Source organism: Fopius arisanus, unplaced genomic scaffold (genome assembly GCF_000806365.1).
Source record: "Fopius arisanus strain USDA-PBARC FA_bdor unplaced genomic scaffold, ASM80636v1 scaffold00066, whole genome shotgun sequence".
Taxonomy (NCBI): domain Eukaryota; kingdom Metazoa; phylum Arthropoda; class Insecta; order Hymenoptera; family Braconidae; genus Fopius; species Fopius arisanus.
The window spans coordinates 492,558-636,736 of NW_011887805.1; the positions used below are offsets into that span (position 1 = coordinate 492,558).

A 144,179-nucleotide genomic window follows, 5' to 3' on the forward strand; every position below is an offset into this window, starting at 1 on the left:
GCAATTTTTTTATGTGCCTTTTTTCCATTCATTATGTACGAGGCCGCGGATTATTACCTACACACACGGCGCCCACAAATAGTGAATCGTAAAGCCCCAGAATTGCATGCACAAAGTGCAAAAAAAAAACAGTACCGATGCCTCGAGCTCTCGGTGCAATTAAAATCTTAGACCCCCTCGAGAGAGGAGCAGGAGAGACTCATTCCTGTGGGCTCATTTGTCCCAAGAAATTTAATCCCAGTTTTCTCACCACACCTACTCTCACAGAAATCACGATAAGCCTGATAACGAATGCAACTTGGTTTAATTTTAGTTGAGCCCAGTAGACGAAAAAGTATTCGACACAATAAAAAAAAAATCCCACCGTAATGAGTTTAAAGAACAAAATTCATTGAAAATAAAAGTTCCGATAAACAATTAGAGTTAGGAGAGTTAAAAACTCACCGTCGAAATCAACTGTGCCAGAGCCGTCTGTATCGATTTCCGCAATCATTCCATCCATTTGATCCGGTGTGATCTGGTCATCGAGAGCAGCGAGGATTTCCCTGAGTGAGCTCGTGGGAATGTATCCATTTCCCTCTTTATCATATAACCTGAAGGCTTCTTTCAGTTCTTTCTGGAGAGCCTCATCGTCTTCCTCCTGGAAGTGGCAGGCAACCCTGCAGAACGCGTCAAAACTCACAACACCACTTCCTGAAATTCAAGCAAAAAAGAAAAACATGAAAATTCAAAACTTTTCACATTAAACTGCCGAAAATCCTGCCAACCATTGCATCCTCGATAATGAGTTTCCGAGACGATTAGTTCACCATCAGTTGGAGCTTTCGATAATTAACAGAGAATTTACCGCACATCAAAGGATTAAATCTGAATCAGCTGTGAGAGAATCCTGATCGGACATTGAAAACGACGACGTGCTTGGAATAATAATGATCTCCTCTTCACTGATTTCATGAGTATGGGAATATTTAGCTCGATATAGTTTCAGAGCGATGTCCACAACCCCTGGGGAAGACCTTCAGGGGCGAGATCGTTTTAGCATCTGTTTCCGAACAACACGATGGATTAAGACTAATTCAGGTGACAGGGCTTCAAGTCTGCCCCATTACACCAGAATTAAATACCATCGTGTTAGAACATTTACCACTTTCCGCTCATGACTTCACCTCAACATACGAGGGTGTCATATAGTGAAGATCCTAACACATCTACGCTTTTACGATTTTTTGCTCTCACACGGCTATTCAGGAGTGACACAGTGGGATGAGATAAACGAGCGACGGATATAATGCCACTGCCTCAGGATTATTGAAGGCATTTTATCCCATTTCCAATTTTCTTTTTATACAGAGAAAATTCTCAATTCACGAAACATGAATATATGTGTGAATGCGTCGAGTCTTGGCTGTTATGATAAACTTTCATGAGATGGGCGGAGTAAAAAAACATTCTAAGCTCCCTTAACTCCTTGAGTTCTCTGGAAATATCTCTGCATCTTGAGGATAAGGAAATTCTCGTGAGCTTTTTGGTAGCTTTTCTTACGCTCTGCAGAAAACATTCTCAAGAAAATTTCCTATTTTCCGGAAAGCGGGAGATATCCTGGAGAAACTGATGCCCAGATAAAATAAACGCCCACCATTTTGCCGGTTCGTTGCTTATTAGTAATGAATATTCAGCCGTGATAGTCGTGGTGAAAAGTACGAAATTTAGGCGCTACCCTCTCTCTAGAATTACGAAATATTAAATTCTTATGTTGCATTTGAGTTAATTTGTATTTTTTATTTGTGGTGACAGGGAGACCACGAAATAATAAATTATCGTCGTGATTATACAGTCAGTTGGGGGCTACGTAATTATCTATCCAAGTTTTTAAGGAATCGATAAATCAATTCTGAGTCAGTTTACTTTATGAGTCAGCCTTGGAGAATTCGCATATTTAATTCATAAGAACGAATGTTTGAGGTTTAATTTCTCATTAATTACTCACCCTCTTCATCTTCTTTCTGGAGCAGTGACTCAAGCTCCTGATCATCGAATGTGTGGCCCAGAGTGTTTAGAATGGTCTTCACCTTTTCTTTTTCGATGCTTCCCTTTTTTCCAGAGTCAAACATAGAGAATGCCCTCTTCAACACTAAATCAATTAACAATCAAGACGGAATTAACCATCAGTTTCTCGGGTATGTGCAAAAGTGGTGTGTCATTTTTCCGCAATCGGATGATATATGGAGACAGAAACTAAACCAATTCCATTTTTATCTCCTCCAAAAACGCAATGGCAATTTAATATCAACGGTGAAGTTTGCCAAATGCATCGATATACGTCGAACTTGGTTTATTTATTCTCCCGGTTGATAAATAATCCGTCTTAAACAGAAGCCAAAGCATCTGCAGACGGCAGGGTCACTCCCGGGAATTTCATTGCATTTTAAAATAATAAATAAGCAATTTTAGAAGAGAAAAATATCGGAAATGGCAATCAATAAATTATAACACGATTTTTAAATTCCGCGATGAGTGAGAAATTGTCGTGATCGTTTTTAATTGAAATTGAATTTTTTTAGTGCCGAGAGAAAAATCAAATTTGGAAATACATGAAACTTTGGGTAGTTCCCCCGGGGTTATTTGTAATGTAAATTCGACGATTGGAAGTACCAATTGGAATCACGGAGTTTACGTGAAATTCACAATGACGATTTGCAGGAGTAGTTTATACATATTCCACCTCTCACGACAAAATTCACTGACCCAAATCCCAGCCCCGCGAGTTGTGTTGTCGCCCACCGGAAAATTATATACGAATGGCAAAGCCCATATACTTGTTGACGTAGTTACACGGATGAATGAGTGTCATGCCTTCTAAATTAATCGATCAAATCCCAAACCAGAAAGTCTTAACGATTCAAGTATAATACGCGTGATTGATGAATGCCGGGTTCATTACAGATTATCAAGAGACCGACTGGAAAATTTGAAAAATGAATGCGCTTGTCTAGACTCTCCCGTGGATATAATTAAATGCCCTCGATTTAAATGTTTTAAAGAGCGAATAGCCGATGAGACATTATTTCTACTCACTTTTTGTCTGCTCCTCATCCTGAAAACAAAAATCAAAACGCTTGGCATTAATGCTTGTTACTTTTTATTCGTGTGAATCAAAAACAAGTATTATACTGATTGAAGCGTCCAATTCGGGAGGTGAAAAATATACTCGAGAGCGATTTAATTGGAAATCGGAAAACTGCATGATGAATGTGGGTTCATATCGATCCGGCAAACAAGCCCCAGTGAAATTGCATCGACATACCTTTCATCTTTGAGCTTTCCATGAATGAAAAGCAGGAAAAATAAAACGGTTAAAAATAAATTATTCTACTGGGATTAATCATAGGTACGTGTCCGATTTCTCGCCATTATCGAGTTTGAATCTGCACAGTAAAATCTATATATGCGAAATATATATTAATCACGTGACATATATTTTTCTTGAGAATCCAAGAACTTTTTTTATGGCACAAAAAAATCTTCATAAAAAAAGCGCTTGATGTTTGTGTCAGCTGATTCAATAATCCGCCCCATTCCGAAATTCCTCCAATAATAAATCATTCATTAACGTCACTTAACGAGTGGACAGACAATTTCCGGCATTAAAACAATGAAGTGAATTGTAATGGGGGAAAAAAAAGAGAGCACAACAAACAGTGTATTTTAATTTTTTTTCTCTCATCCCATTGAGCGGAATGTAAACACTTTATACGCTGAAGACCGGGGTAATTTAAGAATCCGTAAACTGACCATTATGCTGAGAGTTCTTGCTCTTGCTTTATTCCACGACCGACTGAATCTTGAGTGTCTCACCCACACTAAACTAGCTTTAGCTTAGCAGGATAACTTTTATAACCTTCGGCAAACGCTTTTTGCCACCGCCTTCCATTTGTTGTTCCTCCTACTCCCATCAGTGATGCCATGAAGATGGGCTATAATACTACAGACCAAGTGAAAACAGAAACGGCCAATCGGCAGGAACAAGTGTCTTGCTCGTTGCCACTTCGTTGGATATTCAGGGGACAGAAAAAAAAAAAAAGAACCGTGTCATATGCTTGTATTGAGAGACATGGGTACGTCATGTGACGAAATTCTCACGAGAAAAAAGCTCGAGGTACAAGACAGATTCTCCCACTCTAATTCACTTCCCCCGAGGAATTATCTCCAGGGATTTGATTTCTCTACTTTCTGTCTTTAAATTTCAGTTTGATTATCAGAATGAAAATATTTTCGAATAAAAAATATGTCTCTTCGAGCTTCCGCGAGGAAATAAAAATTTTCAACGCTGCAATCGTCATGTTGGAATATAAACTCTATCGTTGGGTTGAATATGAGTGCTTGGGAGACAATTTTTATATTTTTACAGCGACATTTGAATATTTTCAACTCTTCATGGATAGCGACAAGCCCCTCGTGCTCGTCAGGAATCATGAGACCGATGGAAAAATACACCACCAGGAACAGCCCCGATATTGGTGAGTGTAGAGCCTCTTGGAGACACCAAAAAGAACCATAAGATTGAAGACACGGTAGAAGGCTATTTCAAAACGGCTATGTTACTGTCGTTTTCCATGCGACTGCCGTATTTTACAGTCAGCAGTTCTTCTCATCGAATCTGAGGACTACGAAAGACATAAAATGTGGTTCTAGACAGACAGAGTTGCTTTCAGCAAAAAAAAATTAAAAAATATCCCATCTGAGGCTAGTATGGAATGAAAAAAATATGGGACAAGCGTGGAATAAAAATAAAAGTGGAAAATATTTGGCAAATGTTGAAATACAGTGAAAAAGAAATAATCTTATTAACATGATCGATTAAATGTTCCCTTGGCAAGTGGTTTACCCATGTAATTAACCCTGGGAATTGTTGAATTCATTTGCGAAACAATTTTCAGCTACAGCTGAGTACCCTGGCGTGCCAAGAGGCCGCTACTTACATCAACCCCAAGCCATTCTCATCAGATAATGATTACAAGAAACAAGGTAAAGTCCCCCTCTGTTTCCATCAATCGAGCCACCTCTTGACGCACAAACTGCATTGCCCCTCCCATTACAATGTCCTAAGAGACTTGACTCAACTTTCCATGTAGAAATGGTCATCACATCTCTAGGGGAAATTGTTTGTTCCACATTACCGGAAGCTACCGCCACTGAACTGAGGGCTCACCCTCCATTAAATTGCCTGGCGCACGTAACATCTGATTAATGGAACACTGATGAAGTATCCGGGGGTTCAACATACCTCCGACGACAGAATATGTATGTCATTACATAATTAATTCAGAGGGTGGAATTTTGTTATTAATTGCATGGAAAATTTTGAGATAAGGAGACTCTTGAAATATCGATTTTATCCCCAGAGATATTCGGCATTGAAAATTGTCAAAAATTTCTTATCATACACAGCGGATATTTCATTTTATATTCAGGAGTTAGTATTCCCTCCGAGTCAATCATTTTTGACGAGAACATTGCGTCTTATCGCCTCAATAAAAACGCTCGTTCGCAAATCCTTTGGCGTGACACGTAAAAAAGGATTTAACTTTAAACTAAAAGGAAGATATAACGGCCTATATTACCCATTAATTAACTGACAAGAAGTCGTTGGAGGAAAAGTAATTACAACTGGATTTTGCACACGTGAAACGGATGAGGAAGAGTTAGGTTCTACTATAATTATCTCGTCAGTCTTCCACTGCCCACGCTGATGTACGTAGTAAGGTGTCCCCTCAGTGTCTCCATAGAATCATTATACGATCCAGTTTATTTCGAGAATAGAATCAGTAATAATTATCACATTGATAGATAAATTTCGGATTATCTGCGTCAGTAACGGAATCAACAAATCGACCAACTCGACGAATTCCGTGGATGCATTCATTTCTTACGGTATCACAATGAATTATCAATTGTCACCGAGTCCGTAATTATATACAATGTATACACTAGTGAGTCTGCAAATGTCGGAGGGAAACAATCCGTTGATTGCAACCTCTTGTCTGTTATATATTCACCAGCCTTTGACGACTGTACAAACTTTACTTGAAACGGCATTATAAATAAGTGTCACTTCTCAGTTTTGTCCTCAAATTGTCGTCAGCATACCTTTGACAACTCTCAAACAACTGGATGGCAACGAGTTGACGCAAGAACGACTGAGAGCCAAAGCATAGATATTCCAGGGAAGCAAGAAAGAACAGAGAAAAATATTTCCATTTCGTTCTCCTTCATCTGATGAAGAAGAGCTTTGCAGCCAGTATGTGTTCCGTAAAATGGCCAAAATGTATGTGAGATAATCCAATTTTAAACTCTAATTTTTCCAATCATAATTGGGACTCATTTGAGATAAAACGGTTTAGCGCAATCACGAGTTCATGTCTCTTAATTAAAAGATTGGAATGGAATAAAACGGCACAGCTAACCGACTAACACCGCCAGTTTTTTTCTTCGGGATGCAACCGGACAATAGCATCGAGTATTCATCATCGGGTTTTTTCCACTATTCAAAACTGCCGGAACAATATTTTCCATCGACTAGTCCCGCGTTTTTATCATTTTCTACCGGACAGCATGAACGTCCATCAATTCCTCATTCGGATTTTTTTTTTATTCATTTTTTAGAGCTTTCACATAAATATACTCGAACAATTCAGTGTCCACCGTGAGCGCCCAATTATTTCGAATTTCAGCGGTAATATTAATTTGGATCGGGAAATCCCATTCCATTCATTAAAAAAAATATCGATTGAACGCATCGATTGAACGTTCTCGATTGAAGTCCCCGAAAATTTTTACTCGTTGCAATATTAACGGCTTGACATAACAGGCATTTATATTGCAACTAGCACGTGAGTAAGCAGAAGTTTTTGAAAGTTGAGTTGCAAAACTCTGGGGATTTGCACAAGAGGCACTCTCAAAAGGTGGGCATGGGGAAGGGAAGATTCCCGCTGGTGGGAGGCTGATAAATCTTCCCCAGTACAAATTGAGTGATTTACAACAGCCAAATAAATTCCTTCCCATTTTTTGCATCCACTGTATCATATATCAACGGCTCGAAATCCCTGCGCACTCTTTCAAAATGTTTTTCTGCAACCACGAGATGAAATAATGTTTTCCTATTGGAAGGATGCTGCTGTGATGAGTTGTTACGGGGTGAATATTAAGGGTGTACTTGAAGTTGAAGGAAATAATAAAACAGACGCTTTCGTGAGAATTGAGTAGCTTGAGAATCAACCCTTAAAGTGCAGCTGGGTCGTAAATCGGATTAATCTTACTCATGGCACAGATCTTCGCACAGTTCTTTCGAGTTACTCCGCAACATTTATGAATACTAACCTTGGCAAGCACATTGAAGTACATACCAAGTGAAGGGGAAGGCAATGCAATCCTTCAATTCAAAGTAACTTGCCTAAAATATTATTCCTGACGCGCTTTACCAATTTCGAAACTGGAGGAATTCCATTAAAAAAAATCTCATAACGAATTAGCGTCTATTTTTAATAATCGAAAACATCCTTGGAATTTTAACTGACACGACTAACTTATCGTTTAGACAAACTCGTCGTGGAAATTAACAAGGTCTTCATTCCGACTATTTTCGTTTCCACCTGATCGTTGGAAAAAAAAAATTCCGACGACAGTCTCTGGTTACGAAAATATTGTCCGCTGTTATATTTCAGAATCCCATATTATCCCACGCGAGGGAATTCATCTCAATCCGAGAAAGACGCGTGGAATTCTCAATGCACGAGGCTGAGTGGTACATCGACGTGATTTATTAGTAAATGCATTGCAAGGTGATTCTATATACAAACCGTTTCTTGACTTTTCTACCCCCCTCGGCCCTTTCCCGTCTCTTATTCAACGCAATTCCCCATTCGGCAACTTTCAGGGAGAAACCGTGAGCTCTACTCTGCAAGTTTCGATCGCTCGTGTCCCACTTTCTTCAGCTTCTCCTACCCATCCCAAAACCCTCCAAAACACCCATGGAATTTCGTTTCATATGCTACAGTTTTTCCTCATGCTATAAATTTCTGGATATTTTATTCCTGAAATATGTGAGCCGTAGGAATTAGACAATGCGTCATTTTTTATTCTTTATTTGAGTTTTCAGTATGAATTGAAGGGAAGGCGATACGTCAACAAGAATTCAATTCCTCTCCATTCACCATTTATTTGACAAATTGTGAGTGGGAGCTGGAATTACATAAGTTTCTGAAAAATTTGAGAAAATATCTCATTCACGGACGCATTTATTTGGGGATTATTTCAGTTAGCTTTCGCGTTGTGCCCGTAGTTGCAAACCGATTGCGACAGGTCAAGATCGTAATGGAATTCATAAATAATTGAATTTAATATAACTTTACGATCGATTTCCAGGCACGTAACAAACCTGCGGATGGAGTAGGTCACGTTAATCAAAAGGGTGCCTCGGGACAAAAAGCTCCCCTGACCGGTGGTCAGAAGGGTGCGCCTGGTGCCAAAGGTCCGGGAAAACCAGCCCAAAAACCAAGTGCACAAAAAGGACAAGTCAAGGTCACACCCAAAGCGGCTTCAGTCAAAACTGGGAAAAACAAGAAGAAGGGACAGAGACAGCAGTATGATCTGATAGTCACTATCAATTTGGTGAGTATTAAAAAATTCAAAATTATTGAATGGAAAAAATACTATTTTCTTGAATTTACGGGGCCAATGAAATTTCCCGAAAAGTGCTTTCGAGGTAATCGCCCTATTAACGATGATTTCACTTTAAAAGTTTCACCATTTCGTTAAAAAAATTATTCGAGAGCGATCGAAGGATCGACTCTACCCGTTAACAAAGATTCAGTTCAAAGTTTGAGATACATAACAGTATCTTCAACTTTTCATAATTCTCCAACCAAGAATCAGTGTGATAGGGGAAAAATTTTTCAACAGCCATAGTTGAAAAGCAATTTGTCGTGTTCCAACGTCACGATGGTGCACTTTAATCTCACTGAGGAGTTCCAATTGGTTAGGGGCTGCAGAACTGGTAAAGAAAATAAAAGGCAAGTCAAAATGAGGGAAATGCGAGTGTCGAGCACTTGCAACGACGATGATCTACAAATAGATCGTTCCCATTGTCAAATAAAAACACATGGTTTGTGCTGAAATCTCGCGACATCTTCCACGAATGTCACAACACTCAGTCGACAAATGCGTTCTCTATTCTCTTTCAAATGAATTTAATAAAGATTTCCGAAGGCCAAGAAAAAGTGATTAATATATGATTGGAGCATTGATCGAGAGGTCTTTACCACTTGGACTACTTGATCTCTGGATTTGAGTGGTCTACCACCCACATGCCGACATACCACACGGTTCACTTCCGTTTGTACGTAAATATCCTTCAGGGTATATCGCACTCAGCGTGTACCATGAAATCCTCTATTCTCGATTAATTTCTAGTCTCACCCTGGGGCCCTGCAGTGGACAAATTTGCACCGAATTGATGTCCAGGGCGGTTGAGCTGTTTGATTGACAAATAAAAATTAGTCTTAGCCATCAATAAAATATTGGGAAACGAAGTATTACTGATTGACATTTCAATTTGATCGCTTCTTTTAATCCTGAATGACACCCTGAGTGGATTGACCTCCGCACTTCCGGATCTTGGCACAATTTCATTTATCATCAGAGCACGTGTTCTCGAATCCTCTGTTGTCTCCTAGCGAACGTGTTTCGGTGAAAATTCCTCGATCCACTGACACATTGACAATTATATAGCATCTTCGAAGGAACATCTAAAACGATTCGTGTATTGGTGGCATTGAGACTGGCAAAGACATAACCGAGAACTCCCGCTAACAACGTGGGAGTTTAAAAATGTCTCGAAGGTTGACGCGACTTGGCCGAAGGAATCTTCTTCACGACCATTAGATCATGTTGAATTCATCAGATAGACTCTATACTTCCGCGCGTTATTACCGGTGTCATTGTTCAAGATAAATAAAACGAGGACAACGGGATTTGATTTTATCTCCCGATTAAAAAATTTCTCATGAGCAAAAATCATCTCCCGCGGAAAATTTTTCGAGTGACTTGAGTGAGGATGATCACCTGGAGCAGGTGAAACCGTTGCTGTCAAAAAGAAATTAGCCAGCAAACGTTCTAAACTTTTTGCGTTTCTGGACGAAATAACCCGCGGGACTTTGGGAAATTCTGGCAACTGACTCGTTCGTTGTAGCTGGCGATGCAGCCAGTAATAAATGTTGTGGACCAACTACACGAGTGAGGAGGCTTGGGCTCGGGTTTGATGGCAACGTTAGTTACTTCCGTGTGACTCCAGTGCTTCAATTCATTCTCATTGTGCACATTAATTTTTTAATCAACTTTTAAATCAACGATACATAATATAAATAATTAGAAATAATGGCGAATACCGAGAGGAATTACTCGGTGGAGTACGGAAGATTGAGACGACTGACCAGCACAATCGATCCCCAGATTCGACAGATCAGTGTAAGTCTTCTGGTTTCATTCATCCCAATAGATTATTGAGATCAACTCATAAACATTTCTCAATGCTTCCCTCTCTTTGTTCCCTCCTCAACTCTTGGTAACCTGCCAATACCAACAAAACATGAAAACAAAAAAAAATATTGCGAGTCATGCATGTCTGGATATTACCAGTGTCTGACATTCCGTTGACTCGTGGATTCCAGTGGATGCGAATATCCTCGGTGGTTTTCACTGTTGAGAGATAGTTTCTCAAAATTTATACGACAGCTTTTTTTTTCGCTGTTGGAAATGCTTAAAAAGCAACGCGACCCACTTTCCAGGCTGACCTCGTATTGTCGCGGGGGAGAGAGGCGGTAGATTTGAAAATATCGAACAGTGGAGCTTCTCCACCGCCACTGGATACCCACGGAAATCTCCGCGAGCACCAAAAGTACGTTCTTGATAAATATCGGCATCGACACAACCATTCCAACATTTTTCCATTTACGGTTGAAACTTTTTGACGCGAGCAACATTCGTTATGTGACTGTCAGTGACATGTCACTCTACCGATCCGTGATATCACATCATGCGTCAATACGATTCAGAATCAAATTACGCATACGAAGAAAGTAAGAATCATGATGCCATGAAATGAAACCCAGAGCCCATTGCCCATAAATTTCCACGATCAACAATACATTCACGTGTGCTAGAGCACTAAACCCACATCTTACATTTACGGTTTTAAAGATCGTTACCGGGGAAAAGGTACCACTGATAACCCCGCGCGTGCATTTTTTTTTTAATGTGGAGAACTATAAAAAAAAACAAATCGTAAAGAAGATGTGCGTGAGGTAGAGTCACGTGCGGTTTTACGATGGCCGTTTGCATCGGCTGGTTCATCTGCCGGTTTTATTCCTATTTATAATTTGTTGATATATGGATGGAGATGAGGAGAGACAGTTTAGATGGAGACCGCCGGAAACGAGAAACGACCAAATATTTTCACCCGCTAATCTCGAGTTTCATTTTCATTTTCATCGCGAGCATCATTTTGATCGTTGGAATATATGAAATTAATGATCGTGAAATGTCACATAGAGACCTTTATGTCACTTGATTAACCATTTGCAAAAGTAGTCGCCGTTGGCTACTGGTTCTACATTCCCAGAGTTGAGGACTCGTGTAAGCAAAGAAACTTTTAATGACCCAATTAGCTCTGGGTACAAATGGTTCGACTGTGTTGTCAGTGGAGTACGATTTAGCCTTCAACGAGAGGGCATCACTAAACAGCGAGTGATCTCTCGATTTCCCTGGAAATATTCCAATATTAATATTTGTCCATTTTCACATTGAAAAATCAAATTTTCCTATCCTCAGCATTATTATTCGTACCGAAAAGCCAATTTGTTCCCTGAAAATTAATGCCTAATGACTTTTAAAATTATATTTTCGTGTGTTCCAGTCGGAGTATGGACTCACGGAGGACCAGGTAGCAGGTGAGCACTCAGTTAACAATTTTCGTTGAATTTTCCCTTACTCTTTCATTAAGAATTTCAATTTTCCTTCATTAAAACATTGCGGAGTAATTAAAATTTTCATAACGTAAAAGGGAATGGGCAACCGCGTAGAGAAATATATTCGTCGAAAGAGCCTGGTGTAATGAGCATGGCGTTTGCCGGTTAGTGGTTGTTCTACATGGTCATTTCCATACGTAAATATCCACAGTTCTTTCGACTGGGTCATGACCGGCAAACCACCCCCAACTCCCTCATCTCCCTCATCTGCAACTGATTTTTTTTCTTCGAAAAATACCACTATTTAATGTGTAAATTTTTTCACCTGAAAAAAATGAAACGTCCCTGATTTACAAGACCCGTCGAAACATTCGTAAGAATTTTTTTAACAAAAAAAAACGAATTTCCGGCCATTGAGTAGCTCATAAACTAGTTTTTTTACATTGAGTTCCCCATTCTTCAATATCCGTATCACTCGGTACAACTCCAAAAGAAGTTAGATTATACCATCAGTCAATTTTTTTTTGGTAAACGTAAGGATAGAATCTGTTTCGTGTCACGATTTTTCAGCGAATAAATTTCAGCGATACTAACCGTCCTCGAGGAAAAAAAAGTACACGCTGCGATAATAAATTGTCCTCAACTTTGAAGTATGAACAGGTAAGGCCTGTTGGAAGACCTAGATTTTCATGAATATAGGTAATAGAACCCGACGCAATTTATATGCAGTTTATTAAGGGGTTAGTTATCCTTGACAGGAGATGATTAAACTTTGACTGAAGAAACTAGGCCGTCTGAACCCGCCTATTTGCTTCAAAATTATATATAAACACTGGTCGTACTGTAGGATGGAGGAATTGATTCCATTTTGGAAATTCCTCATCGTCACTGGTCGCTTCCAATACCCATTCGAGATATTAACTTCCTGGGGGATATATTCGTATCAATTTGAGTTCAAGGGCTTACGAGGATCTCCCCGGCTGTTGTAAAACCAACTCGATACACAATCCGATATAACAGATACTACTGTACGAGAATTTAGCATTGCAGTGTAACTTGGCACACGGTAATTTTGCGGCAGGATGCTATAAACTTTTTTATGTAGCTTTGTTATAACATTTGGAGTGGGGTATAAAATTTTCCAGCGTAAATTGTGCGGTGCGTTGAGAGCGGCAAGTAGAAACGAAGGGAACAATTGTTTGGAGCATTTAGCCAAATAATCATACGGTGGATCTGGTGTAATCTGAAGTGGGGGCTGTTGCAGTGTGAATTACAGCTCATTCAGAGGAATCCATAAAAAATGATTTATATACTATAAATTTTATCTGGAAATGTGCGCTGTGATGAGTGACGAGTGACTGCGGGGATGACTTCAGTTATGACTCGTGCATGAAAAAAAAAAATGGAGCACTGGGTCAGGCTTGTCATAACTTCCAATAATTAATTTACTCATTTACTATTTTTGTAGTCGATACCCGAAATAAAATATACGGTCATTTCAATTGAGTAGAAATTCTTACACCATTAAAACTCATGACTGTATATTTTCTTCTCGTTTACAGAAGTAATTATTAAGACTGAATGAACTATCACAAATAATTTTCAAATCCCCGTAGCAGTGAGAGCAACAATTTTCTAGATAACTTAAGCAGTAAAGATTTATTAGATCGTTTTTGGTACAATAGTGTCTCAAGTGGATCCTGGCCCTGTGCCCATGGTTGCTTGCATCGCTGTTGTACCCTACACCTCAGCATTATATGGAATACTAGTACGTATGTGCTATACAAGCTGGTGATTAATAGGTAAAGGCAAAATCGCAAGCTCAAGTGTCCCCATCCTCTCATTTCTCCTTGTTCGGGAAAACTACTCTTCGTGCCAGACAAAATTGTTGAGAGCTACTTGGGACACTCGTGTACATCGTCGCCAAACAGTCGCCTGTTCTTTTTACTCGTTTCCAACTCATTTTATTTATGATTCAGCCATACGTGAGAATTTATGAAATCCACACTCCACCCACCCGTCTCTCGAAAATTTCGATGACGTGATTATTTACGAATTATGATTTTACGCCGTATCAATCTTTCCACTCGATATTTTACAATTTTTTTTAAATAACCATTCAATGTTCAATCGTAAGGAATATTTTAATTTTTTTATTGCAGAATTTAAGGAGGCATTCATGCTATTTGACAAGGATGAGGATGGTACGATCACAATGGCTGAGCTCGGAGTTGTCATGCGATCTCTCGGTCAGAGACCGTCAGGTAAAAATGGGAATTCCTCTCAATTTTAATGATTTTTTTTTGTGCTTTCGGGAGTGCAAGGAGTTGAGGACACTCGAGGGTGAATGGAAAAATTACTTATACTGTGAAAGATGAAGGGTTCCTTTTTAGTAGTCGCGGGTTGAGGGTGTGGCTGTATGTAGCACTTGAGGAAATTATGGCTCTCCATTCTGTTGATGACTTCTCTCCGTACCGTTTGCTCCAAGCCAAAGCGAATAAGAAAATCTTATATTCTGTATTTAGTTCTGACTTTCATTTCCACTTGACGATGTTCTTAATCTGGCCTCGGGTATAATTATGCAATGCTTCAGAGTTAAATAATACAATGTCGGTAGAAAAAAAATCGACGTTGAAAGGGATTTTTCAAGGGGATCATTTAATTGGAATATGAAATAATTTTGAATGATTCAGAAACGGAACTTCGAGATATGGTTAATGAAGTCGATCAAGATGGGAACGGCACCATCGAGTTCAATGAGTTTCTTCAGATGATGTCGAAGAAAATGAAGGGAGCGGATGGTGAAGATGAACTCCGGGAAGCTTTCAGGTAACTATTTAAATTTCAAGTCTGACATCTTTTCATTTTCACTTTCTTCTGCAATTAATCGACAGAGTCTTCGATAAGAACAATGACGGATTGATTTCTTCAATGGAACTGCGACATGTGATGACGAATCTTGGTGAGAAATTATCGGAGGAGGAGGTTGATGATATGATCAAGGAAGCTGACCTCGATGGAGATGGAATGGTCAATTACGAAGGTAAGATTTCAATAAATGACTAGATTAATTGGTTGATCTGTGAAAATGGAGAATTTTTCATATTTTTCCCTCCGTTTAATTCAGAATTCGTGACAATCCTGACGGCTAAGAATTAGTTCGTACGCCAGAAAAACAATCGCAACTTGAGTAAACGACGATAAGCAATACTGAACTAAAAGAATTATATTACTCCTGGTGTGCTTTGAGAACAATAAACTCACAAGCCCCGAAAAAAAAAATATGAAGCTATCATAACCGGGTGTATCTCTACCACAAGCCGAATATCTCGGCAATCCGCCATTTCTCAGAAACGTGACTAGTTTTCGACGTAATTTTCGACGTAATGAATCGTCGTCTCTTCGCGTTAGGGATTCACTGGAATTATTTAATCAAGATGTATAAATACGCAGAGCAGATAGGATTACTTCGACATCCACTGAGAACGTTTCTCCAATATCTGTTTGACTAAATCATGAAATCTGCAAAATTACACAAATTCCGTACGAGAATCAACAAATTAACAAACTTCACGCTATGCTACGTTGAACTATACATTTATAATTCAGCAGTCTCACCAGACAAACATAAAATAATATATGGACACTGTCTCTACTTATTTTTTAAAATGAAAAATAAGAGGAAATTCAATTATATTTTAAGATAGTTCATTAAATTTAAGAACAAGGTTGCCCCTGAAACAATCAACTGAGCTTCGGTTAGCATGTACTTACGTGAATGACATCGGAGATTAAAAATCGTTGAAAAAGAGTGTTTGATAACGATTACTCAATTGACAGAATTATGAATTGATAATTTTCATTGGTATACATATAACAATTTTGCCGAATTGATAAAGGCACTTCTCGGGATTTGAGATATTCAGATAACGTAATAATAATTTTTATACAAGAATAAATATTGGTGGCGCATATTCTATCTTTTGAGAACGTTACAAATTTCGCTGATATCTAATATTAAGAATCTGCACAATTGCAATTGTTTTCTTTCAATGAATATACATTACACCCTGAGGGGTGGCCAAATCGGATGACTCGAATGATTTAAGAACGAGATGAGACATTCTCAAATCCTGAGAAATGATTTTCCGAGGATTCAGCATTCAAACAATTCATTTCCCACTCGGAATATTCTTGCGCAAGAAAATTTATTATTTTCAATCCCTCACACTGATGATTCTACCCACCATTACATCGCGCATTCAATTAACCCGATTATTCATGAACTCAGACACTGAAATAAAATAATTAACTGCGAGAAGTGGTGGAAAAATAATAATGGCATACAGTAGTAAGCAGTTTGATTTAATATGTGAATCGCAGCGTGAGTAATGAGAAAATATTAATGTTAAAATATTTTGATGGGCGAAAATAAATACGCCGAGTGTGCGCCAAGTCAAAAAATCATGAAGACGGAAAAAACGATCACGAATGGAACCAGCAAACAGAACATGCTTCAACGGATTAAATAGTATATACTATTTCGATGAAACGTACATATGGAATGATGGAAAAATACCGTTGTCGTCATCGGTAACGTCGATGATTCAACAGAGATAGACAATAATGTTCCGTTCACTCTGATGATTGATTAAGAGAAATATATAATAGATATATTTACAAATTGAATTGGTATCATATTAATATTTTACATCATCATTGTATGAGAATCAAGATCACTGAGAGATACCGAAGGTAGCACAGCGGTTATGAAATGTTAAATTATTGAAATGCTACCATCGACGTTTCCGGTTATCTCTTCGGGGTTTATACGTTAGATTAATGATGTTCAATGATGTTCAATGAGCGGGTAACATATTTGAAGAATAGTATAAGGTTCAATTGAAACGACATATTGACGAAACAATATAAATGGAAAATATGATGTACCTCAAAAGACATTTCTGGAATATAAAAATGGAGAAAGGGATGTATTTTTTCTCAAGAGTTCAATGAGATCAATCAGAGATTGTGGAGACTAGGGGGAGATAATCGCGATGAGCCAACTCAAATAGTAATTCATAACGTCCCAATGACAATATATGACAGATTTAAACAAAAATTACATCTATCCGAACGGGTTTATGCCTGGACGGCCTAAGTTTATCGTTTCCATCCAAAAAATAAAAATGGTTGAAAAAATAGGAGTAGCGGAGGAGATATGATTTGAATGAATTTCATCAGTCGATTTTTTGTATTTATTTTGATAATTCGATATGCCTAAGTGAATATTTTTGCTTGACGTGTTATTTATTGCCCAATTGGCCAGTAAAGAGGCCCAGAAAGTGTTCACTGTTTTTTGTCAGACATATTGTGAAGAGTTTACGGTTTAATATGGCTATCAATGTATTTTTTGCACGAAATTTATAAAAACAACAATAACATGATTTTTAATGAGATTACGGTAAGTATTAATTATTGAACACGTTTCACCATTCAATCTATGAATATTCTATCGAATTAATTTATTCATTGATATTATGTCTGCGTGTTCACCGTTTAAATTATTTATCAAAATATAATGACATGGAAAGAATTGTAAAACATAATTACGATATATTTATAAATGAAAAATCCGGCCGTCGTGACTATCCAGTGTTTTATGAATCAATGTAATTATTTATAGTAATTGACAGTTTAACTCTGTATAACCTGAATATCGGATTTGGCACTCCTTCCACCTCTCCCGCCTCATTAATTCAAAACTTCCATTTTTTCAAAAATATATTTTCATCACGGTCTAATAAAAATACATATTTTTATAGCTTTAAGACGATTCCGTGCACGCCAATCTATTATTCATCATAATTAACGAAAATATATCATTCACTATTATCTACAACAAGAATAATTGATATTGTTATATGTATGGCTATGAGTCCAGATGACAGGTCGTCCCAATTATGATCACCAACAATGTCATTGTGATTAGATCATATATCCCCTACCATTTATTCTAATATTATGTCTAATTAAGGTCTTCCTTCAATTACTTAATATTTATTAATTATTCTCAACATTGTCACTTGAAAAATTAAGGGTTGGGAAAAATCGTGGTTTTTTTCAACAATTAACGGCTAATTACCCAATACAAAATGAAATTTCGTAGAGCTTTTTATTAATTTTAGAGGACTAGACCTGTATCCCATCATGACGCGAGATTTAAGTAATTTATTCATTGATTAACCAAAATTTATTGATCCCCCACAGGATATATATTGTATGAAAATGCTCATGGCTCTTTTAAATACTTCACTATGACAGACAACCGAAAATTATTATATTATTCAACTGATAAATGAGAAAGAAAAATCTAGTTGGTATCAAATACGTTGAAAAAAAATTGTACGAGAAATAATCAAATGGCATGCATTATACATGAATTATGAATATATACGATAGATATGAAAAGTAACTGAATTAACTTGAAAAAAAAACATTAGATGGTATCATTACTGTTAATAAATGTAATGTTATCGCAAAAAGGAATCTATGGATCGTACCTCGCGCTAAATTGCTGAATGTTGAATTACATAAAAAAAAAAGAATGCAGAAGATTTTTGCACTGAATTATACACCTATGAATTTATCATTTTTTAGGCTTTAAAAAAATGTGAGTTTTGCGAGAGTGAGATCCTGAAAGTTATATTTAATCGAAATAAAATCGTGTCAAAAATAGGGCTACAAGATAAAGAAAAAATATAATGGTTAGATGTTGAACGTTTTACTTGAACCGAAATGTAGCCATTAATGTAGGTGACTCCGTCAAAAAAGCCTACGACTGTTTCGATTTGTTACTTAGAGTTTAAATCGGATAAGTCCATAAGATCGATATCATCGTTCATTTAACAGATTCATATTGCGTTGAATATTGTCTAATATTACGAAGAAAATTGACAAGCTGTTAAAATTGATGAGCAGGAGAAAGTAAAGAAAAAAAAAAATCATTGGCAATCAGCGCATACAATACACACTGATTATCAAATAATTGATAGAGGACATTTTACTAACAGACTCTCCTTTAATTTAATGTACCATTACGTTTTACAACTATTATTTAACATTTCTCGAATTATGGGAATGGCCTAAACAGCAGTAGAGGTATATGGATATATCTGGTCACGATATAGGATTGTTGGAAAATTAATATAATAAAAAAAATGTCTTTCATTAATTTATCGAGAGAATAGGAATACAAAATGAGATTGAGTACAAGGAAGACAAGTGAAAGCTCCATTGGTGGTTCGTGGTAATAAATAAACGCTAGTGATATCCTGAATAAACATATGTTTAAATATATGAAAAAATATATGTATATGACATAAAATTACTGATAAGTGCAAAGAAAGGTAACTGCGAGAAAAAAATATCGCAATGTTATTGATTTATTTTGTTTTTTTCAAATGTGAAAGAGTAAAAAATTGAAACAGACAAAAAACTACGATAATTCATCGTTCTAACGATTTATGGAGTTATTTTTCTAAATAAAAATATTAAAATTCTTTATTTTGGCGATTAAATGAACTGAAAATATATCAGGAGGCATTTTTTTCGTATAGTCTCAATGTGCTATGCAAATCATTGCGGCTGGACTGTGAAACAGCAGCCTCGGGTATTCGAAAATATTTTCACTGTAGACTTTTACAAGTGTTCATTTATTTGGACGTAGTTAATAATTGGGCCGGTGACGGTGCACTTAATCTACTCACTCTGCTATGATAACTCTTACAGAAGATACTGCTCGTCGAGATTAACCTGCTGTTTTTTCTCTTGATGAATCCCACAAATTTTGACGAATTATTGATGCACAAATTGATGATTTTTTTTTATCGATGCACATTAATTTTTTAATGCAATTATTGGGAACAAGAGGAATCATTCATAAATACGTAACAAGTTGTTAAGATGCTCTCTCAGTGTAATGTGCAATACAATGTATTGTTGTAGGCAGCGAAACGATAAAATCTTGTAATCAAGAAGTGAAGGAAGTTCTCAAATTGCCAGCTGATTATTTTGCAAACATCATTGAAATTTGAGGGTACATGAAAGAATATCAAAAAATCTTATCTTTCAAATTTTTGTTGAAAAAATCCGCTCGGTATTCTTTCGTTGATCCCCTTGTTTCCTCAATATTTGCAAAGGACGTCGATAATCCAATTTGATGTTTTTCTATTGAATCACTTCAGTATTCTACATCTGTAGGTATTCATTATCTTGCATAATTATTGCAAATAAAAGTTACTCAAAGTTTGCCAATAAACAGGAACTTGTATGACTTGAAATAAAAGGTAAGAGTTTGCAATTCAAATTATTCTCTTTTTTTTTTAACAAGACATTTTTTTCTTGATTAATTGACTACCACAGAACTACCCTACCTATTAAATTTTTGAAGGGAACCGCGCACCTATGTATTAATAAAATTCTAAGACCACAACTATTTTTTACGATTCAAGAATATCGTAAGAGGTCTGCTTCATTCATGTTCCGTAATGGTAGACGTAGCAATGAAAAATATTAATAAGAGATGAGAGCTGAGACGAGAGTGTTGTATGTGTGATGTTACATGTATGTAAGTCATGTTATGTGTAATGTCATGTATCCTGAGATTAGACGAAAAAAAAATGATAAAGGGATATTGACAAAGTCAAATATTAACACAATAGAAAACAGAGATGGTGTGTCATTGGTGGAATGTATTACATGTAATGGAGTTACGTTTAAAATACAGCCATTTTATAATGGACACAACATTCAGTCATTGTTGTTTTTTCTTCCCTAAGTCCACGATGAATAAATCATCGATAAATTGCACTGGATGGGGGACCGTCAATTAATCGAATTAACCTAGGTACAGCCATTTTTAATTTCAGAAAGGCGGCCGACAAAATGGCCGTGATACCAAACTCCTGAAATAATTGGAAATAGGGGGATAATTGAATTGAAAAGAATTTCGACGGATTAGTTTTATTTCGATTGTTTGCTTTCAAAAAAAAAACTTCTCATGTATGATTTACATTGTCTGCTTGGTTTTCATAATAGATCAAGGAAATTACTGTAATTTGGTGACAGTAGGAATATCTCTGGTGTAAATTTATCTGGTTTCGTTGCTTACAAAATAAGAGAATACAATAATGAGTTGTGAATTGACATCCACTCGTCCCACAAATTCTATCTTTACAAATGTAAAATTATATCTTTATATTAATCGATTTATACATTTTTATCATATGCAAATCAGAAAAAGAAAGTATACAAAATATCAATAAAAATTCAAGGCTACATAGAATTCAGCACCGAAGTGACAAATATAGCAAAACAATTCGAGTTTGAATTGCTATAAATATTTCCAATTCACTACAGCCACTTCACTACAAAATTGTAATGTAAAAATGTTCTTAAATTCACAATTGTGTTTCATTTTTACCATTAGCCAAGGCTCTACCTTTTCTATTTTTATTTCATCCATTAATTTTCATTGCGCTTTTCTCAACCAACTATATTCACAAAATAATTGATCTGGAAGTTCGTAGGTTCTCTTTTCAAGACGAAAAAAAAAACCCTCATTTGCACTGGTTTAAAAATTACGTCTGATTGACGTACCACAATAAGTCCCAAATTTGTCCATCATTCATGATTTTCTTGTCAGATAACACGTTTTATAGTTCATCCTTGAGCAAGGTGTAACGGTTTTTACTAGGTGCAAGTTTTTTGAATGACGATTCTGGTGGTGCCGTCGGAGTCTTTACTTGGCCATCGATTTGTGGTGATTCGCTGTTCGCATCTGGACCGTAGTGGAACTCACGATGAAGTTTACCCGAATAAAGATCCTTTAAGAACTGCTTCAATTTTCCAGGAGTGAAAATGTCTTGGAAGTTGGGGAACAGATACATATGACGGAAACTGTCGATTGCAATCAGCGGTAAGTCTGATGGACTTTTGCCCAGATGGTGGAGGGGGTGCGCGAACTTCAAGCCGTCTGCTGTCAGGAAATTAAAGTTCTCTGGAAGAATATTGAAATAAATTTGAATGAATTCCCCACTTGCTGTAGACACATCCTGTAACAGATATGGATTATCAACCGCCCGCACTTACGTTTCTCGTCAGTTAATGTGGTTGCAACAATGTCTTTGAAATCCTTGACACTGGCAATGTCATCAGGTTGGTGGAAAAGGATGAGGAAGGGCAAGCCTTCCTCGGTCAACTCTTCAGCATTTTCAAAGGTAATTTCCCTCACAAGAGGAACACATTTTTCTTGAATCCAAATGTTCAATTCATCGTAATTCATTAAACTTCCTTTGTAAGTCTCATCTTCATCGTTAGACAGGGCCTTGTCAGGCCTGAAGACGATGATTGGTTGCCCTGGGGGGTGCATCGCCTGGCTACTATCACTATTCAATGGATTTTATATTACTCTTCTCAAAAAAAATACAAGTTACGAATAAGGAAGTCCAGAAATTAACACATATCTTATTTTTTCCTAATCTACTAAGGGAGGGGAAACTGAATATTAGGTATCACACGGTGAATTCTCATAATTGTTCATTACTTACAACAGTTTAATAAATTCTCCAACCTCACAGCCTTGATCAGAGCAAGTGCTTGTTAAATAATATTCATTGATTTTTATGGTTTAATTATATCGAACCCGCCACACGGAAAGATTTAATAAAAATTCAATTCTAATCTTACCCAAAACCGACATGAAATTGACAGTCATCCTTCAGATTCATTGCCACCCTGCGAAATGTCTGATACTCAGGAACTTCTTTTTTATCGAAATACCCAATGATCATTCTCTTCTTGTCATCTAGATTAAGTAGGTGCTTGAGGTCATAGAACTCTTTGATTGGATCTTCTAACTGTTTCGTGATGAATTTCACGAATGCCTCAGATGATCTTTGGCCACGATATTCTCGCTTAACTGGCACTCCATTCCTTATGATTTTCAAAGTCGGATACTTCGAAATGTGAAATCTAGATGCCACGGAAGCTGTTCAAAATTCATTATTAAAAATAATTCTTGGGAAGTAAATAAAATAAATTTTCCATCTCCAATCAATACAGAGTGCATCGCAAAATACTTACACTCAGCATCGCAGTCTACCTTTCCTATGACCACTCTGTTAGCCTCGGGGAAGGCCTCTTTAATTTTATCCGCGGCTTCATCAAATACTGGTGCTAACATATTACTAAAGTGACACCATTCAGCATAAAAGTTTATAAATACTAATTCATTTGATGCTGAAAAGCGGAAAAAAACATCATTATTTTCATTTCCATTGTCATTCCAATTGTCAAATATTTTATACCTAGTGTCATATCAATATTATCCTTGGTGAGCTGTGTTGCCCCGGCATTCACATAAATTCGTGCCGTGGATACCTGAAACATAACAGGTTCGTGATGATAGTGCGAGAAGGAGGAAGCGATTAACCTTATCAGTAAGCTTCTCAAAACAGCCAGGCCAACTGAACAAATACAGTTCCCAATTAGCTGCTGCATCAATCTGAGTACTTCATCTTGATAAATTAATAATCGAAATTGGAAAATAGTAGAAAATTAGAAAAAAAGTAGTGGAGGTCAATTGAATATTGATCGGCGAAAAATTTATTATAAAAATTTTTATAGGTTAGATAAATCAAATGAAGATAAGGTTATGTTTAAATAAAAAAGCTGGAAACGGTAAATAAATAGTCTTAAAGAAAATTCTTCAAATATTTAGAAGCCCAAAAACATTTGGAAAAGGTGAGAGTGGTTCCACATTTTTGTAAACGTGTCACAAAACCAGTATGACAGCTTGAACTGCATCTATTCATTCAATTGTATGAAAAACGTACTGCTAATAAATTTTTGAGAGAACATACCATGATAAGAGCGACAATGACATATTTGAGGTGGAAGATATCACAGAAATTCGGCATCTTGTATACATTAATTAATCCACACTAAATTGAAATCAACATTCGGCACCCGAAGATACGTCGACTGCCATAAACTCCCGATGAGAGGATTGACTAAAGCAGAGGTTCAGTTCTGGGGGTTTGAGTGACCCCACCGGTATCGCAGTATCTCACCCCAGAGAGAGAGGGCGCCCCACGCACAAAGTGTTCCACTTCGCATTGGAGCACTTTGCTGACGTTTCGAATTTTCCGAGTATTAATACGCGGAAGTGACGTCAGAGGACATGACCATGCTGACTTTTATGGTAGAATTTGAAGGGTCTACTATATCTTGACAACTTGAAGAATTGTATAACATAAGAATTGTATAACAGAATCAAAATTAAAGAGTCGAAAAATCGGTCAAATACAAGGCTTCCATTCGCCTACAAAAAGAGGTGTCTCATCTTGCCTTCACCTCCGAAGAATATTGAACATTCAATATTCGTTAGAATTTTCAATAAAAGCATTACACGGGGATTATGCCCCGCAATAAAACAATCATACATGAGATAATCTCCGTGTAAAAGCCAATTATTAGCATCTGTTGAAGACAATGTTGCACGAAAAGATTTTAGCCGTAACATTGCGATGGGGATGCTGGGCGTCTCCAACCCCTTGAACCTTTGCCTGGTAAAACCACCAAAATTTAGGTACACTTGTACTCACCTCTCTCTATTGAAAATTGAACACTATTTAATCCTCTCATTCAACTGCCACGACGGGGTCACCAACCGGGTGTCTTGAACAATGTCATTTATGGCCTTAGAAGTCCTCGAGGTAAAATTCTGAAAGAGATCTCCGCTTGTAATCGGCAGATTAGTCGTAATTTACAACAAAATCCAATTTTCGCCATGTTTATTTTGTGGATTTCGACATCTCTCCGATCTTTGACACGCACCAGCACTAGCCATTTCAATGTCTGTCATTTCTCTCAATTTCTTTTCACCGGTGTGACTTGCACAGTTCTTTTTTCTTTAGAATTTAAAAAAGGGAAAAAAATCTAGAGTGCAAGGAACAGATGAATTTAGAAAATGAAAATTTTCACAATAGAGAGATCAACAAGTGTCAAGAATTTTCAACGCAAAAATTCATATTAATTTTAGAACCAACGCATCATTCTCATCGCACCACTTGAATTTTTTTTTTGATACAACAATTTAATTTTTTTTGAACCAGAAAAATGGTGGAGTGATTTATGTCCATTCGGAGAAATGACAAACATCGAATGAGCCAATACATTTATTTTCCCACTACACAAATATTGTCGGCACTGTATTTGTCCCCAGTGAAAAACTCATTACAACATTTCCAACACATGGGTAACATACAGAAGATTTTTCTCTGAACAGCTTTTTCAGACTGCTAGGACCCATATATAGAGCCCCGTCGGCATTTTTAACGTTTCGCCACGGGGTTCCGAACTTTGACGATGCCGATGTCAATCCGTGAACTCGTGAGCGATAGATTTCTGTGGGTTTCCGGTTTTTGTCGAGAGCAAAAAAAAATATTGTACCTCTCAATGATGATTTCTTGTTGAAATGATGATACATGGTAAATTAATTCCCCTCATCTTCTGTGAGTTTGGAGGACTGATTAAATTACATTTATGATTTAGAGAGAATATTTTTCCGGGTGATCTCAATTCGCCATGGATCCTTCACGATGTAGGGGGGCCGTTTATAAGATTTCGGAGATTCAAACCCAAAAAAAATATCACTGCTATAATATAGTGGAAATTCTGGGGCTTTGACCCAACCGCCTCTACACGGAAAATCATGACATAAATATCATTTTCATCTGAGAGATCCCGAGTTTTTTTTCCATAATTCTCACCCCCCCTGGATGACCCTTCACTGTGGATAATTCAATAAATCTTGGAAGGCATTAAAAGTCAGGTGTAAAATACGGGGCTTTGAGCCTTGGATATTATTAAATCAAACGATTAGGAATTTCCTTTCCGCAGAGAATAGAAAATTTATAAATCGTGAAACGAGTCTGTGGGGGACTAGATGGGGATGGGTAGAGGGGAGGGGGGTAGAATGGAGGCGCAAAAAATGGTGATGATGATGATCACTTGGACACTTGTTGGGTCAAGGAAATTCGGTGTCCGTTTGACACAGGACCGACCCGCGCTGCTGGAGTCAAGTTGAACAAACGAGGCCGTTGAAAGATAAAACCACACAATACGCCACAGGACTGCACACCTCCCGTGATTCTGCTCTTCCGAGAAATATTCCGTGATTTTTTTTCATCTTCCATCGATGTTCGAACCGCGCGAATCGTCAAAAAACCATAATTCCGTCAAAAAATTTGTCAACCAAACCGTGCAGCATTTAAAATTAATTTCCAATCATCATTAAACCATTATTAGGATTAAATTTTTATATTTTCGAGTATGCCTTGATAATACAAGTGAAGACGCGGTTTTTAAAAATTTTTTTTCTCAATTCATCATTTTTTTCAATAAAAAAAAAAGTGCATGATGAAAGTAAAATGACGAGCATACAGCAGATTCGTTAGTTTTATATCAAACGACTTTACGATCCTACCTGGAACAACGTGGGATATCTTGAGGAAGCAATTATCCATTTTAATTTCACCACCGTGTTGGTTGACGTGGGACAGGTACTGTTTGATCAGTCCCGAATGCCAGTCCTCCTCGCGTGGTCGATATTTTCATCTCCCTTTTTTAGAAGTCCTTTACCCACACGCTCGATTCTTGGAGCCTGACACACAAATCATATCTTGGATATCTTCGAGGCAAACCGAGCCACGACCTCACTATTTTTTTTCTCTCTCTCTCTCATGCTCCTCCATCAAAACCCATTGGTATCGGCAAGTGCCACCCCTACAACAAAAGCACAAGCCGCCTCAATTAAAACAAAAGGCAAAAAGGTGGTAATTAAACTCGGCGGCCAATGAAACCCCCAACTGTGATACTCAATGCTTTATCGATATTTTGGGGAGAGTTAAAAAATGCTTGAATACACGGAGAAAATTATTTTCTTGGCTGTGACATCAGGAGACTCTAAAAATTCATTTTTAGAGTGTTCAATGGTGGATTTTTATGAAAACTGACAGACACTACAGTTTTTCAAAAATTTGAATAATTTGCTGAAGGCTTAAGGCGTTAACGGTCTCTAAGGTGCATTCCGTCTACTAAAAATAACAGAAGACACTGACTTCTGAAATAAAGGTAGGGTCCAATCGCTTTTGACACGGTACTTTTCCAATACAGCGTCGTCGTCTTCCTGGATAGGGGATTAAGAAGTCAGCCCCGGGTTCATTCCCTTTTTCATATTCTCAGGATTTTGGGGTGATTCTTCCGTCTGAATAATTTCTCTCAGCCGCATTGCCTGGTTTTTAATCCGTTAGTCAATCGAGTGTATTCCCTGAAGAACTGAGAGAGAGAGAGAGGGTAAGTCTTTCCCTTGTGAACAGATAGAGTCACCACTTGAAAAACATCCACCTTTTTCTGGACCTCTGTGTTGACATAATCCAAAGAAGGATTTTCCAATGATCTTTATTAATGGTTCCGCTGTTCACCAGAACCACAACAATATTTAAATAAATAAATGGATTGAATAAATATTCAAATAGAATCGATTGCAATGTGGAAATACCACAGGGACGAGTCCATTATTCATTTCCCAGAAAATAATAGAAAAGTCATTTCTCCGTTGTAAAATATTAACCCGCAATATAAATTTCTCGAGAAAACCAAATGGAGCATTACCCAGAGTTAATCCCTCAAAAACTAACCCGGCAGTAGCAAAACAATTGTAGCGATATAAACAGAAAGTTGAGGGTGATACATTGATTTGTCAATAACGGTACATACCTGAGGTCACATAATCCGCTTAGGATTTGTCCATACCGAGAACTGTAACGGGAAAACGCAACAAAGAAATATAACCACCACCACGAAGTCAAACAATCAGGAATATGCACCTAGTTGGCCAAAAGAAATCCAATTATACTTGTCCCAGGACATGGGGGTCACAAAACAGTGAGTTTCACACAACTTCACCCTCTATACCACTTTGTTCTTATATGGGCTTGAATGCTGTGTGTAGTCATTCAAGGATTAACTTGGATTAAGTGACCATTTTTGTCTATGAATATCACCACGGTAATTACTCTATACCTGAACTCCACTTTATGGTTTTCATTATTGTGTATGTCTTGAAACTGTCATCTATCGAGTTATATATAGCGTCACAATATTTAGTACTGAGCCTTTGCGATATATGGTGATAATCTGGATTAACCTTTCCACGAAACATTGTAAACTGCCGCAAGCACGCCAGTGTCATAAAAATTCGTGAAAATAACCGAGAAGATATATTGCAATTTTACGTTTTTAACGTTTTGTCAATTATTACGGAAAGTGCGGTGAGAAAAGAATTTTTGAATGCGCAGGAGAGATAATGATCTTCGAGAATAATAAAAATATGAGGAACCCTCCAAAAATTTCTCTGAACTCAAATGAAAATGTTCGGTTGCCACTTTGCAGTGTCAAAAGGCGAACATCAGTTTCCTTTTCCGCTCTGTTAACTCAATTCCCTAAAAATTGCATACTGAATGGACTGGTCATTTAACAATGACTGGTTACCCCGAAAAAATGAAGGAATGAGTCCGATTGAATGCTCCGCAACATCATGAGTGTTCTGTATCCTTGCAAGAATGAAAATTCTTTAAATACACAAAAGTCAGGTTGCGTAATGGAGCCACGTCACAATAAAGCCGGCGGCACTTTGATTCTGAGATTCTCACGGCTACCACGGTGCACCCCCGTTGGTTTTTTTTTTCCTTTCCACAATCTCTTTTTTTTTTTTTATTTCGCCCCCAGCGCAACAGGTCGCACTGTGACGTGAGGCCTTTTCTCTATACGTTTGGGATGTTGGTTTCTTTTTTGGGACTTGTCCGTCTGGCCCTAAAGATGACTTCTCGGTTTTTTTTATGGTCAGAGTGTACAACACGCAAATTTATTGCTTTTGGGGTTTTTCGATGTATCAATAAATATATTTTTTTTCTATTCGATAACAAAAAAAATTCCTTCAATTCAAGATATTTTTATTTACGACTCGTGTAAATGCAACGCGGCATAAATTTTTATATAAATTTCACTCTGTGTCTTCTCTATCTTCAGAATAATAAAATAAAATCAAATATTTTTCGAATATTGAACATATATTATCGAGTGATTAAATAAAATAAAATAATTTTGGTTAATTATAGATTTCAATTAGTAACTGCAGATCGTGGGTATAATTATATTCAACATCATTAGACCTCTGATTTTCCATTAAATTTCTACCCAAAATAAACTCGGAGAGTAAGCAAGCGATGATTGATGTTTTATAATGAATCAATTTCACGGGTACCAAAAATAACTTTTATCCAGCATCAAGTCATCGATTTGGCCCATTCTCTCGTGATTGCAACGGTTGATGGTTCGTCTATTGTTCAAGAAACGATGGGTAATAAATGAAGTCTCAACCATCCAAAGGAGAAACTTCAGCCACACGTGCCCCACTGATTCAACATTAAATGTGCAGTACAACCCAATAAGACAGTAGGGGCTACATCGTTTCCTTTTTTTTTCTCATCTCCCCCTCCCTCCATCTTGTTTTTTCCCTGGGTTTCAGGGAGTCAGTGATTAATGAATTTCGTGGCTCGTTCCGTTCGTCTGGTCGGCATTTGGTTTGTTTAAGGCATATACCCAAGCCCAAAGGAAATCATTTGCCTACAAATGGTGCGAGGATGTAGAAAGATGGTCTGGTCATCGTGATCGATTGCTATCGTCGATGATCGAGGATGTGTCTTGTTTTCTCACAAAAAACCCTCGATTTTCGTGTTTTTCACAGTGCAGATGAGTCGTTAAATTCAAAACAAAACCAAAACCCAGAACCATCAATTAAATACAAAAGAGAAATCCACTCCAGCTATTCAATTTATTTTTCTCCATTATTTTTATTCACTCCCGCAATATTCGACGATTAATTACTCAAATGCGAGCAATAAATTATCACGATAATTATGATCAATCCTCTCTATTCCGATCACGTAATTCCTTGTTTACATCGCGATAATGTTAAACCGATTATCGTTGCACTTGCGAAAATATGAGATTCGAGATACTCAAATAATCGTCCCCACCACACCTTCTGGTTGGAGGCACATGGATAATCTTCTTTTCTTCGCGTCTAATCGGCTCGAATAAACGCCCTAATACCCTCCTTCGTTTACGCATTCTCTTCTTCCTTTCTTCAGATTTTTTTTTTCGGGGGAAGACTCTCTGTTGCGTATTACATGAGAGCGTGTGAAAACTGCGAGGATACGGTCCATTAGCTCTCAAGAAAACTTGTGTCTATTGTTCGGGGACTATTGTCAGGTTACTTGCTCTTGATCTGTTAGCTTCCTCCTCGGGGCTTTTTATTCTAACATCATCTTCAGGGCAGGGATATACCTATATAATACATGGTATACCCCTTACCTCAATCAACTACGCGTAACATTTTTTTTTTGCTCGCAGTATTTCTCCTTCATGTCGCTGGCGAAAATGAATAAATTAATTTTTTTTTTCTGTTGTTTTAATCTGTTCGTAAATGTCAAATATTCGGGAGCAGGTGGTACATTTCAGGGAAGATATACACATTGATCTGAGTATATGAAGCCCAAAAACACACATAAAGTGGAGGACCTTCTCATGGTTTACGATATTTCTCATAATTTCCAACAAACTATAAAACCCGCTGAGTTACGAGTTGTTCGGTCGCTATAGGTTTATGGAAATGACTTTTTTGAACTAGAAAATCATATTTATGTTTGTAAGTCAACCCACAAAGGGCTCGCCGAACCAGAAAAATAATTCGAGTAAAAATTACACCATATATTCCTTCATTAATACATTTCACGAGAAACGAGGAAAATTTAATTACAATATAAATTGATTATCCTTTATTTTTCGCGCCCATAAAATTTTCGAGGTGAATGCCGATCTCACCCTGTACCATTGTAATAACCGAAACGAAATGTGGTAAAAGGGATTTTTTCCGAGTTCTCCGGATCACCCTAAATAAAATTCTGGATAATCCAGCGGGCACCATCGCCCTTCCCAGAATTGTGGAAATGCACCTGAGATTGAACGTCAGATCCAGAGGACATTAATTTCCAACAGGTCGATCTACCCCACCGTTGTTATAGAGAGTATCAAAAAGTTTAGACCCTAAACCTGCCTCCAATTTTCCCCGGTCCATCGCACCCGAATGTCTACGGAAAAAAACGCGTGTTCAAGGAACTCCAAGGAAATCTCTACAGCATACTCTACACGATCTCCCGTGGATGAACCTCACTCACCAATTGGTCACACCCGATGGTCTGAATGCAGAAGTGAAAAAGTCCACCCGGTCACCAAGGGCCTTCCTCAATCGGCATCATTTGTTTCTCCACCTTATACCTCTTTTGTTTTTCCGCCTTGTGACCAAATGGCTCAACCTCTATGCTCAAAAAGGTAGCACACCTCGGAGATCTTCGTGGTGGATAAGAATATTGAGGGATGCTTGAAAAAAATGCCGACTCCTTTCCAGCCTATTTCGAATCCCCCAACTCACTCAAGAAATTAGTCTCCTAATTAATGGGGGGAAACTCCGAGGCTAAAGATGCTACAAAAATCTTATCTCCTCTACAATTTGGGGGATTAGGAATTTTGCGATGGAAGCATTTTTTCCATCATTAGTTTGCAGTCTCACTGCCCTGAGAAAAAATTTTTTTTTTTCGAGACGTGCATTTTTACGATTGCAGTTCTCATTGGTTGATTGAAAATAAATCGATTTGAAATTTGTAATATTCACGTGGGTGTGCTGTTTACGAAATCGTCAATTTGCCCCAACAGCGTCTACTAAGCGGCTTATTATTTCCTCAATACAACCAGAGGACACGGATGCAAATTGAAAAGAAAAGAATGAAGGGGTTGCACAGAGTCTGACTCTTCGGGGCGTGCCAGGGCTTTTCATATTCCCGGTAACACTCATCTCGTAAGATTTACAACTGGTAGAAGATAGAATAAATGATTGAAGCGCGAGGAAAAATGACACGTGTATTGGGGAGCGTGTACGGGTGGGATTTTTCTTGTTCACTCCGGTTGGAAACGTGTTTGCTCAATGAATTGGACAAACAAGGCGAGGTTTAACCATCCCAGGAGACAAAATTGTGGGTGTTGCTGGTGAGTTTGTGGAATGATCGATGGTTCACACCGAATGGTATATATCTTACCGGAAATCGCCATAAAAATGAAAAACACTTGGTTGTGACACTTTTTTGCATTCATTATGCTGGGAAAATACTGGTGTGCATCTAGATATAAGGCGAAATTTCTCGGAATCTCTTTTCTTGTCGTGAAAGACTTCTGTCCACCATATGTTTCCATTTGATAATTTTTCCAAGGGTATTGTAATCAGTGACCACACGCTTTTTCACTTTATCTCCAAACACTGACTGTGGCGTTTTGACACTGAAGACATCCAAAAAAGATAAACATAATCCACGCTTTCCGTGAATACGAATATTTTTCTGTTAATTCCACGGAATTGAAAAAAGCATTTTTTTAAAAAAAAGATCCTCTCCACGAAAATGCCAATAAATTTCGAAAAGCAGATTGTATCATTCTTTTCTACATTTGTGTCTACAGATCCCGAGAATTGTACATTTTCAATGGCTCACTGGCAAGCCAATGATCATAGCCATCGATAGAGGTACGTAATTCAAGAATGATGCGTATCGAAATGCCATACGCAAAAATGAATAACCGAATGTTCCGGTTGGTCATTGTAAGCTGATGTCAACCGAGGAAAAGCGTGTGACTCTACAAGTTCCACCAGTAACTTTTGGTGCGGGTGCTTTCGTTTCACTACCTTTCACATTTTTTCACATTGTATAACACTTGCAGGTGGCTAATAATGTGGAAAAGGACCTGGAAGCTTGTGTCGAGGCCAGTAGTTGCGATAGTGTCGTCACCTCTCAGGGATGTTTCAATGATCATTTTACAGCCCTGGGGGCCATAAATGTTACCATTCTGTACTCCGTAGCAGCGCACCAGGGTAGCTTTCTCGTTTCTTGGTCTCGTGGCAGGATCAGCAGGATATCCTCCACTGGTCCAGAGACGATTTATGATCATGAGAGAATACGAGAATGCGTTATCATCAGTGGATGACCGGTCAAATGATTTTTTAACAATGCCCAAGTTTCTGTGAGAATGAAAAATTATAAAATTCATTTGTCCGAGAATTTTATGGATTGAAAAAATTTACACCTCCTGGGAAAATTAATGGAGCAATTATTTTTTAACTGGAGGAGCATCATCATTGTTGTCATATTGAAATCATAAATAAAATGGAAGAAATTGTCTTGATAGACTGCATATGGTATTCCAAACGGAGGCAGTGTCAATTGGAGAGGAAATTTTCCAGAAAAATTTGTAATTTTGCATTGTGCAATTGAATGTCCAGCTCGAAGGGGTAGATTATTTGTTAACGACGAAGCGAAAATATGCCAGAAAAGGTTTGTACGGTAAGGTCTTGATCCTTGTCTCCTCGAAAATCGGGGGTTACGAAAGAAGATACGAGAAGGGAAAAAGAGGAGAAGAGAGGGATAGACTCTTGGCGTTGTAAACCCCTCAGGGTTGATTTATGGGAAAGACGTGGTTTGTGTGGTACTGGAGGGGATTGAGCATGCGCAGTGGACAAAGATTTTTACCCCCTCTGAAATTGAATGGGTATATCCCTATGCTGTGTGGTAGATTCATCCCCACCACTGTTATCCCCTTCCCCTGGGTATGGATTTAGAGGACAGGGACTGGTTGTCTGAGTAGTCAGCCTCCCTCTACGTCTCGGTCGTTGTCCACTCAGTTATTAAAACCGAGGCGACACGCTCACCAACCAGCAATTATCTGGCGAACGCCCGTGGCCGAACAACCAAAACGTGCTCTCCAATTTAACCGATTACGTTTTTTTTTTCTTTTACGGCTGTTTTTTTTTTCACTCTCGGCTAAATCGTGAATCAATGTCTGGACTTCCGAGTCGAGCTTGACCTTCAACTCTGGATTACATCGTGGGTGTAAACCTCATTACTCGTAAAAAAGAGCATTGAAAAAAAAAATTGAGGAGAAAAAAGTTTTAAACGTGAAATAAATAAGAACAGAGCAAAATTGAAGAAAAGTGTGAAGTGATGGCACAAGTGATGCAGTATCAGCAGGTTCGTTGTTATCCACATACAGACCTTGTATACAATAATTTAACGTCGAATTATCACGGTGCAACAGCGCTGTATTTGTGAATTATAGTAATCATCCACCGTAATATTACATTCGAAGCGTGAACGCTTCTGACCGGTCTCCGTGCAGTTGATACTTTGGTTATTTTCTCCAACGCCAATAATTATTCTCAATTTCAAGTATTTTCAGTCATTTTTTTTCCAATCATATCCGAGTTCATTTAATTTCCATGTTTATCGGCCGAAGCCGTCATCCCATCTCAATCTCGGGAATTCAATAAAAACCACACGATCCCCACGATCAGATCAAATAAAAATTTAACGAGTGAACTAACGAGGTGTTTAATTATCTTTGCAGATGGGAATGCCGACGATGATGTCACCGATGCCGGGAATGACGCCGATGTCATCCCTCGGTATGCCTGGATCGTCGTACTCGATGGATTACAGTTCGTCTCCGATGCATTATCACTCCTACAACCCCCAGATTCCGAGTCATCATCTCCAGAGCAGTCAACCCTCTTACTGGTTCTCAAATTCGACTCACAGTCAAATTGCTGAGCCCCTCACACCGCCATCGTACTCGATGCCACCGATGCCACCAACTACCACCTCCTGGACAACCCCAACTCATCTACCCCAGCCTCAACTCACATCAGTTCCGACAATTCAGCATTACAATCTACCCCCGAGTCCTCCAGAGCTTCCACCGAGTCCACAGGGTCACACGAGCCCATACCAATGGCCCTTGACACCGCCTGCTGAGCACATGCTCCCCGAGGAGACAAAACCCGGAAAGAAGTGCACGAGATGCCGCTGTCCAAACTGTCAAGTCGAGGGGGGTAATCAGGTCGGTGCTGATGGCAAACGTCAGCACATTTGTCATGTTCCAGGATGCGGCAAAGTTTATGGCAAGACATCGCATCTGAAGGCCCATCTGCGGTGGCACACGGGGGAGAGGCCCTTCGTTTGCAATTGGATATTTTGTGGAAAACGCTTCACCAGGAGCGATGAACTCCAGAGACATCTCAGAACACACACTGGGGAGAAACGATTTGCCTGTCCAACGTGCGGAAAACGATTCATGAGGAGCGATCATTTGACCAAACATGTCAAGACTCATGAGAACCAGAAGAGGAAGACCAAGAAAGATAAGGAAAATCAACCGGTCAAATCGGAGGTACCCATTATGACACAGCAATATATGCCAATGGTACCGTACCCAATGGTTTAAAATTTTCTTGTTTATGGCGATTAGCTCCGATTAGGATGAATTATTTGGGAAAATTGTAAATACTACTGCTCTTTTCAAGTTGCTGGAGTTTATCGTTGACTGATTCAGGTGCTGTGACAATGTGCCTAGTTTATTTTCTAAACAGAATGTAAATATTGAGATGGAGAGAAGCCTCTATTTGTGATTTTGTAATTATTGTACATAAGATGATGTTTTTATTTTAACGGTAAAAGTCAATTTACTGTTCACTGTAAATTATTATGATGATCGATATTAAAGTACTTTCATTTTACATTTAAAAATTGTGTTTGAATTTTCTTTATTGGAAATAGGGTGGAAGATGGGATTTTTAGATAGAATGAATACTTTTCATATAATAACGAAATCATCCCTGGAGATCGGATTCACCCTGGAATCTTCCTGTCACTCGATACGTCCTACCACGCCCGGAGGGTTACAATGACGATCATTCGAGGATTGAAAAAAAAATATATCCTCGCTCTAGAATTGCCTACCTGCAGGTGCCGAAGTGAATCGAGATTCCAACATCATCATTTTCCTTTACGAGGAAAAATTCACTTCATGTCCATTCGCGAATTGATCGTAAAACAATTTGAAAAATAAATAAACCAATGGAAAATGAAGATGCGCCCTTGAACAGGTTCAGTATCGAGGGGATAAAGGTAGAGGCGAAAGGTAAAATAAATATTTCCTCATAGCTCGTGCTGAAATTTATTGCTAATTACTTCTCTTCGCTTGCAAGGCAATTCGTCACGGTTCGTGTGCCCTCGTGCAAAGTGAGAGATACAATAATGCGGAGAAAAATGGGCTTTGGGTACATCGGAGTGAGTGAAGACTTGATGGAGATAAAAAAAAATAAAAATAAAAAAAAAGGAAAAACCGCACGATTCATAATAGCAGTGAAATCCACAGATAGTTAGATGGGAGGCTCAACAGATGGCACTAGAGTGAATGGAAAAAGCACGGTCGAGGCGTGCGTCGAGGATACTATTAAATGGGCGTTACGGCATCGGCCAGAGCTCTCTCGCCGCAACGGCAAAGATTCATGGCTGGCCGCACGTTTTATACATATATATACATCATCCACAGCGAAAGAGAAGATAGAAACTAAAGAAAAAACCAGGAAGACGAGTGAAAAGGGGTAAATGAAAGAGAGACAGCGGCAGTGAGGGAAAAGGAGGGGAAAATAAAAAGTAGAATTAACAAAGAAAAAGGGTTAAGTTAAAAAGAATGAGGAGACAACCGGGTAGTAAATTATAGGGAGAAATCCGTGAGGACGAAGAGGTTGGAAAAAAAAGGGGAGAAAGAGGAGAGAGAAATGCTTTAGGAATTGACGGAATAAGAGGAGGCAGAGGAGGCAGAGGAGGCAGGGGAGGCAGAGGAGGTAAAAAGGAGGTGAAGAGGAGGCAAAGAGGTGGAGTGACTGAGAGAGGTGCATGAAGAGGCGAGTGGGTGAGGTTTTGAATGAGGGAGAAAAGAGGTGGGGAGGAATATTGCTACGAAGAGAGGAGAAGGAGGTGGGTTATGTGCGATGGGTGTAAAATGGGGAGGGGGTGGCGCCACAGCAATTCCAGAGTCGCGTTCAAAAGCCAAGTACGCTAACGTTAGTGTGCAACTCATTGAAACACCGCATCGGCCGCAACTCGCCCTTTATTTCAAACCTCAACCACTTTTCTCAAGAGCCTTTTCACCGGTCTATTCCCGGAGATAAATAACAGTTAAAAATTTGGCCGATTTTATTGCCAGTCTATTTTTTTTTTATCACGCGCTAATGATACGACGATCTAGGGCGCATGCGCATGTGCTACTAGCGAGAATCACCTGCGCCACCTCTTGCTCCCCTCGATGGTGTGTCTAACGTGTAAAAAAATCACGGTGGATTTTAAAATAAGAGAAAAAGGAGAAATAATCGGCGATTCCTTGCGAGGTAGACGAGACCGTGGAAGGAGAACTGGAGTGGGAGGGAAGGTGGAACCGACCTGTCTCCTTTTTCTTGGCGCTCCGGCGCACCTCCGATAGTTCCTCCACGTGTTCGACGTATATTCACCACCAGTGCTTGCCAATCACACGAATTATTTCAATTTTTCTCCAACTATTACTTCATTCTTATCGTGTTTGTGTAGTTGTATGGAAATTGTGATTTTTTATTTCCCCTCGTTATTATGGTACCAATTTTGGAGGGAAATGAGAGTGCGTGAGGTCGACTGCTGCACAAGTGATAACTTCAATCAGTGATATATTAATTTATATTTTTCATCGATAGTTCAAAGTGCGTGAGCATTGGTTTTTAGGGATTTTTCGAGATTAATCAAACTGGAGGCGGAGGTCGAGGGCGGCGGAAGCCGCAGGGGTGCAACCCCATCACCGTTGAACACCATCAATGTGAGTTTAATTAACATAATCATGAATGAATATGTGATTAATAAACTCGATATATTCATTTGAAAAATCTCTCATCTGAGAGGTAAATTACGAGTGATCGTAAATTAACGCGGCAATATCATCAGTTGTATGTTTCATTTCTCTTCAAGTCACCGCGACCTTTTCCGATGATTTAACCCTTCACGAGTCTGACCTGCCGCGAGGAAGAGATGAGGCCCAAAGCCCCGGGGCTCATTGTATCCGCGCGTCACATGCGTTCTCCGCCAATATAATAAAAGTTACTATGTTACTACAACCGTTAACGCCCACCTATACATCAAGGGCCCCATGCCATCACATGGCTCTACCTGCTATCCTGTCATGTGTAAAATGCCTCGGAATCAACTGAATTATCGGGCAAGACTTTGTTTCCGTGATATGCCAGTGAATTCGCATTCAAACAATTCGGAAATCATCTTCGGAAAATTTTTTTATCAATGTCCACCAATTTTTGTCATTTTTTGTGTGTGAGATGAAATCACTGTCTCTTTGAATTGGAATTGCATGAAATTATTTGAAATCATTTGACATAAAATATTCCAAAAAATCACAATTGCATAAGACGTTAGTCCACTGAAAATATTTTTAATAGTGCATTGAGAATTTTTTTTTCGGTGCCGAAAAGACGGCTGAGAAGAGACGGGAACAAAACGTGCCGGCACACACTATATCCCTTCAGCCACACCCCCGACACAAATCTAATTAATTTATATCCCAACTGAGGCGCCACCAGGGAACAAAAAGAAACTCTCTTCTGTGTGAAAATCACCTCGAGATAATTCTTGTATTTCTTGGAGTGATTTTTCTGTCAGACAGAGTGGGTTATGAAATAAGAAAAATTGATGGTACTTTTTACTCTCCGTCGGACAGCGGAGTCGTGATTTTCGGGGATTTAGTGATCCGGTATTTTTGCATTGAACTCGGTGGAACACGCGAGGGAGAGCTGTTGGGCTTTGTAGAATTATCGACAATGGAAAAAGTGCCTCGGGTTACCGCCGTCTCGCTCAATGGGAATCGGAAAGTGTAGCACTGAAAGGGAATATACGAGGTCTTTCCTGTTGGCCGGTTATAAAGTAGGTGGTGGGATACTCTCGTGGGAGATGTAACACCGGGCCGACGGACAGCCGAGACCAACGTACCATCAAATAAAGTATAGAAACTAAATCGGTTAAATCCATCAACGAAATTTACCATGTCTAATATCCTTCAAATTCACCAGCTATTTTGTCTGAAATATGAAAATATTTTGGTGTGTGAATCCCCCAGGGCGAATACCGTGGAATCTCCAAATAGAATCTGCGTGAATAGAATTCTTGGGATTTATTTCCAATACATTTGGAAGTCATAAAGGCGGCGCGAAATATGTCCCAGAAGGCCGCGGATATTTGGCGATCATTAGTGGTTTGAGGTGAAATTTTAACACCTGCTGGAGACGAGCACGACAGTATCGAAGACAGCCCTGGAGGGCACGTGAAGTTCTTGCGGCGAAATGGGGAATCAGGACTCCGCACCAGATGGAAGCAATCCGGCGGCGATCGACGCAGGGGAACGATACAGCTGTTGCGGAATTATGCAATGTTGAAATTAAGACATCAGTGACACGGGATCATTCTTGGAATAGATCCAAAATTCCAGCCTGTCAGGGCTGGCATGATGAATGAATTACTAAATATTTTATCCAACCGATCGTACTCCGATGAAGGACATCAGCTTGATTGCTAATGAGACAATTATTATCATTGCAGGATATACAAGAGGGAGTGGAAAATCTTGAGAAAATTCTTGGAAAAAAGATAAAACATTGCGACACACTTGACTGCTCCAGGAATTATTGAAAACCTTAATTATTTAAATGCGTTATTAAGTACCCCATATTAATATCAACATTTTTGCCTCATTATGCTAATTTGCGTACCACTAGGCCGCCACAGGAGCAAACCGCAGTACTTGGGCTTCCTCGCGTCCATTTAAATTATTCCTCTTACAAATCCCCACCACCACCAGCAACATCAACACTTTATTAAAGCGGTATGGGCGATTGTACTGACCAGTGATGGGCAAATTTAATCAACCGGAATTTTGTGATAGGATAACAGAATAATTGAGTTACCCGATGTTTTCCGCCATTTTATGGCTCGTCTTTGCAAGGATTAAAATGGCAAAAAAATCTGGGACCTCAATAAAAATTAAATCTCCCATTTTCCATTCTCAAAAGACAATCTCCTCACAACTTCTCGTAATAACTCTTCACATGCACGACACGTCAATAATCTCGTCGAACGCGGCACTACGTGGAAGTCGGACAGGTTGATTGCGAAACGAGAGCAAAAACAACAACAACCACGTGAAAAAATGTAATAAGGTAAAAAATTTATTGACAAAACAAAAAAATTGAGGAATATGAGAATGAAGAAGGAACGTGTGCCCAACGGCAAAGACTGGAAGCCGTTTCGTAATCGCAACCGGTAGATCATTTTCTGCACGACTGCCCGGGAAATTAGATCACCCACCTCATCCCTTCCACATTTAGTCTCAACCTCTGTCTCTTCTTCGAGGGAATAACATCTCATCTTGTAGACATACATCAGATATATGATCCTGGTTGTTCATTGCATGCAGGAAGTTCAGGTTTTTCTCGCCTTCCTAACAGCCGTTCTCCCTTTTTTTTTCACTCATCATCTCGATAATTTAGCAATTAGTAATGTTGTAGGGTGGTACCGAGGGCCAAGGGGGGGCAACTTGGCGCCGATCGAGGACGTCGCCTCGTTTATTTTCAAGTGATTTTGTTAACCATTAACTTGGTTTTCTGTCTGAAAGTCTTGCGTTTGTGTGTGAGACTCTAGGTTGAGCGGATTAAACCGTTAGATGCACTGGATCGTGCCGTTATGATTCGAGCTTCTCAATCACAATTAAGTTCCGATGATAGTCCGCAATTTCCTACTGGGTTGTCTGTGAGCTGGGTGATGGCCACTTGGAAAATGAGTGTGACAGATTTTGGGATTCAACTTTCGAGAGTTTCGATTTGATATAAATATCCATCTTCCTTTCACATGGGATTCCCTTAAAGGAAGAAATTATGCTGGGCCGAGAGTAAAAAAAAAGGAGTCGAATGAAAAAAATCTCATCCAATTTTGGAGTTTTGTGGGAACCAGAGGATTCCATCAAGCCCATACCTCATAGACGAGTAAAGGACGGCCAGACACGGGGAGTTGGTTGGTTTTTAGATGGCGAGAAGTTGGCGTCCATCTCAGTTGCACTAGTGTATTGTAAAAGTGGACTTATCGAGTTGTCTTCTTTCTCGAGGGGAGCCACTTCCACTGGCTTTTTGGGTGCTCTCTTGGCTCCTCGGGACCGGGTGTAATCGGTTCCCCGAAGCCCAGGGCTCATTATCGACCCGTCGGCCTAGCAATTACCTGCGTTGCCCTCTCACTCCCTCTCCCTTAGCATCTCGTATGTGTGCCCTCTACCCTCAAAAAAATACACGAGTGAGTCCTCGACTTTCTTTCCGACTTATAACATCGAAGAATGAAAAAGAAGAGGAGATTATTTCTCCTCTGCATTACGAGGATCAAAATCCCAACACCTTGGTACAATTTTTATAACCCTACCTTCCCCTCTCATTCCCTTTAAAGAGAATTATTTTTTTTATCGTCTGAATTCAATGGGGGAATTTTTAGTTAGCAAATGGGGAGTGAGGGGTACGGGAGGGGGAGGGCAGTGGACTACTACAGACATGGCCGGTACGCTGATAATTACTGGACATGCCACAAGCATGCAATAATTGCTAGCTGCACCAGTTCACGCCAGTAAACCAGAGAGAATGCTACAATCCTGAAGCTTCTTTTTCCGGAGGCAATTTATGGACTAGGGGTAATTACTCTTTTGCACCGATCGTGTCGCCGCGTTGCTTTATTTTTACGTGATTTCAGGGGTAAATGGAGCTTTTTGGTGAATTATTGAAATTAATCTTATGGGTGATTATGCACAAGTGGTGCGTTAATTGTCGTGGGATTTCTTGTGCTAATTGATAAACGCTGGTGACGTCTATATCTGTACTTATTATAGGATCCATTAGATCATCGTCTTTTGAGGGTTTATGCATTTGGCATTCTCATCTCATTCGATTTTTATTAATACTATACCACTCATTTTTCATCCTGAAAGGTAATTATGATTTATGGATTTTTTTTTTCTTTCCCGTAATTTTCAGGAATTTTTTATAGTGAAATAATTGGATCAATTAGTATGCTGGATATTACAATATATTTATGAGGTTATTACGATTCTTCAGTGCTTCAAGGCCGAGTCGGTGTGACAAATGCTAATGCAATGAGAAATAAAATTTTTTTTGAGGTCGAGTGTTAAGTAATGATACACCGTGCGAAGTGTGAATATGGATAAACGTGAATGAATCATTGATACATCGATATTTAAATCAATTCAATCATTCATATTGTGTGTATTATTTTCTGGAACTTGTAATTATATTTGAAATTACTATCGGTCTCGGGAAATCAGTATCAGGAAGTATTAGCAATAAGTACAGTCATGAAACTCCAAGAGAATTATACAAATGATAATTACAGGTAATAGAGGCTGGAGTAAAAAAATTGGAAAGGCAAAAAATGTGGAAGGAGACACATGACAAAAGTGATTTTTTTTTTTTTTCACCACCGAGTCAAATGTGCGTGGCTTGTGACAATCAAGTTTTATCGCACTCTCTGGCCATGTGTACAGTAGGAGGATAAGTGTAGAGAGTGAAAAAAATATATAAGGAGAAATAATCATGTGGTAATTACAACGATAGATAACCATTTGGATCGAATGCATGAGGGGTCATGAGAGGACAGCTCTCTTGAATAAGCTAGATGCAATGGTGATATATTAACATGACAAAAAATTATTACTCTATTCCACGCAAGCCGACATGATGTGACATATTTATTTCATTTTTTTATCAGTTACTTTTTCATCTGGGATGAGTGAATGATTTATTGAAGATGAAAGCCGATTATTACTTGTGATTTTGTATGAAAAACGCATTGTATCTCAATTCCAGAATTTTCCGATTTAGTAACATTTGAGTAAGAATTAATCACAGGTATAAGTTGAAAGTGAGCGTTAATGTCGTTTAGTTTAAGTATTCATAATTCACGGAGGGATGAGTTTCACTGTCTTTTAAGCATGCCTTACAGCGTCACGGAGGTGCGTCAAGAGGCCTTACCCGATGGTTGTCAGTGAGAGGTATATGGTATTGCATGTGTACACTTGGTAGATATAGCACGTCAAAAAGGTGTTCATACGTGAGACAGGTGCGTGATAGTATCCTACCATCTCACATCTCTGCATTGGTGTAGTTAATTTTGAAACTGAAAAATATCAGGAACCCGTGCAAATATATCGTTCAAGTATAATTTTTTTGTCCACATCACTCCTTTCTCGATTTTTCCATCTTTTAACAATTCAGGTGATGGTCATGTACTATGGAAAAAAAAGGGCTATTATCGTTGCACCTGATCGATTTTTTTGTGGTGAGTCTTGAGGTAGTTTTGAAAGAAAAATGGCAAATTGTGGAAGGACTCTCCAAGGCAGACACGACGATCTACCAAGGACAGGGAGTGACAGTTACTTGATGACTTTTTGAGGATTTCTTTGAAATATTTCCAGGAATCCTCCCCAAATTACGGACACCACGCGATCACCGGTGCAACGGAGCGCAAAAAAATTTCTCCCGTGCGCACAACAAATTCATTGATTTAACTGCTTTCTGATTCGATTTTAATCACGCATTAGAATTATTTCGGGTACATTAAAAAATCCTGTGGAAATATCTGAGTCAAATAGTTGACTATTTATTTCCACCAAGCGATTTGTCTTCGCTGACCCAAAAATTATTATGACTTTTCATGGAATTTAGTCATATATCCATTTTATTACACTTTTCAATTAATCCCGCCTCAGTGTTCAACGACAACATGTAACTGAACTATTACATGAAACCCCTCAAATAGTCTCTTGTTCATAACAAACAAGTCGCACTAATGAATTACTCCGCTCGTTTGCCTCAGAGTGCATGACGCTGGAAAGCAATTAGATGTCATTAAGGCGCGATAAAACATATCCATACAGCAATGTAACACACATACGACTCGATGAGTAGAGAAGGGTCGAGTCCCATTTTGGATTAATTCTTACTGAAGTGATTATTTTTATTGTTCTTTCCGGCATATTTCTCGGAAATCTCGGAAACTGCACGTACCACACCGCCACGCACGAGATCCTCTTACACGTTGTTCCCCTCTATCTCCACCTCGTCGCCATTTACTCCTTTGTATCTTATACATTTAACATCTTTTCATATTCTCCACTTTCTTTCCTTTCTTATGAATTCTCTTACCACCTCCTCACGTTTATTCGTGCAGTTATGCGGAATCAGTTCGACTGCTTCCGTTACCAACTGGACAACGTCTACTAAATTCCTTCACGCCAGCCACCCAGAACAAATGTTCTACTTCAGATAAGTTTTTTCTCTTAATTCCTTTCATGTGGAATCGAGATCGAGATCGAGATCGAGGGGAAAAGAAGAAATCATTGCACGACATCGATTCTCCGTGTAATCTCCCATCAATGATAATTAATAATAATTCTAATTGATTGGATCGGTAATGATTGATATTGATGAGTCAGAGAGGAGAGATAAATTTATGGATCATGAGGAATGAAAAAATTTTCATTATTTTCGTTGTGCAAATCAGGCGCCAACGGATTGGCATACACAGCTGGTCCTCTGGCTGGCCTCGGTGATTTTCTGGCGAGAGAGAAAAAGGTAACCGAGATATACCGGTATCTCCTCATTCCTGAGTAATCGACAGGGCCCCTTGGGCACTAAACGTGAGGTACCGCCATTTTCTAAATAACCCAAGCGTCGATCCGATATGTCGAAACGATAATGCAAAGTAGGGAGGTTGAAGTTGTTCTAATCGCTCTCATATCATTCCATCGGTTTACTCCACTTTGATTTATCGGGCTATTCATTTTATTACGAATTATTCGAGGGGTGACTGTCCTCGACGGTCAGCTGATGAGCTTTGTTATTATTAAACTCGATCTCTCCTCCTTCATGTTACGCGACAACTCATCAAATGCTCATTTTTTTCTGGGAAAAATTATTCTGTCCGAGATGCTCATCGTTGTTTTACTGGAAATCCGGGGTTGTCGGACTCTGTCAATTGTATAATTCAATGAATTCGTCGAACTCGAGTAAGTGCAAGTGCGTCTCAGCAATAACCTCGACCCACTGCCAATAGCAAGTTTCAGGATGAGACATTAAATCATTCCGTACGTAGAAATGACATTAAGTGACAGTAACTCCCATAAATACAGATACACAAGTCCCGGGGATCTCAGATAGCACTGACTGCATTTTAATTACCCCGTCGCTCACCGGGCGCACATGCTTCAATCGCATCAAGATGGCCGTAAGATCGTTGACCGTCTTTACAATTTTTTATACTGCTCTCATGCCCTCATATCATTACACCGCGAAAACCATGTGGCTGATTGGATAAAAAAGAATTTTTCCATCCCTCGAAAAAATATCGAGAACTGAATTTTTTGCAGGTCAATGTAAATGTATTAACATTCTCAGCGCTTCTGTATCTCAGTGAAGAGTTGGACGGTTTAATCTCACTGATAATCTCTGCATCGATGTAAACGACGCGATCGTTCGCGTGTGGTCGAACGTATAATGGCCCAGGATAATCACTCTCGAATGGAGCCAGAGAGGGATGGATGTTTCTTTGAAGCTGTGTAACGACCCAATCACTTCTACAGCTTCGATTCCAGGAAGAGGGAAAAATGTGGATGCTCCAGGGAAAATTAAAAAGAAATTAAAAATCATTATTTCGGCTACCTCGGAGACTTTTTTTTTTGCGACCCAACGTGTGACCGAAAAAACGCGACCTTCAGGGGCATTAAGGCAAAGGAGTGAGTGTTCGTTTTTTCAATCACCTCATCGTGCCTTGGCTTTCCAAGAACGCTTAAATCTTGAAAAAAAGGGGACATTAAGGTGGTGAAGGGGTTAACGGAGTTTAATATCGCCGCCCCAGAGTGGAGCAGAACAGGAATACTTGTACTACTTTTTATTCATAATTCTCTTCCTCAGGATTTGAATACAATGCTATATTTGAGTATTTTATCGGTGAGGTGGAGGAGAGAGGAAAAGAAAATTGCAATGCTGTCAAGAAAGGATTAATCGACTCAGTGATTGTCCAACGACTTTAAATGCCACTATGTAAATCTATTATACGCGTTAACTCCCGGCAAGGTATTGCGACACGGAGTCATAAAATACTCGACTGTGTGAGTAAAAATGGGGTTTTAGTGAAATAAAAGCGCTCATAACTTTGAAAATGGAATGGTCGAACTGATGCCCGAACGAAATGATTTCAATGAGTTGAAAATGTTTTTTTTTTTACCAAAAATTAATATATCTGACCTTTGAAATGTTAAACTGCTTCTCAACCCCCGAATTAAGCGATTGACGAAAGACCTTTTTTTATGGAAAATATATTGAATGTGGCTGAAAGACTTCCGCGTAACAGGGTTTGCCGGTCAGTGCCAGTCGAGCAAGGGGCTACATGTCCGTGACTCTTTGCACGTAGCCGACAGAAAATATCGTCATTATGTGGTCCGTTCCAACGAGCGAAAACTCACTCTGTGGCACGCGATCTCTACGAGATACGTTTCTCATTCGCGACCTTGGCGGGAGAAGTGACCGCTGGGGCTATGGTTTTTCAGCCTCTGGATCACCAACCAATTGATATGAAATTCGACGAGAGAAAAGAGAATCGGAAAGAGGTGCAAATTCTTTTTGAGTGACAGACACGCATCTTGAATTTGTGAATTTGCGTGTTCAGGTATTTTAAGTCAATTCAATGGGATTATGTGAAATTATTGTAAAAATATGGAAAGCGTTGGGGACACTCCGCAGGGGGTTGTGAAGATATTCATGAGAGCATTTCACGTTCACCGGATGATCGGACACATCTCTCCAGTTCAAGTGGACTTTTATATTCTTTCTCCTGGTCGTTTCTCTTTTTTTTTTCTCCCTCTTTTTCATGGCTATTTTGTGTCTCTGTCATTTCTCCAGTGGGCCATGTAGGAGTGTATGTCCGTTTTCCTCTCTGTGGTGGGTCCATTCACCCATGGAGGCTGCCGGGAAAGGAACCTTTATGGCCCTGTTTGCCCTCTTCAATCGAGTGGCTCTCGTTTTCACTGCTTTTTCTTTCGTATTTGGTTTCTGCTTTTTTTTCTCGGGTGTTCTCGTGAATTTACTGGATTCGTATTTATCCAGAGGGGAATTACTGTTCGTTTTTATTGATTCTTAATGTTGGCCAGAGTTAATTTGCCCATTAAAAATTTTCTCCCCATGAAATTCTCTCCTGGGAATTTTATAATAAATTTTTCAGGCACTCAATTGTTGGTGAGAAATAATCATTATTTTTTTGTGCAATCGGTGCGTTGAAAAATGAAAAATCATGATGAAAAATAGTAATTGCCTAATGTTCCGTGAAGCTCTACTCGGAATGAGGAAAACACAGCGTCAGCAGAGTCACGTAAAGGGGACGTAGTTGAAGTTACAAGTCGAATGCTAAAGCGTCGATTCCCTTGGCGGTCACGTCGCTTATAGTCCTCCACCCCTTTCCACCCCCCCGACCACCCCAGCACTTGAAATGCTCTCCTAAAACTCGACTGGTGTATGTGCCGGAGGACAAGGATGATTCAACCCCGTTGCCGATTTTCTCCCAGTGTCAGCACTTTTTTTTTTTTTTGCGAAAGAAGAAAAAAAAGCCAGGGGAAAGAGGTAAAAAATTCCGGGCGTCGTTTCATTTTCAATGAAATGGAATTCCCCCTGGAAAATAAATTGAAAATTAGCGTGGGCATCATTGGGGTGGGATCCCAGTGCCTCACGCTCCCGCAGTTACCTCACGATACATCCAATTAATCCTGCAATCAGGCCCTCACTACCTCCACCTGGTTTATTTGCGATTAAAGCTCACTCCAATTTCACGGGAGTGGGCGATCCTCTTCTCTACACTAGGCGTAACCACGGGCATCGCATCAAGCAGGATTTGCCCCATTTTGCACAACAATCTCGGTCTCATTGCGTGCTGATTTTTATTTAGAAGGCATCCACCATCGTGCATCTCTTTCTGTGTCGAATTCATCCCTCCACCACTCCCTCTTCGCCACCTCCGCCTCCTCGGAATACTCTGTATGATGATTGCCCTGATCCAAGCCTTCTCATCAGCTTCTCTCCTTCTCATCTCTCTTTATTTTTATTACGGTTGATCATTTTTTTTCTTTTTTTTTTCATTACTCTCTTTTTTTTTTATTTTAGCTTCTCTCGGTACCATGCTCATCCGTGCTTGTGCAATCTCCGCCACTTTGGTGGTCGATCCGATTGGACTTGCCTTGGACTTGCACTCGGGCCTCTTTCACCGCATCCCTCAAACACAACTTATGCACGTACCCAACGTACTCTCAATCATAAACCCACCAATCGTAGCACTTACCTACTGCTAATATCAACCAGTTCATTTCGACTTCAATTCAACTTTCAGCCTCGACGAGGCTACGGCTGGGGAGGGGTTTTTATTAATTTTCCGTTTAGGGGAGGTAATGGGGCTTGCTCATATCGGAATGAGAATTCATTCACATCTACTGGTGGTACTTTTCGCTATATTTTTCAAAAAAATAAATGTCCATGCAGAAGTGGAAATCGGGGAAGTGGGATATCATCCTGGTCAAACGTGTAAGGACTATAAATGAGGCAGAGACTTTGTTGGTGAATCCTCTTCCGACCGAAAAAGATTGATATCGGAGAGAGGTAATTTTCCACGGGCGCCGAAGGGTCAAGGGCATGGCGGTACCCTTTGACCTGATGTTAATTAGTCCGGGATTTAAGACGAAAAAGTTGCTAGCTTTGATGGTCTCCCTGGTGCGATGCAAAAAGTCCAGAGGACGGGACTGGAGACGAGATGGGTAACCTATCATTACCCGTTGGTAGAGATAATTCAATTTATTTTATGTATTTATGGGACGTGAAGAAATCGAAAGGTGACGGGGATGGATAATCGAGAAGATGGTGATGTGAAAAAGTGCCGAGTGGGATTTTTGTTGGACGATAGGGTATTTTTTTTTTATCTTCACCCTGTATTGGAGGAAAGACGTACTTGAGGGTCGGAATAGTGATGGGTCGAGTATGAAAACTCCTCCTCTTCTGGATCACGACCGGAGTAATCATCATTGGGGTTATTTTTATGGTTCTGAAGGGGAAAACTGTAAAATCGAGGTGAATCCATTTTCACTAACAGTCTTTTTGAATTTTGTCACGAAGAAAAAAAATTTCAATGAAGGAAAAATTGTCAACGGCAATTGACGTGATGAGGAAAAATAATCTATTTATAATTTCTCGTATTAAAAGTATTTCTCGATAACAAATAAATGGCTCTAGGAGTGCACACGTTCAATGGGACATTTGAAGGTATACCCTTATGTAATATTGATGACTTGCTGCGTATCAAATGCCCCATGATAGCTCCACCCCCTCTCAGTTTCTCGTCACCATCCAATAATCTATCTCGTCTCGTTCCCTATCGGCTTGGAGGGACGAGGAAAGGGGATCCTGATTGCCAAGCGGGTTGGAGCCACTGATTTTCAATGGATGGGGCCCGAATTTAAACTATGATTACCCCAACGCCGGTGCACTAAGTATGGGTCTCGACTGGTTCAGCGTAATGAAGCTTTGACAAATTAGAGCCTCGGAAATGACGTGTACTTTAACCCAACCCCATTACCATCTACACTGCACCCTATCGATGGACATGAGCAATACTTGGTGAGAATTAATCCAACGATTAATTATTTACTGATAAAATGTACGACGATTGGTTAATTACAAACAGCATCTCCTTGAATTCAAAATCATGTTGTTATTCAATGAATTGATGGTGAATGGGGTAGATAGGGGTAATTATTTCGTGTCTGTAATGACACAGTGCCTTGTCTTTTCATGCTTGATCAACTGCGACAAAGTACACGCAGAGGGTAGTCATTTATCACTGGGGTATTTTCTGGAGAGCGGTGTAAAATCGAAAAGCCTCGACGCCACGTTAATTACCCCGAGCCATCAATTTTTGACAGATATAATGAGGCTAAAAATCAGGAGAAAATGCGTAACGAAGAATTTTTGAAATATTTTTGGAAAAACGCCGAAAGGAGAGCATCCCAATTCCGTGGGATATGGGAGCGTGAAGAATTCGCATTGTTTTTAACGACTGACCCTTCCGGAAGGGTTTCCCACCCCAGGTCAACTTGGAAGCTATTTAGTATTCCTGAAAAATGACTAAATGACCGCACTCAAATTTTTCTTTTCACATTTACCGACGCTGAGAGAAATAAAAATTATCGCTGTATTTTTTCATGATTGTTAACAATATCGAGTATTGTATCGCCATCTGGTCGGGGTTTGAGTAGAGCAAAGTGTGCATTTTCTCACCGCAATATCAAACGTCATCCCCAGGGCATGGAGCCACAGTCCTTCAATAATTTATTAGCCAGAATGTCGGACGAGGGGAGTAATAAAGAGTCGAGTATGTCCCCCACTATCTCCGAATCATGTTTTGTCGTGTGTCGGGGACACTCCGGGTGGTCCTTGACACAAAATCCTCTTTCTTATTTGTTCTAATACAGGGAATCAATTATTCAACAATAAAAATGATATTCACTCGGTCGCCATGATTTAATTTGTATGATTGAATTTTTTATATGAAAAAAATTTTCAAGATGGAGGATCGCGACGAAAAGCTGCGATTAAGATTGGTCTGAATGGCCAAATTTAATCAAATGTTAACTGTCGGAGATTTAATCTATTTGCGGGCCGCTAAGAGTCGAGTCTTTTGCCATGAGGGTATATTTTCACCCTACGCTATACATTTGCAGGGGATATAGCCACATCTTGTGTAATGTAATCACAACATTGGGGGGTTGAGTGGATTATTTATAGGCACTCTATTTGTGGATCTAATGCCTGGGGCAATGATATGACAGTTTTAACCTCAATCAGGCTTAGAATAGAATGAAATTACTGTGAGAACGTATTTCTTTCAATAGAAATATACGATACGGTAATAGTCAAGTGGTTAATCGGTGTACGAGTGAAAAAGAAAAATTGGAATTCCAGGATCGTTCAGCAAAAACAAGAAATAGCGCTTCAAAGTTGCCGAAAAGTTTGTTAATTTTTTTCAAAAGGATAAGTAGCCCGGCATGGTAACAGCTTTTTTTCAACTGCACTTCAGATAAAGAAATCTCAATTTATGCGAGCTCCATGCAAAATGCAACTCAACATTCCTGACTGATTAAGCGGGCATTTAATTAGCCCTCGGAAAACGATTCCTAAATGCTGAACGAAAACGTTTTACCCGTATTTTAAACATCACGCGAGCTTTCATGGCTCTGTACATACAGAAGTAAGAGAGAGTGAAAAAGAAAACAAAAATTGAGAGACTCCTGCAATTCGTTTTGCCTTTACGATCAGGTGTATTCTGTCTTTAAATTTTCACTTATTTATTTTTTCTCAATGAGTGTCTGACACGCACCGATGTTTGTACTCAAAAATCATATAATCTATAAAACAATGCAATAATAATTAAAAAAGACTGAAGAATACCGTGACAGAATGGCGTCGTCGGTAGAATTCCTGCCAAAGGAGCAACCACGAAAAAACCCAGAGTAATTCGTATAACTTTTTCGACTCACTCGGGTAACGGTCATTCAAAAATGGAGAATTTTCTATCAACAGGCCGCGCCTGCAAAGGAAAAAAAAATACATACGAATGTGCTAATAAATTGATAACAATTGAGAAATTTAATTTTGACATGAAAACCATTTTTTTTATCAACTCCTTGAAACGTGTTCCGGCTAATGGATGACTCTTCATTAATATATTTCCATATGAAAAAAAATGGTTGACAAATGCTTAATCTCCGCCCACACGACTACCGTTGTCAATCGTTTTCGCGGTTGCGGAAAAGAATGTACCCTATGATTTTGAGGGACAGGGAACGATACACAACTGTCGCCAGTCCCACACTGCATTTCTCGCGAGAGGGGGGGGACCACTGGTATGATGACACGTTGTGGATTTTTCCACGCTCATTCTTTTTTACCTCTCTATTCTTTTTTAAAACCATAGACAAGTCCTGAACGATGCACATAACCCGGTGCAGTGCATCCCAACACACAGGAAGTGCGCTTGGCGATCAAAGGGGGGCGGTGACGTAAAATCGTTTGATAACAGAGACGAGTTGACAGTAATTTATATTCCCTAGCTGGCTTCATATATGTACGAGGTTAAAGAGAAAAAAAAAGAGTGGAATAAAATGGGACAAAGTGGTGGAATCGATTGAGAGAAAAAAATGTCCCCTCTTTATTTTTTTTTTTCCACTCTTTTCCACGAAAGCAATCTGTCCATATCGTAAACCGCAATCTGATTTCAAACGCCAGGTGCACTTTTCCCGAGTTTCCTTCGACAAAGTGAATTTAATCTTGGCGATTTTTCTCGAGTCGTCAAGTCCACTGGTTTTAAATCCCCTGGATAATACCCAGCGGTGAAAATGCTCTGCGATGGGAGAGAAATACCGGTGGAAGAGACACTAAAGGAACTGGCACTCAGATCGGTTATCTGCATCTGGTAATTACTCACAAATGTCTCGAAGGAAAAATAAATAAAAAAAAAATGAACGCTTGAGAGATGGACAGAAAAATTATTCTACAAGTTGCGGGGGTAAAGCGACAAATGATAAATGACGAAAAATGCTGGGGGGTGTTCTGTGGCTGTGCATCGTCCTTATGGGTGAATCCCCGCCCTCTGACATTGGCATTTGGGCTTGAGATCAAAACGATATAATTATTGTGCTCGTTATGATCAGATGGGAGCATTCAAATTCCTCTGGGCGAATTGTGTTTCGAGCCCATATCAATTAAACAATTATACATCCGTGTCCTCAGGAGTTGGCGCAATTAAATCCTGTGGAGGTGCTTCAGAATAATTCGTCGACAGCCGGAAAAAAAAAGGCAGACATTTTGGCCGGTCCTTCAAAAATCATGAAAAATCGTATGTTTTTGCAGAAAATTCTTAGAACATCCCTTTCCTTGAACTCCCAGGAAGTTGAACTACTTATGCATGAGATTGTAGCAAAGACAGCGGAGAAACGTACGAAAAAGGCTAAAACTCTAAGTCGGCTTAAGAATACCCGCAGGGACTGACGGGTGCAAGGTTTGGCTTAATTCCCGTAATCTTCGTGTCAGTGTAGCTCCCACAATCCTCGAATATTCTGGAACATCGAGTATATAGGTGTAAAGCGAATAATAACCCACCTTCTCCCTCATTTTTTTTTCTCAACTTTCGATCCGTAATCATTGAGAAATGGCTTGCGGGGGTAGCTCCAATCCCGGGATTCGATAATTACCACCGGGAGTCGAGTAGGCGGCCCAAGAAATCCACATAATCGCAAACTCCCAATCACTACCCACCCAACATCACTCCCATTCGTTATCACCGCCCGGAATGATTGAAAAATCATTCTTCAAATTGTTTAAAAAATTATCCATGGAGTAACTTCTTGCAAAATGAATTGGTGGCGGCACAACAAAACCACCTGCACTGCATCACCTGCTCCAAATATCATCCTGTGCACGCAATTTCGACGAAAAATGCGTGGAAATGTAACGTAAAAATGAGAACATGAAAGGATCATAAAATTAAGGAGAAGAAATTAAAAAAAAAAAACGAAATTCAGTGGAAACAAAAGAATGAATAAGAGTCGTAAAACGAAAAATGTGTATCATACGTAATTGCAATAACATTGTGAATCCGTGCATGAAGATTTCACTCTCCCAACCGTTGCATTTCCGGTTTACGTATATATTTGAATTTCCTGTCAGGTGGAGATATGAGAATGAGGGACTTTCTTATATTCTGTTGCCGTGGCTTTTGTCGACCTGTTTTGTCTTGACTCGGAATATTCGCATTGTTGTTCAGCGGCTGGCCTCGATCACTTCACTCAAACAATCTTGATACATCCTCCTCCAATTAATTAAATTCCTTGATTGGTCAGGTGTCACGACTTTATCAGTCCCAAAAAAATATATAGAAATTATATAGATCCTCAGGGCTCAATTAAAAGTGATTAAAAATCGAAAACAATTCAGCTACCAATGTTTTGGAGGTTTCAGTTTAGCCCGTTGTTTTGCGTTTGTTTTTTCACATGGAATTATTCACGATTTTTTGTGGTATTTCTGTCTGAGCCTGACTCCGGTGTAAGAAATGCTGAGGGGGTCTGGAATATTGTCGGGGCAATGTCTTTGCTCTCGTCGCGGATGAACGAGCTTAGTCGCGATGGGCGTGGCAGCCTAGAGTCAGAGAGCCGTGACGCACTGGCATATAAAACATGTACGTACTAAAGTGTGTAACATTGGCTTTTGTAACAAACACATGGATGAGGAACGCGTGCGCGGCCACGAGCGTGACACGGGGCACACGCTTTTATATTGGGCATGCGCCCCAGGCACTTTCTCTTCGACGGATAATACCTTTGGTCTGGTACGTATGCAAAATTCAAAGTCCCCCGGTGTCTGGAGGGGCGAGGGGGTGATTTTCCCTCTTCTCCTATCCACTTTGACGTCGCTTGACTTCAGGAATATCGCGGCAACGTGTCGCCGGATGCTGGGGCGGTGACGCGTGACTGTATTAATAATTCGTAGCACGTTGGTGGAAACCAGGGGGAAAGGGGTGGAGGTTCAGCTTCAGGAGGAAAATCGGGGGAAGCATTAAATTGCTTGTGAAAGTTGCCAATGGAATTTGAAGTCCCAATTTTTTCCCTTTCCTTTTATTTCCGCATTGAAGCATTGTCATCGCTCCATTTTAATTGGGCAATTTTCCCTAATTCCGTGATCAGCTTTCGACTTGAGAATTTAATTAATTCTGGATTTATTACTGGGACTTTTGAAAAATCAATTTTTCAGAGTCTGGCGTTCTCTGATTTTTTTTTGGAAAGGTTTAGCTCACATGGGAAAGGTTAATTCACATTTATTCTATCTGATTAATCTCGCATAAATGACTTTCCCATTGACAGATTGAAAAGCCACCAGTGGGTGTAGATAGCACCATAAATAACCGATTTTTCCAATTTTTTTGCCGATGAAATCGTAGATCACATGAGATTTAAATTTTACGAGTAGAGGTCTCTCCTACCTCGTTACATGTAAGGATCCACCCACTCACCCGGGGCTGGCCATCGAAGAAATATTGAATTCAATGAGCAATATGCACTCTCGCACGCAGGACAAGTCTTCCAAGAGACCAAAAAAAAAAAAAAGAGTATAGACCCACGCGAATACTGCGAGTATCGGAAGATCAAGATTGTTATCGAATCGAGTCTCTCCCTCGCATTGTATTAAGGTACTGAGTGAGTTTACGATTGAGTGCTGTGGACTCGTCGTGGGCGCAAGAGAGCCTTTTATCGAGATGAAACGCACAGAGAAGCATTATGGCACTGCGATTAATTTTTTCAGCATTTTTTTTATCATCCATTTGTCAGCCGCTGGCAATTTCCGTGTCTTTTTATCGAGAGCATGTGGGCGATTATTTTCGAAATTTGTCCCCCCAGAGGATTGAAATAATTAATCGTTCTATCAGTTCAGGGAAGATGCGCGTAGATAGTCATCCTTATTGGAATGAGGAAAATTAAAGCACTGAGGGTGCATCGATATTGCATTAAAAATGGAAGGAGTGAGGGCTATTGGTCCCCTGGGGCGTCTCAGTCCGGATGACGTATATTCTCGCCTCGTATGCGGTCACGAATGACCGCGCGTGTCCAGCGATGTAAGTAATGACAATGCGATGACTAGCCGGACGCTAAACACCTGCGTTCCACCGTGTCTTATCTCGCAGATACCTGCTGTTAGGACCCGATATTTTTTTTGCGCTATAGATTTACCTCGAGTCCCTCAACACGGATGATACGTCGATATTGGAGGATTCCCGTGCAGACACTTTGGGTGGTCTCGGAAAGTGCCGTCACGATGGGACGTCGTATTGCCTGTGGCGGTTATAATCCCATTGTTGTGGCAATCTGTTAGTGATTCATAAAAAAATATACATTTTTTTTTTTTTCACTGAATCATCCGAAATTGAATGAAAACGAATTCAGACTCCAGGACCTCGGGGAAGAGGTTCGCACGAATGCATGGGAGGTGGAATAGGAAAGGCTAATTCATAGGAAAAGGGAATTCAAAGGGGAATGAAGATGAATAAAAAATAACAATTCGTTTCATACGCAAGGTTTTTCTGCGCACAGCGACTTTTGCTGTCCCACCGCTGTAACCCCCGGGTATAAAATTCGCGAGTCCCCTCATCGCACCCACACACGTACACAATTTACATTGGCCCTAAACAACGATATTTTCCATCCTCCTCTGCATCTTAGGTTGCCGCGGAGTTCTTCACAAGCGCGCGAAGGCGTGGTCGAGAGACGCGCGACGTCCATTTGTCTCGAGCGCCTCCCGCACCAGGAACGCCCTCGCATCCCACGGGCATCGATCACGTCTCTCTCCCCTTATATATCTCCAGAAACCACTTGAGAATTGTTACCACCATTTCCCTAATGCTTACATTACACATACATACTCTGAGATTACTTCGAGAGAGAGAGAGCGAAGTAGTTTGTATTTCGGCATGGCCGAGAAAAGCCGATGGACACTGTACCGAGGTTACACCTCTATTTACTTGACAATAGCCTAATCCCGTGTTTACGACCTCGACTTAGCAACAGAATTCCGCCCTGAACACACCTTTCGAAAATTTTCTAACACCCACATTTGATTTTACACTTACTATTTATTATTATTTCCATTTAACTCGAAATAATTGAATTCATAATATTTTTGTTTCAGCCGGTAAGATTGGCGGTATCTGAAACACTAGGGGACGAGATGTATTTACCTCTTGGTATGTAAACAAAGGTGGAAAAAAAAGTCAAACAAAAGCGAGAAGGCTATTTCGCCAAGTATTCGTTTCTCATTATTATGCGATCGATGGAGATACATTTGGAGAAAAGTGGAATTTTCTATAGGCACTGAATATGCCATCCCCGAAGAGGGATAAAAAAATGCATGAGCCTGAGGAAGGCCCTGCACGCGATGTCAGTGGAAATAAACTTCGGCGTGTTTTGCCTAAGGCCTGACCCCGGCCACCAACTAACGTTGGCAGGATGTCGCCGTTTGTGCACTGTGCGCGTAGTTGTTCGCGTGTCTACCATAAATTTCTTGAGGAATTCACGGAAGTAACCAGAGTGGGATTAGATAAAGATATCGAAATTAGAAGTTATTTCGTGACTATTCAAAACTTTTTCACGCTAGACATTCCCTAATTGTTTCAATAATTTTTTTATCCAAATCACTTGTTGCACACTTGAGAATTATTTCAATAATTCGCGACTACAAGACAGGGATTGCCTCTCTGATATTATAGGCTTCCTCCCTCTTCAATGAAAAATATAACTTGTGCCGGACCAACTCAATACTTTTCTACTTAATCATGGAAAAAATAAAACCGAATGGGCGAAGCAGGCGTTGCCCGTGTATTTGACACATTTTCAAAATGTCTTACTGGTACTCACAATAATGAGCGTACGTGAATGCATCCAAGTGGCAAAAGTCAAGTGAGAGAAATGCATATGCATGAGCCAATTGATATGAATGCATCGGTGCATGCCGTATACCAGACTATATCTTGCCTGAATTTTTATATCAGATCCTATTTTTCCTTTCTACCGTGGTGCATATGGATTTTTAATACATGTCTATACAGCCGCACGCGGAAACACCGTGCGAATCTCTAATTATCGGCAGGAGTCTCTTCCCGCCTCTCCCTCGCTCATTAACGACCGTTAGCCCCTTATGAGCTGACGAGGCAGGGGAGCCTCGTCCTCTCCAAAGTCCCCAATTTTTAATAATGACACTCTGATTAAATCTACATGGGCTTTATTAACACTGAAAATGAAACATTAATAATCTTTACCCAGCGGCAAATTGTCGGTATAATGTCGGTTTTGCAAAATTCCGCTAAAAAATCGAAATACTTCAACTTCAATAATGAATAATTCATCAACGTTGATGGCAATTTTATTTTTGTACCTTTTTCGGGAATTGTGAGTGGCTCATCATAAATATATTAACCTCCTCGCAACAATACCCAACGATCCTATCTCCGAAATTTCATCGCCATACGCGTGGGAGGATTTTTTGCATTCATCCTGATCTTAACTTGAATGCATTATTTCAGATTTTGTTGGGAAAGTCAATTTGAAAAATTCATTATTCATAGCAGGCAATTTGTCACGTATAGCGACTATAAATTTCGAATGTATGTGTTCAAAATGAAATGCATCCAATTATTAATTATCGACACCCGTATGACCACAAATGGCAAAAAAAAATGGATACCATAACTTCTAGCTTCATGACGATAAAAAGAAGAATATAGAAAACTGGATTTAAAAAATATTGTTGCGTAGAAGTATCAATTACCCACTTGTCCACCATACAGACGGGCAATTAGTTGAGTTGATACCCTCATAAAAATCCTCGAGTTTGCATACTGGACAGGACTCTACACCCCTCGCCAAATGTTTAATATATCCCTTACACCAACAGAGAAGCGACAAAAATACGGGCTAAAGGCTTGAACGTTGATGAAGTAGTACAGTCACGCTATAATCAACATGGCCATATATGAAAAGGAGATTGAAAGATTGAAAAGTGACGATGGTAAACTCGAAGCAGTAAATGTCTAGTGTAACCTCGCCAAACCATTCTTGATGCTCTGTAGTAAAATGTGTAGGGTTCCTTCACTCGATTGAGATACATCAATTCCATCGTACAACAATTCCAAGTACCACAGAAATATTTAAGAAATGAATTTTTGATACCTCGAATTCTCGATCGAGTGATCGAAGACCAATCGCGATCCTCGCTACCATTCGCAGTCACATGGAGGCCACTTGACGGCAGCTGTGCGAACGATAACATCTCGAGGAGAGCAGCTGCCTCCCATCTTCGAAAGGTGAATTATTGAGTGAGTGACCATCGATTCCATATCCATAGGTATTAAATTGTTGTTATATGAAAAAAAAATTGATCCGTTTTGAATTCACCCTGAGGGGAATGGTCCATCCAAAATTAATGAGACGAGCTCATGATTTCTGTTATCGATAAATCGGTTAGATAAAATTTGCATCGCTAACTCTGCCACACAGTTCAAAAGTTCACTGCTCCTTGTAGAAAATATTACAAAAACAACAAATCCTCACATTATTTCCATAAGGCAAAATTATATATTCAAGCACTTATGCAAACAAAAATAGGAATTAACTTGTCACATGCTGCTTACACTGTTGCTTTTCCTCTGAAGCATGCTCTCGTGATGCCGTTGATCTCCAACTACATTACCTTTCCACGCTGCCTTCGTGATGCAAATTTTCATTTGAAAAATTCACCTCCTTCATGGGGATAACAAGTAAAGTGTTTTTCACCACAAATTCTCTACGATACTTTCTCAAAGTACACGAGGTACATGATAACGATAATGATGATGAAGAAAGAGTTCCTTCAAGGAGTTGATCCTTCACGAATAAAATACCCCGCGGACGAGAACTCGGTTAGAATGAATGAACGCGGTAACGTTATACGTAGACCGGTAATTATGACTCCTCTAATCACCGGTAATTACTGCAGTAACAAACCTAGCGGGCGTTATCTCGACCGGTCTAAAATAGCTGTGATTTTTTCTGTGACTGGCAAGTGGATTTTTCTCCATTCACTCTATATCAAATTTCCCAATTTTCCCATAGTAAAAATTCACGAGAAAACTCGAGAATTCTGAGGAGTCTTGAAATGCCACTATATTATCTGTGATAAAATTATTTGTTACAAATTATTCATGTTATATAATATGAGTTTAATAAATCTTTTCATCATCATAAATTAAGGAAATTTTCTAGTTTTAAAAACATACCTCGAGGCGATTTAGCGGGATCTGCTCCACTTTGATGCTTCTAGCACTCACCTCCATCTTCATACACCTCTTCTCATGACGTCTGGCAGAGAAGCAACCTAACAATTAAAATCCTCGTGAAACAGACCTGCTATTATTACTGAGTTATCGTTTCTAGACGAGGGAACTATGAACGAATGTGAGAGATAAGTGGGCGTGTTCGATGCCGATGTGCCATTCTAAAGCATTCGAATCTTTCCAACGTGTTGCACTTTTTTGACGAGGGAAGAAAAATCAGACAATGAACAATTGGCGCACAGCAACAATGATATCATTCTTTTTGGGGATTCTTTTTGAAGGTAGTGGAGTGTGATACAATTATTTGGATGGTGGGAATGCTCGTGTGATTGTCAAAGGCGTGTGACCACTAAATTAGGCGAATCCATCGATGCAAATCGAATAGTCCCGATGATTCTGACGGAAATAATCCAATTGGAGATGGTTTTATTTCACCTCAGGCAACATTCTCATTAACAATTAATTTCTAGGAGCAAAGGGGAAAAAATTCAAGAATTCACAACGTTAAATAACACTTGGGAAAATATTTTTTATTAATACTCGGGTAAAAAAAAATTGTAATCAGAATATTTTTTTGAAGATTTCAAAAAATTTTTCAAAACCTTTCCAAAAAATAAAATTATTTTGTCGCCCGATTTTTTTGTTTAAAAAAAAAAATTTTCTGAAAAGTTTTCCAGGAATTTTTGCAAAATTTGGAAAACATATTCCGATTGCAATTTTTTTTACCTGGGTGGGAATACGTGAAAAGGTCATTAATTTTCAAAAAAAAAAATCTTCTCATTTTTCTCATCAATCCAAATGCGTCTATCCAACATATTCAGGCGCCACCCAATCTCTTATATGTTAATCAAGCGAGATGTAAGGACGTGCATAGAAAGATACGCGTACCATTATGAGGATATTACCAGCTGCTAACGCGCCGTCTAAATCACTATTTAATAGCAGGCATGTGAAGTCTGTATAGAGTGCCGCACAAACTCTCTACGGAGCTCTCATTCTGATGAACTATCTCTATGTACGTACATATCCACTGATAATCGGCCCACTGAAACCAGTCGAGTGGTTTTTGCTGACTCTATACGCGTCTTACATATTCATTCATCCGGAAATTTCATATTGGAGTTTCATTGCGTGTAAAAGGCATTTTGAAAGGTTTATCATCATATCAAAATACATTAACCTCAGATATATCATTCAAACCACAAACGTTTATAAACATGCATTAATCCATGAATAATGCAACAGATAAATTTAATTACTTTGACAGACAGCCTTAATCTTTATTTTTTTTTTCGAGTGCAGTACAGGAATTAATGACTCGATGGAAAAACATGGCACTGCTATTCCTGTACCAATCGCTTTATGTATTGGTAGGGCGTAAATAAGGGTATAGATACTTTACTCCGTGACGCAGGTACCTGTGAATGGCAATATCCAACCTGGTAATGTCAACTCGGCTACATGGTGGATATTGGTATGAGTGTGTTGCCCTGTAATTGGCAATGGTCGGGCTGTAATAATTATTGCTACCGTGAGGCTCTGTGATCAGCGCGGTCACATGGATGAGCCAACTACATACAGATATATCCAATACATATTGTATGCAGGGGTTGGGATAACTCACGCGTGAGTGAAAATCCCTCTGGCACTAACCGGGTCAAAGTGTACGGCAATATACCATCTATGGTGTATCGTGAAAAGTGCCCCTCGTCAACGTTACATTGTAGGTGCGTTGCAAAGGGGGATGACGGTTTTATAATCAACTGTCGGTGGGACGATTCTCGTTACCCGCATATTCAATCCAATTTTATTCACCGCACTCACGGCAATCAACTATTTATGATTGTCCATCATTTTTTTCACTCCACATTGAAAAAAAAATTGAATAAAAAATATATTTTCAGAATAAATGAAAGGATCAAAAAATTTCAGGGATCGCTCAAGGATTTTCCTTTGGAAGAATCAATTCAGAGAAAAAAATGAATAATTTGTCAATTATTGCACGCAGTAAAAACTGACGCCGAGTGTTGAACACTTGTCTTTATGATGAAAAATGGAATTTTTAATGACGTAAATCCGCAAACAACCGGAAATAGCAGAGCTCAACTCGGTAGCTCGCTGGTGATGAGCGAATTATTTAATTTTCACGTTCATTTTTTTCAAACACACGATAATTTTCAGTGGTATAATTGGGAAATCCTGTACAAAGTTTGCCGGGGGCTTCATGCAATCAATGGGTTTTAAAATGCATAATGTACTTAATGATAATTGGAACTGGAATTTTTTACGATCGGTCATCACTACAACGAGAAACAAAGAGACTTTTTCGTATTGGAAAAATTGCATGTTGCACAGTGATAATTGAACATCTTTGCTACGAGAGACCATAGAAAGACTCATTCCACGTCGAATGTTTTCTCAGGTGTATGTTGGGTGTACAGCCCGAGTAAATGAGAATTAATTGTCTAATGAAAGGCAAAACTCGGTGCCTGAAACTGTTATTATTTTAACTCCCGTGTAATTCGTTTTATGGAGTTTTCTTGGCAAAGGGGCATGCATGATTATTCGATAATTTGGGGGTCAGCGACTACTTCGGGGTATTCAATGAACAATAGAGTTGTTGAGGTAAATTATTCGATCCAATAAAAGGGCGGAATAACAGAAAATTTAATTTTTTACTGAAAAACATGAATATCTCAAAAACCGTTGAATTGATTCATAATATTCAGAACAATTATTTCACCGATTCAACACAGGATAATTTTTCGCACTTTATATTTTCCGCATAAAATTTATATTCCACATGTATTTTGTTGGATGAGTCCACAGGTGCATAAAACATCGATGAGAATCACTCGTGTCACGCCATCCGTCACATATCACCCATCACGAAATTCACGTTCGTACCAGTGTAGGTATATATGAATTCACGGGTGAGAAATAATAACGCGTCGGGGTTGCTTGAAACGACGGAAATTTATCCTCAAATTATTCGTTGTAAAAATATTGTTCACGTGACGGAGTGACAGGGGGAGGGTTGGAAATTTATGTTGGACACGTATGATATCGAATGCCAGTAAATAAGGACAATTGGTGTTCAACGGTGGCCCCATTCGAGTGGATGATTTATCGGACGAGCGCGTGTGGCGGGAAAATGATACAAAATGATCCCTTCCACCTCTCAACCACCCCCACAGGTATCCTCATCCCAGCCTCATCCCACTGTTACTCCCATCCGAAGGACCCAATCGATAAACTCCACCAGAACACATATTCCGATAAACGCATCGAAATCCTGCACTCGCATAAAAATTCATCTCACCGAGTTTAATTGAGATTTGGATCGGAATGATAATTTTCCCTTTTGGTTCAATATTGGCCGAGTGCTGGTGCAACCAAAAAATAAAAATGCAAGGAAAATAAATAAATAAATGGCTGGCGGTGTGATGAACTTTCTTCGAATGGTTATCGATCGAGTCAAGTGGAGAATATAAAGACGCGGTAAAAAGAGGAGGATGTGGGGTGGGTAAGAAGCGATTGCACGCCGGGGCATTACTGGATAATGGGACGCAATTTCTGGGCTCTTTGCTTTCGAGTGGTTTCACACCTTACGGGGCCCCATGGGAGTATGTGCCAGCGTTCGCGCGCCAAGCCACAGACTTCTTGCTGTAACTCTCTCACTCGCTCGTATCTTTTTACATGAGTAGAATGGGTAGAATCGAAGCGAAGGGTTAACTTGATAACCACGTGGTAACCGCGCGCCTCTGACCGAGCGTCGTACCTCTTAACTGCATGTATGGCTGAGTGCACGAGGAGGAGAATGAGGGGAGGGCAAATGGTCATGCCGCCTTCTTCTTTCTCCTATAAGACCCCATGAAAACCACGTACACAACCGACCAAGTGTATTTGCCTCGGCTTTAACGCCCCACCGCCACTTACATCCTTTGAACGCTTTTTATTATTATACTTATTTCCCCTTTTCACGTAAGATCAATTCTCGTTGCAGTCTTACGAAGACTTGTCACATTGCTGGAGATTCCCTAAGGGTCCCTAATCACCGACAAGTCATTTTAAAAAATGAACGGAGATAAAATTGTTTTTTTTTTTTTTTTTTTTTTTTTTGCTAATTGAGCATTATCCGACCAAGTACATCATGTCGGTACAGACGGTTACTCGATGAGCAACCTCCTGGTTATCAGAACCGTTTGAAAAAATCGATTGAACGAGTGGGAATCGAACCCACAAACTTTCGGAACAGTAGGCTCGCACCTAGCCACTGGGCTACCGGCGCCGACTGATAAAAATTTTTTTAAAAAACTTGTACTTATGCTGCCGGCTACTAAACACAACGGTGCATTTTACTACAAATTCTTCACCATGCACCATGTGTCAGCTTTTCTATCAGTACGAACACCTTTTATATACAGGCCACAACCATTAAAACAACATAAAACTCATTTCAGATTCAATCATAAAAATTCATCTGAATGTTTTCCCAACGTGAGTGTGTATTCTTTTAATACGCCTCTGTTGAAAAAAAAATTCAATCGACGATGACAAATGGATTTAGGTAGTGCCCACTTAGCACCTGAGGTGATAGACTCCCCGCATCACTTGTATTTGTAAGAATTTAACCACCCGGGGGCTCTGAGCTTTGACAAAACGCCCCACGGAGGTGTACGTTGCGTCAGGTTATCTCTCAGCGTGCGATCTCAGCGGGTAATTCTTATTCCTCTCGGGCCCCACCTCGTCACCCGCTGGTCCATGAAAATTCAAAAAAAAAAAGCCACGCGCTCTCTTGCTCGCTCTCTCATTGACGCTCACCTTAAAATTTTTTAAACCATACAAGAAACAACTCTTGAGAAGTACTCCCTTACTTATAAGAGAAGTCAGAAATTTACTGTGACGAAGGATTTGAATCTAACGACCCGAGAAGATAGGGAAAATTTATGGTATCGCGATTGAAGGAGGTATGTTAAACTTTAAGCAATTAACTTTGCAATTAACTCGGCCCTCGAAGACCGATAAGCCACCGGATAAAGCCATGTTCAATCATAAGGAGCCAATTGAAGTGCACTTTATTTTTCTATAAATTTGAAAGATACATGCGTTGTAATAAAAATATTTTTCCCTTCGTCTATATGCCACACAGAGAATCAATTAATTGGCTCCACTGCAGTACGATCCTTAGTAGCATAAATGCAAGTAGTCTTATCCTCGTTCTCACATTCCCGGTGGATTCGAAACAAGTACTGCAGCATAAAACATGAAACATTGGATATTAGTTGAGATTGAGTCTCAGAGAGTCGGGGCATTTTGCGAATCCATTAGTCTTTATGTACGCCGATATGATACGATGAGGAGTGCATGAGGTGGGTATCTCAGTTGGAATGAGGGAGATGCGTCATGGAGATAAGTACCGCCAACCATCGAGAGGTACGTTACGATAATTAGAAAATTAAATTGTTTGGTATTCCAGGCACTGCTCAATGATGATTAATAAAAATTATGGACATGAATTTTTGAATTTTTATTTTGGGGATAAATTAATTCGATTAATTATATCACTGGCAGATGAGATTATGAAATTGATTGGATGGAGCATTGCAGAATATTTTTAATCGATGTCGCGAGAAATTTTTTGAGCGGTCACCTCAATCGATATGTTTGATCGATAACACGATGCCCTGATAACTCGATATTAATGTTTGCAGTGGAGTTTGGTAATTGAGGGAAAAATGTGTGGATTATCTGGTTGGGTCCATCGATAGGATCTCGAATAGCTCGAGTGGTTGATTTAATGCGAGCTCAACGGGACAGGATAAGAGAGGATAAAGAGTATGAGAAAAAGGAGTGAGGAGGGAGACTGATATTTTAATACAGCGAGGAGCGTGATGCTCGGCCATCCATCTCCACCCTCACGGCTGATGGCCCCTCGGTATAATACCACCCCACCCTCTCTTTGTGCGTGTGTACGCTCAATTTTGCATACGGAAATCATGATGCATCTCTCTCTCCTCTGTAGACGTTCCAACAACGAGGCCCATCCGATATTCGTCCCTCTTCATGCCTCACTCCCTCTATCAAGACTATCCCCGAAAACCATTTCATTCTGTCCAGGAAGGAAGACGGTTTGTTACCATTATCTTCAATCGTGTCCGCCGTTCATGCATGTACGATTTAACCAGAGTGAAAACCGACTGAATTTATCTCTTATCGCAAATGTATGCTAACAATGGTCATTCACCTCCTCGAGTCAAACCATATATATTTTATTTCATCAAATATCAATACTTTCATAATTTCTCAACAATTTTTTTTACCAGTGTACGTCTCAAATGTGGAGGAGAACATTTATTTGCGCCAATTCCAGTGAAATAATGGAGAGAACTGTGAGAAAATCCCGAGAATTTCAGCTGGCCAGGGGGAATCAAGATAAAGGAGCAATCGTTTTAGATTTCAGATGGATTAAAAATAAATGAATGAAAAAAAATGAAAATAAAAATGTAAGAAGGGTTTTAGTGGCGACGAGCGTCTAATGCATCTTCGATCAGGTTCCCACATACAAGCAAACCACCCCCGCAACGTGGAGTCTAAGCTCACTCTTTCCATCCATTGCCTGGTACACGTCAGGTTATACACAAGGTATAAACCCATAAGCGAGCTGTGGGATAAGCAACGTTTTCGAACGTTGTTTTTTGTGTCTGGCGGGCCCTTCGCCAGCGATGGGTCCAGGACCCGCCACGATTTAGTGGCCCTAATTGCAGGGTTGAGCTATTTAATTACCGGGTTTGAGGAGGCCCACTCTCTCTCCCTCTCTCCCCATACCCCCCATCACTCCCTCCTCTTTGCGCCTCTCTTACCGCTCTTGGCCCATCTAACACCAAAGTACATTTCACATGCATCAATGAATATATCATTTTTTAAAATCATTTTATTCAGGTACCCGTGTACTCTCAATTCACCAAAAATTCATTTCGCAATGAACAATGAAAAAATGTTCCTTATCAGAAAAAAATCTGCGTCCATCAATAAAAACGGGGATCCAATTATTTATTTGTCTGCAATTGGTGTGTTGTGATTAATTGAATTTTTCACAAATTCAATGAATTTTTTATTATGCAAAAAAATGCACACTTTTATTACTGGCAAAGACCCACCATTTTACTTCACACCCACGCAATATTTTACGTTTGCACTCTCCCCCTGTGCCCTCTTTGGCGAGACAAGCCTCGAGCCTCGTTCCCGGGAGATATCCTACCACGAGGCACGAACGAAGCATATATCACCTTTTACTTCGCCTCATGGCCCACCTTCCCTCGCATCCAACGCTCTCGACGTTTTCAGCCATATTGGTACCGCATCCACCAACTTCTAACTCTCCAAAATCACCGATAATCCTTCACCGAGGCAATTAAATAAATGTTCAAAATTCCCCAACAAAATTAATTAAATTAACATTGATTAATCGGCCGCCATGTTTGCACTTCACCCGAGGTTATCGACCCGACGAAAGTACACTTATGGGACTCCTCATTATCATTCATCCGGGTATTTTATTGCACATGCGATATACAAGAGATTAAAGAGCGATAAGTATCTCGAAGGATCTCCAGGCTTTTCTGCACGCCTGGCACAATAAATCTTGTCAATGAAAACGAATCAAGGAAACTCACATACACGTACTATCAAATAAATGTGTACGGAATATCGATGCATCCCTTTCTTTCATCTCCTCCCCCTCCACGGTATGTGCGTCTCTCTGGAATCTTTTAATCGTCGCTAATAACAGGCTGCATCGGTAAGAACATACGCTCACTCCCCGACACCGGCTACCAAATGATTGATAAGTCCATAAACCATATGATTCTTTCTCTCTCGTTGCACGAGCGGGGGAGGGGTGGGGCCCCTCCTCATCGCGAGATGCCCGAAAACTTCTGTGTTTTAGTCCCCCAAGTGTACCTTTTTTTTTTCTCTTCATCTACAATATGTTGGGATTTTTTAGCCGCCCCGGGTGACGTTGTGACGAGATGATGACCCACCTGAAAGGAGTTGGAATCATCGTCATTACCCCACAAACCGATGCGCGTAACCCGTAATGCCCCACCAACTGCCACTGTTGGCATATACCTACCCTTTAACTCACTATTTTACTCTGTTTAATCATCACTTTTACTAATACCTATAATTCGGTATAAATCTTGGAGATGGAATGAAGGATTGTGATGGTTTTTAGCCCAAAACTCTCATTTTTTTTATCTCTCATTGGCTGACCGCATCCCGTTACTACACTGAGAGCAGAAAAATTTAGTCAAGTGATCTAACTCAGCGGATTTACTCCCATGTTATTTTTTTTCTCAAAGAAATTATAAATAATCTTTTAGAGGCCTTCAATTATTTCTCAAGTTTACGTCCCGTAATTTTATCTCAATGAACATTTTTTTATCATCAATTTATTCCGCAGAAAAAAAACATTTCCGCAGAGAGACGAAACATTTGCCCTTCCGCACCGGAACGAGGGTGCCTTGGTTAGTGCGCATTGAGAGAAAAAAAAAGGGCATGGAAACACTTGAAGTTGAAGGATCATCAGGCACGTGCCGAGAGGCGCGAATAAACGACCAGTCCGAAGTACTGGAATTTTCCACCGAGTACTGAATTTACGACGATTGGTTTTACGGATTGTACTCTAAAATGAAGGAGAATAAAAATAATAATAAGTTTTTGTTTATTTAGTTGTCTTGAGAGTTAGGGTCGATTAGCGGATCCATTGGCTCTCACGTTGGCGTCTCTTGGGGGAGAGGTTTGAAAAGTTTTAATTGCAGGCTGCGTAGGGGGAGGCTATTATTCTTTCTCCAATGGTGGCTGGAGTAGAGTAAACGCGTAACGGGGCGAAGAGCCCCGCGGACTTCTCCTAAGACTTCTCGAGATATAATAACAGAGCGCGTTCGTCTGAAGAGGCTCAAAGAAAACGGCCGTTTCGTTTCTTACGTCTGGACGTCCATTTCGTCTGCCCCTTGTTTCATCCGCGATCTCACCACCCACCCCATTCCCTCCAACCCACTAGAGTCCCCTCATATTCCACTTTATTATACGATTTTTCATCCTCAAGTTGCACTTGAACAATATACTGGCTTTTTCCTTTAACTCAAAACAAAAAAATAGTCCTGTTGCTAGTGGGCTCGTTAATCTTTCCACTAACTCGACGCACGAGCCCATCCAGCACCACCCACTTTTTCCCATCGAAGAAAAGTCGAAAAAAATTGTGCACCTGGCCAGATGCACCAACTATCTATCCATCTTTTGATAAGTACCACCAAAAAACGAACAACTGCTCCAAATGGATTTCCAACTTTAACCAAAAATTATCATATAATTGTAGGTTATGTAAAAGAGGAAAACCATTAAGCAGAAGGGAGAATTAAGAGAATATTTCTTCAGACGAATGTTGGATAAAAAATGCTGCAGTGAATTCGTGGTTTGCAGGGCACTGAGGCATAATACCATGCGATGAAACAATTTATCCTTGAACGCTTTGAAATCTCACGAATGATCCGTTAGAAAGCATCTCCTCTTAACATCCCCCGCGACAAATCACAAATTTATGCCGTGATGAATGAAATATAAAAAAAAGCCTCTATATACCTCGTTCCCACTGTATCGAGTTACGCGGCTATTTAGAAAGAAAAGAAACTCTCCGGTGTATTATGTGTTTCAAAGAGCGTACAGGATACCATTCATCGATTCACCCCGTTGAGGTCCACGAGATTCATTCACCGGTTCGCTGACGAATCATAAAGGTGGGCGAGATCGTCGGGTTTCTCAATCCACGGTACGGGATCCATTAGAACGAAAAATTGTGGGCGTTACCCCGTGTTACATTGCGACACGCACATCCTGGCTTTGAAAAAAAAAATTGAAAGAAAGGGTGGAAAATGAATCGCAGCTCAGACCATTGATTGCGATAAATTAAAAAGGAGAGAGATGACATATTCTAGATTTGTTGAATTATTATTTATTTCTGCAGTGGACTGGACCTTCAGATTGGACCCTGTATTTTTTTTTTAATGAGGTTATTGTTTTTATTATTTAAACCGTCCTCATTTTACAATATGGAGTGTGGTGGATTTTAATAGGTCAATTTATGCGCCTTGGCGCGTAACAGCGACGCGTGCGCGCGTATCTCGTGTATGCAGAGGCACCGAGGGTCGTTAGATTTTCCACGTCGGTACCCGAAGTGTATATAACAATATGTACTAGTTGGCTCGTCACACTGGGGCAAACCCTCAATCAGATAATAATCATTGTAATGGTCGCTCATTTTCACGGTGAACGAATTAAGCTTGAAACATTTCTTGTGATGGAAAATTATACACAAAAAAAAATTGGATAAAATTGGCTCGTTATTATGTGATGGATGAGGAGGATATACGTAGGGTTATTTTTTGAAAAATTTCATCACAATTTCGAGGGTCACTTGTATTTATTCTGTAAACCTATTCAACGTTTAGTCCCAACAATGCAATGCCTTGGAATGGTGTAGGAAGAACTTTCCAACAGTGCAATCATTTTTTACTATTGATTCTGTTAATGCAAAAAAAAAACAAATCTGACCTATTGGAAACGAAATTTCTATTGAACTCAAAATGCCACCCGGAATCATGCGTGTCATTTGACATTTATCCATTGCTCCATGCCTCATTACAATACCGTAATGTTGAAGGAGGGCATGACGAAATCCCAATGCGAAAGTGGGATTTTTTAATTTTTCTTCTGAGTGGACTTTTCAAATCCCGCGGCGTATTTTTCAGCGAAGATAAAAAAATATTTCAAAAAATATATTGAACAATTATAATGAGATATTTTAGCACTTACGCGCCTCAATTATGAAATGGCTGATATGAATTGTCTCCTATAGTTTGGCCAACTTCCGCTCCTTCCAATAACTCCATACTCCATCTCTAGAGGTTTCTCGCGTGACCCCGAATCACCACCACGTGATCATCAGAGTGTTTTAATTGGTGGAGATTGTGGGTTGCTGGTGGGGAGGGTTGTTGATGTCGGGGTGTTGTTGAAGGGAGGGGGATATCTTAAGACGGACCATCCAGTAGAGAGGGCGGTCTTGGGATAACCCCACCAGAGCTGAGAAACACCTTGCATTGTCCGAAAAAAAAAATGAAAAAAAAAGGACAGCACGGGGAGAAACGCATGTGGAGCCCACGCAACTCACACGCGCCAACAAGGGCTTCCAACACGCGCACACGCAATGTGTACGACAGAATGTTGAAAATTGTATGTGTGTACATGAGGAGCCGCGGGAAAGATCCGCCTCCGCGCGAGCGCGGATATATTCACTCTCCTCCAACCCCCCAGCCCCCTTTTGCCTCCCTCGGTCTCTCTCTCACTCCCCCCCTCAACCACCCGACACAGGTCTTCGAAAAACCTCAGTTATAATTGTTACCCGCAGAGTGCCGCATCTACTCCATTGTTCGTCTTAAGAAGTACCAAATAATTTCTGTGTATTTACGGATTATTTACGCTCCGTGAATTTATCAGGTGGTCATATCATTCGGATGATCAGGTGATGTGAGGGAATTTGTTTTTCAATTGGTGGGGATTTTTGTGGATCGAGGGGTTGACCGTGTGATATGTGAGGAGGGAGGAAATTTTTACATCAATTGGATTTGTCTGGGAAGAATTTTGTTTACTATTTTGAGGCATCATGAATTGTGCCTATCAGTATCCACAGACAGTACATCCCCAGAATGTGGCCATGATGCCGCAGATGAGTCATCATACCACGGACACTGAGTACCTCGAGGTAAATATTCTTTGAATGTGTTTACACGGCGAATTGAGTCATTTCATTGGAGGATTCTTCTGAAATTTCCAAAGGGGCGGAATTGTTTTGAATTGGGCAATACAATGCGTCACGAATGTTTTGAGCCAATGAAACCGTCAGGATTTACTTAAAACCTGTGTCTTATCTTTATTTTGAGTATATTTTAAAACCTACTTGCATGGCGTGCGGTATTTTTAATTTTTCAAGCCAGCAATTAGCAGCACGATGAGAGCGCTGCACGGCATGCAAATGATTTTATCAAATTGCTACAACGACCGAAGGGTCTGGGTCCTCGGCCAGCCTAGGCCACCCACTTCAGCAAGATATGTACTTGGAGAAAAATATACTAAGTCCATAATTAAAATCTAATTCTCCAAGTGATGTATTCAATTATTTGAAAAATGCTAATCAACTTGTGTCAATAAATTATGCTGTTGTCAAAAAAATTTTTATTTCTCAGTGAACTCACGTGATTTTCAGAGTGAATGAAACAGAAAGGGAGAGAATTTACACAGCCAGTGTTGACGTCAGTCCCTGTTGTAACGATATTTGACAGGAATCGACCGATCGACTGAATGACTCCTTTTGGGCGACGGCGTCCTGGGCGTTCGGGCAACACCCATTCGTTAATTGTTCATCTCCCGCGTATCTCAAATAATCGGCCAATACGCGTGTACTTCCTCCATCGAAACCCACCCCCGTTTAAAACACGTGAAGAATTTTCAAATGCTACATCGTGAAATTCAATTTGCCTGTTCAATTGCCAATTGCTTTTTCACTTCGCCAACCGAATTGCGAATATTTCTCCTCAACATCCTGTATCCAATCTGATGATGGATAAATTCGTTATACGGCCCAATAAAGTGATGATTAGATAGAGAAATTGCTAGATTGAATTACAGAGAAAACAGTGACTGAGAAAAAAAAAATCAATCGCAAAATAAAGTTCACGAGCACCTAGTTAAAATGGAGGAAAGGTGTAAAGAAACTTGTTGAATCGTTTGTTAAGTTATTCCAATAAAGTGAAGTGTAAAGGAATATATAATAGGGTTCAGCAAGTGTCAAACACATGACGGTTATATACTTTTCGTGGTGGCAATAAATAAAAGATGGATTGATGGGTGTTAGCGTGAAAGGTTGGAAAGATGACGATGGTAGGAAGGTTGAGAGCGGTCAGCTTTCACCGAAGAAAGGTGCCTCCTGGGGAATAAACGAAATCGACAAGGAAGAGAGACATTGCTGGAGGATATTAATATAAGGGCTCGATACGTAATTATAGTGATTACCGCATTGCCAGGGGGCGTACGAGGGCGTCCCACAGTTTGCACGTCATTCTGCAATCTCAACTTCCAACCTAGGTACATGCGCGTGAATTTGGCATCAACGAGATGCTTTTTTCCATATTCTCATCAATTTTTGTGAATTTTAAAAGGTCACTCTGCCATCACACTATATGTTCTCTTCTTTTCGCTTTCGACAACGTAATCATCAGTACAGTTCTCACGATGTACATCGTAATTAGCTGTCGAAAAATTGTGACGATGAGTTGATGGTACATCGGCTTATCCCAGCAATTTTACAATTGAGAAAATTCTCGAGTTGTCAGAGGTGTGAAATAATTATTTTCATACTGAGGATTATGTACTTGCAGCTTTAGAATATAAGTATTGAGTTAATCATTCTCATTAGGATGGAAATATTGCCTCCAAGCGTTTAGTTAAGTATGCCTGTCATTATCCTGCAGTAATTATACCTGACTAAACCTGTCATGCATACTTTGGAAGTATTAATGTCAGTATTTGTTTTCGATGGACATTTTAAATTCCATTATATTTAAAGAGCTAAATGTTAATGGCGAAATTTACAAGGCATCGATAGCTAAATTGGGCATTTGAGTTGAATGCCAAATTTTATTGCCCGTAATTTTCCTCAAAGTAAACAACGCAATCAATTCCAGTAAAATTAAATTACGGACCCTTTGAAGAAATCCGTAAGTATAACAAATACTCAACTCAATAAATTTTTTTTTTGCCACCCCAAGAGAGCTGGATGATATGTAAATTTATTTGGCAATGGAACAAAAAAAAATATATACTCGATCCAGCTGGATTTTTTTTTGTCCGAGAAGACGTGAGTTATAGAGACTTGTAAAGAACACCTCATAAATCGTCGACTTCTCCAGGGTGTCTCCCAGAAGAGGAGAAACCCCACTCATACGTACCAACTGACGAAATCAGAACCGAGAGCCGTCGAGTTCGTAAATCAACCGCGAAACGACTATCATATACTGTTTTATTTCTCACTCCAACATCTCGCCAGAGCACTTAAACCGACTTGAACTGTACCTGAAACACATGACTATACGAATAAAATAGAGTTTATATTATCCACAAAACGGCTTGTTCATTCCTCCAGACTGATATCCATTTTTTGAGTTAATTATGAGCGGAAAGTCGTGAGAGCTATCTCGTCGATGGCCACATGGCAAGAGAGACAAGTTGAATATTCGAGTAGAGAAGCCGCAAAGTTCCAATGCATCTTTGGCCCTCATAGACCATTCACTCACCAAAAGAGAGAAAGAGAGAGAGAGAGGGACGTGTGCCGCCCTGTTATTATCCGCCCCCGTTACCCATTTCCCTTTCAACCCCTCTTGCCAAAGTTCCTCTGACCGTCTGCCAATCAACGATTCATCATTGAAAGTCGATCGGCAACTCTCTTTAACGGATCAACAGAAGCCGATAAGTATAGATCACCTGCGTTAAATGAATGAATCAGCGAAAATAATTATAAAAAAAAAAAAAATATGAGTTATTGGATTTTACGAAAAATCATTCACCATTATTCGATGGATTCTCTATTACGATTCCATCACGCAATCCAATACGTCAGTATTTTTTATGTACTTCTGTTGTTGGAGAAACTTTTTTGTTAGTATAAACAATATGTTATAAGAATGACATACGATCACGAATAGTGAGGGATCGGATGAGGTGCCGTGGCCGAGGTGGGCGTTTAATATCCACCGTTCATTGTAAAACATCCCTTTTCTCGCGCCTGGCCACGTTGTTACCCTCACACCCGCCCCTTGCTATCCGACGGCCAGGAGTTTATACACCACTCTTTTGTGGAGGGATGACACGCGATGTCCGCATCATCGCCTCTTATTTCCCATCGCTGCGCTCTACATGTCAGAGCTCATCCGATTAAACTATCTTCATTCATGCTTTTTCTATTAGTTACTTTTATTCAACCCCCACCGAACTTTCTTTCCCTTTCTTTCCTTTTCGCATAATCATATATATATGTATATTACCTATTAAAAAAATTTTCTGGTTAAATATTATGAATGGACCATTCAGGTATTTTATGGATCGACGAGTGGCGCCACCAGTCTCCTCTCATTATCCAAAATTAGGTCTTAATGCGATCCGGGAACTCCACAATGCGATCCTTCGCCTACGATCATTAGTTTCCCAGTAACAGGTCTCACAATTCATTCATAAATACCATCACCAATTCACACCATCAAATTTTACGTTTTGATGATTTTTTTCTCCTACACCCACATTGTGTCAGAGTTGTAAAATTATTTTTTAGTGTGGGAGAGGCAATCAGCGGGGATTGACAAATTATTCGTCGTTTTATTGTATAAATTTACTGCCAACTATCTGAATTAAAAGACTGCTGGTGAAATGATCAGAAAGTCAGAGAAAAGACCCGATGAGATGACGAGTTACTCCACTGGCCCGACGGCCAGGAGAATCGTAATTAATCGAGTGCCCTCCCCTTCTTCAATCTCTCCAACATATCCTATTCCAATCAGTGAGTCGTACATGCGTGTCTTCTCCACAAAACCAAGTCGAAGGCATTTAAAATTCAACCTCCACGATTAAAATCACATTAGCCAGTTTATAAGTGAGATCACGCTACTCCAACCACTTCTTATAAACCCAAATCAACATATTATTTTTTGTCCCATTTTCTTAAAAACCATCCCACATATCATTAAGATATTCGACGACTTAATGACCCGAGAATCTCCCTCGTATCGTACCCCGAAACCGCTTCTCGTAGTTATAATTTTCCAGCCTCAGCCTTGAGATCCATTCATCGACGTCCCACAGACATCATTAGAAAGAATGTAGCAAAAACCCGGCGTTTTCCCCGAATTAATGTATGAATCACTGTGCAAAAAAAAACCCCGACAGGAAAAAAAATTCAACCGATGTCTCGTGAAACCCCAGAGGCACTGGTATCTCTCACCCTTACACCCTCCATTTGCCATTTTCACCAACGGTTGAGCCATTTCTCTCTACCTCCGGCAGTCACAAGAAAAGAGAAAACAAGAGGAAGCAAAAGAGCATACGAGAATACTTTAAAGACAGCGAGAAAAGGAGCAATAAATTCCGCGGTGAGCGTTGGTAAAGAACCAAGTGAAAAAAAAAAACTGGAAAAAATGGAAAAAAAGACAATGCAAAAGAGCCGAGTAAAAAACAACAGAACAAAAGATGAAATAGAGAAAAAAGGGGTTGTGGTGGAAGATGGAGGGGTGGGGAGTCGGAGGCAAAGGGTGCGCACGCATATGACGGTTTGGGGGTACCCCTTCCGTTTGCCAAGTGATATGAGAAATCAGGTGAGTGGGGAGTAATGAATGGAGTAGTGGTGGGGAATAAAGAGAAAACGTCGAGGGGAATAAACGATTGGTGGGCGGTCTGTGGGCGTCGTCGAATTGCTCTGGTACCGCCTCGCAGCGGAGCAGGCCCCCCTTTTTTTTAAAAAACTCTCTATCTCTGACATTGCGAGTAGAGGGGAACAGAGATATCCATATGGCGGTGCCGTGGGGGGAAATAGCCCTCCCCTCCACTGGTTCTTTGCGCCGGCTGAGAACCCGATCGGTTACGCCGGCAGTCTGTCACGGCGCGAACAGCGGGAACCACGTTTTTAACCGGTTTAACAATCCTTCCTGCACCACCGATAAACAACAACAAAAAAAAAACAAAAATTGAGAGAACAAAAAAGAAATACCATTGAAAAGAATAGAAATAAAATAAAATAGTCGCTAAGCGCAATTGCAAAATAAAATTGAGGAAGGAGAAAAGGCACAGCCGTGTCGGCCCCTTGGGGCCTTAATTCAATTTTCAGTTAAATTATTCGTTGTAGTTAATCATTCTAATGAACGCTGTGTTATTCGTGTCTATTTTATCACTGATAAGTGATAAACAATTGTGATTGTCGAGTGTAATTGTTATTGTTACACATCGGTCTGATAAATTTTGTTGTTTGGGGCTGTTTCTGAAAGCATTGAATTGTCTGTCAATTAAAGAGACGGAGGCGAGGAAGCACGGAGGGGCTCGAGATGCTGACGGACATGACACCAGCTGCGGCTGGTCAGCTCTATCCTCAGCTACAATCTATCACCAAGTCACCGGTTCACGGTCATGTGGTGAGTGTCATTATTAGAATTAAGAGCCACCGATGATCCGCGATGAGGGAATTTTTTTTATTGAGAATTAAGAGGGATTACGCACCATCCGACGGATTATTGCGGCAAAGGGATTTTCTTATCTGATGGGTTGGAATCAGAATGTCAATTGGATGATGTCGATTGGGTACCTCTGCCGTCACGATAGAGATCGTAATCCTCACTTGGGAACAGGTATAGGAGACATTTTCTCGTTGTAATCTTGAGGGATCTTGTGCTACTGGAATGGGCCACCTCCCACACTCGTGTACCCGCCGGATAACATCAAGATCTTTGTCGATGAGTTTAAACTAACAAATTAGCGGACACTCTCGGCAACTTAACGCCTTTGTTCTAGGATATTTTAGATGAGATCTCAGAATTATTTCAGTCACTATTCGAGCTTGGGGCCCGAGACCTGCGTTACCTGGCAGAAATTAGACTGAAGGGAATTCTTAATTAGCCCGGGGTTCTCCTATTACGTGAAATTGAAAAAATCTAATTAGGTAATTATCCACATTCATTCATTCGTTCATTGAGGGAAGACTTTTTGGTTGAGAGTGAGTGAGGAAGACGGAGAGGCGGAGAGAGAAAGGAAATATTTCATTTGTCGTGAGATTAAAAGCTCTTTTTACATTTTCATTGAATGAAAACCATTTTCTACTTCATTCAATGACAATAAGCATAATACATTTTTATCACTCGGGATTATCCCGTCGGCTGATCCCGGATTTTCAGTCTCAATATTGTGACATAGACAACATAGACTGTTCCCCCAGAAACACGTGTTTCCTAAACTGTTGGGAATAAAAAGAAATTACTCGTCATTTTCTTATTGGCTGCCGCCGTTTGGATATTCTTTCTGAGCTCTAGTCGTTTGGCTTTATGACGAGAGCCCGGGGACTGCAAAGCAATGCCGACGAGAGTCACCGAGTGATTTACGAGTAGAACGGGTTTAAAACACAAAAAAAAATGTAATTAAATCCGCAGCGTAGTAATAATAAAAAACCAACGAGAAGTTGAGAATATAAACTAAGTGTGCGTTAAGGGTTTCTCTCTTCAGTGTGGTAAAAGTGTGGAAATTAATGTTGGGGAAAATGTCTATTACCTAGGTGGGTTTGTTGGGAACCTAGAATGAACCTAGAGCCAATCGAGGGTGATGTCGTCGACGGGAACGACATCACACGTGCGTGCGTGATGTTGCCCTTCTCGCTTTGGTTTTACTTCCTTCGGCTCACTCCTTTTTATCGTTATTCTGTGTGTTTTTTCATATTTTTTTTACAACCCAGCTCACTCCTCTTTGTCGACTTATTTTCATATTTCGAATATGGAGTCACGACACTGTGCGGGTAATCGCGGTCGATCGAACCAACCGCAGAATATGAGAGTTCTTAAATAAACATGAAGATTTGAGTTGAGTTCAATTGGAGTTTAAATTTATTTTAGAATGCCCCAAAAAAATCCAATCCAATTGCCAGACGCGTGAGAATCGATAAAAATGTTCAAAATTTTCCTGAAAAATTTTTATTGTTGCGTTTACTGAATCGAAATGTATCGGATGTCTCCCGTAAAATCGAAACATCCCTCGCGTCTTCTCAAGACTCTGAAAAAAAATTTTTCGGACTACCTGTGCCCTTCGAGGACGAGCCAATTATTTATCTGGTCCCTTCATTGTACGACACAGGATCCACTTGACAGGATACGTGGGAGGGTAATACAATATACACTTCCTCTGTTGTCACTTGACACTGCTAATAGGGACCTCAAAAGATCTCTCGCTCACAATAAGAAAAAAAAAATAACAAATTTCGCTGGTCCTGTTGCATGGCTGTCTCTGGTGACATTCCCCCAGTGCTCCTGTTCTTTTATTAATATGTGAAGCAATACAACAAAAGTTCAGTTTATTTGAGGTTATTGAATATTGTTTGTAGGAAAAAAAATCATCGACCGTTGGGGGCCACTTGTGACTTGTAAACTCCACGTCTTTACATTCTCCATGCATATAGAGTTGTTTTCATATTAGTAAACCATGCGCTTATATTGCTGGGGTATACCATAAGTACCGATCGATCCATATGAATCTTTACCATGTGCGCATACGGAAATTAGTGCTATTTAATATTCAAAAGTTCATTGACAACAATGATTTTTTTGAATTAATTTCATGATTGAAATTTCATGATGAGTATCATGATATATATTTCTTGATTTCTAATCAGTGACCTCTGTCTCATGTCGTTGCTATTTGCTCAGATATTCTAGGCTGTTACTCGCGTGTTCTTTTATTTTGAGTATTTTTACTTGAATTATGGCAATTTTGCTGTCTTGTCTTGTTGAATAATAAAAGAGTGCATTGCGTACACCGTTTTACATTCGCTAGAAAAAATAAAGCTCTTCGCTCCACTTCACTTTTTCGAGTGGTATATGTATAGAAGAGGGTCTGATCCTATAATCCGCTTCGGTAGCGTGTCGCTCTTTCGAGCGTTGACATTTTCGAGTGGCAACAATGGACTGCGACAGGCCCATCGGGATAAATTTTTCGTTGTTAACGCCGACCTTTCTCGTTCGTCACGGCGAATATAAAAGGGACACCAGTGTGTTCAAATTTTTCTATAGGAGTTTGTAAAAGTGAGCATTTACCTGGAGAAGAGGATGTCGGAGCAATTTGTCCACCCTGAGAATTTCCGTAATTTTTTTCTTCGCCAAAATTAATTCCTTTGCCGTTGAGCCATCGAAGTACTAATCCATTGCTATTGAAATTTCATACAGAAAAATTTTGGGGCTGCCGTAAAGTGCATTATTGCTTTTTAATGAGTGATCTGTACGATTGGCAAAATTATGATCAATTGGTCGAACGTATTTACAATCCTAGAATTAATAAACTTGTCTTATAAATTATCAGAAATATTATACACATGTAGAAGCTAGCTTCAACACCTAAGCCCTCAACTTCCGGTTATGAATCGAGCAGATGTTCCATACGGGTTGACAATATGGCCGACCATTCACCATTTGTACCACGTAAAGTGTGATTGATCGACGGAGGGTCTAGAAATGATATGTTTTCTCGAAATGCGTCAAAATAAAAATGTCAAATTTGTCAGATTTTCAGAAATCAATCTAGTCGATGGATCAATCATGGCGCTGCGAGCATCATTTCCATTTTTTCCAATTATTCTTTTTATTTAACTCGAAAGAGAATATTTTTTCCATTGGAGCGTAAAACGACATACGGGAAAATATTGTGACAGGAAAATTAATTTCGAGGCGTCGATCGCGGCACTCGAGGCGGCGCCACGGAATGATAATTGAAAAGAACGTCATCCCAATGGAGCAAAGATCCAGCCGACCAAACAATATTCATCGGGCGCATCTACATCGAATTACCCAGGTATTATCGGTACACCGCATCGTGCGGACCTCTTCTCCGCGGGGCTTATACACCTCGGGAGGAATCGTGCGCGCCAACCGTCCAAACAAAGGAGTTAAGAAGTAAAAAAGACGAGGTGAAAAAAAAAATCCCCACGGGGGTACACCGAGGCGACCAGACTCTGTGGCTTTATCGTTGCGGCTCTTTCCCTTCTACCATAGGCCATGGCACCGCTGAGAAACTCAACGACACAGCACAGTAGGGGTGCCAAATGCCTGTGGCGCGAGCCAAAACATCCAACACCCTATCTCCAGTGATTTATCGGTGTGATGATGTCTCTCATCGAGTCATCGCATCATCCTCGAGATGGAAATCGACTTTTTCCCATTCACCTCCGAGCTTTCCAACTGGTAATATTCATTCTTCTACTCGAATTAACAACAGCGGTGTAAGAGTGAAAATTATTTTTGTAGCTTTTTTTTCCGCGTTGAAACTAAATCATTCTTCATTTTCTGGGTGTGAAAGAATTTGTTACGATCACACATAAACTCACCTTATATTTTTCCCTCTCTTCTTCACCCATACGATATATATATACCCGATGTTAAGACCGGTTTCGAGATAATTGCCCAAGACCTTACCGATAAAACCGGCTAGTGGAAAGTATCATTATCTACCGTACTATGTGTCCGCATAGATGGTCTTATCGATTGAATATCCGTGGGATAAGGGAAGTCAATGTATCTAAAAAATTTTTTTTTCAACTTCTACTTACGACACGACCACCCGCTCAAACCGAATTGCAATCTCCGATGCAAACGCCAGATTAATTTCTCCATGGATTTAAATACGTATTCCTTTTTTCTAAGAAGATCTTCAGATCCCTCAATACTCGATCGGCGTAATCGTTTCTCAGTTTCTCCCTCTCTGCAATAATTCATTCTAATTGCGCATTACAACTCATAAAACCGCAGTGAGGAATAAAATCAACTGTGAAAAGTCCTTCAGAGAATATCGCGCGGGTGTTGTTGATGTGTTACGGTACCTTGGCTCTGTACAAATGCATCATAAGAACGATACAGAAAGAGATTGAGTGGGTAAACATGAGCGATTGTCGGAGAAAAAACTCAAGAGGTGATCATGAATTTTTCCAGTGATTTTTTTTTTTTTCATTCACTTCTCCACTCACACATCTGCGAGTTCAAGCCTCATAAATCTCGTCCCACCGGAGGACATAACTGGAACACGAATAAAACCGATGTGGAAAAATGATATGAAAACGTTTAACTTTTTCATATCGCGGAGTACATCGGTTTTATCAGACTTTTTCCGGAGTTAATAAAAAAAACAGTGATTTTGGCGGAATGATAAATTTATACGAATTTTCCCAGGGGGCATTTGGTAGACCACACCACCAACAGAACAATAAATTCACTCGTCAAAGTCACCCCAGGGCCACTCTCTTATGGCTCTCTTATCCCCCATGATGCCTCGAACACGAGGGGGTGGTCTATAATATGTCACAGTCTGTTGCAGTGATCTCGAGGTTCGAGGGTTGTGGGGAGTTTCGTATGGGGATGTGCTCTTAATGCAGTCATTCAATACCCATGATCTGATAAATCTTGAGAACATGAGTGAAAATACAGAATACAAGTGATCGTATAGATTCCTTCCAAAAGGGTAGGAGATTATTTAGCACCCATGAAAATTTTTGGTTTTCTTCTGTTCTGGTGTACAGGGGATGATAACGATTTTATAACTCTTCAAACAGACTGTGAGAGACCACTGGAAATTCAATTGAAACAAGAAACACTGAATGATCGATAGTGACGAGCAAATGGAAGGACGAGGCATCTAGTGTACACAATTGAATATAGATACGTGCATTGCATATCTCATAACTTCTGCTATAACTTGTCCCTCATCCACTATATATCCTGTGTACGTGTCCTGTACAGCGGATGGAATCGTATGAGTTATCCCACCACCTACCACAGACAGTCTGTTAAAGCCATGCACATACACGCATGTACCATCCCCCAGTCTATTATATATCTACACCTAAATCCCAAAGCGCAATGAAGCTATAAATTCAACTGGCCTCAGCGAGAAGACACGCGAGCCAATTTGCCAGAGTCGACGGTACGTCTCATATCTATTTTGCTCACCAAGTGCCCCGCAAAAAGCCGACAAGCCAACGAAAATTGTTATTTACCTTTCAGCTAATGCTCTTCCGTCATAGAAGAATTATTTCTCACCTTGAAAAACTTGTGCATTAATTGCGGAATAATTAATAGCACCGCTGGTAATCAATCTTTTCTCACCGTATCTCCTCGATGAAAACCAAGTGAAACGTTTGCACCCAAGATCATGATCCCCATATATACTTCTTTTTTACCACCACCATCAACATCAACTGGTAAAGCCGTTTACTGCGCTACATGCACGTAATTCCTATAATCACGTTGAGTATAATTCATAGTCAGTGGTAAGCATGTACTTTTCGTCTCGTTACGTGCCACCCTCCTCCCACTATCCGCTAAACAAAATTTGTGATTGTTCGTGGACAGTTTGACGGCTCGTGTGAAATCATTCATTAATATCGGCACATTCAAGGAATATTCAAGCAAACGGGGATCAGTTAAAATTCGCTAAAATACGCAAAGTGAAGGCAAGTGCACCTGTTTGCACAAGAACGAAGGAGATTCGCTAGACGGTGAATGATTTATTGGGCAGTCTGTTGCACCTATTCGTAACACTTGGCTGAAGATACTTCCATCACTTCTCCCATTTTATAACACTCGAAGGGACTTGAGCGTTATATGGAGATTTTCTTGAAATGGCGATGTACTAGCACCTCTTGAAGCCAGACAAATTGCTTTACCCACCTCGAGTTAACCTATGTTGGCCCCCACCACATAAACCTCGTCGCTCTATAACTGAAACTCATGATGCCGCACTCAGTTGCCCTTTGTATACATTTTCCACCGTTTTTCCCTACTTTTCTCAATACTCAAATGACTCAAATGTTTACGGACTTCCATACCCGCCTGCGGATTATGGGAATATCCAAAGTGTCTGTATTATTGATTCGGGTAAAAATGACTTTCACCGACACAATACGTATCTGATTAAAAAAAATGAGGGAATAGCTGCATTGCGTGTGGACTCCATGAGATCGATTAAATATGTTTGGACATTTAAATTTCATTCTATTTCTCTCTATTCGAAAAAATAAAATCACTTTTATGTCAATACTCATCATTCAATCCATCAATAATTTTCTTGTATCGCCATTGATCGCGCGAAATTTTATGATAAGTACATACAGAATTTCCGAGAGTTCGAGAAAGTACAAATGATAAATTATCTTGACCGTTTTCATCAGCATTTTATTCTCCTAAATTATCCATTTTTGGCTGATAAACGGTGAATATAAAAATCGAAAAATGATGAAAGAATGTTGATCGATAAAAATGTTAATTAATTCATCGATCAATATTACAATATTTTTCCCCGAAAAATCGTCATTAATTCCCGTGAATATGTACACAAACTTTTGGAAGAATCTCGAATAGTGACGGTGAGGTGTGCACACGAGTTAGACAAGCTGAAAGAATGAGATAGCCTTTTTAGACCTCTCTCAATATCTGCGGCTTGACCAATTCACCTTTTTAGTCTGTTCACACCGGCGCCGCTTGTCTCGATAGCACCTTCGTTTAAATGCTAATACCCCGCCCAATTTATCTCCTTATAATATTCGGCACTCCTTTCGGGGGCTCCACTCCACTCTGTTGACCCATTGCTTCGTCCCTATAAAATACAAATCCTCTTTTTTCTTCCCCATTTACTACGTCTATTTACACGGAGAATGACTCGATCGAGAGAAGAGAGGGATAGAAATTTCGTGTGCTATTGGATAATTGAAAGAAGCCTGCCGACACAGAACCACCACAGACAAGCCCATCACATGGAATTTAATAAAATCCATAATATACGATTCAATTCCATTTGTCCTCCATTTTACGTTGCGTTTGGGGATCCAGATTGTTTAATCTACGTGTTGAATTGAGTTATTGCCTGTCAGTCGGGAATGGAATTCAAGTTTTGCTCTTTTATTATATCCACTACAAAAAAAAAACGCGTTTCACGAAGTTCACCTCTAATTATACGTACCGTATCGTTTTATTGAAATTTTTTCAGTGTGAGTTAAACAACTGTTTTTATTCTCAGCATGTTGTTCAATCCATCAAAATTCCATCTGAATAATTAAATTGATTGACTCTTTTTGATGCGTTAAAAATGATTAATCGGAGTGAGAATCTTCGAATGATTATGACAATATCACCTGGAGTGGTATATTTTTGTTGGTAAATATGGGGAGGACCCTTTCACCCGTCAGATCTTTTTATAACATAAAAAAGCTCGTCCCTCAGGGCAATCCCCTCTATATGCTAATGGAGGAGGCTACCGATACACTCTTTACGCCTTCGCTCGGCTCCTGGAGTTCATTTCTAATTTTTTATATTTTTTTTTTTGGGTAGTATTATAAATCTTGGATGATTAATACCGAACATTGAGGCCCAATTACCACGGGACGCCTCACTACCGTCCATTTCACATTTGAGAGTTAAATATTACATTACAATGGGTATTTTGCGGGTTTATGTATTAATGAGGGACCAGGTAATCCCCTGGGTTTTATGCACCTCTAAATGGCCTCATGCGAAGTGAAATCCTACAATTTCACTCGCTAATGTTCATTCTATTTGTTTATCATCACCATCAGCTGGGGGTATTTTGCATAGAGTAAGTCGGCAAACGTAAGATTTACTGTGGTCTCATTATCCTAATGAAGACGTAACGCTTTTGCAAAAAAATGGGAGCATTTTTGCTAATAACAATTCCACGTGGAAACCTAACCTCGTTACGTGTTCGCAATACATTTGGATTGAGTTCGCCGAAGTCATTTACAACTGGTACTTCTCGGGGACGCCAATCAGCCCCCCAGTGAAACAGGCGATGCGCAAATAATCAACTCTGTGAATATTTCATTTTTTTTTTGCCTCGACTTTTTGCAATAGAGAAAAAGTTGCCCGAAATTACTTCCTTACCTCCTTCATTTTCTCTCCACTCGTGAAAATTATGGAAATTCTCTTGAATTTGAGAATTTCTTTCTCGTACTCGATATTGCCTCGTTTTTCGTCATTTAAAAATTAACTAGGCAGCATTTTTTGGCGTGTACCTATTTTTTTTTTAATGAAACACCAATCGAAGGGGCATATCAACAGAGACACGCTGGTGATCGTAAAAAATGAACAAGGGTGGAGCATATAACCGAGTTAACAGGCCCAGGAATTATAGCCCGGTGGCTCTGAGGCTGTAATACCTCGCTTAATATTCAACGCTGGCAACGCGACAGATTTACGAGTACTAATGAATTGGCAGGGCATGTCTTTCCACTTGATTTTCATGCGTCCCATGGATCCTCACGCGACTCCTTAGATCCATTAAATTAAATTCCATCACCCCCATCCTCGATATAAAAAATCCCCGCACAAACTCTCATCGAAAAAAAAATCATACAAAAATTCTAATCCATCTAATTTCATCCTGAATCATCATTATAAAATCATTAAAAGGCAGGACATGTTCATGTTAAAAGGGGGAGGAAAAAAAAACCAATAATTTCAGTGCCACGGGGTTCTTTGATTAACACAATCGTCGATCAACAAAGTAAGGGAGCAGAAAGCTCGATTAGTGATTGGAATGAGCCCCGGCGCCGCTTCGTTTCGGGGATGACCGAATAAATCTTGTGAGCTCCCTGTTGGCCTCAGGCCAAGCGGCATCCTCACTCTTTTCTCTCCCAGGGTATATACTTAGCTTGGACCCACAGGGATAACTTTTCGGTACCACTTGGGAGCCCCCGTTCTCCCTCTCTCTCTCTCTCTCTCTCTCTCTGTCTTATGGATGAATTTAATTAAAAAACATAATTTAGAGGAGAAGGGTAACAGGTAGCGGTTGGCCTGGTGGGAACTTCTTCTTCGGGTGTTGATGCCCAGACTACACAGGCCTCGAGGGTTCACTCATGAATAACGTCATTAATCCACCAAAATTTCGCTAAAATTTCATGAACCAAAACCGGCCAAAAAAAACTAATGGAAAAAAAAATGAAGAGTTCTAGAATGAGGGAAAAAAACGGCAAAACTCTTCGTGGAAAGACACAATTATTCTCGGGACAAAAAAAAATTATATGAATTTTGGTTTAATTCAAGTTAATGCTTCCTCTAAAGTGTGTTGGCTAGTTTACGGCCCCCGGTGATCATCCTCGAGTCATTAACGTTCAGTTACCGAGGACGAGTAGCGTTACATTATGTACCTATTACATTCCAATCGACTGTGGGGCTGGTAATTATCTTGACAGGAGAAACAGGAAAATAGGGAAAATAAATAATACTCAAAATAAACAAAACCAGTGCTAGTTTTGTTGAAGAACTGAGCCGCTTATCATACAGAGACCAGAGTTGCATGTGGGCAACGATAAGCAAATAATTAGCATTAGGAGTAACCGCATTTGCTATCTCCAACCATCGACAGAGAAAAAATTATGTGTATTTTTCCTTTCACTCAAACAAACTGATTCAATATCTTGAATGTTTTTACCTCCGCATTATTTATGACTTTAAACATCACGGAAGTGATTCCATCACATTCAACCTCATTATATCCACTACCACTCTGACCCACAAATTAAATCTAACTTCCCTAAAAAAAGGTTCAACCTAATTCGAATTTTTGATCCCAAAAACCACAACATTCGATTCTCGTGGATTTGTAACGGACTGAGAGACGCAGGTGAATCCAATCAAAAGCTCGTCGGCAGGTGCCTCAGCCCCTACCTTTATTTTTTTTTTCTCCCATCTCCGTAGAAGTGTACAAGTCCACCGGAGATAATTTTCTCAAGGTTTCCATTACTCTTCTTACTCTCAACTCCTTTTTTTATCTCAATTTTTTGTCCCACCCGAGCTACTATTAATCAGACCCGCAAGGCTCGCATTAAGGTTTTATTTAACCAAGGTGTAATAGAATAACGAAGAAAGTTCAATTTTTGACAACAACACGCCAGTTGTGATACACCATAATCCACCTCAATTATAGGGTGGGTTTTTTTTTTTTTTGGAAGTGTGGTATACCATGGTCCCACCCCCTTTCGCTACTTTTACCTAATTTGCACCCTCGCACCTACTATCTGTCGTTCTCCACGTCAGTCAACACTGTCAAGCTAAACGGCGAATTGGTGGACTAATATACGCCTTCGTGCCAGCTGTTACACGTGTCTATACACTTTGGATAAAAGGGCTACTTTCTTTATGCTTTCGAAATGTCAAGATATTGGTGAATGGGTGTCATTACCATATAAGTAAGGAGGGATAAAAATCAATGAGTCTTTGTTTCAATTATCATGACGGCTACTCAAACAATTATTCGGTATAGCGTCGGTCACTCTGTATAATTGGAAAAATAATGCATTATTATTGTAACCTGAATTATCGCGATAAGAGAAACCGAAATGAATTGCCCATTTCAAATGATATATTTCGAACAGCCAAACCCTCGAATTTTGCACTGACTTCCGGAAAATCGTGAGGATTTTGAGATCACTAATATGTTCTCTTGACATCCGCTCTTGTTCTCAGAACGGTCAAGCTTCCTGGCCCTCTTAATTTATGCGTCAACGCTCAGGGCGTTATTAAAGGATGGGCGTTGACGTCACGCGGTAAAAAACAAAGATTGGAAAGGTTGTTTCGCCGTGGCTGCCCATCCCAATACAATTCTCATTTTTCAAGCAACTGCCGACAGGAAGGCTACCTACTCAAACAAACTTTGACCAACGCAATTGATCATCTAATGAAATATTTAAATGGGAAAAACTACGGGCGAGTCAAGGAGGTACGCATTGCGTGTGGAGAGTCATCAAGTAGGTCTAGGATAATTGAAGGCTTGTCAGAATGGTAAAAAGATAAAGGAAATGAGGTTGGTGTATAAAGAAAATGGCGACTCCAAGGCGTCTCAAGGTTTCTACCATCAGAAGCATCATTGTTTCCAGTGTCGAGGGAGTGAGCCCTCAAGTAACGATTCCTTTTCTTTCCTCCACGCTGAATAATTACAGAGTACAAAAAGGATAAGGTACATATACTGAAGAGTCTCGTCCACGAGCCAATGGGGGTTATTCGACTAATCAATAATCCTATCAGCACACCCGCCACATTCTCATTTACAGATAATCCCAGTAATTCAAGAATCAACTTTAGCCACCGCAAACCTCTACCCTCTGTAGCTCCAACGCGTGTTTGTATTTTATTAATCTCCTCGTTTTTCATTTTGCCCATTATTCCTCTTCCCAACTGAAGCCTCAGCGGGTATCATTCATCACTAGAGCGATTCAATGCGATTTAAATACCAAAGGTCAGAGGGCTCCCGACGATTCATGGAACCATTCTTGACGCTCCTATCTCTTCAACTCGATCGGCTAATTGAGAGATGTCGTTGTCTCCGAGACTCCAACATCGTATTGTTCAGAATGCTGGATCAATACCCTCCAACCCCTCTATATCACCCCCTCCTCTGTACGAGAGAACGTTGAGCTTGAAGAGGGCGTGGTTCGCCTCTAGTACACCAACGGAGATATACCCCAGTTGGCTATCTCCCTCTATACTGAGTTATATATAATCCTGCTGCGCGAATTCAACCCTCTTTTCACCTTCCCTATCCACTCCCTGGAAAATCCTTCAATTCCCCTCATCAGTCTCTACCCACAGAAAAGCTCACCGAGCTTTGGGCAATCATTAGCGCATCTATGATATTGACTTTCACCTTTTTTTTTTGTTTCTATCATCGTTAGGCTGTTGGGACCTCGGTTTTGTCCTCGATGAGATGGTTTCTCTCTCTCTCTCTCTCTCTCTCCATTTTTTTATTATTTAACCCCTCATTCTCTTGAAACACTCGTGTGTTGGTTAACCCGGGTTGAAACGTTGGACCGCGTGGGGGGCGTGTCGCCTCGATGGCGCCGGCTACTAATGGCCGCAGCCTGCCAGACTTTAATTTCCTGCTGCTTCCGCGCGGACCCTTTGGCTTCACCTTTCTCTGTCCGAATATGTTCTCCGGAGTGTCCCTCCTTCCCCTTTACCTTCTCCCCCACGAAACCTCATCTCTACCTAGAGCCTGATGACTCTGTCCCCTTTTTTGTAGCTTTCATCTTGGTCCTTTGTATTCCCGCGGGAATCACCGTCTTTCGGTAGTCAAGAACGGTGAGCACTGACATGAAACATCATCCCCCGTTGAGTCAAGATGATTTGCATGAAACTGCCCTTGATGAGGCAGAATCAGCCTTCGGCGTCATTATCTACCCAAATGAGCCACAGATGGGCGAGTGATGTTATATCCATGGCTCAAATTATTCGGATCTGTAATCCATAAGATTTTGGATGATACCCTGCACTTAGAATCAGCAGTATGGTTATTACACGAATCGAGTTATATTGACGATGTGACAGACGTTGTGTGGGAGTTTGTGTTCAACGACCCGGGGAGGGTGAATCGGTGGGGAATTAATTTGCATGAAACTACCTTGAAGGATGTGTCGCCAGTTAACCTCTCGCTCCTTTGCAACAGTAGCGCTCCCTTGGGCTTCATTACAGCGAGGTTTCAACTCCAATCTTCGATCTTTCTGGGTAAGAGAGGCAAAGGCTAGACGAACTCTTGCGCCAATTTAGTATCATTATGCACCCTCGAGGGAGGACTTTCATAGTTTACCGTATAACTTTACTTGGGTGTATACTTGGCTCCTCATTTCAAGTCTCTATTCAGTGAGGGAGATGGAGGTAACGAGTATTAAGAGGGGAACGGAAGCGTCGGCTTATTTTGAGATCGATTTAGAAGACGTGATTATAGGTAACGGGTCTATATACCTCGTCAGTTGTCGGAGAACCGGTTTTCACGATATTAACCTTATTTCACATGAAAAAATATCCAAGGAAAAATATTAAACAGTTAAGTTGGATGATAGTAAGGTGGATGTACTAATTGAGGTATTTCCGTTTTTTTGTTTCAGGATCATCCTGGATTGAGGGGAACTCCACTGGCGATGCTGGCAGCACAGTGCAATAAGCTGAGCAGCAAGAGTCCACCACCTCTTGCAGATGCAGCGGTGGGTAAAGGATTTCATCCGTGGAAGAAGAGCCCTCAGAGCAGCGGCAGTTCTCCACAGCACAGTGGTAGCGGTGGTGGTGGTGGTGGTGGTTGCACGACAACTGGTGTCACGCAGAGGCCAGCGGCAACGAGTAGCGCAGGAAGTACTGGTGGGTATGCAAGAGCACCAGTCACTTCTTGTGCATCAACTGCACCACAATACGGCAGTGATTTGTATTTCCCCGGGACAGCATCGGCCCAACAGCCTGATCCTCATCATCACCAGAGCAGTCTGCTCGGTAAAGTTGAGGGTGCAACACTTGGTTCAGTTTATGGAAGACATCCGTACGAGTCGTGGCCATTCAATGCAATGCCTGGTGCAACCCACAGTGGAATCAAAGCGGGAGATGGCTGGTGGGATGTTCATGGAGCAGCAACCGGGGGTTGGCTAGATGTTAGTGGAACAGTTGGTGTTCATGCCCAAATGGCAAATTACTCAGCGGACTATTCAACGAGTCTTGCATTAGCTGGTAATCATTTATTGACATCAGCTACCACTGCCGGTCACAATCTACTTCAAGATACGTACAAATCAATGTTACCTGGTGGACCCCCTAGTTTTGGTCTGCACGCACATCACGCGGCTGCAACAAGCGCAACTGGTGGTGCGGGCAGTCCTCAGGGTGGTACAGGAGGTGGTGTCAGTCAGGCACCATCACCACGTTCACAAAGACGTTACACAGGGAGGGCAACGTGCGATTGTCCAAATTGTCAAGAGGCTGAGAGGCTTGGTCCAGCTGGCGTTCATCTGAGGAAGAAGAATATTCACAGCTGTCACATACCAGGATGCGGCAAGGTGTACGGGAAGACGTCTCATCTGAAGGCCCACTTACGGTGGCACACGGGTGAGCGACCGTTTGTTTGCAACTGGCTTTTCTGTGGCAAGCGGTTCACACGTTCGGATGAGTTGCAGCGGCACCTTCGAACCCACACCGGAGAAAAGAGATTCGCCTGCCCGGTCTGCAACAAGCGGTTCATGCGCAGCGATCATCTCGCGAAGCACGTCAAGACCCACAGCAGCTCCAGTTCCAGCGGCGGCAGCAAGGCGGGGAAGGGAGCGGGGAGCTCATCAGCCGAGTCCTGTTCCGACAGCGAGGACAACGTGAGCCAGCAGAGTCCCAATTCCAACAGCTCGGTTCCAGTTGTACCAGTGGTACCACAGTCGGGACAGTCGCAGCAACAGCAGCAGCAGCAGTCCCTGTCAGTGGTACCACAGGGTGCACAGGACACCAGCGTAACGTCCCAGAACACCATACACCAACCGACAACGCCCATGACCCCAATGCAGATGACCCCACCCCCACTGACACCACACCATCCCCACCACCCGCATCTCCCGCCACTAATGCATCATCCACATCATCACGCAACATCCGTTCAGTCGCATCATCCGCACGCGGGGATGAGCATGCACTGAGCCCGGTGGGGCCCGGAGTCGCCGGTGTCTGCAATAACGCTAACACAGCGACCCTGGGCTCCCCATTATCCTACCCAATCAACCTGAATCTCATTCATCCCCATCATCATCAGTACAATCATTATCAGTCACAATCACATCACCAAAATCGTCACAACAATAATCCCGCATACAACATTACACAAAATCCTGGCACTCCTGGCAATGCTCAGACCCCATCACCAACGTCCCCAGCACCTGTACATAGTCTCTAAATAGGAGTCTTTCACCATCTCCTAACTGTTGTACTATCTATCCTCGGAGGAGAGCATTTTCAAATGGCTCTCTCATCTTCTAATCCATTATTGTCTAATTATTTTATTATTCATTGCATCGGATAGCCATCCGGAGATGCTCTTATCGGGGTCAATTGCACTTGATTATTTTTATTTTACTTCTCTCCGGACAATTATGACATTTATCTCCATAAGTCCATTAACAGTGGTCTTATTTTTTTTTCCCTCCCCGATTTATGCACTATTTTCACATAATTATTTCCGTTGTCCGAATTTTATTCTACTTGTAAATACTATACATAGCGCGTGAGAGATGAATATTATATTATTTAGAGTGATATAATATTGTATAAAAGATGAAATACACCTACCATAATTACACGTAACGTCGTATTTTTGCTTTTTCAAAAGGAATAACACAAACGCTCGGTTGAATCGACGCGTATGTTAATCAATAACATGAGATAGAAAAAGAAAGAAAATAAAATAAATTCATACGGTCCAAGGATTCCACGCGTCTGCACTGTTAATCCACAGTCAACGTTCGCACCAGGTGACGGGTATTTATTTTTATTTTATTCACACGAAAGAACAGCAGAAGCAATCAATTGAGCTTGAGCGGAATTTGGAAGAGTTGTTTTCCCCCTGTTGGCCCGTTAGCTTTTCTAGAAAGAGAAAAATATCGGGATGGAACGAGACGCGTGGAAACTTGTCCGTGTACACTCGGATGGTGCCCCATATCACGCCCAACCGCCCTAAAAAAACCTAGTAACTTTACTATTATTAATTATTATTAATTAATAAAATTAGATAATGAATTATTATTGAAGTATTATTATAAACAAAACGAAGAGAAGAAATTATGAAATTCATTTTAAAGAGTTAAAAAAGGAAAACGAAAAAACCTAATAAAAGATGCTTTTGTGAGTATGAAAACGAAGCGTTAATGATTATTTTGATCACATATGCTTCCTAAAATTCCCAAATGTCTCTATTTTATTTTTATTTATTTATTTTTCATCAATAAGGAAGACCGTGGCAAAATTCAGTGCGGGGGCAAAATGGAATACTGTCAAAAAAATGCATCACAATTATTTCATTTTGTTCGGGTATTTAATGTTGCCCCGGGTCACCCTTATTTTTTTTTTTTTTCAAAATCTGAAAGGTTAGAACATCAATCACTGATAAAAACGTACCTCGTTTGGATGAATTTCATGAGCGAGCGGTAACTCGTGACAAATTCGCGTGTCAATAAAAGAGAGAAAGGGAGAATGGAGGGGTTGAGGTGGGGGATTGAAAATGGGTGGCTTTTGCGGCGCGGTAATATCGCACGGGCCGTTAGCTCCCGGGTTCTCCGAGCCATGAAATGTCCCGTCATAACATCAGCTTTTCGCCCCCCCCATTCACCCCTCACTCACCCCCCTCATTTCTCCATGATGCACGTCGTTGTCGTTTCTTTATCTTCCCATCTCTCTTTTCCTCTTTTTTTTTTCACCAACCCCACATTCTCCCTCTCTCTCCAGCCATCATCACATCAGCATCCGGGTGACTTGGGGTGCATCTGATATTGAGAAATAAAAAAAAAAACGTCTGCATTAATTTTTTTTCAGAGAATAATATGATTATTTTTCCTCTCTCTCTCACAAAAATTTGAAATAAATAATGTAAAGAAGGTATTAAAGATGTCGTATATTTAAAACCATCAGGTTTTTATTATAAATAATTTTTAATAGATTGAACGTTGAGAAGTGGCTTGAGAGGCCGTTTTTGGTTAATTTAGAAGTATTTTCAGCCTCTTCATCACGAATAGCAACAGACGTCAACTAATCACCGGCAACCAGTGCAATGTTTACTCAATCACCGGTTGGAGGCATCCCCCCGACGGCTTTGTTGTATCTCGGAGATTAATTCAATTCCACTGGGGGTAACGAAATGCTGGTTGTGTGGGGGCCCTCCTCCCTCCATTTATATCGTCATGATGGTGTGGCTTGTTGATGGAGAGTAAAGGGAGGGAGAGATAAAAAAGAGTAATGCATTATCGAGAGAGCTCTTTGGCGGTTATTAGCGGGGATGACTTGGCTCCAAATCGCCCCATTCAACTACTAGTCCCGGATGGATGCAACACATTTTTACCACACAACATTCCAACTTCCTGTTCCAATAAAATTTATTCTGCCAACTAAATATACGTTTTCTTTATTTATTCAATGTGTATATTATTCATTTGAAGTATTACCCCTGATGAATTTTTTGGAGATTGCTCTACATTGAGAGAGAATATTTTTTTTTAGAGTGAATTTTTACAGGGAGAGAAATTATTTCAGCGGAACGACGAGCCGAAGACATTTATGGAGAGTATGGAAGTTAGTGAGGTATTTCGTAGGTTTGAGCCGCGAGGGGGGTCGCGATACAGGGACGAAAATTCGTGGGGGGTGCGGTTTATGTGGTTTATGTTGAGCAGCGAGGTACGACGGGGTGCCGTTTTGTTGGTGATTTAACCTTCTCCCTTTCCGGAGCCACTGCGATTCCCGGGGAGGGAGGTATTTTTCCTGGTGCAGGGGTTGGTACGTTTGTTATTCAATTTGCGAGGGTAGTTTCGCGGCATCACTGGTACCAGTTACTGATGGCAGGGAAGGGGAAATATTGTCCCCTGTATTGCTCGGGTAACGTACTCAACAGTGGGGAGTCAATTCCATTTTTCGATTTATTCCGAATGAGAGAATTTCGGAAAACTTCACTTTCTTTCTTTATTTTTTTTTTTTTTTCGTTGAGACATGATTCTTCACTGAGATATACACCAGCTCAACAAGAAAAAAAGACGTGGGTGGCTTTTTGGCATCGGATTGAGTGGAAAAAGCCAGAGGGAGGGTGTCACAGGATCACAGACTGTCATAAGAGACTTTGGCCCTTCTAGTTAGCAAACCCTCAAACCTCGTAGCTCATACCGCCGGAACACTCATCTCATTTTACCAAAGTACCGACGAATCACTACTCATTCAATATTTCGTTCTGGCCTGTCTCTCAATTTTTCTTTCCTCTTTCTTTTCACTTTTCCCTCAATTTTTATTAGATATTTCCCTCCGTGTGCGTTCCTGTCATGCCACTGTCAGTCAACTCGAAAAATCTGTAGTAACCGGATGAGCCTAATTTATACCCCATAATGTAACAAGTGTAGAAAAAAAATATTTTTGAGAAAGGAAACCCTGAACTTTTGAAATTAATCGAGGGATAGGGACTGTCATCAGCGTTTTACTTCACCCCAAAAAAAAATGAACGAAAAAATCATGATGATAGGGAAGAACACGGTTCCGGATGTAATATCACGCATGCGACCAACTCCTTCTTCCTAATTTACCCTGTAATAATCGCATTAGCCCGATACCAACGAACAAAGCAATCAGACAACATTTTCAATTGTAAATCGGTTTTAACAAAAAAATACTAACAAGACTGAGGGCATATGGCTGGCTCAGACTGCACCCACTCACTTTTCCTTTTTTTTTCTCCGCTTTACTAACAAGAAAAATCAACAGCACACATCTCTGACACGCGTGTTAGCTGGGATACAAACGAGAGAGGCACCGACACGCGCGTCTTGTTACCAAAGTGCCGACCTGAAGAGGAAGAGGAGCCCTGGACCAGACCTACTTCAGAAAATTAGAAAACCCGACTGATCCGCCACTTGAACATCGCTCTGAAATCTAAGGGGACTTCAAAAGTTAATGACGATATATTTAATAAGCCCAAACGAATTTATTTCCATTGAAAAAAAAAAATATGTAAAAATAATTGTCCCCGGCACACCCATATTTCAATGACCATCATATCAAGATTAACGATTTTTTAATGACACTTAATTTTCATTAAAATTTCTCAAAATTAATCGAATTTTCACCCCCAACGGCTCATTCGAGCTCCAATTTTCGATAATTACAGAGATAGTTACACTGATGATCTATGGACTGGTGTCACACGTGAAGAATGTCTCATTAGGGCATTCCAAATAATTAATCACGCTGGGACCATCACGTATGACAATTTGGCTTGGTCTAATGGTCAACCCAACACCACCCAGTGCATCTTCATTCAGATGACGTGATGGGCTCAGGTCAGACTCTAGCGAAACTGATATCATTACAGTTACAGGTTTTCGAGAAGATAATTGATCATCATTAAAGGTCATTAAAGTATCTGGTTTAACTTGTGTATACGTCGGTAACACATTACCATTGGCGGAAGATATACACTCTTGGACGATTAAAGCTCATCAGGAACCCTCCAGAGACACTGCCAATCGATAGCTCTAGAATGAACTTCGTTGAGTGATCATTCTATCACCTACCATTAAATTATGTCATTCACTGAACATCATAATTTATTATCATTCCTTGTTATTTCACCGATAAAAATATTCATTTGAATATATATCCCCAAAAAAATCCAAATGTCATTTTCCACCGCATAGCTTGCCTTATAAAAATTATTTTGTTATGATACTTGAAAATTTTTTAAATTCAATTTTATTAATTCAACTGAATGTATTGGGTATGTACTTTCGACAAAATACAGTGATTTATGTGTATTCGCATTTAATCTTTCATCCTCTTTACACTATAAATATGGAAAATTTTGACGAGTTGCGACACCACGTGTCGCCCGACGTGTTAACCCGACTTAACACATCATATTTCTGTAGCATCTCTCAGTGGCATTTAACCGACGTCGATTTATCGTCCCAACGTCGGAGAGAACATCAAAAGCAACCCTTTCGCAAAAAAAAAAACCATGAATTACAAACTCTCCAGAGTGATACGCCGTTGCATTGTTCAATTGCCATGACGTTGCCTTCTCCACTTGGAGAATAAAAAAAAAATTCCACACTACTTTGCATAATATAAATCAAATCACATTTGTATCATGAATAGGATCATGTTGGGCTCATGTATCGTGGCATGTATCTTATTTATATGATAATTATTGAATGAGGAAAGTGACTCGATCATCGAACGTGACGACGTGGGATTGATATCAAAGTAGAAAATTAAAGATAACAAATAGGAAAAAAAATGAAGAAAATTGAGAATGTACGGAGCAATCACTTAGCACGAAATATGATTCGTCATGCATCCGGGGACGCTATTATAGCGTATTACAACTATCGTCGAACACGAGAGTGACTGAGCTAAAATCAATTCAATATTTGTCGGTATATCTAATTCAATAATCTCCTCTAACGTGAAAAAGGTACGTAAAAGTTGTACCAATGCACGATATGATGAATGGAGTGGGCTCAAGAGAGAGAGGGAGAGAGAGAGAGAGACAGTGAAAAAAATTATTATAAATATGCGAGAGTAAGAAAAAAGGAGGAAAGAAGCCCACAGTTTCCGGTTGCCTCGACATCTTGGGTCGTTATGAATTGACTAGCGAAACGTGCGTGACTGTAAATTCTTTTTTTTTTTCTCTCGCTCAGTTGTCGAGGGATACACTGGGTTAAAAATTCATTGAAAAAATTATTTACAATGCGCATGCTTGTTGAAACACTTGGGGGAGAATGTGAAAACATTCACAACGATCGTTCGATAATTTCGCAGTACATTTACTCGGCACGCGAGGAATGAGAACAGAGATTATAAGTTGACTCTTGACTAGTTGAGCTGAGAGTTAATTGATATGTTGTAGGATAACAGGGGGAGAGATGCGCGCATGCCCCGGTGATCATCCCAGGATTCAAATTTCCTACAATCTAATTTTTTGTTTTTCATTCGTGTCAATTAATGAATTTTTACGTGCCCCCTTCCCAGTCTGAGAAAATAAAAATTGATGCAATAAATATGTCAAATCTGTTGAAATATCATGAAAATCATGAGCAACCGAGTTACCGCGGATAAAATATAGTATTAAAAGAGGCAACAACAAAGTGGACAATTTCGTGTGGTGACTATGGCATTTCTGAATAGCTAATTTAAAGGCGTCGAAGTAGCTCGGCACAAATTGAATAAAGAAAACGAGCTCGGTCGTGGCCTGCCGCAGATAGAGACGTCAGCCGTGAATCATACTAATTGCCAGGCGTGATTAAACGCTCGCTTCTCAGAAACTTTAACCCCTCATTCATATACCATAACCAACCCTATGCAAGACTTGAGCTCATTTCCCCTCGTGGAGTTGTCGAAGAAGCTGGTTAAAAATTCACGAAAATACCGGTGAGGGGGACTTTATAACGAGATCGCGGATACTATCCGGCTCGAGTTGATAATTGTCCAGAAGCATCATACAAGGGATAAAGCTCGGGATCACAAGAATCTAAAGGGAATGTATAATCATGTATAATCAATAGTTACCCCAAGTTATTTTCAGATTTTCACCATGTACACGAGAAATTCGCCGTTATTGAGGAACGCTAACAAACGTGTCGTTAGCAATCACTCGTTTATCAATCAATTACGGTACTTGTTATAATTTAGTTAGGGAACATGATATTGAAGATATTCGTAGATGAGGATGAAAATTGAAACGGCCAAAGCATTGTTGGGGCACCCTAATGAGCACGTGTCCAGTGTCGGATATCATGGGAGAAGAGGAGACATAGCTCCACACCCACCGCCGCTTTCAGGGACCACCTAATGATCTTTTGGCTTTATTGAATATCTATGGGATAAAAAATAGGGGATTATTTACTGTCAACCCCGTGGCTGGTTTCGTCGTGTCACTTGGTGGGCCCTCCCACTTTGAGACGTCAGACACCATCAAACGCCCACCATGAAGACGGATCGATGGTTAATAGATGTCTGCATAATGAACTTAAATCATAATCTTGGATGCTCTGCCACAATGGACGGGTGAGGCTTATTTTACGGTTGATTTTGATAAATAAAAATATGATGCAGACAGGGATTGAACGATTCAACACAATTTTATGGGCTTATTACATCATAATATTGATATCGTTACGTTTCTCCGCCATCGAACTAAAATATCATTCATAATTCTACTTTCAACAACATGTAATTTCGTGGCTAGAGTCTCGGTGAACTCGTAACAAACCACATCAATGGAAAAACATACGGATAAACAAGAATTACAAACTTGTCAATTATACGTACTGCAGACTTTTAAGAATATCAGTTAAGAACAAATTGAAAATAATCAAATGCATATTGGCGTTTTAAACCACATGTGAAACATCTGGCACTAATCATAAAATGCAAAGAGAATACCCGAGGCTAAGGACGAAGTTTCTGCTGTATAAGTACACAACGAAACTCCCCGCTGTGATATTTTACAAATATTGTGGGTACCATTGTTTATCGCACATGTACATTCTGAAAATTAAAGCATTGTCCTTCAATCTCGTGGCTTAATTGAGAATCAATGTAATCGCTCATCCGTAAAACTGGTGTGGCGAGAAAAAACGGCGTTGAAAACAAAAGGAGCTAAATTACGTCTATGTACAATTTGATAAATAGAGTGAGATGAATGTTAAGTGAAGCACACGAATTGTTTTTTTTTTATCTATCACCATTGTTGATTATTTTCGGTACGAGAATATCATTGATTCCAATCACTTCCCTATGGTGATTTCAATGATGAAAACATGACGGTGAACAATAGTCGCAAGGTGTGGTCGAGGTGTCTATTGTGTGGCAATTAAAAAGGAGATTTTCTTTTCTCCTCCAGCCATTGTCGAACGTCACCTGCCTTGCTGTTTTTTATTTCCATTGTCTTGGACGATATTTTGGTGCACGCGCTATGAATTTCTCGAGTGGCTGGACACGTCAAAAGAAAGGGATTCGAGATGCTGATGTGTTCTGGCATCGAGTGCGAAATCTATGACGGTTGACCCATTACCCACAGGCGTCGGTTCGTACACACCATTTTATTCTCTCACCCAAGTTCTCATCGATCACTCCAAAGAAAAAATTCAGTTCTCACTTGGCATTCTATTTTTTTTTATTCCCAGTGGGGATTCAATAATAATTCAAGGCAACTTTCCAACTCAATCGTCTCGTTTCCTCTTGTCTCCACGTAGGCTAATGCATAATGATAACCCGATGAGATATTCCAAAGGCTCCTGTAATCATTCCTTTGCTCAAGATAAATGCACTCTACCATATAAAGGTACCAGGCCGTTTGTCATTTGATCACGAGTTTATCGAGGTGATCCTCATTGCAACTGGGCTCACCGTCTCACTATCAACGAGTCGTGATGTTCATTTCACCGTCGAGATATTGGTATTCCTGTTAGTCGACAGGTACCGCAGGAAGCCATCATCAAAATTGATCATTTTCCAACGAGTATTAATACAGATGTATCACTGAGAAAATGGATTTTTTTTATTATTCCATATAAAAAAAATATAATCCGCGAATTGAGGTAACTCCGCAGTTACTTCAATATTTGTGAATAATTTCGCAATGAAATATTTTGAAACTCGACAAATTTGGTTGCAAAATCAAAGTTAACGTGAATTTTATGGCAATTAAATGTAAAACTACTGAGAGTAAAAAAACTAGCCATTCGCTTCAGTTAAAAATGGCACGTTATTAGCCACGAGAAAAACCTAAAGGGAAAAAAAATGATAAAAAATGAGGAGAAGTCAGTAAATTGAACGGAGCATACACTTGTGCACTGATAATTCCTGTTATTTGTGAACTCCCCCTTTCTCCAGTTGAACATGAAAAAAAAAAAAAAACCTAACCAAGTAACTCCACATCTGTACGAAGAATGGTCAACCCTCTATCGGCGATATTTTCCCCCCAATGTTCGCAAACTTTCCCCATTTTCCCTCATACTTAGGGGCGATTTGCTGTCCATCATTTTCCCATTGTCGTATAGAGAACCGTTTTTCATAATCCCATTGCATTAATTCCAAGAATGAAAAAAAAAGAGAGCGTTGGTCATAGCCCAGAGGACAGAGACAAATGTATATTGTAATCTGTAAAGATGAATTGAAAAGTAATTTACCATATTTTATGGTTGGGGGAATGAAAGTGATACGCCCACTTTTTCAGGGGCATTAAATAAAGTCAAATGGTTCCCTGGATGGCAATGATTCTCTCGTACCAATGTATCTGTTTGTTACAACACGTACGGTGAGTCCTATTTTCCCAGCAAATATGCGTTTTACCAGAGAAAATTGCAACGTAGGTACGATGGGGAACCTGGGGCGTCGCCCCTGGGATAGAAATCAGTGGGGCTCCCACGGCGACCATGCGTTTATTCATAACGCCCACCCTCACTCCACGTGGATTTTTAATGCACAAATTCGATCCATGTTAGCCGATTTGATCCGCTCGTATTTCAATGATTTTCAATAATAAGGAAGCTCTTATTCTTCCTATTAGGATATGAATTACAAAATATTTTAAATAATTTACCGGGACCCTTCCCATGATTAATCCCATGACATTTCATCTCGGAACCTCACCATCCTCTCCACTCCAAAAGATCACTTTTCTGTTTACTCCGTCCACAATACTCCAGGTATTGACTTTGGACTATTTGAAAAAGTAAATATATCGAGCGGCCTTCTCGCCACGTGCCCTTTCTGCTAACTCCACTTGAAAACTCAAAATCTCTTTTGTTGGTGTTTGTCAACAATGACAAGAACCCAAATATTTGTCATTTGCAGAAAAGAAATAAAAAGTGATTCATGGAAGTGGCTCATTGAAAGTGGCGGAGTCAATGAATTGGACTTTCGGATCCTTGAGGAGAGGCTCCTTTATTCAATGTCCTGATGAATTGGAGGACCACCTTGAGGCAGACCACACGCTGAATCCAATTGACCTCTTCAGTATCACTCCAGAATGGTATGAAAGCCTTTGAAAATATTACCTTCCGTTGGGAAGCACATGTCGAGTAAAAGTGAACTGAATCCATTTTTGTGCCCATTGGAATTCAAAAATTCATTCATATATACAACACAATAACACAGTCATAACTAAAAAATGTTAAAAAAAAAACTCGAAGGGAAAAGTCAAGTTTAGCGACTTGGAACCAAGGAAGTGGCGGATGGAAATCGATGATTATAATTAAGCATTCGATACCGGAACAGGAACGCCTGAATTACCGTAATCAGTAGCACGCAGTGGTATGATTCACATTCTAGGGGAGTAAAGAATATACAAAAAAAAAAACGAGTCAAATAATAACAATAAAATAAATGAAACAATGGTATGAAGATCAGAATGACAGGAGGGAAGAGTTTTTTTTCTGACGTCCTCAACGCATGCGCGTGCAACCAACTCTTTCCGTGCGCGACTGTTATTATGGCGGACAAAGGTTCCCCATATGGCGACCCGTTCACCTAATGTATGTTATTAGACATTACTCTATGATAATTAAACGTCTACAGCAAGTATTGTTACGTGCGTACTTACGGTTACATTACTAGAAATGACACGTTTCGGTACAATGCTTCGGATGTCGAGCTCTCTGACCGTGTGTCCCAGGGAAAATTCTGAGAAAAAAATTGAAAATTTTGAATGGAAATTTTTTTTGCTTTGCCAGTGAGAATATTTATTCATCCCATATCATGGCAATTAATTAATTCATATTTCGTAGTAGTAGTTTAAATTTGAGAAGAAATTATCGTTTTTTTTATTGGTTTAAAATTGAAGACACGGAAGTATACGATATCCCGGTTGACACGTGCCAAGATAATATTTTTATACTTCCGTGAAAATTACTATGATTAAAATACCGAACGCCGTGAAGGTGAGCATGAAGAAATAGCTAGCACCTTCTACGCCCTATCTTCTCACTCTCATTTATTCGATTGGCGTGGATCTTCGATCCTGCGGTTTTTCATACAAGAATTTTTGGCAGCATTTTTTCTTGGCATATTGACCAAAGCTGGAGAATTAAAAGAACTCGATATTGTGCGTCACGATTGAGTGGAAAGAAAAAAATAAACCGGGTCAGTCGTACTTTGTGAATACAGTCTGCGGTCGAACACGTGTGTGTATCAATGGGTCTGTGGTGGATTCGCTCTTCGTTTTCTTTTTCCATTCTATGTATTATTTTTCTTCTTTTTTATCGATTGTCCATATACGCGGCTGGACAGCAGTCTTTCAACGCGTATCTCCAGTGTCTGTCATGAGTATTGAGGATACACTAGGGCTCTGAAGTCTTCCTGTCAAGATGTTTTGCATAGTCAGCTGGAAGGATAACCACATCGCATATGTTTTCCTTGAAAATTCGATAAAAAAAAAATGAAAAATTCACTACTACCGTTCCTTGTCTTATTTCTATTTGGCGACCTAGTGGTCGATTAAAAAATCATAAGATGTGACGGTTAAATGGGCTAAAATAGTGATTGAAAGAGGAGAAAAACAAGCGTATCCACCCCTACAAATATTCCCGAAGAAATAGGAGGGATTCGGTTGGCAATCGGTGGGCGTAACCCAGCATAGTTGTGAATATGTAGCATTGTACGTTATTTAATGTATATCGATGCATCTGGCATAAAGCATGAGAAGAGAAAAAGAACACAAGTTAGAGTTGTAAGGTAGCATGCTGTGTACATGGGTGAATATTGGGGTTGAAGGTAGAAGCCTGGGCGTGCCAGTGCGTTGTCGTACCTACATTGAGCGTTATTATTGTCCCCGTTGGAGTGTATGAACGCGAGAACTCCAGCAGCACCTGGGAGTGAGTCCCACCACCACGCCCAAACACATCGCACATGGGGCTTTTCTATTTAAGAGATCCATGTGGGGCCCTTACTACCCTTCGACCATCCTATGACATACGGGAAATCATACGATACCCCTACAATGTACCCGCGACACACAATGCACCGCCGTTCATTACCTATCTATAGGGCTCAGTGTTCAATGTTCAATGTTCAATGCACAACCGGATGCCAACACAAGAAACTAGTGAACAATCAAATAAGATAACTCGTTAGAGATATTTTTCACTGTCGGTGTTTTTTTTAATGCAAGCAAAGACGCACTTCTGGAGAGAATTTTTTTTTTCTCAGTGTAGGGCTCGTGAGGAGGAGACAATTTTTTTCTTTCAATATCATCATTGAAATTGATCGATAAGAGGAAGAGTTGCATCAAAGTGTGTCGGCCCCCATACGCCCTCGGGCGGCAAGGGCGTAGGCGATTCCGCCCCCAGGTGGGTCGGGGTGGCACTGGGGCATTCCTCACTCCGCCGCGACTTTTCTCCATATAAATAACGTAAACGAGAACACCAGGACCCCTTACACTTACCCTTACCTCCCCACTTTCTCCGATGAGTAAAGCGTCGATACGCATGAATTGAGACCAAAATAACGAGTGTTAGAGTCTCTACAGTGCTTATCGATTCATCACAATACCCTATAATCTCGCAATCTTTTACTATTTTTAACATCGACAGAAGTTAAAATTTAAACTGCCAAAGGGTAAAGGAAAGATCGTTGGCAGAGTTTGTGACATTTTGTCCATTCTTGTTTTCCTATTATTCCCCTTTTGAAAAATTCATTCTAACGTTTCTTCAAGCGAGAAATTTTATTTTATCTCACGAAAAGGGAGCAGAAGAAAACCAACAGATGGAAGAGACTTCATTCGCCTGCGGCTATATTGGCGCTGTTTGATACACGTCAATAATACTGAAAGTGTTTTTTCGGAATTGCTGTCCCACATGTGCCCGAACCGATAATAACAGTTCGAGGTATGGAAAGTTTGAAGACCACAATGTTTTTTCGTTTACAATTCTCGCACGGTTTTCAGAATGAAATTGTGGGAAAAACTGGTGAAAGCGAAGACGAAATATCATTAAAATATTATTTACCCCAGCCATTATTTCTGATGATTTCATTATTGTACGAAGAAACCGAGGGATGGGTGAGAGGAAAAAATTTGCTTTAATTATGAAAATTCATTGAAAATAGAATATTTATTGTTCACTTGGTAATTGATAAATCCAAAGGCAGATGTTTTCCTCATTCCATCTAGGCTAGTAGCACACGTCTTTACAACCCCCTATTTATTCATTTGTCAGTGAGGTATGAAAAGAAATGCATAAATCAAGTACAATATCCAACAAAACCAATGACAATGATCACTTTGGTTTTCTCGGTTTAACAGCAAGCATTAGTATTTTTTTTTTTCATCTGAGAAAAAAAATGGAGAAGAAGGCGCGACCACAATGCGGCTCGATGACAAATGAGGACCTGGTCTTTCTGGGTGGAGTTTCTGGGGTCACTCTCAATGCTACTGTAAAAATTCATGTGTCAGGAATTGTGTGATTCTTCGCACGCGGGTAAGGGAATTCGGGGCATCCCTTTTGCCATTGTTCAACGGTGAACCGAGAAACCTTCAGAAGAATGAAAAAGACTGAACCGTAAAATTTACAATTTTCTTTGAATTCGATTGCCTTTTTGTCGATGTCGATCATTCAGAGATTCAGTCAGGATCATCTCCAAACAACGTCTCAACCAAAAAAATTTTCAGATTCAGCAATCATGGGCGGAAGTGATGAAAGTGCCGATATCTCGAAAATTGTGAACGCACACAAGGGATATCCCTTTTTGTATGAACGGCTACGGATCTATGTAAAGATGGAATTACTGGGCTCGCAATGACCAGAACAATTTATAGCCCAAGAAATTCCAGCGAAAATAAAAATAAAGGCAGACCTGAAGCGTTCTGTTTTCTTTCCGGCGACAATTCGTTCGTAAAACTCGTACGCAAGAGTTACGAGTTCACGGGGCGATAAAGTCCCGTGTAACGCCCAGGAGGAAAAGAAAGACACGGGAATATACAGGGGACACACGTGTGTGTGAAATTTCTGTCGACGGGTTGGGATTTGTTTTATGGCTGAGGCTACGTCAGGAGGAAGTGTAGAGGATCTTTCTGGTCCATCTGCACTTTATGGCCCTTTACGGAATTTTTACTAAAAGGTAATTGATGGATTGGCTGAAATCAACACTCTTCTTCTTTCTTACTTCACTACCATTGCAATCTTAATGAAACGAACGATTGTCAAGGGATAATATTAAGTGGATTCGTATATTATTCAATTACACATATCGGTCATTTTTTCAAATATGTAATACACTGACTCTAAAATTTTTTGATGTCGAAATCGGTAAACTAAAAATTGTAACAGCTATTTGAATGGATAGGCTGTCACCTAACTAGAGTTAGGCGTATTCGAATGTGTAATACATCAAGAACACAAGGTCGACACACTGAAATTTTCTCGGCTGATGAGTACTCCAGGAATGTCTCCATCGATTTCGACCACAGAAGTTTCAGAAAATAAGAGAGAATAGACTCATAACCCCAAGTAGTTTTGGATGTCTCGGAAGCTCATAGCGCGTGTGTACTCGACAGCATGTGCTCTGGGCGTTAACCAGCGGGAAAGAGATATACTGCACTGAGTATTTATGGCATATCCGCACGTTCGTCTAATGTATGCTCCCACTGGAATGCCAAACGAAAACCCCAAATAATTGTTTCTGGAAGTGTGAATGGCGCTTATTAACTACTACATTTTTACCCCCTTTTTTATTATTTTTTATTTGACACATTCTCGAGCAAATAATGTTCACAGTTATTGCTTGTGGTTTCCCAAACAAAATGGCTTTTCATTTGTGATTTCCCTGATCGAGTCATAAAAAATTAATCTTTAAGATAAGATACTTTCATTACTGGATATTTCATTGTACACCGTGAATTTTTTAATTCCAGTACGACTTGTTCGCGGAAATTCGAAATTCGAAATTCGAAATTCGAAATTCGATCTGTACCATGCTAACAAAAAATTCAAATAGCAGATTCTCATTTCAGGTATTAATCCTCAAAAGAAAAAAAAAACGTGAAAGGGGTTCAGCATAGAAAAGCCGGAAAAATGAGAGTGGTGTCGCATAACATGTATGCGCATCGCCATGGTAACACTCAATCATTAATTGGCTGGATCGAAACTGGAGAGGAGCACGGGAATTTTCTCATTCCAATATTTTTTTTTTTTTCACCAATGTATAGAGGCAATAAAGGACACCTGAGAGGACTGAAACCAGGGCAATTAGTATCGGATGTCGATAGATCAGTGCCTGTGTAGCAACCTGTGTAAAACAGCCCCATGGCTTTTCTCAGCGGGGTGCAACCTGCAAGAAACTCGACGGGAATGGTAAAAGAAACCGAAAGGACCATTCATACATTTCGGTATGTATAAACGGGGATATACTAATGGAGAATGGGGATGCGGATTCATGGGAAATATCGTGAGATGGTAGGTGAGATGGAAAATTATTACGATAATGATGCGATCGGTTCTTCGAAATTATTATCTCAATAGCGAGGACAACCATCGATTTATTTTCAGATTTATCGGGCATTATGGAATATTGATCAATTTTTCCCCCGAGTCCATTACCCAAAAACTGGTCTTATTTTCACTTTATAATCGCCTCTCGGGTATTATTTATTGATATACATCCCGGTCAGAGAGGCATGGACCACCCTTGGGATTTGAGAGTATAGTGGAAAATTTTAACCGCTCGATAAATATCATTCGTTCCGATACTCCAATTCGTTGGGTAGTTTACTCCAGGCTCTCTACTATTTTTTCTTCCTGCTTGGGCTTCCCTTTAGCTTCAGCCTCCAGAGTGTAACTAAACTCGAGGGGCCGTTTAGGGCTACAATCTCACCCCATGTGTTTGTCTTTCATTCTGTATTATATACCTAACCTTTGAGCCTACCACTTCTGACCCCCGTGTAATTTCTTATATTTCATCTTTTTGTTTTAGCAAGTCAATACACCACTTCCTCAAACTTTTCCCTCAGTCCCATTTTTTATCGATTTTACGGTGATATTTCGTTTTGGGGCATTGGAAAGGCATTGGAAAAATTGTTCAATTATTTCAGTATGAGTGTCCGCTTGAGGCGATGAACCGAAAATCAACCGAAAACCCTAGTAATTTCACCAACAAAAACCACGTAAAGTAACCGGCTATAATGTAGAAAAATTTTCTCTCCAATAGCTAGTCCATTTCCGCTTTCACTTGGGATTGACCATAAAATCTAATACATCCGTAGGGGACTAGATTCTAGGGCTGATGTGCGCTATTTTTTCAACGTTCAATATCATGTCTCTCCCCAGTCAAGTCGATTCCTCACTTTGTCAGTTTATTGTCGCAATTCTTCTCTGACAAATTGGTCACGTGCCTCTGGACAGTGAACATCTCAGACTCTCGCTAAATTCCCGGAAGGAAACAGTCGAAAAATGGCCGGCACTCCCAATTTTTATATGTATCCAAAATGTTTTCTGTCGTAAAAAGAAATTATGAGAAAAAAACAAATGGCTCGACGATTTTTACGACTGCCCTTGGGCTTCTCTAGGAACCATCACAATTTCATCGCCACCAGTTCCTCTTTTTAAGCCAAAAAATTCGAGAATTGAGTAAGAATGTGAAGTAAAAAGATGCGCGAAAAATTCTCAACCTGTCGAGGCCAAATGTTGGCACGAAATTCGTCGTTGGCGCGGAGTCATAAAGATAAATAGTTATCCCAGCAAATTTACACAATTTGGGGTAAGAGCGACGCGCCATCAGTCTCCCTGCTAAACCTTCCTCCATGGGTTACAGCTTTCTTTTATTTTTTAATGCTCGACTTGAAAAAAAGAAGGCCTGGACCAATCTGCGGAAATTGGTTCGTTGCTCTTACCAATTCTCCGAGGGTTCCTTCTGCAACCAATGGACCATCCGCGGGGGTCACTCTTTGCACCGCCAAGGTGAGGCTTAATCGACGTTAAAACGATTCTCGTTAGCGCCATGAAAAAATTTTTACCCGAGAATGCATTTTTCAACAGCAAACCTACAAAACCCTATAAAAATTTATCCTCCGTTTGATGCGGTTACGTTCCATTACACAATTTATTCCCAGAAGAGAATACGTGATAAAAATTTATTCCTTATGTATTTTAATCGCACATTGTTGGAAAGTAAATCGACGGTACTTCCACGAGATATACTGGGGACGACCTTAATGCAATGTGAATTTTTCAGAGACGAAAGAAAATATAATTTGGCGGACCACACTGGACGGTTTGGGTATCTCCTCGGCGATTAACATTCCCCAAGCAATTGCACCCACATCGCCAAGCCACCGAGGAGCAATTTCTTGTCGGATACCTTTAAACTTCTCTCTACTTCTTCCACGTCTACGGCCGCAACCAGATGGCGGCACTTGTCGTCCAAAGTTTCAAGATACACACCAACAATAAAAAAAAATTCTTATAATTAATATAATAAAATTTTTACGGACGATGAGAAATTAAATATCCTATTAACCAACTGAAATATGCCACCGAAGTCATGAAAATTCAATGGTATTATTTATTTGAGGGGCAGAAAATGGTGAGCAGTATAGAATGAAATATAAAGGCTCAATACAATAGCGGTTTGAAATATGTTGATTGGAATAGTATTCGCATTAGTCTGTTGGTGATGTCGCGCGCGGCCTCATCACGTGAATTACAGGCCTCGTAGCCGAGGAGTTTCTCGGTGCCGAAGAGTCGCGTGGATAGGCGGAGAGTACGACCGGGCAAATCTTCAACGTGACCGCTACAACTCATCCCCACCTCCCCTTTAAATTTCGCCACTCCGTCATTCCAAGGGATGAACCGTTAACCATTTATCCGCCCCCTCAACTTGACAATTCAAAAATTCATCATTAAAATCATCATTACTCTCATTACGTCAAGCAATGCCAAACTACCCACTGAACTTGGGGGATTTCATGCGAGTCCACAACAACTGCTGCTATTGCTGCATTAATGAGAAATAAATAAACAATTCTGTTTGTTACGGAAAGATTTGAAGGAGATGATATTTTGTCGGCATCACGTGCCGAGGAAATGAGGATCGGCCAATGGCAAATAAATCGCCTCGCCCGCGTCACGTCTTTGATTCAAAGCCATAAGATTCTCCGCTCATGGCTCATGGCTCGTGGAAAGCTTTCATGATGGACTCGCACGAGCCACAACCTCCAACTTTCTTTTGATCTCTGCCGCAGCCTTTGGTCACACCGTATCTATCTCCAGTTCTCTGACCAGGTTGACATCTCCAGTACATTCAATTTCACCAATAATATCGCAGTCCACGTTTGATCCTCTAGGATGCCGTGGTGACGTGATTCAATTCCCATTTTATTCGGAGCAAATCCAACTGATGTAGGAATTGCCTTCGAGCATGCCAATATACCAACTAGAATGAGACTAAATAAAAAATTATATGAAATACCTCAAGGATGGCTTGAAAAATTTATTTCAATATTGACATGAACTCTCTCTGAGATCCTTCTCGTGGCATCAAGACTGAAAAAATGATTACAATGCATCCATTCACTGCGGAAAATAACCAAAACGAAGTAACAAACGGCGAAATGACTCCGGCAAAATCAATTGTCTCATTGCACATGGCAAGCCTAATTTCCTACCTCCATGGTGAACTGGAGGTAGCAGCCATTGAAATTGATCCTAACGAAAATGAACGTGAGTGGGGGTGATTTAGCAAGCCAGATGGGTAATTGAAATTTGCTCACGGCCAATCATCGGTGTAATTGCTACGAGCCATCATAACCCCGTTCGACATGATTGATCGGCCTACCTCACATTCGACCTCAGACATTAACCATCATAGGCTCCACGAATATTCCAATCCCTCTGGCTGGATCATCGTTCTCGTCATTATGCACCAGAGCATTCATTGGGGCAAATAGAAAGCCACATACAGGTGTACTTCACCACGTCTATCATCTTCAGATCACTTAACTTCATCGCGTGCATGAGATACATTTGACTCTAGCCTTTTTCTACGTGATGCAGCCAAGCTGCACTTCCTCGTCAATCACCTTTTTATTACAGAGGAATTTTTATCTGCAATGATTTTTTCAAATTGAAAATCAGGGACTGAGAGGCGACTGTGCTAGTACTTCGATGTATCCTTGGCACGAATCATTGCGATATTATTATTTTTATTGGTTGAATTTAATTGTTAATTGTTCATTTTACGGATCTATGTTCTTTATCGTAATTCCGATCGTTTCAATAAATCTCCGAGTTCCACTAAATGCCCACACAGTGGTACACATGGAAATATCATTTGCATATGAATTATGCGATAAATAACGTTTTGGTAAAATAGGGGGAGGTAAATGTCAAGCATTTGCGTTAGTCAGTTCCGGCGGATATGCACGTATATGACATGTATCGTTGATATTAATGGTCATTTATTAGATCCGGCTGCAGCAAGCCACGGTATGGCTTGTAATTCACCAGAGTCATTTGTTGATGCATACAAACTACGTACGATTGACTTGTGTAGATGGAAACTGACTGGGTGGGGGGCAGAAAGACACGCAATGCTGCCATAACAATTTGCAAAATGAATTGTTCCTTTCAATTTCGTTGAAAATCAAGAGAAAATTAATCGCCAAGTGCGTCAATTCAATTTTATGAACGTCGGGGCAACCTCTTGAGGTCTGTTGTTGAAACTTTTTCATTTTCTTGTAGGATTTTTTGTTTTATCAATACGTCGACCTGCTGGCGCGGGAATACATGATTTTTCTCTCCAGCCGGACCGCAGGCCTATAATCGTATATGCAAATGGTCACCATCGTACCTGAGTGAAGCAATCGTCATGCCTGGGTAAGAAAAAATTGCAATCGGAATATTTTTTTCAAATTTTCCAAAAATGTCTGGAAAACTTTTCAGAAAATTTTTTTCAAAAATTCACCCCTCACGCAATAATGAATATTCCGGGAAAAGGTGAACGGATCTGAGTTGCGGAGCGACCGGCGATTCGTAATGAGGGTGAGTTAGCCCTCGGGGCGTGATTTTTAATTTTTTTAATTTTTTCACCAAATGGCACTTGGAAATTTTTTTCAAAAATTCACCCTTCACGCAATAATGAATATTCCGGGAAAAGGTGAACGGATCTGAGTTACGGAGCGACCGGCGATTCGTAATGAGGGTGAGTTAGCCTTCGGGGCGTGATTTTTAATTTTTTAATTTTTTGAACAAAACGCGCTTGGAAAATTTTTTCAAAAATTCGAATCAACCTTAAGTCTCTTCATCGAATTATTCCTTGATATTTAAACGCATAATTAATTCATTTGTCGTTGATTTCGTGGGATGAACCAGCTATTTTTCCATTATGGAAATTTTCATTGTGGAAAGCAAATGTAAAATACCGACAATGAGTCGTTTCATGCTCAAATTTAAAAAAATGACGCAGTGGGAATTCACAGGATTATTGTTTTGATTTTCGTGTTTTTTCTTCAGTGGATGAATAGACAGGAAGGGAATTTAATTGCACGTGAAATAATAAACATTCGTGTGCAGCTATCACGCACAATGCTGCTTTCTAATTTCAGACATTACGGCTAACTACATGTACATCTATGTATTATGTTCTCAACGACAAATTTCTGAATCACGCTTTTTTTCTCTTGTTTTTTTTTGTTGAGATCTCGAGACCCCAGGGTTTTCATTCACCCAGATCCATCATTTCCCCAAGTAGCTCTGAATGGGGGGGAAAAAAAAGGGAAACATCAGGGAACGACGGGGGGGAGGATGTCCTTTCATCACACGTTACTCTCCGAATTAGCCTGGTGTAATTCAAGAGTTTTTCGGCCATTCAGCAAGCGCGTTGATTTTTGGTAAAATATGGAATTGTATTTCCAATATCAACTCTTATTGATTTATCAATTTTTTACTTGCGAATCGACAGTAAAATTGGACGTGTCTTCAGTAAGGATTTGGATACGCGTGTGCAGGATTCACAAGGCAGTCGACTTCTATTGTAACATCCATGCCTCAATGACGTGGGAATTATCGGGGGAAACTGGCTTTCAACTACCCCACTGTCAGTACATTGTATACACCCATGGCTAATCAGGCCATCATCTCTCACGATGTTGACAAATTTACTGGGATTATGATCGATATCCCCTTCAATGACAAGACTTCGCCACTCGATCATTGAGCGATTAGTCCTTCAATGCTTTAAGAACGTCGAATCACTTTCAATTTATTCACCTACGAATATTCAGTAATAGTGCCAATAAACGAATCGTCAAATTTTTCACTTTTCCAGTCTCCATTTTCGAAAATAGTGGCCAAATGCAGAGGGAATCATTGTTTCCTAGAATTTTCCTCACATCTATAAAAATTCAAATTTCCTCCCCACGTGGCATGCTCCATTAGCCTTGATCCAAATACCCTTAAATCTAAAAACGGAGCATTCAGTAGGATTACTACTTTTCACACACGCACACACACCATGTACCGTACAAGAAAGGCAAAAAATCTGGCATTATGTTTGTGTGTATGCGCCCCTGGAGAAGATCCGTCACTTTGATATGTAAATAAAACGCACTGCAGGATGTCAAAATGTGCGCACGAGGACAGCAAGCTCAAACTATAACGTGTCGACTAGAACGAATAAAACCCAGGAGCCCTGGCGATGTGCATTTGCTCGAGTGAACATTGCCACAATGGGTGTGAGCCTCCCTACAGAAACCCAGTGAAAATCGTTGAGGGATGAAAAAGCCACCCTTTCATGATGCTATACCCCATGGGAGATATCCAATAACGCTATCAACTCCTCATCGTCAATATTTACATAGGTTACAGTATCAATCTCGCGTGTTCTGACACTTCTCTATCACCTTTTAAATCGTCATAAATATACTCATCACTCTTTCCATCAACCCGTAAATATCCCGAAAAAAAAGTCCCTTAAACGAAACGAATTATTCTACCAGTGCATCAATTCATTCCTTGCTGGCACTAAGTGACGAGATCCTATGAAATATTCCCAACTCAGTGCAACTCTTTTTTCTCCGTCCGGTAAAATCAATGATCAATGATGCATGTGGGAAACGTCACCTGATCGCTATGTACACCATATAAATCATTAAATGATTCGCCGAGTATTTTCCGGCTATAGAGAAACAGCGAGTCATGAGTGCAGTCTAGCTACATGAGTATTGATTATTTGTTATCGAATCAATTGTAGTGAATCGTTTATAAAAAGTTAACTTCATCATGCATTTACCGGAGTGCGTTTCAATTGTTTTATTCAATTACTGTAGGATTTATTATTGAAAAATCAACCAATTCCCTTGATTTTTATTTTTCCTCTCAAATTAAAATTTCAGTACAAGATTGACTTCCATTAATTCATTGCACAATGGCATTAATCAGGTGAATATCCCTCACTGTAATTCATCCTTCATATGAATAATGAATTTAATGACAATCCTGATTACCAATCAGTCATTTCTCCAAATTACTGTATACGGTGACACCCCTTGAAATGAAACGGCGGGAAATGATAGCGGCATTGGGTATAAGGCTCGGTTGCATGCTAACCAGCAATGCAATGTGGCTAACTTGTGTGCTACTTCGGCTTTCCTAATTTTTTTTCCTTACCACGAGAAAGCTCACACATAGGCTCAGCCTGTATTCCTCAAAGTAATACGCACGTAAAAAAAAACCCGGTATATATATGCACCTATGCAACGCGCATATAATGAACGTCATTTAATGTTAAACGACGCCATTTTCTGAATATGGATATCAACGTTGCCTTTAACTCGGTAGAAAATGGATAGGCGAAGAAAGGGGATGAGAGCTCATGAATTTTCATATACTAGGCTGACGCCATTTATTTTCACCTGTAATTTCAATTTTTTCACTTTCTTTCTCCGTCATTTGCACGTGTCTATATATACACGGGCTCATATTCGCGCCAAATAGTCATTATCATTTAATAGTTAATTATTTGAGTAATTATTCTTCAATACATTCCAATTATTTTCCTCTTTTATTTTTTTCTCGTAGTGTTGGTTACATCAATTTTTTTTCACGGTAACATAAGTACAATTTCAATGCACAATTTTTACCTGTACTGAAATCCATGCGTGACTTACACGTATGACGTCACCTGCGCAGCAGGTAAGGACATCCCACTGTGGAAGTAGCTGGAGTTGCGCAGGTGAGTAGGCGTAACTTGGTCCCGGCCAATAACAAACCGAGAGGCGGAACTAAAACCTGCGAGCGTTCATAAGAATAACAAAAAAGAGAGGGGGGGCGAGATAAGAATATTCCGGCATTGCACGGGCTTGTGATGGAATTTGACGAAGGGTATGTGGGAGGAGTGGAAATAAATATGTAACTGAGGGTAATAAGAAAATTATCGCTCAGTTAACTTTTAATTTGTCACGTCGTAAAACGTTATTTTCAAACTCATTATTCTCATCAAACTGATAATTATTTCCTAATTCCTTTATTCATTGCAGATAGGTCTAATAAATCTTATCAGATAATTTTTTATGGACACAGAGGCAGAGCATTAAGTTGATATGCAATTATAGCTATAATAATGCAACAAATTAAATTGTAATGGACCACCGAGTGGAGGTAATTTCATCGTGGTGATTTTTTTCAGGCAATGATGACTCTCTCTGTCAACCTGTCCACCTACCCACTACGTGATTACAGTAATTATCATACTCATTCGTCTCAATTCTCACTCTCTTGAATTTTTCCTTTCCTTTTTCCCTGAAAAAAAAAATTCGGGTGTAACGAAAAGGATGACCATTTTTCGCAGCATACCTTGATTCATGAAAATGATTCTTCAAATAATTCTGATAACTTTTACCAGTGGAAATATCATTGGATAGGCTCGAAATCCCTGCCTCCGAGTTAAACACCGACGTAATAGTTTTGCAAAAGTTATAATGGATCGACTCAGGGGGGAGCACGTGCTGTTGGGATGGAAACCCGAGAAGTAATCATCTTTTATTTTATACACTTTAATTTTTCCCTTTATTCATCATCGAGGCTTTACCTCCTGCGACGATAATTCGATAGTGCAGACCCATCCGTAGATTTCCCTCACGACCCCCTCACCGTGTTCCCCTGACAGAGGGGCACCCGGAGTTACGCCCCTGAGATAGAGTCGCCTCGCGACCAACTTTTTCTATAATCATTTTTTTTTTCACCTCATCTTCCTCTTCTACATGGTTTTCTTTTTCATTTACCCCTGTAGACCTCGAACAATCGGTGACCCGAATTGAGACGTTGGCGCAAGGAAAAATAATAATCGCAAAACCCGTTTTTTTTTTTTCATTTTGTTGTCAACGCCCACCGGAAACAGCTGGTTATGGTGCGATTGAATAGGTCCGGTCCACGGAGATATGGGGAGAAACGCGGATCCGATTACGGGAGCGTGATATTGTGTGAATGGGTGACTGGAGAGAATTCGTTATGACCGTTTTTTGGGGGATTGAGAGTACTCAGACCTTGCGGGTATAAAACCCTTCAATACCGATTCAATATTGTCAAGTGATTGAAAAATGCACTGAAAAATTAAAAAAAAAACTGTTCATTTATTCAGATCATAAAAAATATTGCAGGTAAGAAATTTGTAGTATTAGTGTATGATTGATGAGACAACATGAGAGTGATGAGGATGATCGAAAGGCTTAGGTAATTGAGCGGAAGTCTATGGGGCTTCACATCCCATCTGCATGTCAGTGCTCTATCTCACCAGATGACGTCCATTCGTTTGTTAGTCTCCGGTTAAACCCCATAAGGTCCCAGAACAATGCCTCCACCATCTGTGATACTCCAAACCTATCTCCAGCACACCTTTACACTTTTTCAAAAATGTCGATACGCCCTTCCAACACGTGATACGCCATTAACACATTGCAAAATCAGAAAAACTCAATCCAGATGTCGAAAATTAAAGGAACCATCGAATATTTCCTCAATCTGACAGGTGGCCCCTGTTAACTGCCCCATCTCCGCCTTCCGCCCACAGATTCTCCAAAAATGAGGGAAAACGATGTTTATCATGATCAGAGAGACAGTCAGGCAATAACAACTGTAGTCTCCCAAATTTATTACCATTTTTTCTCTTTTGTCGGTGAAATGAGGAGAGAAAAAATGGTGGTAATAACAGCGGTTGTGGGTGGAGCGCGCCTTTCTTTAGGTATCAGAGACCAGAGGAATTTTCCTTTGTTCAAAACCGACAACTCTTAGCAATTATTAAAAAATTCAATTCCATCAGAAAAAATTTTCCTTAAATTTCAAAATTATCCCGATGAAATTCCACTAATGCTACGTCATTAATAAATATTAATGAGCCTTGGATTATGATGTTTCGATAGAAAATCCATATCTCCTCCACATTTCATCACCACATTTATGTCCAATGGCCCGTATAGGGCCCAAATCGATTTATGCCCGTTTACACGCAAATACAAATCTCTCGTTGCCCTGAAAATGTAATGCTGAGCTTTTCTTCATCCCCCGGTAGATTAACTTTGTTCCCCCTGAGGCATATATTGGGTACCTCTTGACAGAGAGTTGAAGCGTTGTCACGCCCACGAGCAAGGAGCGAGGACCCACGACCCCACGATTCACGCCGGGATAATTGTGGTCCTGGGTGAGTATGCAGGCTCTCCCCACGGTTTTTCATGTGTATGTGTGGCACGGGTGCCGCGAGGGCGCAATCTTCTTTGAGTGGATAACGCGTGTGTGCTACCGTCAAGGCCCCCAGGGAGTTGCCTCAGCACGCGCATAGGCGTATACCGTTGAGCTAATCCTCAGCAACCGCCCCTCACGACCCCTAGGTGGTCCAGGGCGGCATTGGGTGGTGCACTCCTTGTCATACTCATGTCGATAATACTCCACCCTTCATCCCATTCACTCTAATCACTCGTTCTTCAAACTATTCAAAGCTTCACGCATATTTCATTGATATTTTTACCATTTTTTTTTTAACATCCACCTTTTCATATTATACTCATTATTTTCACCTTATACTGGATTCTAATTAATACAGGACAGGAAACTCAGGAGAGGACCGGTAGCCCGTTGCAAAGGACATAAACCAAAAACACACACGCCTCATTAGAGCTCACAGTGGTCTCCGTATCCATCTTTTTATGGCTCTGGATTAGATCGTGGGGTGCGTTTTGGTGGATGAAAAAGTGCCGACTTTACGAGGCTCATAAAATGAGGGAAACATTCGGGGCAACTGTGATCCCGGTGGTCTCTGATCACTTCTGTTTTCACTTTTATCCTAAAGAGACATTCATTCCAATGAAATTTTAATAAATTTTGGATTGGATAATATTTGCCAGAAGTCTTTCATTTTTTCGAGTAAGCTATCATTTTCGGAATTCCCCCTGAATTATTGAAGATAAAATTGATGCGCCCCATTTCGCACCGCTTTTAACTTTGTCGTTCAACAATTCATGAAATCGATAAAGAACAAATTTTTGTACACACCAATACAGCAAATATTGGCATGCACAATAGGTGGTAAATACACGTTTGGTATCTGACGATTCCGTGACAATATTACAACGGCGATTGACTGTATGAAAGGTTGAACCATGCCGGACTCTGGGGAGAATTTACGGAAATGATTGATGAGGGAACTCAAACAGCATACACGGAGTGGTCCCATCGCATATAATTTAACAGTGGTAATGATATGGTCCGGGAGGTGGGGTGATACTGTACTCGGTTTCGTATTTTAGCCATCAGGTGAAACGATTTCCTCTTGCACTTCATTCCTCGCCATGTATGTGAGTTTCACGAGTCATCGGCTTTGAGTAATGAATGGGTTGAGGACAATTCTCTACACGACCACCCCAATGCACATAGACACAAGTAGTTGGTAGGGACTAACCAAAAGTTTGTGAATAATAAACGAGCATGTGATGGAGAATTATGGACACGGAACCATCTTCAGCGTGTATTGAACCCGGATTACGTGGCACGTTTCGATAAGCAGTTGTTAGGTATATGATCCTCTCTTTTAAAAAAATAACGAAACGTTCGCAAACGTTGTTATTTGAAAGAATTTTTCCCCTAAACATACAACTGAAAAATTCCATTATTTTTGATAAATCATACCCCTAAAAAAAATCTATGTAGCTGCACAAAATAAAAAATAAAAATCAACTGATTTCTATAAAATAATGGTTATTGAAAGGTGAGAAAACTCATGTGTAAAACATGTTGATTAAGTGCTTAAAAGAATCGTACCGATAAAAATCTCGACACACATCTCAAACTGTACCGAAATTGGTCAGGCCACTGAGTGGAATGAGCCATCGATAAAAATCCAAGTAGGCCAATTAGTTGGTTTCTTATCTGGATCCCTCATTTCGGGGTCGTCGGCACCATATCTTCTCCCCTCTGGTGATTTTCAACCTCACGATGCATATGTGACGCTGCGGTTATGGATGCATTGAAAATCTCGACACGGCGCCAGCCAATCCTTTGAACCTCGACCGCTCCTTTTGCTCCTTCAGGTAGCCACAGACGCATTAGTCACTTCTTACGTGTCCAATTCCCCCTTGGATAATCCCTGAATTAAATAGCTCTGGAATTCCAGAATAGCTTCTAAATGAGTTGCTTCCAATGGTCAATCGGAGCTCGTGTCTTGGTCGCATCATTTATTTATCCCTTTTTCTCTCTCTGTACGTTGAGAAGGCACGCGATATAATATAAATCAGAAGTTATGAACATGAACTGCAATTTATCATACTCCCAGTGAAATTTTTTCTTCACCCAAAGTGGATAAAGACCTCTGGCGCCAGATCAGCTACATCACGGTCTTATTATGAAGTAATTAAAAGTCATTACTGGCGTTATTCTTTATTGAAACAACCCGACAACAGACCGGCAAGTCGAACCCACGTCTCTCAGTCCAGTCACACTCCTTGATGCAACTTTTCATTCACTCTGAAATTCAATAACGCGCCAATCTCCGCTCGGAGATGACCCTTACTAATAAAATTACTCAACCTCTTTCAATTGGTCATTGAAAAAAAAAAGTAAAAGCACGGAATTGTTGTATTTTAACTACATGAAGTGCTGTCGCGCTGAGTTGGCCAGCAATGAGGGATGGAAATCCAACTTAAATATGCGGGATGGGAAATCAGGTTCAAGGACAGGTGAGTTTAAGCAACGTAACAGAATGAGGGGGGGAAGTGGGAGGGAAAAAATAAAAAGAGTACGAGGTCGACGAAATAAGGCCGTGACGAAGCCACCGGCGCCAGACCTGTCCCAACTCATTACACGATTCTCTTCGGCATCGTCAAGGCCCTTTTATCATTTTTTTCCTATCCCTTTTACCGCTTCCATTGTCGATGAAACTGTATTTTGTTTTTTTTTTTTATTAACAATGTCATTTAATAATTGAGACGAAAAAAAATGTGATATATCTGCAAAAGAAAATATTTTCCTTTTAATGAAGGGAAACACATGAGTTTCACTCCTGGAAATATCAACTGCCTCTTAACGAAGGTCAAGAAATAGCCACACAGTAAATTTAACCTTCCCACCAATCTCTCACAGCCAAAAGCCACTCCATCGTTCCACCCCTTGACGAGGTGTTAAGAAAATATTATCGCAAAAGGCCGACGTTTTACGTTTCACCGTTGTGATTTACGACTGTTTTGCACGGTTATATACCAACCTTTCGAATAACCCCAGCAAGAACTACTCCCACTGAGGATATACCCGGCGCTCGAGATCTCCTCCAACTTTTCTCCAATGCAACTCTCAGTTGAGATGTATTTATGATTTTTTTTTTTTTCAAGATATCACGAAAGGCGGGAGTCTTGTCCAGCAATCATTTGCCATAAATTTCCTCAGAAAAACATTCATGGCAATGATTTATCGATAAGAGTCCATTAGTTCGGTGGGTGGATGTGGTTCTAACAATGAGAACGAGAGAAAAAAAGATACACGAATTCTGGCAACTTTGGCATATATCATCTCATTCAATTGTCCACTCTCCACATCCTTCTTCTCTCTTCCATTAAAATCCCATTTTCTTTTTGGAAAAATTTCACCAAATACCCCAGAGACCTGGCCCAATTCCATGCGCCTTACTTCAAAGGAGAACCCATCCTTCCTCGGATCACAATTTTTATTTGTTTTCTTTCAAAAAATTTTCCGCACCAGATTCGAAAAGATCAGTTTTGTTGCAATGTCAGTTCCGGTCGACACCGCCTACTCTCGCTGTCATTGTCACCGATTTTTCCTAGCCTCTTTTATTCAACTACCCAGTAACACGAGTTGCTAGTTAACATCGAATGGGAACAGGAAGCCATACAATAATATTGTAAAGACTCTCGGAACCGTTAAAACGAGGATGGGCGTGGGTGCCGATGGAGTGTCCAAAAGATCTTGCAGGAAATCGGTATAACCTTACCGCAAGCCGCCGATCATTATCGACCATGATCCTCCACACGTGCCCAAAAATCCTCTGGGTAATCAAGTAAATAAATTTCGAGTGATCTCTTCAAATAATCCAGCATCACAACCTTGTAATACTCAATTATCTCTGTGATTTATGACATTAGCCACCCCCTCCGAAAAAAAACATACAAGCCCTCCTTACCATACCCTTCGCCCACCAAATTCACTCAAGGTCCACGGATTTCATGTCATTAGAAATCCTGTCAGAAACATCTGTCGATAGGGCAAAATCGCACGTGTTTGCAAAAGGCGTAGGTGATCATTTTCGCGATAAAATCAGATACCGTTGTATCAATGGTCATAATTCCCGTAATTACAAAATTTTTTGCACGATCGTTGGTAATTGCACGTTGAAAAATATATATCACGTGGATATCATCTGCCAAATAGGGTAACTTCCGAATACAAATGATAGGATTGATTTCGCATTCAGTCAATAATTAATGATGTGTCCTTTTAAATCTGACGACTTCCGAACTTTGTCCAACTTCATTGACAATCTGCTTATGACAAATGTTCATTCATTAGAGCATGTGACAGTCACCAGCACAATGAGTCAAATGACGTATGGCCCCTGAAAGAAATGGGGCTCGTGTCAAGGAGGTGCCAGCACACCCTTGCACCATGAGTGTCAATTCAGTAGCTACAACACCCACCGATAATCCAGTCGACCTTTTCTGACGCCTGAATAATAAACGACAGGATCATACTAGTGAATAACGATACGTCTTGAAGTCGGCATAATGGAATTTTAAAATGAGGAATATGTATTGCCGTTGAGGCAGGAAAGAGAAATGGCTCAAGGGGTGGAGCGGTGGGAATCGAGTGACAGGAAGAATGAAAAAGGAGCTCTGGTTTCGCGGATGCTTCCGGTGGAAATTTTCCACTGTGCAAATGCGATGGTAAAATGTATTTTTTTTTTGTTTGATGTATGTGCGCTTTTTCTTGAAACGAAGGCATGTGATCGACGCGTGCAGACCACGGGGGCAGCTGTGCCACCCTACACGCCCTCGTCACACCCCTTAGGGTCAAGAATATGTGCCACACTTCTTTTCAGATGCTGCGGGGTTAAATTAGTCAACAGAATTCAATGAATTCACTCACTATATGTCCAATATATCCGTTTCCATTTTATTATGTGACAGAACAAATTTTATTCGACGGTAATGGGCCTGTTAATACTCGAAACAATTCCTTGAGTATTGGATAAACAACAATTTGGTCCGCCCAGGTCTTATCACGCCGATACCTCATCGACAGATGTATATAGCTTGGATTTTAAATAAATTTTTTTCAATCGCGTACTTGACCAAAGCACCACATGACGAAGGATGAAAAGAGAAATAAATACAGTGTACAATCAAAATATTCATTGAATCTAAACTTTAATCTTACAACGGTTGATTATTGTTTAATGGCAGATTAAAAGTTCCGCCATTTTGGCGAGAGGTATTTTTATCATATATAACGTTGGAGCAAACTTCGTAGCGGTTTGTAATGGGGCCTTTGGGTTTTATAAGAGGTCCGCCTTTTTCACGAAGCGAACTACATACTAACCCACCTGAGGGCACCAATCTCGCATGGAGATCCGGCTTAAACGATAGGCCCGCGTGTCCAGTGCATTCCGCCCTGCAGGAACTCTTAATTTCCAACTACAGGGAAAGGAATACGCGCCAGCCTATGCTATCTTGAAAAAAAAAAATACTCGAGGGAGAATTTCCGCGAAAAATACTCTTTCTTGCGACCTTATAACGTTCACCGGATGAACTGTTATTACGGAGCCAAGTATTTCCATATCATGGAGAGGGCCAAGACGCTTGATAATTCCAAGCCTGTCTACAATTTTAAACTCCAAACTGATTCACCGTTAAAATGGCTACCTGTCTTCCGATGCTTGTTTTTCTTCTATAAAAATTCGATTAGCTACTCCGCACAGGTGAAATAATCATTTGTGCCGACGAACTGAAGATGTGGAAAAAAAAAAGTGAAATAGGGAGGCACAATATCGCCCCGAGGAGTATAAAACGAGTCGAGATATCATCGTGCACTTTGAGTCGGAATAAAACTATAAACCAGAGGAAACAATTACCCTCAACTATACTCTCCTTTTTTTTTCCTTTATTTCTTCGATGCTCGAAGATGCAGCTTAATGATAAGTGGACGCCGTTGGTCTTCAGTGGATTTTCATCCGGCATTGAGAGGCACAAGATAGCTCAAATTGCGGTGATCAATTACCCCTTCGAGATAATTCTTTTTTCATCTCTTTGGTTGAAACACAATTTTTCCCGGTAGAAGCGGTAATCGTGGTATTGCAAATGTGACTTGCCTCGAGGCTTGAAAGGATACCGACTGTCGATTCTCGCCAATTTGACCTGTCCTTCCTCAATAGAATTCAATTGGTCGAGTACAGAGAATTATTCATCTCCCCTGTCTTCTCTGAAATAATAATTGCAATCAATCGAAGGCGAGACTCGTTGCTGCTGGAAACGGTGTCTCGTCGTTATCCACATTTTCAGTTTATGTCCCATTTTTAATCAGCGCACTTTTAAGATAGTTGAATGCGCACTTTGTGAAAAGCCCCGGTGCAAAAGATCAACTGCTCACTGGTGCTCAGTGAGCATCTAATTGCCCATCCACATCTCACGCTCTACCATAAACTTAACGATCACCTTAACGATTCTTCCGTTTCTCCATTTTTCTTTTTATTTCATTCTCGAATGCTCTCTGTTGGTATGCTAAACTTTCCACATTTCAGGCCAAAATAACGACTACATGAAGCCTCTCTATTTTCTTATTGGGTCTCTTTCCACTTCTCCAAGTTATTGGAATAATCCAGCGGAGAGGAAAGACTACGGGAGAGGGTGGTAGCTACCACTGGGCCATGATTAGGGGTATATTAACGTGATGAAAGAGAGCCCAAGCACAAAGGGAGTAACATCGGTAGCCATCCTCATGATTCATGATTAATACCTCTCTGCTATCCTCTCCAATAACCCTAGTATCCTCTGCAATTTTAATTCATCCGAAAAACGCACACAACAACCAATCTTTCTCAAGCATGATAAAAAATCATTGGCGCCATGTACCCACATTCGCACGAACATTCGTGTTGACTGGCTAAATTACATTGGGATAAAAGGATTGAAAAGTATCGCGTGATAAAAGTGATTTATCGAGGGCCTACTACTGGAATTTTCCGCTCTGATCGCATTCGATTAAAAAAGTTCGCTTTCTAATGCACTCGTAAAAATATCTAGAGTCACATTACTACAAGTGTAATCGAAGTTTTCCGCAATTACGTGAGACGTTTTCAATATAATTGGTTCTGTCAAGGGATATTCAATTTTGAAAATCGCTCATAATATCCCTGACAATTGTCAATGTTTATCAACGGATAGCTTGCAACCCAGATATGATAAAAATACAGGATCGAATGTCATGGAAAGCCCTTTGAATTCTGCAGATGGAATGTTAAAAAAATACAAGAAAATTGGAATGAATGAAGGGGTGAGTAAAAAAATGGAGAGGAAAAAAAGATGAAAAAAAAAGACGAAGGATGTCCACATGGATTATTCATTTTGGTTACATCGTCGGAGCTGCCGAATAGGGATCCTCCAACCCGTTGAGCGCATTACGTATGCGGTTGTTGGGGTCTCAGCGCCATTTTGCCTCGACCATTTTTGCCGATCAAATCTTAATTGTTGGCTGGCGGCTGTCTAAGGGGGCGTGGTCACCACCGCGTTTGCCCCGCGGGTTGCTTTTGCTCTCTGGCTTGTATGCGAGCCACGCGATGCACGAAGTATAAAACGCATCGCGGCTCGAGTTTTTTTTTTCCACCGTTGCACCATCCCCAAGTCGCGCGAAAGCACCCGTTTTACAAGTAGACATTCTGGTTTTCTTCCCTCTTTATTTTTCCACCTCCTTTTCCACCCGAGACTCCATGGTATATGGTAATGGAGGGAGGGTATCTCGCAGAGAGCATGGGTAATTTGAGTGTCGATAAGGCAACATAAAAATGAGGATAATTTTTAAACATTTGCCACCTGTACGTGTCTTCGAATTATTATTATTTTTTTTTTCTTTTCACTCCCATTCATTTATCATAAGACATTTTACATGAACGATAGTCACTCTAGACGTTCAGCGTAATTCGATGATTCGTATGTACGACGTGTAATTACGACTCATCAAGTACTCCATCTTTATTGAAAATAATTAGTGTCTTTTCGATTCACATCCTCTCGAGAATATCAATCATGAAAAATGCTCATCGGACCATTTACCCTTTACCGATGAATATCCTGTAATTATTAGTCACGATTGATAAGTAAGTTAAAAAATGGAGAAAAGAGTATTTGTGGTTTTGCGCAATGCCAAAGATATTCGATTCAGCCAAGTATATGATGGCCTTTATAATTATATTTTCGCTGGATATATAATGTGTAGATGTACCATTGGCTGTAACCAGTTGATGTTTTTTGTATAATGACACGTATTACTGTGATTGGTAACAATTGGTAACAATTGACGGGCGGTGCCTTCTCTCGTGTGGGCCCCTGTGGATAAATTCTCTCTGCAACTCTAATACTCACAGTAGTAGCCCGTTCCGCTACTTTTGCCGCATTGTTTACAGCCAAGCAACTTTAAACGTTACACCTCCATTGCCATTGGTCTAACATCCTCCGATAATTATCGAGGGGATACCATAGAATCTCATAAAAACAAATTAATATAAACTTATGGGTGACGGATTTCATTTGACAAATTTTTTCTTCGAGATTTTATTCTTCCAATATTTTATTCTTGTTTTTCAATCAAGAAAAGAAAGGGAAAAGTACCTGTAACGAGCCGTCTGGCCTTGTCAGAGTCATAGGTACGTCGAAAATTAACCGGATGCAAATTTATCCGAGGTAACTACCAAACAAGGCCATCTCCGGGTTTTAGTGGCCAGTAAAATTAGATTTCCCAAGTTCGCTGAGAGGTTTTCTATTAACAATCGCCAGGAAAAAATTCAAGTGGGTTATGATGGAGTATGTAAAAGGGCTCATCGCTCATCTGAAAAAGGATTGGTTGTTATGGAAGAGCGCGGATGCTCGAGAGATATGGTTAAAGATATATACTCGAATGGTTATTCGGAGGTCTTGAAATAAAAATAGTGTGTAAAAGCGACTGTAAAATAATGAAAAGTCTCCTTCTCTCTCTCTCTCTCTCTCTCTCTCTCTCTTTCTTTCTTTCTTTCTCTCTGGAGGAGAGTTTGAGAGGATAAGCAAGAGAAGGATGTGGGGTGAGTAAAGGTCCTTATAATCGTTCATTTGTCGTAAAAAGTAACATGAGGATGAACGCAACGAGGTTGAGCGGTGGTGGAGTTTATGGGCGCGTAATGGAGCCGATGGACTATTGCAGAGTATTCAAGTTCCCATGCAAGTTATTACAACATCGTTATGCAGCTTGGATGCTCTTTTTGGTAGTGAGGATACTCACTTTTATACTTGGAAGGTTCTTTGTCTATTTTTTTTTCAACCAATGGTGAGGATCAATTGAATTCAATGGGAAAAAATGAATTTTTTTTTGCTTGCCAATGGAAATATTGGAATTCTTCTATTTTAAGCGAGAGTCTAAATCTTATCTACTCTACTCTTGATCAGACGGTAAAAAATGATTGTCGATTGAGCGAGTATTTGAAGTATTATTTGAAAAAATCCGAGTGCTTACTATATACAATAATGTATTTTATGAGTACTGATGAGATGACTGTGCAATTATTTGACGATACAACTGGGGATATCATTAACGTGCAAAGACAATGGTGATACTGTCATAAAATAAATGAAGGCGTCGAGATAACGCTAATTGCAATGAGTAATTAGGGGGAATATCTTCTTTCTTATGATGATGATCTTCACAAGGTGTTGATTTATACCATGTCCTACCTAGTGGTTCAGCAATCAGATAATGAAGGTGTCTGATATACTTCAAACAATTCCACTTGTACTTTGAAATTAATTAACTCATTAATCATTCGAAAATATGGATTCATTTTGTGGAACGTCTATAATATTAAAATAATTGTCTCATTACTTTCCGCTATTGAATGTTCGATTTGTTAGAATTTGCGAGCAAAAAAGTAGAAAGTATCAACGGTTCGACGGAATTTACAAGTGGTGTAATTGGAATATTTAGACCATTATTTTTATTATTATGGCAAACATTCTTTCACTTATAATTTCCCAATTTATAATTCCATAACTTGTATGCTCGAGGGTGTAATTAACTAGTTAATTTAAAAGTGCGATTAAAAATGAGTGGAGATAATTCGAAAGAATTATTGTTTAACGTTTCATGAAATTTTTTGGTGCACTACTAAAAACACCCTAATTTCCAAAATTCCATTATAAATAGATTTTATTATACCGTATGAAAGCAAGCGGTATGATGTCAGCCGGGAAGAGTTAGAAGTTTTTGTGGTTGGCAAAATTACAATATCGTTAAATCGACCAAACTATGTTATCGTGTATATGGACGGGAAGAAGGCAAAAGCGCCCATTCGCATTTCTTCAGGAATAGGGCACCACATGATTATACGTATTATGTGGGCCTAGATTGGTGAGGTACGTAATAAAATAATTGAAATAATCACACGCTGCAAGGACGAATCGAGTGTGCCATTAGTATGAGCATTGACTAACCGCAGGAAATGCCCTTAAACAATGACCGAAGGACACAATTAACTGTAGCGAATTTTTCGCTAAAATGTTGTCATTAAATTTTGATATTTTACTTTTATTTCTCCAAGACTGGCCAACTTTTTGTTTCGAAAAAAAAAAAATAGATATCCTGCACAATTAGGAAATTCCCTTCTTTTCACAATGAGATGGATTCAAATTACTGATGTGCAACGGTTAATGCATCATACTGAGAGCTTTATAAATGCACACACCCGTCGGCAAGTCGCCGCCATAGCTCCAGTATTTTTTTTGTACTCTTTTATTTCATTCCTTAGCAATTTTAATGTTATCCCACGAATTATAATGTGAACCGTGTGACCTTTCGAATGCATTCCCATACACTGCACACATGACCATGAAAGTTCAGTTGATGATAGCATTAAAAGAGAAGAGCAGACGGGGCGAAGGGATTTTCAAATAATTGTCGCCTTTTTCGGACAAATTAAGATTTAATTCCCTGTGGACCCCATGCTTTTGAATATTAAGCAATGAGGAACGCCAAACTCACATTCTATCCACCGGAACACAACGAGCGTCTTGATTTTCTGGCAGGGAATAGTGCGTGTTTATGGTTTCCGTGAACGCGTCGCAATCAACTCAGTTTGATGGCCTCTTCGTATTTCTTACTTTTTTTGAGATTAAAGGGGTTGTTTAATATTTCCCGGAAGTTTACCTAAATATTTTTTTTAATGGATTCTGTGAATCCACGTTTATGTCATTCATTTGTATGTAATTGTTTCGTTGTAATTTTTTCAATAAAAAATCAGAGATTATCTTTGATGAATTTAGTCTTGAATTTATTGAGTAGTCACCCATAAATAACAAATTATTTCTTTAGACTTTCTTCAATTCGATTTTTGAGCGGTAGCCGTTATATTCTCATTTGTATATAATAAGGATATTCAACAGATTTATCTCTCGCGGTCTCAGAATTTCAACACTCATTTCAAATTGATCGGTAGGACAGATTCCTAACTGCAAGCAGACGAACTACCGTATGGTCCTACAATTATCAAAAAATATTTATTTTCAAAATAAATCACAGTTAGATTATGTAGATAGCATTCGGTTGAATTGAGGATTATGATTTTAAATCTGGAATCAAATGATATTGCAGTGATTTAAACTAGTCTGATCAATAACCGGTCATACCCCTCACTTACTATACACCCTATGAAAAGTAATTAATTATGACTGAACCATCAAGTCCTAAATTGTCAAATCATCTTCCTAAACTTGATAGAGTAATTCCCAAATGATCTGAGTTAATTTCCTGAGATTATTGGTTATTCTTCTGTTAAATATGTATTGGTATTGACCGTGACGTCATTCTCGTAGTGCGGTGTTTCCCGTGAGACACGTTGTGAACCCTCAATAAATAAAATCAACGAAAAGCCGCATACCAGTGTATTGAAATATTGGAGTAAGTACTCTACAAAAATAAATAAATATCTACCATTATTGCTAATAAAAACAAAAGCCTAATGAATAATTCTTTGCAAACTTTTGAAACCCGCAATCGACAATCATGGAGAATCCATGAGCAATTGCATGATTTCGCTTAGAATATTACCAGTAAAAATTTTTAGATAGATTTGCAAAAATGTCAAATTTAATCACAAAGATCAGCCTTTTATTTTTGTCATTCGAGGATGATAGGAATATTTTTTCGAGTATTCTAATTTGGTTATGTTGTGCAGCTGTTCAGTCTGCAGATGATATGTCAGTTTCTCGAATTGCCCACCGAGAGGCATGACGGTAGTGACGCGCGTTATTCAACTCCATATATGAACATTAGAGTTCACGTTTCAGTAAAAGAAATGTGTTCTCCTCCTTCATGTTACCTGCAAACAATTATTTTCGCCCCCATTGATTTTTAATATACGAGATGTACTCCGCACTTCATCCGCCGAATTTAAATTTCCTGATTCAATGAATCTTACAAGTTTCGCGATATTTGATATATCGTGGAAAGGAAAAAATATTTTTTCCGTGCACTAGTTAGGCTTGAAGGCGCCAAGGCGGAGTGGCTACCCTAGCCTTGCGGACGGTTACGCACCATCATTATTGTAATTCGCAAATTTCCCCTCGATTGCCGCACAGTTGAGAATCGTGGAAAAACAAAGAGGTATGAGATTTGAAATTGATGTTAAACCGTACAAATCGGCGGATAAAAGTGAGTCTCACCGTTGTGGAAGCTATGAAATCCACCAGCAAAATGCACGATGGAGTGAGTGAGAGGATGAGGGAGGGTTGGATTGGCGGCCTGAGGCACGGTTGCGGATTCACGGCGTGATGCCGGTGATTCGTGGTCGGAGTGCCCAGTAATCGTGGCCGCTGGCCCGCCATATTCCTCCCCCGTTATCCCATTCAGTCTTCCCCTCTTTCTCGGATCTCCAACCCTTTTCCACCAAAATCCATATGCCTCGCTGCATCCTTCTCATTTCACAGGATGATAGATCCACTGGATATCGGATTCTGCATCCTCTGCATCCTCTGCATCCTCTGCATCCTCTGCATCCTCTTCCGCCGGGCGCAATTCTCCCACTCCAATTTCTTGCATTTTTTCTTTTTTTTTTTTTACAACCATCCACACCACTGTATCTCGAGGCTTACCAACGGCAATCTACCGGTAAATACAGCAATCGCTTCGAAACCCGTTCGTATTAATATAATTAGTCACCACAAACGCAGTCGAGCGCCTTCCATTCGGTACGGGACATCGCTGCGAGGCCTCTTTCACAGACACATAATTCGTCTTTAAGAATTTTCATGCATCGTGTGTAGGTGGACCAAAATCATCCCATCATTTTCGTTTTTATTCGTGCAAACCAGAAGCGTGATTCTCATGCGGGTGTCATCGATTTTTTAAAAATACCCCTTATTGTCCTAGTCGGAAACTCACTTATATTTATTGCATCGGGGCATTAATGATTCTGTTGATAGGATGCCACCCAAGAAAGTCGAGGAACCCGAGCGGAAACCACTCATTGGGCGGGTTGGTACCAATTTGAAAGTGGGAATTGTTGGTATTCCAAATGTTGGTAAATCGACGTTCTTCAATGTGTTGACGAAAAGCCAGGCGGCTGCTGAGAATTTCCCGTTCTGCACCATTGATCCTAATGAAAATAAGTATAAGCTTGTATTACAAGGGGTATTGCTTGCACTGATAAACCAATTTTTGGACGTACTTTTTTTTATAAGCACACATCTGGATATCCCTATATTCCAAAAGATTTGCGAAAAAATGTGATATCATATACAATAGGACGTCTAACACGTAATTTTCTGTTGAAAGCACGTCGAGTACCTGTACCTGACACACGATTTGACTACTTGTGCGAGTACTTCAAGCCAGCAAGGTAAAAATAATCCCCAAAACCTATACTAAATTATTTCCAATATATTATTCAGCATTTCGAAATGCGGAATACCGAATATTTCACAGTATTATCAGTGACTGTTCTTGCGCGACAAACCCTCCTCGGAGGAAGCGATTCGGAATAACAGGCGAAATTTCCATACGTCTTCGCCGCTTTATCTCTACGAAAAACCGGGAATTCAAGGGGATCCAGAAAGACGAATAAGCCATAGGTTTCGTGGGACGTGATCTGCAATGCAGATAAGCAAATGTGAAATTTCGTCCTACCGAAATACTCAGAGACACCAAACATTCGGTGGTCTTCGTAAATCGTGAATCGTCCCTCATTTTCTGATTACCTTGCGAAACGTAATCCAGCGATCTCAAATGATTACAACATTTACTCCTCCATGGGTGATGGACAAATTTCGTTTTTTGAAATCCTAAGTCAAGTTTAAATAAAGCATTGTGAATTAATCCGTGGAGATTGAAAACATCAAAGTGACCTATGAGAGATAGGAGACATTTTCGAATGATAAATAGTTCTCTCCCAGTGTCATTTCAGTTTACGGCACGTGTAGGAGAATTCACCGATCCGTAATAAAAGCCAACTAATCAGGAACCCCCTCTCCATACCATGTCGACTTCTACTCGGCCCTCTCTTCAAAGACTAATTGTTTAATGAGGTCGAGGGCATTAGCATTTAAATGCATTGTCATTGTGGATTTGTCAGTCAGTTACACCTCCCCCCGTTACTAGCTTTCCATTCAACACCCATAATCCAGCCCACACGTGAACTCTACCGAGTCCTTTGATCCCGTAATTCAAAAGGACTCTACGTGTGTAGATAGTGTAGCGAGAAAAATCCCATAATTTGCTCTCTAATTAAATATCACTCTTTAAATTTTTTTTCATTAGCAAAGTTCCAGCGTTTCTCAATGTTGTGGATATTGCGGGTCTTGTGAAAGGAGCTGCCGAGGGCCAGGGACTGGGAAATGCATTTTTATCTCATATCAGTGCGTGTGATGCGATTTTCCATCTGTGCAGTAAGTTATTAATGGTTTTCTCCACATCCACTTTGACTTGAAAATAGCAGATTGAGTGTCTAAAGCAATTCACGGGACAGAGAACAATTCATAATGAGAAATCATGGAAAATAAAAAAATTGATAATCGAAGCGTGCGGGTGAAACCCAAACAGTAGTTAACGTTTTACGAAGGAATAACATTCCGTAGCAGTTATGATTCAACTGTTGGCACGTTGCAATTTCAGTAATTAAAGTGCTCTGTAATTTACAACCGTCGTGGACATTGACCGCTTAAATAAACGACGACTAGTGGTCTTTTCCATGTAGCTTTCAGCGAAACTCAAAGCCTCCCTTGCACATCATAAACTAAAGCCTCGGAGAGACTTTTCATACACATACGAATAACCAAGTGCCTGATCTACGATGCGTGCCAACCTGGGGTCACCCCTACTTCAATTCTTTTTAACCCATTGCATGTACTACACATATAAATGGCACAAGTCCGAGTACTACACACTTACTTCACTGGAAAATACGTTTGCTTATTGAAATAACGGGGCATTAATGTCTACTCGGAGAATTATATTACCGGAAAAAAGGGATATGTGAAGAACTGAAAAGTCATACATGTTCTGAATAATTGAATTAGCCAGCTTCGGGTCGCGTGCCACCTTTGCTTATTTCACTGTTTTATAGCTCCCATGAGTTTATAATTAAGGAAAGGGGCATTGTTTATTGTTGCTTATCACCTGAATTTTTGTTATTCCTGTCTGGTACATTAACAGATGAGATTGAAATGAGTAGAATCGAGGCATGTATCAGGCTGTTATTAATTATCTGAGTGGTTACAAGGCGTCAGACTGACGGTGTCTATTTCTTTCCTTTTCGCGTAAATAGGGGCATTTGAAGATGATGACGTAACCCACATAGAGGGTGAGGTGAATCCTGTCCGAGATCTCGAAATAATCAGCGAGGAATTACGTTTGAAGGATATTGAACTTCTCAATATTCATGTGGAAAAATTGGAAAAGCTCGTTGTAAGGGGCAACGATAAAAAGCTCAAACCTGAATACGTGAGTACCCTTCACAAATGCCACGATATTCCATCCGGAATTAAATTTTTCCTCATCAGCATTATCAGCTTGTGATGCGATTAGGGCGTGGTGAAAAGGGTTTGCAGTTCTTAGAACGTATTAAATGACGATTGAGAATGAGACAATTGAGAAATCGATATTGACTCGTAAAATATTTTGTTTAGGAAACTTTACTAAAGGTGAAACATGTACTTGTCGATGACAAGAATCATATTAGATTCCAGGACTGGAGTGCCAACGACGTGAGTGCTATCTAAATTCTTTAAAATAAACCCCCTATAGTATTCATTATCCCCCCACGCGCATACTCATTATGCATCGATAAAAAAAATATCAATGTATTTACAGATCGAAGTACTGAACAAGTGCCTATTCCTCACTTCCAAACCAGTAATTTACTTAGTGAATTTATCGGAAAAGGATTACATACGTAAAAAAAACAAATGGTAAGTTATAAAAGTTCGATATTTAAATGTATGTATTTCTGGGACAGTTTGCCATTTTTCCTACAACTACTGCTCAAAGGATATTGAATACCGAGATCAGTCGAATGCATTCAGAGAACTGTTTCAAATGTATTTTACATAGAAACGCACTGTTATTGGTTTTCACTGAAAAAAGAAATATCGTTGATGGTACGTGCAACATTGCTCATACCCGGTTACACCCCCTGACTATCGGGTGCGTCAATGCAAACTGTCTGTCTACATACCAATCGTCCTCGAGTCTCCAGAGTGTTACAGGGATTTATTATTCATGAAGTATTAATCCGTATTTTTTCCCCCCTTTTTTTTTTTGCAAATGTCGTGAGAATTGAACGGTTGAGCGAGTTGAGCCCTTTATGTTGCTTCGTGGATAAATATAGGGAGACTATCTGGTCAAATGATTAGTTATTTACTTGGGAATAGTAATACTTTAGTGATAGAGTGATGAACGATATGCGTGTCATAAAACTATAACAATGTCTTGTCAAAAAGTGTGTTTACAGGAGTTCGCATTTTTTTTTCTCCCAATTTTTTTGTGGCTGGAAAATTTCAAGGCATACTGAGAAAAAAAAATCTCTCTGTGTGCTGCATTTAATTAATTGATTATACTCATTTTATAATGTTAAAAGGCTTATTAAGATCAAAGAATGGGTGGATAAGAACGACCCTGGTGCTAGTCTGATCCCGTTTAGTGGGGTTTTCGAAAACCGAGTGATCGACATGGACAACGCCGAAAAGGCCAAGTATTTCGAGGAGAGTAAAGTCACGAGGTGAGTCATAACTATTCATGAAAATATATTTTTTCTTGGTCGTGAAATTCTCAACTACTCCCTCCTTCAAAATTCCCACGTTCATTTTGTACTCTTTTATGAAATAACGAGAGAGCTTTAAAGTCAGTTGTGAATAATGGTGGGGTTCTACTCGGTGTCTAGACTTCAGGATTTCTCTCCCACTTGTTTGGCAATCAGTAAAAGACCGACCAGCATTGTACATTATGGTCCCATATTTTTTTGTGTTTTATTATCTTACGAAAGTGTTATTCAAATTCTTGTGAAATTGCGTTAAAAAAACGCCCCCCTGGTGGAGGGTATAATAATGTGAAGACCGAGAGGACTCGGCTAGTGGGTCATTCATCGCCAGAGGGGGATGAAGTGTGCTTTTTCCATGCACTTTTTATACTATTTTATGCTCTTTCACTAGCTTTTCGTTGTCCAATAAATTATTCATTCCCGAAAGTGATTCAGCATGGAAATACTGAGAAAAGATCCGTGTGTTATTTTCAATCAATCACCAAAAAAATTGATTGATTTGAAATGGCTTCGAGGAAGTAGTTGAACAAATTAACAACCCAAAATCGATTGGTTGTATCTCCTATCATTTGTCTTCCACTTTTCTTTATTATTTTTTTGTGTGGCAATAATCCGAAAATTGCTTCCGAATAGATTTGAAATTTTGAAACCCTTTTTTAAAAAAGGCAAATTCGAATTCCACAGGATATATCAAGTGGTCGTTGAGAAATTATTCTATGAACGTATAGGTACCCAGCAATCATGAGGGATGACTGGGGTAATGATTTTATTTTGAGACCGCAAGATCACTGGGGAGATACGATGGTTTTGGGATGAGAGAAGGGGGACCCTGACTTGGAATGATAAAATTGCAGTATTAAGTCGTTCGCTTTATGTGTGTTCTCTGAAGTTCCGAAGTCTCGGGCCTCTCGTCCCTCGATGGCTCTTCTTCCCTCTCTACCCTGTCATTAGACGATGTTTGGTCCAAAACAATCATATTCTATGGTCGCGCGGTGCTCATTTTAAGACGATTGTCTTCGCTCGCGTAATCGACATAGATCTGCCAGAAATTTCACATTTCTTTTAAGGCCAATTGTAAATTACTTGTCAGACAAGATTCATTGAATTTCGCATGGATTTTTATTTCGATATTTACAGTGCACTAGAGAAGATCATTATTCAGGGATACAAAGCACTACAACTCCAATATTTCTTCACTGCTGGTGTTGATGAAGTTAAAGCTTGGACGATTCAGGTAATTGTCCTCAATCGAATATTTTATTCATTGGGAAGGCGCTCAAACGGTTTAAGTCAATTTTTCCAAACAACGAATTCGTATTACGATCTCCTATTTTGTCCACAGAAAGGGTGTAAGGCCCCGCAGGCAGCTGGCAGGATTCACACGGATTTCGAAAGAGGCTTTATTATGGCTGAAGTTATGAAATTTGAAGATTTCAAGAATGAGGGCTCTGAAGCTGCAGTTAAGGTAATAACCCTTATACATTCTATCGAGACGAGACAAAAATTGTCCCTCTTCAAACGAGTACCGAAGGCAAATAGAAAAATATGCAATAATATTTCAAGTGCACCTAATCCTTGAATCTTTCCTCCGTCAGGCTGCAGGAAAATATCGACAACAAGGAAGAAATTATGTCGTCGAGGACGGTGACATTATCTTCTTCAAATTCAACGCCGGTGCGGGACTCAAGGACGCTAAAAAAAAGTGATGCCACGCCTTTTTAATATTTGTACTTGTGCATCTATACATCAACATGATTATTTTCTCCTGTTGTATTCGATCGCGTAGTTATGTGACGTGATACAAAATTTTTTTGTACTGCATATTTAACATTGATTAAATATCACAAATAATCGTTGATCATTAAATAACCATTACTTCTTGATTTTATTTTTAATTATAGCCATCGATGGTCCGCGGGGGGTTCATTTTTTCATTCAAAAATGAAAATTAAAAATTTCAATATCATTTGAAAATTATAAAGGAATTTTGATAGTTAATGTAATTCTTCAGAGCGATCTAGTCAGCATGTAAAAAAATTTCAAGCTTTATGGTGTTCTTGATAACCAACCGAGGGCTCTTGAAGGTATTTCTGTTGTCATTGTGTGATTTTCACAACAGTTGGAAAAGATGAAAACATCTACGAAAGTCACTGTCAGAAAGGATTGACTAGTCACCCCAAGACAGGGAGGGCGCCACACGCAATGGGAGTGTCTGCGCCTCAGCTGACTTGGTACTGCCTCAGTAGCAGTCTGGGGTCACTCCAACCCCCAGAACTGAACTTGTACTTTAGTCAATCCTCTTCGGAAGCAACGTTGAAATAAAGTATAAACTAATTGCCACTACCTGAGAGCAACAGAAATATGGTAACCAATACCAAAGTCAGCGATATTCGCTGGATATATCTTGTCACATTCCTGGTAAGACATTTACTTTTAACAAATCAACAGCCCTTGAAATGTCATAGAATTTTCCTTTATTACTGCCTTTTTTAAAGGATTTTTTCGCCGTTGGATTGATTTTACCTTCAATGTCGATGCATTTAAATAAATTAGGTGCATCGTTTTCAACTATAGGCGCTATTTCCTCGATTTATGCTGCAACTCAACTTATCAGTGGACCATTGATTGTAAGAAATTAAAAGAGAAAACTGTTCAGTATTTTAGCAATATCAGCAATTATAAAGATTATGCAATGTTTCAAGGGCAGTTGGAGTGACAGAATTGGACGAAAAAATATATTTATCGTTTCTTGCTTAATAATTGGAGTTTGTTACACTCTTTTTGGAATGGTGGAATCAATATTTCTCATGCTGATTCTCAGAGTGACAATAGGTACTTATAATTTTCGAGTACGTATGCTCCTTAAAATAACGAAATAAATGAAACAATGGGAATTCAATGTGTTGATTGTGGGTCCTTTTTAGGAGTCTTCAAACACTCCCAGGTGATGATCCAGGCCTTGATAACAGATCTCTACCCCAAGGAAAATCAATCAGTCATGTTTGGAAATTTAAAGTCAATAACAGGATTGAGTTTTGCATTGGGACCATTAATAGCTGGTCACATGACAGAAATCGAGGATGGATTTATACTCACCTGTTTCATTAGTGGCATATTATTCATAATTAATGCTGGTAATTCGAAACCTAGTAAATTGCGACTGTTCAGCAGTCTCTGCGATAGAATTCTCATGTAATACACATATTTTGTTTCAGTGATAGCCCATTATTGTTTCGGTGACAAGCTGATCTGTCGAGAGTCGAAAACTCCCGAAGAAACAAAAAAAAATGGAAAGCCGAAAAAATTGCCATTTAAAAAATTCAATGAAGTAATCTCAAGCTTAGGTGAAATTAACTGGAGGGTATTTGGAAATGCGTTCGCTCTGAAATTTATGGCAGAAGTGGCAGCTATTGCCTTTTACGCGAATTATAACGTGAGGATAAAAAGAAGATTCGGTATATCACCGAAAATAGCTGGATACACAATAGCTTACCAAAGTTTCATAGGAATAACTACGGGCATTTTAATTGGCAGAATAAAGACAAAATTTTACAAAGAGGATATTTGGTACAAAAAAAGAAACCTCCATGCATTTACGATGATGACAGTGAGCTTTATCTGCACTTATTTCTCAACGTACTTTTTTCTTTATATGGTATCAACGACATTTTTCAAAATAGCGGATATGATTCTAAGGGTTACATTGACAGAAATGATTGTGGAAAAGGCATCTGCTACTAATCAAGGATCTATCGCAGGATCTACGGAGAGCGTTGGAAGTCTAGCGCGAATGATTGCTCCTCTATCCACTGGAATAGTTGAGGATATTTGTGGGATCAATAGTGCTAATTTATTATCGGCTGCCGTTAGTTTATGCGGAGTCTATATATGTTCCAAAATATCGACGAGGCGGTCGGAAAGAAATTAGACCTTAATTTTTTTTTCTCTCTCAATAATGCAATCGATTATTTAATATGTTCTTTTGTTTATTATTATTAGCGTATATGGCAATAAATCCCAACATTTATTATAAAATTATTTTATTGTTAATAAAGAATAACAGTACATTGACTTGTGAAATTGGTCTGAAGACCATTTACTTCCAATACATCAACTTCCGACAGTCGATGTGTCATTATGAACGTTTTTACAAAATCTCGTTCGAGCATCTGAGTATACTTCCAATTAAAGTCCATATGTACATTATGCTAACGTATTCGAAATTCGTCAATGAAAAACCCTTCATCCAAGGTAATCCATTACCTCGAAAATAATTAATCCAAAATAATTATTAACACCACCTCTTCCAAACCAATTCGCAGTCATAGTTTACAGTAATACCACCTGAAATACCATAAACGACCACATTCCCTGGCATTAACTTCAAAAATTGAAAACCCTTCTAATTACTTCTTCATCCTCTTCCTCATGACCTCAAAAGATACCTCCAGTAGTTCCTCATCCTCCATTTGTTCGGAGATAGCCCGGAAGACATTCCTCAGTTCTGCAGGCGACATTCTCCTTGACTGGGATATTATAGCAACAGTATTATCTTCACCTCTCGTCTCCAGTATCTTCTCAACGATTCCTGGAAATCGGGTCACCACAGTATTTGCCACTACCTCTGGGTTGTTCCTCTCCAGAGCAATATCAAGAAGAAGAGCCGAAGAAACCACTTTTTCGTCAGTTAGAGCCTCTCCAATACAATCCTTTGGAATTTTTTGCAGAAGAGTACCAAAAACGTCTCCCAGGTTTTCCCCCTTCTGCTTGTAATTTCCAAGGACCTCAGACGTGAGTTCATAAATTTCCTTCGAGGAACATTTCTCCTTCAACTGCTCTCTGACGTCCTCACCTGTTATCCTCGACTTACATGATGCGAGAATCTTAGAGATAAACTCTCTATCACTGCCATATCTATCCTGCAACTTGGTGAGGACCCTCTCGAGGTCATTGGTGCGAAGTGCAGCCCCCAGGATCTGCTCAGGTTCCAGGGTATGTCCAACAATCTCGCGATCCACTTCTACCAGTTTATAATTTTTTCCCTCCAGCTCGAGCAACGTCACATCAATGCCTTGTGTTGTTCCCTGTGAGATAGGACCCTGTGATTCGTCCACTGAAATCGCCATTGAATCATCTCCAATGGTTTCCGTTCCACTCGATATTGTCGCAGGTGGAAAGCTGCTCGTGCTGATGATGATAGAGCTATCATCGTTGTCCTGGGTCTGTACGCTCTCGATCTCCAAACGACCCTTGGAATTATCCAGAGAATTGATGGAAATCGAGGCTGTGGTGGTGTCTTCGCTGGTGGCACTGAGGGTGTCCTCGTCGTCTCTTTCAGCGTTAGACACCTCGATGGTCTCCTCGATGATCTCCATGTGCTCAACCCCAGAGTATTTGTCATCTATACTCGATAGAGTCGATTCCAACCCTTGAACGTCTTTTGAGATGCTGTTCCGGGTGAATTTGTCAAGAATCTCCTTGACGTAAACGGCTTTGGGATTTCCCTTCGTGGGTATGTCAGCGACTTCTTTCTCTGTCATCGTGGCGAGATCCCCGATGGTCTTCAGACCTCTCTCCTTGAACCAGTTAGTCAGATGTGAGATCCACAGGGGATTTGTGAGATCATTGATGATGGTGGATAAAGGCTCCTTGCAGTGAATCAGATCTGGATAAATGGCACTGATCGAGTCTAGCTGCTCAGCAACAGGGATATTTATGCTGTTCTGAGAACCCTGACTGCATTGACTCATCGTCTGGCTCAGGAATATGGAATCAGTGATGGGAAGAGTGTCAGCCTCTGCAGCTACTGTTATCGCTGCCAACTGTGTACTCGTCCTGGGAACCTTTCCAACAAATAATTCCTCAGGTTTTGCTGATGAATCGAATCTACTCAGGTTTTGGATGTCCAGAGTTTCCTCGAGCTCCTGACTTTTATTCGTTTTCCCTTCAGACATTATCTTGTTGAGGATAGAGTCGTCAGTTACACTGAGAATCGGTTTTTCCAGGGCTCTCCAGTTGTTGTTGGTTGTATCACTCTGAGGTAAGTCTTCGCCATCGTTCTTACTCATATCCAGGCTCGTTGTGTCCTCAATCTCACCCTTGTCCTCTCCATCATCGTCGGAATCGAAATTCACCTCATCGTCCTCCTCAAGGTCGTCAGCTATTTTCGCTAGGAGTTCGTTGTCCTTCTGTCGCTGGCGATCGACTTCAGTTAGACTCTCGAGTTCCTCAATTGAGGTATCAACCACTGCGGCAATTCTAGAGCGACCTTTTGGCTTCAGGGGTGTGTCTTTTCTTCCAGTCGAGCGTAAGCTGCCAGTTCTTGTGGTTTTAAACGTCGAGGGGACGTACCACATCTCCTTGAAGACTGGGGGATCTGCGAAACTCACACGTTTTCTTTTGGGTGTGATGTCAGGATCGGTGTCCAGGGGCAGAGACTTGTGGCGTTTCAGAATGGAGAAGCTGGGGGAGGCTGTCAGGGAGGGCGGATTTGCACTTGACCATTCGAGCATCGGTAACTCTCTCTCTGATCCAATTGTCGTGTTGTTGATGATCTTTGGTTCGGCATAATCGTGGTCGGTGGGAGTTAGCTCTACGGCCTTATCCTTTTTCGGAGAGATCTTCTCTCCATCGTTTCTCAGGGTGTTGAAAAGCGATTGCGCGGGGAGCTCGTTGCCCTTCATATTATTAAAGATCTTCTCCTGGCGACTGCCTGTGGGACTCGATACCCTGTCAGTCTGTCTCAACATCGCCGGTCTAGTCTTCTGGGATGGATCTGGCTCTCGCTTGTCTTCCTCAGATTTGTCTCTATTAAGAGAAGCTGCGGAGATCAGTCCCAGCATGTGGGCACCACGACCGTGGGGCGACATCCCATGACGATTACTTATCTTGATACCCCTGCCCTGAACATTCTGGGGTGAGGACGACGCCAAGACCGACGTGAAGGAAGCCAGTCCTGGGGATTTTGATGAGTCCTCTGGTATTTTCTTTGGCTCTTCACGGGATGTTTTCTCCTCTATTTTTTCTTCCTCAATAAACGTCTCGTCGGGATCTTCCGGTTTTTGTACCTTGGGGCTGGCAGGTGCTGGAGACTTCGTGACAATTCCAGATGTCGATGGAGATGCTGTGTCAGTTCTTGATGGGAGTCGTTTTGGAGATCGAAGCACCGTGGGCTCTTGGGAGTTCTCCACAACCTCGTCATGGTCACTGCTCTCTGCAGATGGTTTGTCAGGAGAGTTCATATCTTCGGATTTTGAAGTGCTCTCCTCATCCTGATGGGGATCCACGGATTTATCTGATTTATCGGATTTATCATTAGAGTCTGCACTGTTATTCATCTTCTGCTCTCGAGTATCTTTCTTGATAACCTCCGGATCTGGTTTGGCACTCCGTTTCCTCCGTTTCTTCAACAACTCCTGACTGTGCTCGTTCTCCACCATCTCCTTATCCCCAGATCTCAAGGACCTGGCCTTGGGGTGATCCTCAGTGTCATCCCCCTTGTGTTTCGATCTCCTCCGTCCACTGACAGTTGGAAATACAAAATCAGCAACCATATCGATCTTCAGCCTGGATATTTCCCTCCTCGCGTGATCAGATAGTCTGGCAACACCAGGAGGCTCCATACTTCGAGGTTGATGAGTTCCTAGCTGACTCTCATTCGAGTTGATGCTCTCGGCGTCACTATCATCAGATTTCTTGGTCCTTTTGCGGTCTGACGTATCAGAATCGTGGTCAGAACCCGCCTTTCGTTTAATATGTCTGTCCATAGTGTCGTAACCTTCCAAGTGGTTTCTCTTGCTTCGACCTCCCCTACCCCGTCGAGATTTCCCTCCATGAGGGAAGACTCCTTGATCTCTGTGTACTGGTTGTTTCTCCCTGGTTCCGTCATTGCTCTCTGGGAACTCCTCCCTCGATTCAAAATTCAATTTCTTCACTATTTCTTGAGACACTCCACTTCCAGATGCCTCAGAATTTTCCACATCATCCTCCGCACTAATCACACTCTCAGGGCTCTTCTGCAATTGGATTTCTCTGTTGGTAGAGTCTACTGTGACATTTCTTGTATCGTCTTTTTTAGACGACGAGGAAGCGTCTGCCATAGTGATGGTATTCTCTTTGTTCGATTCATTTCTCATCCTAGACTTCTCGAACCACTGTTCGAGATCCTGGGTGTCTGTCGACGCCGATTGGGATGAATCATTGAACATAGCTAGATCCTCCCTTCGTCGTTTCATGCACTCCTTCTGATGCTCTGTGAATCTATTGACGTCGAACTTCGGTTCAGACGTTATAACAACGTAATCCTGCGAGTCTGGATCTGGTGGCAGTGGAGTCATCCTCTTGCTTTCTTTTTTAACCTCTGGAGTCTTGAGGGTCTTCGGAGAGTCCAGTGTTTTTCCGAGAAAGCTACCAACCATCTTGATGGGTTTCACTAATTTATTTTCCAACGGCGAAACCTCCGGACATTCGGTAGATACATTGGCTGCGTCTAGCTCCATTATCGTAAAGAAGCATCTCACGTCGTCCTTTACGTTTGGGTTGAGCTCTATGAGCTTCACCATATTCGAGGAGATGGTGGGGTCCTTGTGGCGTCGAGCTGCTAAAAGAAT

At 40.1% G+C, this 144,179-nt stretch overlaps 8 protein-coding genes across 18 annotated transcripts in view; 5 read left to right on the plus strand and 3 right to left on the minus strand.

Annotated features, from left to right (window-relative positions):
- LOC105269264 (troponin C) overlaps positions 1-3,917 on the minus strand; it is a 4,076-nt gene extending 159 nt beyond the window's left edge. Inside the window, exons 1-4 of the mRNA XM_011309369.1 lie at positions 3,793-3,917; positions 3,076-3,094; positions 1,988-2,131; positions 445-693 (exon numbers count right to left, since the gene is read on the minus strand). Coding sequence (XP_011307671.1) covers positions 445-693; positions 1,988-2,131; positions 3,076-3,094; positions 3,793-3,795 — 415 coding nt within the window. The 5' untranslated portion in view covers positions 3,796-3,917. The remainder of the gene's footprint in view (positions 1-444; positions 694-1,987; positions 2,132-3,075; positions 3,095-3,792) is intronic.
- LOC105269266 (neo-calmodulin) overlaps positions 1-20,834 on the plus strand; it is a 48,424-nt gene extending 27,590 nt beyond the window's left edge. For all 3 annotated transcript variants that reach the window (XM_011309372.1, XM_011309370.1, XM_011309371.1), the window contains 6 exons: positions 8,422-8,667; positions 11,969-12,002; positions 14,183-14,284; positions 14,714-14,849; positions 14,915-15,063; positions 15,148-20,834. In XM_011309372.1, the coding sequence (XP_011307674.1) occupies positions 8,422-8,667; positions 11,969-12,002; positions 14,183-14,284; positions 14,714-14,849; positions 14,915-15,063; positions 15,148-15,179 (699 nt within the window). In that variant the 3' untranslated portion in view covers positions 15,180-20,834. The remainder of the gene's footprint in view (positions 1-8,421; positions 8,668-11,968; positions 12,003-14,182; positions 14,285-14,713; positions 14,850-14,914; positions 15,064-15,147) is intronic.
- Positions 20,835-21,028: 194 nt separating this feature from the next.
- ERp44 (Endoplasmic reticulum protein 44) lies at positions 21,029-24,102 on the minus strand. 2 transcript variants are annotated; one of them, XM_011309374.1, is made up of 7 exons: positions 23,945-24,102; positions 23,390-23,462; positions 23,166-23,321; positions 22,770-23,070; positions 22,631-22,678; positions 22,173-22,468; positions 21,029-22,080 (listed from the first exon to the last, which is right to left on the minus strand). In XM_011309374.1, exons 1-7 carry the CDS (start codon positions 23,999-24,001, stop codon positions 21,737-21,739), a joined length of 1,275 nt encoding a protein of 424 aa, XP_011307676.1. In that variant the 5' UTR covers positions 24,002-24,102; the 3' UTR covers positions 21,029-21,736. The 2 variants fall into 2 exon arrangements, with proteins under 2 accessions (XP_011307676.1, XP_011307677.1); XM_011309375.1 differs by lacking the exon at positions 22,631-22,678 and having other exon boundaries at positions 23,945-24,101.
- Positions 24,103-33,992: 9,890 nt separating this feature from the next.
- On the plus strand, positions 33,993-35,787 carry LOC105269268 (transcription factor Sp5). The gene is made up of 2 exons (XM_011309376.1): positions 33,993-34,276; positions 34,653-35,787. The coding sequence occupies exons 1-2, from the start codon at positions 34,250-34,252 to the stop codon at positions 35,526-35,528; spliced, it is 903 nt and encodes a 300-aa protein (XP_011307678.1). The 5' UTR covers positions 33,993-34,249; the 3' UTR covers positions 35,529-35,787.
- Positions 35,788-37,182: 1,395 nt separating this feature from the next.
- Positions 37,183-94,909, plus strand: LOC105269269 (transcription factor Sp9). Of its 8 annotated transcripts, XM_011309380.1 has the most exons (5): positions 37,183-37,931; positions 56,989-56,991; positions 77,329-77,448; positions 90,942-91,929; positions 91,998-94,909. In XM_011309380.1, the coding sequence occupies exons 3-5, from the start codon at positions 77,362-77,364 to the stop codon at positions 92,753-92,755; spliced, it is 1,833 nt and encodes a 610-aa protein (XP_011307682.1). In that variant the 5' UTR covers positions 37,183-37,931; positions 56,989-56,991; positions 77,329-77,361; the 3' UTR covers positions 92,756-94,909. The 8 variants fall into 8 exon arrangements, with proteins under 8 accessions (XP_011307682.1, XP_011307685.1, XP_011307683.1 ...); XM_011309383.1 differs by lacking the exon at positions 77,329-77,448 and having other exon boundaries at positions 90,948-91,929; XM_011309381.1 differs by lacking the exon at positions 56,989-56,991.
- A 35,221-nt stretch (positions 94,910-130,130) lies between these two features.
- LOC105269271 (obg-like ATPase 1) lies at positions 130,131-137,332 on the plus strand. Its single transcript, XM_011309385.1, has 11 exons — positions 130,131-130,217; positions 131,741-131,922; positions 132,096-132,156; positions 133,074-133,201; positions 134,080-134,255; positions 134,441-134,518; positions 134,625-134,722; positions 135,391-135,531; positions 136,708-136,804; positions 136,913-137,035; positions 137,166-137,332. The coding sequence occupies exons 2-11, from the start codon at positions 131,742-131,744 to the stop codon at positions 137,274-137,276; spliced, it is 1,194 nt and encodes a 397-aa protein (XP_011307687.1). The 5' UTR covers positions 130,131-130,217; position 131,741; the 3' UTR covers positions 137,277-137,332.
- A 466-nt stretch (positions 137,333-137,798) lies between these two features.
- On the plus strand, positions 137,799-139,641 carry LOC105269272 (major facilitator superfamily domain-containing protein 9). Its single transcript, XM_011309386.1, has 5 exons — positions 137,799-137,988; positions 138,066-138,197; positions 138,273-138,402; positions 138,495-138,704; positions 138,786-139,641. Exons 1-5 carry the CDS (start codon positions 137,932-137,934, stop codon positions 139,496-139,498), a joined length of 1,242 nt encoding a protein of 413 aa, XP_011307688.1. The 5' UTR covers positions 137,799-137,931; the 3' UTR covers positions 139,499-139,641.
- A 237-nt stretch (positions 139,642-139,878) lies between these two features.
- The window catches only part of LOC105269273 (Rap1 interacting factor 1), a 7,517-nt gene continuing 3,216 nt past the window's right edge, over positions 139,879-144,179 (minus strand). The window contains exon 2 of the mRNA XM_011309388.1: positions 139,879-144,179. This exon is cut by the window's right edge and continues 2,464 nt beyond it. Coding sequence (XP_011307690.1) covers positions 139,977-144,179 — 4,203 coding nt within the window. The 3' untranslated portion in view covers positions 139,879-139,976.

What these genes read in the sequence shown, in the direction of transcription:
- ERp44 (XM_011309374.1), bottom strand. Translation starts at nt 24,001, where the DNA reads ATGCCGAATTTCTGTGATATCTTCCACCTCAAATATGTCATTGTCGCT. An exon ending in GGAGAATTTATTAAACTGTT is followed by an intron (nt 22,469 to 22,630) that starts GTAAGTAATGAA and finishes TCCATTGAATAG; the next exon opens with TGATAGTAGCCAGGCGATGC. An exon ending in CACATTAACTGACGAGAAAC is followed by an intron (nt 22,081 to 22,172) that starts GTAAGTGCGGGC and finishes ATATTCTTCCAG; the next exon opens with AGAACTTTAATTTCCTGACA.
- LOC105269268 (XM_011309376.1), top strand. Translation starts at nt 34,250, where the DNA reads ATGGCACAAGTGATGCAGTATCAGCAG. An exon ending in AAGTGATGCAGTATCAGCAG is followed by an intron (nt 34,277 to 34,652) that starts GTTCGTTGTTAT and finishes TTATCTTTGCAG; the next exon opens with ATGGGAATGCCGACGATGAT.
- LOC105269269 (XM_011309377.1), top strand. Translation starts at nt 71,886, where the DNA reads ATGAATTGTGCCTATCAGTATCCACAGACAGTACATCCCCAGAATGTG. An exon ending in CGGACACTGAGTACCTCGAG is followed by an intron (nt 71,985 to 77,328) that starts GTAAATATTCTT and finishes TGTCAATTAAAG; the next exon opens with AGACGGAGGCGAGGAAGCAC. An exon ending in CCACTTACGGTGGCACACGG is followed by an intron (nt 91,930 to 91,997) that starts GTGAGCGACCGT and finishes GATGAGTTGCAG; the next exon opens with CGGCACCTTCGAACCCACAC.
- LOC105269271 (XM_011309385.1), top strand. Translation starts at nt 131,742, where the DNA reads ATGCCACCCAAGAAAGTCGAGGAACCCGAGCGGAAACCACTCATTGGG. An exon ending in AGGACTGGAGTGCCAACGAC is followed by an intron (nt 134,519 to 134,624) that starts GTGAGTGCTATC and finishes ATGTATTTACAG; the next exon opens with ATCGAAGTACTGAACAAGTG. An exon ending in ATACGTAAAAAAAACAAATG is followed by an intron (nt 134,723 to 135,390) that starts GTAAGTTATAAA and finishes TAATGTTAAAAG; the next exon opens with GCTTATTAAGATCAAAGAAT.
- LOC105269272 (XM_011309386.1), top strand. Translation starts at nt 137,932, where the DNA reads ATGGTAACCAATACCAAAGTCAGCGATATTCGCTGGATATATCTTGTC. An exon ending in GATTCTCAGAGTGACAATAG is followed by an intron (nt 138,403 to 138,494) that starts GTACTTATAATT and finishes GGTCCTTTTTAG; the next exon opens with GAGTCTTCAAACACTCCCAG. An exon ending in ATTATTCATAATTAATGCTG is followed by an intron (nt 138,705 to 138,785) that starts GTAATTCGAAAC and finishes ATTTTGTTTCAG; the next exon opens with TGATAGCCCATTATTGTTTC.